This window comes from Carcharhinus amblyrhynchos, chromosome 1, assembly GCF_965287045.1.
Source record: "Carcharhinus amblyrhynchos chromosome 1, sCarAmb.v2.hapA, whole genome shotgun sequence".
Classification (NCBI taxonomy): Eukaryota; Metazoa; Chordata; class Chondrichthyes; order Carcharhiniformes; family Carcharhinidae; genus Carcharhinus; species Carcharhinus amblyrhynchos.
Window position 1 is genome coordinate 96,681,198 of NC_137324.1, and position 110,653 is coordinate 96,791,850.

At 40.8% G+C, this 110,653-nt stretch overlaps 4 protein-coding genes across 5 annotated transcripts; 2 read left to right on the plus strand and 2 right to left on the minus strand.

Moving 5' to 3' along the window:
* Positions 1-461: 461 nt before the first annotated feature.
* Positions 462-16,882, plus strand: LOC145343287 (uncharacterized). The gene is made up of 7 exons (XM_080189433.1): positions 462-847; positions 2,097-2,283; positions 6,152-6,255; positions 9,189-9,342; positions 14,015-14,232; positions 16,016-16,187; positions 16,298-16,882. Exons 1-7 carry the CDS (start codon positions 638-640, stop codon positions 16,477-16,479), a joined length of 1,227 nt encoding a protein of 408 aa, XP_080045559.1. The 5' UTR covers positions 462-637; the 3' UTR covers positions 16,480-16,882.
* Positions 16,883-20,116: 3,234 nt separating this feature from the next.
* On the minus strand, positions 20,117-77,561 carry zcchc4 (zinc finger, CCHC domain containing 4). 2 transcript variants are annotated; one of them, XM_080189410.1, is made up of 10 exons: positions 76,529-77,561; positions 72,196-72,276; positions 50,164-50,236; positions 42,763-42,913; positions 40,178-40,275; positions 34,669-34,790; positions 32,595-32,670; positions 29,975-30,026; positions 28,015-28,159; positions 20,117-23,508 (listed from the first exon to the last, which is right to left on the minus strand). In XM_080189410.1, exons 1-10 carry the CDS (start codon positions 76,831-76,833, stop codon positions 23,340-23,342), a joined length of 1,272 nt encoding a protein of 423 aa, XP_080045536.1. In that variant the 5' UTR covers positions 76,834-77,561; the 3' UTR covers positions 20,117-23,339. The 2 variants fall into 2 exon arrangements, with proteins under 2 accessions (XP_080045536.1, XP_080045546.1); XM_080189420.1 differs by lacking the exons at positions 72,196-72,276; positions 76,529-77,561 and adding an exon at positions 55,706-55,808.
* On the plus strand, positions 46,973-71,302 carry LOC145343268 (E3 ubiquitin-protein ligase TRIM62-like). The gene is made up of 7 exons (XM_080189397.1): positions 46,973-47,072; positions 55,766-56,062; positions 62,078-62,173; positions 62,351-62,620; positions 64,019-64,041; positions 66,021-66,154; positions 69,286-71,302. Exons 2-7 carry the CDS (start codon positions 55,814-55,816, stop codon positions 69,876-69,878), a joined length of 1,365 nt encoding a protein of 454 aa, XP_080045523.1. The 5' UTR covers positions 46,973-47,072; positions 55,766-55,813; the 3' UTR covers positions 69,879-71,302.
* Positions 77,562-80,213: 2,652 nt separating the features above from the next.
* Positions 80,214-96,418, minus strand: LOC145343293 (rRNA N(6)-adenosine-methyltransferase ZCCHC4-like). The gene is made up of 3 exons (XM_080189446.1): positions 96,288-96,418; positions 83,884-84,002; positions 80,214-80,870 (listed from the first exon to the last, which is right to left on the minus strand). Exons 1-3 carry the CDS (start codon positions 96,364-96,366, stop codon positions 80,784-80,786), a joined length of 285 nt encoding a protein of 94 aa, XP_080045572.1. The 5' UTR covers positions 96,367-96,418; the 3' UTR covers positions 80,214-80,783.
* Positions 96,419-110,653: the final 14,235 nt, after the last annotated feature.

Genomic DNA, 110,653 nt, shown 5'->3' on the forward strand with positions numbered 1-110,653 from the left:
TATGTTGGTTTGGACAAAATGCCACGTGGACCTGTCATCTTTAGCTGTCAGAATGAAACTGAACAAAATGTATAAGTCAGTCAGATTGCTGAAGTGAAAATTGGCCAATACCCAGAAATATTACAAACATTAAGAACCTGAATTATGTTGAATATTGCAATTAAAAGAAGAGTTGGGGCCTAAATTTCAAAACAGTTATCAGGAACATTTGAAATAAAAGAAGTTCAAAATTGTTGGTATTGATGCCTAAACACATCCCCCGTTTCTTGGACTTGTAGAAGGTCAACAGCTGAGCTTCAAACAGTATAGCTTTGTTCTTGAGCAGTGGAATTTAAGGAGTGAGATGTATTTATCAAGTTGCACAGGCTCAGCTGCATACGCTGTTAAAAAACTAATTTGATATTTTACTTGCATAGAATTTTGAGAAATTGCTTCTTCTTTTGCTGATCAGAATCAAGACAGCTGCTACATTCAACAAATTGGATGTCAATCCTTCAAGAGCATCAGAAAATACAGCCACTTACAAGGTTACCATTGAGCCAAAGCTGATAAAGCCAAGTTATAACAGAAAGGAAACTGGACAAATCTGTTTTTACAAAACTGACTGATCATTCTAACTAGGGATTTGAAAAGACTGATGGACAAGAACATGGGTTCCACTCTCCTTTTCTATACATTTGCCTGCTTTTTGTATGTTGCCTCATTGGAAACCTTAGTGACACATTCAACCCAATGTCCGCTGGAACTGAATGAACCAATTAGCAAAAATATATCTGTCCTGAACCTCAGTGGCCTCAGACTCAGAAGAAGCTATTATGACTGTCTGCGGGACTACAATCAATTACAGGTGAGGAGTTGGAGTTTCTTCATCTTAAATTAATAGTTCATTATAAACTTATTGAAGAAAAGATCTTAGTTTCTTTAAAGCAAATTATTTTAAGTAGGTGTACTTTTTTAAGTCCACAGTTGTGGAAATTAAGTGATGTTGGAAGTGAATCTTCTGTATTTAGATTGCCATTGTACTATATGAATTTTTTTTATTAAAGTTAAGGCAGTAGGTGTTTTCTTGCTATGAGTAATCCGAATAACTTTAGGCAGTTTTTCAATCAAAATAGCAGTGGTTGATTGATTACTTAGAGAGGCAGAGTAACAATGAATATGTTAATATGTACTGTCAAAATGCTGGGTTCAGAATATGATCAGAAATATTCCAAGAACAAAATGTGTTATTTGTTTTTGGGTATATGACCGTAGCTCTGACTGTATTCAGAAGTTTACACCTCAGCTGCTACTTCTGTTCAAAATGGAAGAAAGTGCCAATTTAACGTAAAATCCAATATACATTTTGTTTTAATTCCCAGAAGATATAATTGCACTTGGCAGTGGTGGTATATAAACACTGTTTATATTCATATAAAATTATATTTCCCATTATTTTAATAGATGCATTAACCCAGTTAGAATAAATAGGACAATACCCCTACCAAAAGAAGAGACTAAAGAAAGAATTTCATGCAAAGGTGTCTGTACATAATTTGTCATCAAATGGATTTTCCCAGAGGATAAAAAATGAGGTTAAATTTGAGCAAAATGTTTAGGTCAGGCTTATTTGTAAATGGCATATTTAAGTTAGAAAGTAAACATTTATGAGAATATTACCTATGCATTAAGTTTTACAAGCCTGACAATTACTACAGATCAACATGAGATACAAGTGTACATTTTAAAATTGTTATGGGATGAGGGTCTGTTTGCTGAGAATTTCTAGGACAGAAGTCAACTCACATGATAGGAAGAAAAGTTTGCAGGCATTGTGTTTGCTCACGAACTCTTCAAGTGACCTCTAATCTATTTGATACATATTTTTTGAGCAGATTTATTATTGATAAATGATTGCAACAACATTATGCCTGGCTGTTCACCATGACAATCAGAAACAAAATAGTAACCCACACTGTGACTGGAAAGTGAAAGCTATTTACAATTCTCCTGACAAAATACTATAGAGGTCAGATATGGAATTAGAAATGTTCATCAGACTTCAATGTAACATCAAATAAATTTGGTTAATCTGCATCTTTTGTGTTTGCTTCCAGGTGCTACTCCTGAATAGTTCTAATTTGGAGGTTGTAGAGGACACAACATTTACAAACATATCCTGTCTTAGGCAACTCTATCTACATGACAACAGGTTAACGGATTTTCCTTCTAAACCAATGGCTCTGCTCACTTCGCTTCAAGTCCTAGTTATCAGCAACAATTACATCAAGGAAATTAAATCAGGTATGTCCATTTACCCATCTACATTGATAAATAGTTTATTTTTCACAGAAGTGACACCTGACTTGATCACAAATTTTCCCCTCAACGAAGACCACCAAAAATCAATTGACTGATCGTGGAATGTTACTCCAATATACATCTGTTGCCCACTCCTTGAACTGAGTGGCTTACAAGACTATTTCAGTGGGCATTTGTTAAGTGTAGTTATGGTTTGGGAGTCACAATAGGCAACACTAGATTTTGTCATTTAATTTGAATTCCACCAGCTGCTGTGGTGGGATTTAAACCCATGGGCTTAAACGTATTAGCTTGGGCCTATGGATTATGGCCAAGTGCCATTACCACTACATCACAGTCTCCCACTAATGGCTCCATCATAATCAAAAAACTGATTAATTAAAATATTATTAGTTTGAACAACATGGAAAAGTTTCAATGGGATAAAGTAAATTTTATGGTATTTTAATTCCACCAAATTAATATTTCTTTGGCTGTTGAGTGAAAGTTTACTTGTTACAAAAGAAAGAACTTGCATTTATGCAGTCTCCTTTATGGCTTTAGAACATCCCAAGATGATTTAAAGCCAATTACGTACTTTTCCAAGTTGTAATAAAAGAAAAACAATATCAATAAATCTCAAGTATTTATAAAACATATAATTTTAGACAGACCTAACAAAATTACAGTTACATGCTTACATATTCCAAAACAACTGGTTCTCAGATTCTGAGAAAGATGCAAGTTGAATCAGAACATTTCATCTGAAATTTGTTCATTGAGGTCAAGCTGAATTCTATTTTTCCTATACCCTTATGAAATATTACTGCACTTTCTTTGTAGGGTTGCTCAGGTACAGCATTTTTGAGACTTTGGTTTTAACTGACAAATTGCAGCATTTGGCAAAAAGTATGCTGCACACAATAAGAAATCTGATAGATTTGTGATTGGATGTCACACTCTGACAGTTCAATTGCCCAGGAAGTGATTAGTGTGAATTAACTGGACTTATAAGGATGGCTAGTGAGTTTCTTTCACTTTTTAGACACTTTCTGTGTCATACATCATTCTAATGATGTTCTGGATATTTATCCACTACATCAATCACATGATGTTCATTAATTTGTGGTATACTAAAATAAATGTATTTTCTTAAATATTTATGTTTTGATTATGCAAGATTCGTGCCTCCAAGTGGTGCAGGTCAGTGCTTTACAATGGAACATCTCTGCCACCAACATGGGGACAGGTTGAAGACAAACACCAGCACAGGCACAATGGGATGGGGCTTTCTTTGGTTAAACTGTTATGGATCAACTGTTCTCCACCAACAACAGGATGAGGCATCTGGAATTTCTGGCAATGATATGTGCCACAAGAGCATGGAGCGCACACATGGCAATATTTACATACACATACATGCATACAAATTAGGAACGGGGTAGGCCATTCGGCCCTTCAAACCTGCTGTGCCACTTGATTGTGGCCTCAACTCCACTTTCCTTGCTAACCCATATCTTTTGACATCTTTGTCAGTAAAGAATCTATCAACCTCAGCCTTAAAAATACTTATTGACCCTACCTCCACCACAATGGACGAATAGGGAGCCACAGACTCACAACCCTCTAAGAGAAAAACATTCCCTCCATCTCCATCTTAAAGGCAAAACTCCTTATTTTTAAATTGTATCCCCCTCTTCTAGTCTCTCTCACAAGGGGATATATCCTCTCGGCGTCCACCTGCCAAGCCCCCTCAAGATCTTACAAGATTCAGTAAGACCACCTCTCATTCTTCTATACTTCAATGGATACAGGCCTAAATTGTCCAACCTTTCCCCATAGGTTAACCCCCCTCATTCCAGGAATGGTTCCTGTGGAGTGCACACAGAGACCAGTTTCTATCCTTTAAGTTCTATGTAACCAAAGAAAACAAGGTAAGTTTTTGCAACCTGTCCTTTGTAAGTTAATCCTTTCAGCCCCAGTATCATTCTGGTTTGGCTGTGCTGCACCCCCTCCAAAGTCAATATACCGTTGCTGTGCCATAGTGCCCAGAACTGAACACAATCTGTCCAAGACTCTATTTAACAAAAGCAGAACATCTTCCCCTTTGTATTCCGGTCCTCTCGAGATGAAGACTAATAGTCTTTTTGATTGCATTTTGTGCCTGTCCAGTTACTTTTAGAGATGTGTGTATTGGGGACATCCAAATCTTTGTTTCCCTGTCTCTTACCATTTAGAAAATACTTTGCCTTGTCTTTCCTGGGCGCAGAGTAGATGACCTCCTACTACTCAACACTGAACACCACTTTTGTCAGAGGTTTGCCCACTTGTTTAATCTGTGTAATTCCTTTACATCCACTGCATCACCTGAAGACCAGAGGAGCTCACCCTTCATATTCTGGGCCAATATGAATCAATATCACCAAAATGTGGTTGTTATCATTTAGATTATTTGACCATTATCATTTTATCCTGTGCAAGCTTGCTTGCCAGTATTTTACTATATCCCCAGGTAGGTGCTGAGTTTGGGGTTGGGGCAGGGACTGTAAAATTGCATGGAAGGGATTCCCTCATGAATCCTACCCACCCTAACCCAGACACAGTTTCACAGTACAGAGGACAGGGCCTTGGATGGAAGGCCTGCCCATGTCCCTATTAAGGCCCTTAAGTGGCACTTAATGGCCACTTGAGGACATTTTTCCACCAGCCTCAATTATTAGGTTGGCAGGCACCAGTTGGTTCACGATGCCAAATAGACCTCCAGTGAGAAGGTCCTTTCAGATTTTGAGTGCCCTTTCCTCAAAGATCTGGGATCAGATTGGCTGACAGCTCTCCTAGGCCCAATGCCTCAAAAGGAGCCATTGAAATGCAGTCTTTCTTTCTTCACCAATTTGGTGTCATGTTCAAATTTTGATGTATGATCCTCTGCATTCCTCTTTTGGGTGAAACACTGGAGCTTCACAATGGATGCCATGGGAACACTTTCTGTCTCATCCTGCCAATTTAGGACACACCTTTTACCCCCACTGTCTGCCCCCTACCTCCCATCCGATTGCCAAGCCACGCTTACGAGCACTCCCTGCGTCTGTACTGAAATGCCTGTCCAGCTTATGTGCTTAAATTTTAGAACATGACTTTGAACATTGATATTTTCCTCACTGGATTTTCAAGACAAGTGTTAACAGCAGCCCCACTGATTACAAAAATCAGATGTAATAACTCCCATTCTGATACTGCATCGATAATTAAGCTGGTTGTAAAATTACTTACGCAAATCATAACCTACTAGGGGTGGTGGGTGAGTTGAAAAAAAGAGCAAAGATGGGTGATGAGGAAAAAAAAACTTGAATCAAAGTAGAACAGATAAAGTGTTTCATCAAGTCATTGGTGCTTACTTTCAAGAGGAAATTGGATAGATTTTTGACAGGAAATCATGTGCAGGGTCATAGGGAATGGGTGGGGTATAGTGAAACGGCAAGGAAAATACCACAGATCCTGGCAGCGTGAAATAATAATAACGAAATGCATGAATTACATTAACTTCCAAACTATTTTGGTTTGCTGCCTCAGCAGCAGGGACCCAGGTTCAATTCTGGCCTAGGGTCACTATTGTGTGGAGTTTGCACATTCTCCCCATGTCTGCATGGGTTTCCTACCAGCGCTCAGGTTTCCTCCCACAGTCCAAAATATGCAGGTTAGGTGAACTGGCTGTGGTAAATTTTAATCAGCACTAGCTGGGAATCAGAATCACATTGTTTTTATGTGGGTGGATAATTTGCTCTATTAGATTAACACACAGTTATGAAGTAAAATATCTACCCTGATGTAATTCAAAATGTGTCATATTGATATAATGTTTGTTTTTGATTAGGTGCTTTTGAGAATTTGCAGGAGCTCAGGGAGCTATACTTGGGGCCCCAAGCACAGTTTCAAAACTTTCAATATCAAGCACTAATGCCTCTGAGAAAAATTAAGGTAAGAAACAGCCTCAGGTGTGCCTCTTGCTCCCATCTCTGGGAAAAAGAATGTCCCTCTTGTCTTCCATGGCCTGGAGGAGAGTCTCCAGGGAGCCATCAGTGAACAATGAGGCCAGGGCCTGTTGCTATCTGGAGGCCATCTTGGTGTCCTGAACTCCTGGCGTGATGAATTTCTTGCTGTCTGGCTGTCTTTTAAATATGGTGCCTGGACATGGTGGTGGGACATGTGACGTCCTGCCCGCCTCGCCATGCAAAGCGACGTAATCCTCCCAGCAGCAGGTGCGTGATACATAATTCGACATGCTCACCCACTCTGCTCACCAGCAGAAATCCCCCCAACTTCCCCCTTCTGCCAGACCAAGGCCCAGAGCAGCCATTAACTCTGTTTCTCTCTCCACTGATGCCAATGGAAGTACTGAGTATTTCCAATAACTTCTGCTTTCATGGTAATATATCTTTCCTGAGAATTGGTGCTGGCACAAAGGTGTAGTTGTATTGTAGATTTTAAGGACAACTGTTTTAAAGGTGTATTTTTATTTTAAATCTTTAAATTGAGTTTAAAAGCCCCTTTCAAAAGTAAAGTATGGACAGATATATTGGCGCTTTCTATATTTGTCCAGACCTTGACAGATTTTGTTATCTTCAGAATTGTTAAAATGCAAGACATAAGAACATAAGAAGTAGGAGCAGGAGTAGGCCGTCCAGACCTTTGAGCCTACCCCGCCATTCAATAAGATCATGGCTGATCTGAAGTGGCTCAGTTCCACTTTCCTGCTTTCTCCCCATAACCCTTAATTCCCTTGTCTAGCAAAAACCTATCTACCCGTGACTTAAATATATTTAGCGAGGTAGCCTCCACCACTTCAATGGGCTGTGCCCTCTAGTCCTGCTGCCCTTTCTGAGCGGGAAGAATCTCTCTACCTCTACCTTATCCATCCCCTTCATTATCTTATACGTCTCTATAAGATCCCCCCTCATCCTTCTAAACTTCAACGAGTACAGACCCAGTCTATTTAGTCTCTCTTCATAGTCCAACCCCCTCATCTTCAGTATCAGCCTAGTGAACCTCCTCTGCACTCCCTCCAAGGCCAAAATATCCTTGTGCAAGTGTGGCGACCAAAACTGCACACAGTACTCCAGCTGCGGCCTCACCAGTGCCCTGTACCTCCCTGCCTTTATATTCTATCCCCCTCGCTATAAAGGCCAGCATCCCATTCGCCTTCTTGATCACCTGCTGCACCTGCAGACTGGGTTTTTGCGACTCATGCACAAGGACCCCCAGGTCCCTCTGCACCGTAGCATGCTGCAGCTTTTCACCCTTTAAATAGTAATCCCTCCTACTATTATTCCTGCCAAAGTGGATAACCTCACACTTACTTCTCCAAGACTTCTTGGAAGACTTCTCCAAGGCTGTCCATTGAATCTTGTGTGAAGCCCTTTGAGCTTCTGACAGAATAGGAGACAGGAAGGGACTTCAAAGGACTTCAATATAATCAACTTCCTTCCCTGGTGGAGAATTGGTTTGTCTTGAAATTAGCATGAGAGCCATTTTGCACTGAGTATGAGAAAGAAAGAGTCATGTGTGCAGGAAGAACTCTGAGAGACATCATCAGAGAGGGTTCTGAACCGAGGGAGAACAAAGAGGAAAGTATCCAGAAGTCAAGTGTTATACTGATGAGAAAAGTCATGGCAATCTTCAAGTGTTGTCAACATTGAGCTAATGAGGAACAAGAAACCTCCTCCCTCTCCCAAAACCTGCTTGATCTGCTGAGTCCACCTAATTGTTATCTCACTGCCTGCCAGAGCTATTTAACCTTTTTCTCTCAGCAAAGGAGCTCAATACTACAAAGTATTTTTTGCTAAAATGTTTCACTCTGCTGACTTGGACCCAGTCTGACTCAATATTGGGTCTGAGCTAGTTCATTTGTTAATGAGGAAGCCAAAGAACTTTTAACAATAGAAGTAGGTCAGTAGCCCGATCTATCAGAACAGAAAGAGGTTCAGGCATAAATAGCAATAGCCCAGTCACACTGAAAACAGCAACTGTTTCTGTCTGGCCCAGAGGCAGGAATTTGGTGGGGTGGATGGGTGGGGAGATGTGGCAGCGGTATGGTACTCAGGTGTCAGAAGTGAAGGTGTCACTTGTGATGGTGGCATTCTTTCCAGCGGAGGTGCTTGTCCACTTCACCACACCAAGTAAACCCACTGTGTTGCTCCTTTGCAATTAATTTGGCTCACACTCTTAAAAATTGGTAGTGCAAGTCTAGATGAAATATTTCTGTTATGCAGGTCAGATTGACTGCAAACATCCTACTTGGACTCTGATAAAAGTCAAGTTTGTACTGGTACAATTCTCCAAGGTCTCTGGAAGTTTACATTCATGATTAGCACAACAAATTAGAAAGTGCTGGAAATATTTGACAAATCAGATGTGTTAAAGTCAGGTCATTTTTATTCATCAGCAGCCAAGAGCGGCACAGTGGTTAGCACTGCTGCCTCACAGTGCCAGGGACCCAGGTTCGATTTTCCGCTTGGTCATTGTGCGAAATCTGTGCATTTTCCCCATCTGCGTGAATTTCCTCCTGGTGCTGTGGTTTCCTCCCACAGTCCAAAAGATGTGCTGGTTAGCTGCATTGGCCATGCTAAATTCATCCTCAGTGTGCCTGAATAGATGCAGGAGTGTGATGTTTAGGGAATTTTCACAGTGGCTTCATAGCAGTGTTAACGTAAGCCTACTTGTGACACTAATAAATAAAAACTTTTTTTTTAAAAAACAAATACAGTTGCAGTCCTGACACATAAACAACTTATGCAAGAAAGCAGTGAGATCAATACTCTGGAATTTTGTTTGATAAGCTGGGGCTAATGTTAATATCTCCATGTATAAAGAGCATGAAAAGAGACTGACTAAAGTTAAATAATTTCCTTTAGGTGCTGATTCTCAGAGGCCTCAACCTCACATTTGTACCAGTCATCAATCAAATGCAGTTACTTCAGGACCTGGACTTATCCAATAATAAGATCAACAGAATATTATCACAGTACTTTTATAAATTGACCAAGCTACAGACGCTACAATTGTCAGGTAAAAGTAGACACTAACCAGTCTCTCTACTGAATGTTAATTTCTCCTTAGATTATTCAGTAGTTGTTTTAGTGCTCCTCATTTACTTGCAATTCATTGAAATTACATAATTGCGTGTTTTCCAAAAGGGAAGAGAAATATTTTAGCACATCATCTGTTTATAGATTGTCAAATATATAGAAAAATTAGAAATAAAAACATATGTTGGAAATACGCAGCCAGCATATTATGTGAAAAATCAAGTTCAGGTTTTTATTAGATTTAAGAACAGAAAATTATAAGGAAATCATTTTGACAGAATCATCCTTCCAGAGCTGATGTTTCCCTTTGAAAGTCAATGCAACAATTGGCTATGTCTGTTCTATTTTCCTTACCTCTGTGCTTAACCATCTCCAACCCTTGTTCACACTTCCTACTCCACCGATCCTTGTATTAACTGGATCATCATGTTTGATTTGATTTATTATTGTCACATATGTTGGGATACAGTGAAAAGTATTGTTTCTTGGCACTATACAGACAAAGCATACCGTTCATAAAGACCATAGAGGAGAAAGAAAGGAGAGAGTGCAGAATGCAGTGTTACAGTCACAGCTAGGGTGTAGAGAAAGATCAATTTAATATAAAGTAGGTCCAATCAAAAGTCTGATGTGCCATCTACAATATGATCTCCCCTTAGCCTTCTATGCTCGGGGGGGGGGGGGGGGGGAGGGGGGAGGGGGTCTGTTCCCTCGCCATTACCACTCTTCAGTTTTCCACCATCTCTATTTTGAGCGGCTCTTCCCCTTAGACTTGTCAATATAGTTGCAACAGGAATAACATATTCATTTACCTCTTGCATCAGCACTGTGCCATTAGACAGCAATTTGCACATAGGATGGGATTTTAACTATTGGTGAGAGGTGGATGACGTCAAGTCAGCCACCTCACTAACTCCCTAGTCAATTTCCCTTTCTATTGATTTCTCCTACAATTCCCACTCTGACTTCTACACTAATTCAACTATTCTCAACCCATCAGAGACAGCAGGGATTAACATTAGAAATCCATGGGTTGGGTGCACAATTGCACAACTGGGAATAATGAAGTAGAAAATTTCTCCAAATATCTTATGTCACCCAAACCTCGGCAGCCTCCATCAGCTGATGCATTCGCCGTAGGAACAACTCTATCAATCGGAGACCACTTACCAACCAATCATCCCCCTTTTTTATAGAGTATAATACCCCTGATTAAACAAGGTGCTTTTGTGATTGTCCTAAGTGAAAGAAAAAAAGCTTTTGACAGAATGTCTTTTTTCAACTCTACTCATTCTTTATACTACAAACAATTAATCTTGATCTTAATTTCCTGCTTTCCTTTAAGAAGGCATCAAGTAATTAATTCCAATAACATCTTCTCTGAGGCAATATTCAATGTCAATTTCTGCTTCTCTACCTTTTTCCCATTGTTCTAAAACATTTGGTCATCTTCTGGTTTTCAATTTTGAAAAGTTCTGCTCAGACAGAACTCCCAACAAACAGATTCTGAACTATTGACTAACTGAATGTATATTTCCAGTGTTTGTTATTGTTTATTTCTTTTATTTGCAATAGTTTGCAGTTTTGACTAATTTTGATGTGGAGATGCCGGCGTTGGACTGGGGTGGGCACAGTAAGAAGTCTCACAACACCAGGTTCAGGTCCAACAGGTTTATTTGATATCACAAGCTTTTGGAGAGCTGCTCCAGTGTAGACCCAACTCACCTGATGAAGAAGCAGCACTCTGAAAGCTTGTGATACAAAATAAACCTTAGACTTTAACCTGGTGTTGTGGGCTGAATAAACTAGGCTTGTACTCGTTAGAGTTTAGAAGAATGAGGGGAGATCTCATTGAGACGTATAAGATGATGAATGGGATGGATAGGATAGAGACGGAGAGACTCTTCCCGCTCAGAAAGGACAGTAGGACTAGGGGGCACAGCCTCAAGATAAAGGGGGGGGTGGTTTAGAACGGAGTTGAGGAGGAACTTCTTCACTCAAAGGGTGGTGAATCTCTGGAATTCTCTGCCCGTTGAAGTGGTGGGGGCTGCTTCGCTAAATATTTTTAAGACGCGGGTTGATGGGTTTTTGATAGGTGAGGGGATTAAGGGTTATGGGGAGAGGGCGGGAATGTGGAACTCAGCCGTGACAGATCAGCCATGATCTTATTGAATGGTGGGGCAGGCTCGAAGGGCTAGATGGCCTACTCCTGCTCCTATTTCTTATGTTCTTATGATTTCTTCTACTGACTAGTTTTAATTTACAATTTCATGGGGGAATGTATTTTTTTTGGCTTATTTCAACCATCATTTACCTTTCGTGAACAGATTTGGTGTCAGACTTTGCCATGGGATGCTTTACCATGTTAAAGGTGCTATTTAAATTGAAGTTGTTGTGAAATGCAAATTTACAAGTGAGAATCTATGGCACAGACATTCTGACTGAGCTGTCATTTGTTTTTCTCAATTTTCTTTTAACACATAAGAACATAAGAACATAAGAAATAGGAGCAGGAGTAGGCCATCTAGCCCTTCGGGCCTGCCCTGCCATTCAATAAGATCATGGCTGAGCTGCCGTGGCTCAGTTCCACATTCCCGCCCTCTCCCCATAACCCTTAATCCCCTCGCTTATCAAAAACCCATCAACCCGCATCTTAAAAATATTGAGCAAGGCAGCCTCCACCACTTCAACGGGCAGAGAATTCCAGAGATTCACCGCCCTTTGAGTGAAGAAGTTCCTCCTCAACTCCGTTCTAAACCGCCCCCCCCCCTTTATCCTGAGGCTGTGCCCTCTAGTCCTACTGTCCTTTCTGAGCGGGAAGAGCCTCTCCACCTCTATCCTATCCCTCCCATTCAACATCTTATACGTCTCAATGAGATCTCCCCTCATTCTTCTAAACTCTAACAAGTACAAGCCTAGTTTATTCAGCCTCTCCTCAGTTCAACCCCCTCAACTCCGGAATCAGCCTGGTAAACCTCCTCTGCACTCCCTCCAAGGCCAAAATATCCTTGCATAAGTGCGGCAACCAAAACTGCACACAGTACTCCAGCTGTGGCCTCACCAATGCCCTATACAGCTGTAGCAAGACCTCCCTACTTTTATATTCAATCCCCCTCGCTATGAAGGCCAGCATCCCATTAGCCTTCCTGACCACCTGCTGCATCTGCAGGCTGGGTTTTTGCGACTCATGCACAAGGACCCCGAGGTCCCTCTGCACCGTCGCATGCTGCAGTTTTTCGCCACGTAAGTAATAGTCCTTCCTACCATTATTCCTACCAAAGTGGACAACCTCACATTTGCCAACATTAAATTCCATTTGCCATTTCCTGGCCCATTCGCCCAGCCTATCTAGATCCTTCTGCAGACTCTCCACACCCTCCGCACAATTTGCCGTTCCACCAATCTTGGTGTCATCAGCAAATTTCGGCACCATACACTCTGTTCCCTCCTCCAGATCATCTATATAAATGGTAAACAGCTGAGGCCCCAGCACTAACCCCTGGGGCACTCCACTAGTCACCATCTGCCAATCCGAATAGCACCCATTGACCCCCACTCTCTGCCTCCTATTTGACAGCCAATCCTCTATCCACGCTAACACCCTACCCCCAACTCCATGCCCCCTGACCTTCTGCAATAACCTCTTGTGAGGCACCTTGTCAAACGCCTTCTGAAAATCAAGAAAGACCACATCCACCGGCTCTCCTCTATCCACCGCCCTAGACACATCCTCATAGAACTCCAATAAATTCGTCAGACACGACTTCCCCTTAACGAAACCGTGCTGCGTCTGCTCTACCAAACAATTCTCCTCAAGGTGCCTCACTATTTTCTCCTTGACCACGGATTCTAACATTTTTCCTGCAACAGATGTTAAACTAACCGGCCTATAATTCCCTGCCTTTTGCCTGCCACCCTTCTTAAACAACGGCGTAACATTAGCCGTTTTCCAGTCTTCCAGCACTTCCCCAGAATCCAGCGACGTTTGGAAAATAATCACCAAGGCATCCACTATCACCTCCGCCATTTCTTTCAGAACCCTTGGATGCATTCCATCCGGTCCTGGGGACTTGTCCACAATCAGTCCCTCCAGTCTGTCGAGCACCGCCTCTCTAGTAACAATAATGTCATTCAGTTTGCTTTTTCTTTTAAATAAACAGATAAAGTTCGGACAACTCATCTGTCACCAGATTAAGTAGGCAATAGACCGTACAGTAAAACTAGACCCTCATATAGAATCCCACATAGCAATCACTACAATGAGAATTATATAGAAAATGCCACCTTTTGTTTCCCTGACTGATGAGCCTTTATATTAAGTGATTGATCATCCTGGTTACAAAATTACTTCTACTGTGTTTGCTAAAATATTAACAATTGTATATGCAAATTGTTTACTTAATTAAATTATGCCATTCATTTGATTGTCTTTTTGCAAACAAGATATGACAATATTCATAATTAACTATAATATAAAGTAAACCTGCCTCAGATGACACTGTAACAGTTTAACACTTGGACCTTTGTGGAACAATTGGCTGTCTCTGTTCTATTTCCTTTACGTCTGTGCTTAACCATCTTTATTAGAATTCCTTCATCTAAATTTTGATTATTTTATGTTCATTCACTTTAAAACTGAATTGTTTTTGCAGGGTCAGGAATTGCATTTATAAGCAAATCAGCTTTCAACTCTCAGAAGAATCTGAGACTGCTGGACTTGTCCAGGAACGAACTTGTCACCCTTTCCAAAGAAACACTCAATCCCATTGTTCAGTCAGTAGGTGGTGCTGTGAGCATCAAACTGGCCCAAAACCCATTTCACTGTGATGCCAGCATGTGCTCTATGAAGAAATGGTTGGACACTGTAAAGGTACAAGTCTTAAATTAACAGCAGAACATTTACATTTCATTTATAAGGGGCTATTGAAATTGAAGTCGGCTTTTTCAAAAATAAATCACTAAGGGCTGTCTTGAAGGTTTTGCATATTAAAAAGGTCCACCACAGCCACTTGGCTCCTGACCTTATTACAGCCTTGGTTCAAACATGGACAAAAGAGCTGAACTCAAGAGGGGAGAGTGGCTGCCCTTGATGCCAAGGCACCATTTCCTCCAATTTGACGCCAAGGAACTCTGGCAAAATTGAAGTCAGAGAATCAGGGGGAGAACTCCACCGGTTGGAGTCATGTATGGCACAAAAGGAGATGAGTGTAGTTGTTGGGAGGCCGATCATCTCTGATCCAGGACATCACTAGAGGAATTCTTCAGGGTGGTGTTCTCAATCCAACTATCTCCAGCTGCTTCATCAATGACTTTCCTGCCATCATGTCAGAAATGGGGATGTTCGCTGTTGAATACATAATGTTCAGCATCATTCACAACTCCTCAGGAAGCAACCTTTGTCAATGGGCAGGAAAACCTGGACAACATTCAGGCTTGAGCTAATAATTGGCAAGTAAGATTTGTGCCATACAAGTACCAGGCAATGACCATCACTAACAAGAGCATGGTACTTTCTTCCTCTGAATAGCAGTGGTTAGTACTGCTGTCTCACAGCACCAGGGCCCAGGTTCGATTCCAGCCTCGGGTCACTGTCAGTATGGAGTTTACATATTCTTCCCATGTCTCTGTGTGTTTCCTCCACATGCTCCGGTTTCTTCCCACAGTCCAAAGATGTGCGAGTTAGGTTGATTGGCCGTACTAAATTGACCCTAGTGTCAGGGGGATTTGCAGGATAAATGTGTAGGATAATGGGAATAGGGTCTGTGTGGGATTGTGGTCGTACAGACTCAATGGGCCAAATGGCCTTCTGTACTGTAGGGATTCTGTGAGAGAACCTAACCATCACTCACTCACACTCAATTACCATTGTTCTATTATCAACATTCTGGCAGCAACCCTTGACCAAAAATTGAACTGGACTAACAACAAATATTGTGGTTACCAGAGCAGGCCAGAGGCTAGGAATCTTGTGGCATAACTTACCTCCTGACTCCCCAAAGCCTGTCCAAGACACAAGTCAGGGGTATGGTGGAATACCCAGTTACCTGGAGGAGTGCAGCCTCAGCACACAAGAAGTTCAACACCATCCAGAACAAAACCACTGGATCAAAATCATAGATCTCACTCCCTAATAGCACTGTGGACTGCAGTGGTTTGAGAAGGTGGCTCATTATCACCTTCTTAAGGGTAATTAGAGATAAGCAACAGATGTTGGTGTTGCTAGCGACACCCACATCCTGTGAAAGAATAAGAGAAAATGTACAATGTTTGATTCCTCCCCCTTGTCAGTTGTACACTCCTACCTCGAAAGTACAAACATTCCAGCCTGTCTGACTAGGTATTATAATGTGGAGATACTGGCATTGGACTGGGGTAACCACAGTAAGAAGTCTCACAACTTTTACTAGGTATTACTCAGTCTAGGCCATGAGGATTCTCCCTTTCAATCTTTGGTCATGTCTCATACAGCATCATGCATGAAATATTTATCCACTCCCACACATTAACCCATTGAACCCTGATCACCCTAATACTACATAATCTATAACTATTCCCTTGGTAAGGTGTTATGAAATGTATGCTAATAAATAATGTACACCATGTATATTCCAGATTCTATTCAGGCTATAATATTGGGATCTTGTTCTTCACAGTTGCAGGTACAGCTGGATATGTTGTGCAACAGTCCTCAGAGCCTCAGAGGATACTGGATGAGCCAAATTTCAGTTTCTCTTTTTAACTGCTCAAACGAGTCTCATTTTGCATTTTTACCAAAAGCATCTCAGGCAAATAAAATTGGTGTTGTGCGTTCCTATCTGGGAAAAGGTAATATTCAACTGTTATTGTTCTAACGTAATGAACTTGTGGATTTTTAATTTATTTTCACAACAGCTTTTTTCACTTCAGTTTGTGATGTTATTTTTGCATTTTGTTAGGGATCACTGGTATCATAATTGTTGCTGCAGCTGCATTTTTCATTCTCATCCTCTCCGTTATATACTTATCATCCGTGAACTCAATTCAACAATCATTTCTCATGAGACACTGTAGCTGCAACAGTGTGGAATCTGCTCAGCAAGAGAATGAAGAGCAAGACACCCACAGTTCTCTCATATAAGCAGGATGCATGTTTATTTTTAAACTTTAATTCAAGGACACTTAAATGACCATGAGGAGATTCAATTCTAGCCTATTGCTGCAGAAATGAGACACAGGATCCCAGAGTCTGGTTTTTGATCCTTGGTTTCACTAATAATTGTCTTCAATTCAGCGACTGAAGATACGGAAAGAAAGAAAAGGCTTGCATTTATATACCACCTTTCCCAATTGTTGGATGCCTCAGACATTTTATAATCAAAGTACAGGCTGTATTTATTTTCCAGCAAAAGGAACATGAGCTCATCAACTTTTAGTGATAATAAGATTGCAATAATTGTAGCAGCTGAATGCTGCATGTGCTCCAGAACAGTTTGCAGCACTGTCTTTTTAGTTTTGTTTTCTGCTAATTACTACATAACTAGTTTAGTCATACACATAAAACGAGATGTAATTTAAACCTATGCTTCATAAATTGTGGAAGTTACATTGTGATGCAATAATTTAATACTTGTTTACAAATGCCTTATTTGAATATATTTGGGTCAACTTATATTTGAATTGACCATGCTAACCTTCCCAGAGACAAGTTTATTGAGAGACTGGGGAAGTATGTCTGGGCCTCACACCAGAGGCCCCTTCAATAGTGCACACAAGACCAGAAGATATAGGAGCCAATTAAGCCATTTGGCCCATCGAGTCTGCTCTGCCATTCAATTATGGCTGAGAAAGGTGTCTCTTACTCCACAGTACAATTTCTACTGCTTGGGCTACTTATAGATATGATGTCATTTAAGATTCATTAAAATGGAGGGGTGGATGGTGGGAGAAAAAAAAACAGCAAATGTGAACACTGATTACACACAAGAGAAAGCAATTCAAAACTAATGAAATGCAGAGATTTCAAATTAGGCTGGTATGAAGCGGGGTTGAGAAATTATGCAGAGTGTAAACAGCATGTAAAATCCATAGCAGGTGTCATTCATTTTATTTTCTGCTTCAATAATAACCAGCACTTTAACAGATTCAGTGGTCATTTCCAAACATGCCACATCTTGCAAATTTGTCATGAGTGGCAAATTTTCAAAGTAAAATTGAACCACACTTTAGAATTTTGCAAAAGGACTCTCAAATCTCTGGATTTTTGAATAGTGCTTTAAATCTGCCCCCTCAGGGGAGCAAGTGGAGGCTGCATTAATGGACCAATGATTCACATTCAGTCTCTGTCAAGAGGGATGCAGGATCTGGAATGAATGTCCACAGCTGTATGGTAGAGGCTTTTGCCTTTGGTTGGTCTTCACACAAGGTTAATGATAGTAGAGTCATGAAGCATGCTGTCAGTCCAGGCCTTGGCTGGATTCTGGGATGACTGCCCTTTAAATCACTCTCTTCAAACCAAGCATCAATGGAGACATTGGTATTGAGTTAACATGTTAACACTGGCCTGTGGGGGAGGCTTGTGGCTGCAGACCTCAGTCATCACCCGACACTGCAGGAACATCAAACAGGGCAATATTTTTGAGAATATGAACTCTGCCAACTTTACCTGGTCTGGCCAACAGCAATGTGGTTGGCTCATAATTGCCCTCTGAAATGACCTAACAGGACATTAAGTTCAAGGATACTTAGGGATGGGCAACAAATGCTGGTCTTGCCAGTGATACTTACATCCTATGAAAGGATATAGGAAAAAAACTCAAGAAAAACTATTCAATTTTTTGAGAATGGGCAAGTCCTTTTGATTTGATTCTGTGCACAGTAAAATTTGTCATGGAATTTTTTTCGTCCGTTTCATTTTTTCTACATGTCCTTCCTCTCAAGACGAATATTTTAAAAATACCTGCTTTTATTATTCTGGTATATTTTCTAAACTTGGGCTTGCCAACTCTAGCTGGTAGGTGTGGGGGTGCGATTTTCCCCAAAACAACTAAGTGCCCAACAAACAGGAGATTTTCCTGCCTATTTTTTGGGCAAACTTTGCTGGTTGAATATCCAGTACGCTGCTCCAGAGTCTGCCAGAAGATTCATGCTAGTGATGGATTGGGTGGAGGGGCATTCCTATCCAAACTGACATCAGCATGCTGAGCAGGCCACTGTGTATGCACTGATCTCCCTCCATTGGCCTCCCGATGGCTTCCCCAACCCCCTCTCCCACACTCGAATCAGTAGCTGCAACACGCAACTCCACCCAATCACTGGTCTTGATCCTCCCCCTCTGATCGCCAACTCTGACCCACCCAATTGCCATCTACGATTGCCCCTTCCTCCCCCATCAATCACTGTGCAGCGTTCACAGTGGTTCTTCCCCCACCCCCAACCCCTTGGTGTGCCCTGCTCTGGCTCCACCTCCTTGACAGCCTGGTGGGCTGTGCCAGGGTACCCTGCCCCCACCCCAGGAGCAGAGGCTTCAGTGGCCTCTGCCCCCACCAGCAAGGCCATCACCTCTGGTCCTCATTGCTGGGGACCAGCTTTAATCCCCATTGATGGGAACCTCCCCTGCCACGGTTGACAACATGAGCAAGCTCAGGCAATACTGACATAGGCTCAATAACAAGAACAAAGAACAACACAGCATGGGAAACAGGCCCAACGAGCCCGTGCTGCCATTTTAACATTGAGTACCCTCCTGAATAATAAGATTGTAATCATCCTAGCGCTGTTTCCCAGCACGAAGCTGATTACACCATAAAAACAGACTGCGATAGTCGTGATTGGCTGGATGCCAGTCACAACACTCCCGCCAGTATTTCCCAGCCCACTGTGCTACTCCAGCAGGCTTCAAATAAAGTTTATTTTGTACTTGAAACAGTACAGGGTAAAATAGCAGAATGAAACAATCCAAAGAAAAACATAAAAGCAACTTGTTTGGAAGTTCATTTATTAATCACAAATAGGCTTATGTAAAACACTGCAAAGAAGCTACTGTGAAAATCCCCTGTAGGCTTCCCTATCGCTGTAACTTCCTCCATATTTACACCCCTCCTGAATTCCAGCTTTCCTCCAACTCTCATGTTTAATGTTTCCACAATTACTGGTTCAGCTGCCAAACTGTAAAAGCTCTGAAATTCCTTCCCTATTCCTCTCCGAGTCCTCTTTTTTGGATGAGGCACTCCTCAAAATAAATCTTTGGTCATCTGTGCTAATGTCTTGTGCAATTAGGTGTCAAAATGGTGCCTGATAAAGCTCCTGAAAGCATCTTGCAAGATTTTATACGTCAAAGGCATAATATAAATGCAAGTTGTCTGAACTCCATTTGCAGATCTGGGTCAGGGTGATAGGTTGCAGAATCCTGGATCCCTGGAATTGAAAGATTAAAAACTGCAATGTAAGTTTGTTAAATATTGAAGAATCCAAGATCCAGAGCAGAAGCCAAAGAGTTAACTAGATGGACAATATCATGCTTCAGGTATTACGCTCCTAATGTTATTAAAACAGTTTCAATCATTGCACATCAGTCAAGCTATTTTTTCTTTTTTTTTGAATGATTGAAAACAAAAATAAACTTCACATCTCACTATCAAAGGCAATCGCTGGTGAACTATGAGAAGAATGCATTGCAACTGAACAATCCATCATAGAATCCCTACAGTGCAGACAGAGGCCATTCAGCCCATCGAGTCTGCACCGACCACAATCCCACCCAGGCCCTAATCCTGTCACCTCTCATTTACTCTACTAATACCTCCGACACTAAGGTTAATTTAGCGTGGCCAAATCAACCCAACCCACACATCTTTGGACTTAGAACAAACTTTTGTAAGTAATTCAAATAATTGCCAATTCACAAATTAAAAACATCACAAAATCACAAAGCCCTACAAATCACAGCTAGAATTTTCTGATGCAGTACAACCTGTTCCTGCAGTTGGCTTGTTCAGCAGTACCTTTAATGGTGCGACCAGTGTTCTGTTACTGTTCTTTTAAATTATTATGCCCCTTCTTTGCAACAACAAGTGATTTATGGCTCAAAAGAAAGCAAAAGAACAAAGCAGTGTTTTCAAATCCAGAGGATACAGGATCTGTTAGAAAGGAGAATTTTTCAATTTAAACAGTCTCTTATAGCTGTGTGAGCTACTTAGATTCTGTTTAAAGGTTTTTGATGTGGTCCCTTTGATATTCATCAAGTGCTTTATTTTGTTAAACTTGAAACAGTATAGTACAGGGTCAACTAGCTCAATGAAACATTAATCCAAAGAAAAACATTAAAGCAACTTGTTTAAAGTTCATTTATTAATCACAAGTAGGCTTACATTAAACACTGCGAAGAAGCTACTGCGAAAATCCTCCCAGTTGTCACTTCCGAACTGCCTGTTCAGGTACACCGAGGGAGAATTTAGAATTTAGAATGGCCAATGCACCTAACCAGCATGTCTTTTCGACTGTGGGAGGAAACCAGCTCACCTGGAGGAAACCCATGCAGTCATGGGGAGAATGTGCAGACTCCGCACAGACAGTGACCCAAGCCAGGAATTGAACCAGGGTCTCTGGCACTATGAGGCAGCAGTGCTAACCACTGTGCCACCAGCTGCAGAGTGTGATCTTTCTAAATTCAAATTCAAGCAGAAGATAGAAACAAAAATCTTTGAATATCTCGTCTTCATAAGTTATGATGACTGCATTAGGGATCATCAAGTCCCTCTTAACATTAACTCAGCTAATATTGTTTTGTTTTAATGTCATTAACATAGTATCAATATAGCCATTTAACATTACAAGGTTCACTTTAACATCATCTTCCAGACTTCCTGTTTTGTCACCTCCTGTAAACAGGACCACCCCTCCCCACCCTCAGTGCTTCTGCCTTTGCCCTCAGTCATGAGGTGTCCCTTTCCCCCCCGCTCTCATTCACATCCTCCATTCTTACTTTTAAGGTCCCTGATGTCTGTTGCCACCACACAGCCTCCATCATCACCTCACTCCACCCTCACCTTCAAGTCTTTCTTCTCCACTCACCACCCCATCCCCCCACCCCAAAGGCTCCCATTTCCACTTGGTGTCAGTTTCCACTATCGCAAACTTCTTCAGCAACTTCACTTCTGGTTCTCATTTCTGAGCTCTCACTGAAGCCCTGGGGCCTCATCTAGTGGCAGGAGTTGGTTAGTGTTTATATTTACTTTTTTTTTACATTATTTTGAAATTTATTTTAAAATTTATTTATTTAAATGAGTCAACCATATGTCACCTGTAGGCCAGACCAGGTAAGGACTGCAGGTTTCCTTCCCTAAATTACATTAGTGAACCCTGGTACAGTGGCTAGCACTGCTGACTCATGGGTTCAATTCCTGGCTTGGGTCACTGTGCGTGTGTGTGTGTATGGAGTCTCACATTCTCCCCATGTCTGCTTGGATTTCCTCCGGGTGCTCCGGTTTCCCCCTCAGTCCGAAAGATGTGCTAGATAGATACACTGGCCATGCTAAATTCTCCCTCAGTGTACCCGAACAGACACTGGAGTACGGCAACGAGGGGATTTTCACAGTAATTCATTAGTATTAAGCCAATTTGCGACACTAATAAATAAACTTTAAATAGATGGATTTTTCCGACACTCATTTCATGATCAGTAGATTGAATTCAAAGTCCACCACCTACTGCGGCAGGATTTAAACCCAGGTTCCCAGAATGTTAGCTGGATTAATAGTCCAGGGTAGACTAGAATAGTAGAGTAAATGAGGGGTGACAGGATTAGGACCTGGATGGGATTGTGGTCAGTGCAGACTTGATGGGCCGAATGGCTTCCTTCTGCACTGTAGACATTCTATGATAGATTGTTTAGTTGCAATGCATTCTTATCAGTTTACCAGCGATTGCTTTTAACAGTGAGATGTGAAGTTTATTGGGAGGGGCCATCACCCCCCCTCAACTTTACTGCAGATACAGTACCTTTAGATTTGTCTTAAGGTTTTTATACATCTTAATTTATACTATACTTAATTTATACTGTTGCTTTTACACCTCATTTCCTCTGCTTTCCGCTTTCCGTTCTTGGTTTCCTGCTCATGTTTCCCCAACTCCTTGCCACTCTTAGGTTTCTATGATAATGGTGATAGTCACCATTCATGAGACTAACTTTCAATTCCAGACTTTATTAATAGATTTTTTAAAATTCCACCAGCTGCCATAGTGGGATTTGAACCATGTCTCCGGAATATTACTTCACTAGTCTAGTGACATTACCACAATACTACCAGCTCCCCACATATGGGGAACAGAGTTCATACAATCTACAGTGCAAAAGGAGGCCATTTTGCCCATCAAGCCTGCACCGAACACAATCCCACCTAGTCCTGTCTTATTCCTGTAACCCCATATACTTACTCTCCTCAGCCCCCGGACATCAAGGGCCAAACTTAACCTGCATATCTAGCGGTAATACCACTAGGCCATCGCTTCTCCTCAACTTTACTACAGATACAGTACCTTCATATTTGCCCCATCATTTTTACGCACCGAAAAGAATCTATTTAAATCAAATAGGACAACAGTTTAGAAAGATGCGCTTTAATCTAAAAGTACTATTTCAGGATTGCTGTATAAGGTGCAGACATAGGCTGCACAGATTTCCACACCAATTAATAAACACCATAAATTATTTTGGTTTTATCTCTGAAAGCAATTCCAACATTTTAAAAAACATAATTTCTGCACATGTATTTCTCTGGTATGTTACTTCCAGATTAACAGAGGCTGAATATTGCACTATTACATAAAAAAGGCACTAATATTGGGGAAAGGGTGATGGAGAGTTGTGCAAAGATGCATCTTGCCAGCCATTGGAATGACTCTAGATTCCCCAGGAAGAGTTTATTCTGCTTGTGAAGATAGAGGTTAAGCAGTGCTCATCCAGGAAAGTTTCATCATCTAGCACTACGCAGTCTGTCCCCTTCATTTCTGTTTCTTCTTCCTCTTCAGCTTCCTTTTTGACTTCCCAGTTGCCCATTTCAGGGTTTTCCTCTTTCCAGCACTCATTTTGTGGGCCTGCTTTTTAGAATTGCTCGTGGCAGTCTCCTTATCGGTCTCTGAAGCTTTTCTTTTACGTGGTTTGGCCGCTTCACTGTGCACAGAAAAGAGAAAAAAAGACAAAGTATCTAATAGCTTTAGGAATGCTAAATTATAGCACATAGTCTGTTGCAGTCAGAACTCCAACGGTGTGCCACCATGTGGTAGAGTGCATGTGTGCAGTTGTGCATGCACACAAGGCACAGGGAAAAGTGCAAGGGCAACACTGTCAAAGGGTTAGGAGGTCTCAGTTACACCCGTAGGAAGATCTTTAACCTTCACGTATCTACCATCCTACTGCAGGAAAATGACAGATCTATAGTTTGTGAAGCCATGTTGGAATCATCCGATTTTCTTCATTCCAATTCTAACAAGAGAACAGATGATTGTTGAAATGGAAATATCTGGGATTTATCAGGGCAGCAGTGTGGAGACCAGTGTCGCCTGGGTCACACTGCATCCACCAGATTTAAATAGGGAAGCCCTGTGCATAAACGACACCAATAATTAATGGCTCCAACTTCTGATTTTGGATGAGGCTATCCTATTCTGACTCTGAATCAGAGAGCAGATGAACAGACCAGTGCTAGAGACAAGGAAGAATGCAGACACAAGAAAAATCAGTCTCTGTAACCTTAAACCTTTCTCCTCAAGTAACATCACTAATTGAAATTTACAAAATTCTTAAAGGACTAAATTGGGTGGATGCAGAAGGGAAGGTTTAGGACTGGGGACACAGTCTCAGGATAATAGATGGGCCGTTCAGGGCAGAGATGAGGAGGAATTTCTTCATTCAGAGGGTAGTGAGTCTCTGGAATTCTCTACCCCACAGGGCTTTGGAAGCTCAGTGATTGAGCATGACCAAGACAAAGTATCAATTGATTTCCAGAAGCTAATAATATCTGGGAATAGCATGGAAAGTGGCATTGAGTTGGATGATCAGAAATGATCTAGTTAAATGGCAGAACAGGCTCGAGGGGCTGAATGGCCTAAATTGTCCTCCTACTGTGGCACAAAAAGGAAGATAGTCAATTCTGGCTTAACTTCAAGACCTGTGTAAGCGTTCTTGATGCAGCTGAAAGGCAGTAATACAGAATTTTAAAAGCCTAAAGCTAAACAAGATGAGACAGCTACAAAAATGAATTGTAGGTGGATGAAGGAAGGAAGTCAGGATATCGCAAAACAATTCAATGCAATTCTGGTTATTTTGTTCCATTCAGGAAGATTGACACGAGATAAGATAAACAGACAAACCATAACTGCCTAATATGGTGCAGTCTTGGTTTCATCACATTAAAATTATACTTTACAAGAGCAGGAATACACAAAAATGAACAAAACTTTACATTCCATTATAGATGTAATTTCAGGATTCAGCAGAAACAAATCTAATTGTGTAAATAAGAATCGTGAACGATAAGTAAAGAGAAGGGCCAAAGCAGTCTAAAATAGCAAACTCAAGTAGTAGTTATGGAGACAAAAGACGACTGCAAATTGTTGAGGATAAAGCAGAGGCAATTTGAAAGGATAAAACAAGACAGCCCAGAAGGAAAAAGGATACATCAAAGAGTACAAAAGGATCAGTGTTGTATTTTCATATGCAAATATAAAGCATTAGAAATGAATTAATAGAACTAAATCTGAATAGAAAGATAATGCTGGAAAGTGAGACTGATACATAAATATGCCAGCCACAAAACTTTCAATGAAAAGAAGGAAAAAGAGGCAGGATGGTTGGATAATTAATTAAGGACACAATTACAGCTTTGGAAAGGGGAGCCTTCATTGACACTAATGCTCAGACAGCCTGTCTGCATTGAACTAAGACAATATAGGATTTGTTGCTACATTGACAGTATAAAACATTACCAAATAGTGGGGGGAAAAAGATTTTTTTGGCAATTTAACGCGGTAGTAGAGAGCTGTAACCATGGGGAAGCTTAACTAACTAAAGTAGACAGAAATAAGATTTCAGAAAAGGAGTCATCCTGAATAGCTATGTTGTCTGTCCAGATGTTAGATCTGAATCTGGGTGACAGAGCAATATAAACAAGGTGAAACCTTGGAAATAGTGACCATATCCTAGTTACACTCGCATTGTAAACAGTAAGAAATAAAGGGCACTGAACTGGAAATTTGCTTGTTCTAGAGAGATGGAATACAATCTGAAAATAGCAGATCAATTAACTGAACAAGAGAAAGCCAAGAGGTTTAATAAATATCTTCAAAATTAGGAAGGGAAGTTTTAATAGAATAAATAGGGAAATGCCATTTCCTCCACTTACAAGATCTGTGGGTCGGCAACTTAATGTGGCCCACAGGATGTAGCAGAAAATTAAAGGCCTAATCACACAGTGGGTAAACAGAGGAATGCTTTGCCAGTGGTTGAGGTAGGGACCAATGCTTTGAAGCAAAAACTGGGTAAGTATTCGAAACAGTGGAAGATATAAGGATATAGGAAGAAAACAGAACAACAGGATTAGTTCAGGGTTGTGCAAAGAACTGACACAAAACATGATGAACCAAATGATCTCCCACCAAACTCCAAACCTCTTGTGATGTTTGAATTAAAGGATCTTCCCATAAGTAAGCTGTGAGGTTACAGCAAAATGAGAGAAATACAAGACAGTGCAGAACAATACAAGAAAATATAAATGAGAAATAAGGAGAGACAATTAGGAAGGCTAATGAATTTGAAAGAAGACTACTAGTCAGACCTAAAAGGGAATAGCAAGAGTATTCAAAAACACAAAATAAAAGAACAATTAAAGAAAGGCTAAGATTGGGAAATCATGTTGCAACTATTTAAAACCTGGGCTAGGCTACATTTGGAGTACTGTGTGCAGTTCTGGTCACCACACTACCAGAAGGGCATGGAAGCTTTGGAAAGAATGCAAAGAAGGTTCACCAGGATGTTGCCTGGTATCAAGAGTATTGACTATGAGGAGAGGTTGAATAAGTTTGTTTTCACTGGAAAACGGAGACTGTGGGGAGACCTGATAGAGATCTATAAAACTATGAGAGGCATAGACAAGGTGGATAGTCAGAGGCTTTTTCCTAGGGTGGAAGTGTCAATTACAAGGTTCAAGATGAAAGGGGAAAGTTTAAGGGAGATGTGCAGGGGGAGTTTTTTTCTCGTAGAGGGTGGTGGGTGCCTGCAATGTGCTGCCAGAGATGGTGGTGGTGGAAGCAGGCACATTAGCAACATTTAAGAGGCATCTGGATAGGTACATGAATAGGGAGGAAATAGAGGGATACAGACCTAGTAAGGGCAGAGGTTTTTTTTTAAGTTTAATTAAAGCATCAAGATTAGCACACGCTTACAGGGCCGAAAGGCCTGTTCCTGCACTGTTTATTTCTTAGTTCTTATTACTTTGAGATAAACAGAAACACCTTTTTTAAAAGGCAGAGTTCATAGACAATGATAGGGCATGGATTTTTGTAAGACATTTGATAAAATATCATATAAGAAACTTGTCACGAAAGCAGAGTTCTGTTGTATTCAGAAATGGAGTGTATGAATAGAGATAGGGGATTAAAAAGCAAAACATAGGGCTAAATGAATAAAAATTGAATATTCATCAGACCGATGGGATGTGAATAGTTGTATGCCATAGGGGTGTGTGTTGGGTCTTTGGTTCACTATATTAATCATTCAGACTTAGTCATGCAAAAAATTTCTCTGACAAAAATAAATTACAAAACATGACAAACTGAGGAAAAATGAACAACATTTGAGGATAGACTCACAGACTATGTTAGTCTATGTTAGAGCAGGTTTAATGGACAAAGATAGTGTGACGAGCAGAAGATATGTTCATTTTGCTGCTGTGAGCTGTCACACTCTGTAAAATGAAAGATAAAATTTGGTGGTTTACCATGTCACAGATGTCACCATGTCACAGGTTGTGAACGATGAGACAAAAAGGAAGAACTAACTAGATTTATCATTAGAATCATAAAAATAAAGAGAATCACAAAATCCTACAGTGCAGAAGGAGGCCATTTGGCCCACTGAGTCTGTACTGACCACAATCCCACCAAGGCCCTATTCCCAAACCCTCATGCATTCACTCTAGTTTAGCCTGGCCCATCCACTAACCTGCACATCTTTGGATTGTAAGAGGAAACTGGAGCACCCAGAGGAAACCCAAGCAGGCACAAGGAGAATGTGCAAATACAGACAGTGACCCAAGCTGGGAATCAAACACAGGTCCCTGGTGCTGTGAGGCAGGAGTGCTAACCACTGTGACACCCCTAAGAGAAGTAAGCAAATTTAACCTCTTGAGCCTGCTCTGCCATTTAATATGATCATGGCTGATTTCATCTTGGCCTCAACTCTATTTTCCTGCCTGTTCACCAAAGCCCTTCAAACCCTTCCAAATAAAAAAAATCTCTCCACCTGCTGCTTAAATTTACTCAAAGTCCTGGCGTTCACCATGCACTGGGGTAATGAATTCCACAAACTCATAAGCCTTTGAGAAGTAATTCCTCCTTTAAAAGTTGGTTAACATTTCATGAAAACAGTTAAGCTTTTTATATTAAATGTTAGTAAACTCACGTGGTGTTCCTGTTTGGGAATGCTGTTTGAGGACATTCCCTGCGTTTGTGCTCAGTACTTCCACATATAAAGCATCCATCTCCAGCTTTCCCACAAGTGTGTTCCTGAAGAACACAACGACAGCAGGTGTCACAGTGAATCCAGGCTGGAAAACACAAAATTATTTCTTAGATCAATATCAATCTGTACTCTTATTTCAAAAAAAAAAGGCAGTATTACTTTGACAACACAGAATTCCATATTGGAATTCTAAACAACAAATGCATAGACTGGTTTAGTAAGGTCCTGCTTTTCCACAATAGAAATTGTTTTAATGTTGAAAGCCAGGTCATGTAGTTGTGCTACCAGCATAATAAAAAAAAGGAAGAATTCTGGTTTTTTTGCAAAATTTCAAAATTGAATAAATTTATCAAGATTTGACTTGTAAATAAATAAATCTTATTGAGTGTGACTGGCACTCCAAAGCATCTTTTCAAATTAATTCCAGGTAGGAAACCATTGATTTGGTTTTAACTGAAATACAACATTTCCAGGAATATTTTTCCTCAATCAAGAACGCCCCAGAATGTTTTCACTGGTGATTCTGGGCTGGATAGATCACCTTGAAAATCCACATTCCCATTTCCTACTAAATAGAATAATTAGAGAAAATAAATTTTAGAAAAACTGATTAGCTTCTGTCATTCATTTCAATTCAGTGCAAACATTTTACTCAGTTCTCAGCTATCAAGATCTCATTGTTCCCGTATTTTGACTATCCCATAGTCAATTTTAAAATATCCACGGAACCATAGAACCCTTTTGGCCCATTGAATCTGCACTGATCACAATCTCACCCAGATTCTATCCCCATAACACTAGCTAGTCCCCCTGACACAATGGGGCAACTTAGCATGGCCAATCAACCCAACCTGCACATCTTTGGACTGTGAGAGGAAATCGGAGCGCCTGGGGGAAACCCATGCAGACATGGGGACAACAAGCAAACTCCACACAGACAATGAACCTGGGTCCCTGGTGTTGTGAGGCAGTAGTACTAACCATTCTGCCACCTGTTAAATGTACAGCTGCTACCTTTACAAATTCACATCACAAGCAATTGGGTCTTTTGGTTCACAACAATGGTTTTTTTAATGGTCATCATTAGGCTTTTATTAAATTCAAATTTCACCATCTGCTTTGAGTGGGATTTGAACCGAGGTCACCACGCCTCAGTTTCTAGTTCACTGATGATACCTCGATTACACTGCTTCACCACCATATCTTAGTAGCTCACTGTCAAGGTTCTCCCTTCAAAGCCAGGTGATTGCCTTGAGCAAGATAAATTCAAGGAAATCTATATTGGCAAAGCTGTTGACCCCACCCTGTGCTATGTTATACGCTCCCCTAGAAGTGGTGTCAACATTTGCACCCTCATTCGGTAGAACACTGCTGCTGTACTATGTGCCATAAGCACAATGCAGTGCAGCAACTCATCAGGGTGACGCCAACCCTGAAATCTTTACATTCAAGGAGGACAGCAGCAATAATCTCATGGGAACAGCCCTACCTCCAAATCACACACCATCCTCAATTGCTATCATATCACTTAAAATCAAGGGACTACCCATCTTTACACATGCGGCAACATAACAAGAAAACCCATTACCATCTTCTCAAGGCAGCATACATGTGGCCTTGCCTTTGACACCCATATTCCAAGTATGAACAAAAAAGCTAAAACCTACAAGGATTAAAATCAATTTAGTTTAAAAACATACAAAAATTTCTTCGCAAGGGGAAATAAATCAAGCAGAGTTATTCTCAAAGAAAGTTAATTTCTCCCTGAGCCAGACAATAATTAACATTTTAGTGGTGTCATTTTTATAGATGAAATAGTCCTCAACTTTGACCGCCTGCACATCACACAAACAGACCTAGTAAACATTAACAGTTTAACTATCTAATGAATTCTACTCACATGGTTTCACGCATTTGTTGCAGGTCTGACAGTGTTTCCATTGCTTGCCATCCTAACAAGAATATAAAACAGTGTTGGTCTAAACCAGATACTTCAGAAAAATATATTTTGGCATATTACATTAAGGGTCATCATTTATGCTCCCAAATACAAAATTAAAAGTGGTGAGAAAGTGACAATGCGGAGGAAGATCCTTCAAATGTACCATTCTGTAATCAATCACTCTCTCTTCATTGCACATACTGTCCATCTAAAGATCATGTTAGCAATACTGTTTGAGATGTAATTTTTCATAGAAGAATCCATGTCGCGCATACAAACTTCAAAACAACTATCCACTATTCCAAACCACCTCCTGTGTCATTTTGAAGACAGAAGCAGAGAGATATAAAACCTTGTCTTGAGTGGCTTTTCTAATTTTCTGTTCCTTTCATGGCGATTGGAGGAGGATTGCATGTCTAGCTTTATCAAGGGCAAGAGACCAGTCAAGGAGGGGAAATTTACCTTTGTAACACTATCATGGGATGTTACTTGTGATTTTGATATTTCCCTCTCGTCTTTGGTGCAAACTGACAATAGCAGATCCAAAATTGGGAAAAGAATGCAAGAAAGGCAGCAAATGCAAAGGCACAAATCATGATCCGAGTGTGCAGTCATTGTGAAGCGCACTCTACAGTGAAGAGAAACCCATCAGTAAGCAGAGGCTAGAGTCAGCACAGAAAGCTATTTCCAGGCAATGAACATGCTCTCCGAAGAAGCTAAGGGGCATCTGCATAAAATTCAGCCACTGTCGCTAAAAACATAACTTCATGATATACAACAAGCACAACCACTTATATTTATATTGCTCCTTCATGGTGACAGATTGTTCAAAGCTTCTTCACAGCAGCTAATAAACAAAATTTATCAAGCCATATAAAGAAATATTGAAAGTAAAACTCCCCTAGCATAGTGTCAGGGGGAAATGAGCAGGGCAAATACACGGGGTTACAGGGTAGGATCTGGGTGGAATTGTTGTCAGTGCAGGCTCGATGGGCCGAATGGCCTCCTTCTGCACTGTAGGGATTCTACAAAACTTTTATTCTAAGAGGCTTTGGGCAAATAACCAAAAGCCTGGTAAATGAGGTACGTTTTAAGGAGTGAAGGAAGCCAGGTGAAGGTGCAAAATATAGTGAAGGAATTCCAGAACTTGGGGCCCTGGCAGTTTAAGGCACAACAGTGCAGCAATCAAAACCAACAATGCTCGAGTGGCCAGAAGTAGATGAGCACAAATATCTCGAAGGGTTGTAGCACTGGAGGAGATTACAGATATAGGAAGGCACCGGGGGGAATTTAAGAACAAAAGTACAAATTTTAAGACTGAGGTTTTGCTTAACCGTCTGCCAACGTAGATTAGCAAGCACAGGAATGAATGGCACTTTGTGCTAGTTAGGAATTGGGCAGCAGAGTTTTGGATAACCTCAAATTTACAGAGAGCGTAAAATGGGAGGCCAGGTAGGAATGGGTTGGAATGTAGCTTACAGCACCAGATCAGCAGAAGCCAGGGCAGATTTGGGCAATATTATGGTGGGTGAGAATAGGCAGCCTTGGTGAATATGCAGTCAGAAGCACGTTAGGGTCAAATATAACACCAAGATTGGTTCACTTTCAGACAGTTACCAGGAAGAGGGATGGAGTCAGTCACTATGGACCTGAGTTGGGGGTCAGAGGGGCTGGATTCTCAATATTTAATTGAAAGAAGCTTCTGCCCATCCAGTACTGGATGTCAGACATGCTGGATACGGTCAGTGTAGAACGTAATGCTGAGTTTACAGATGATATCCCCGAGGGGACAGGATGTAGATGAGAAGCAGGAGTGACACTTGCGGGGGATTACACAGATAACTTGGAATGGTTCCCATACAGTTAACTGGCCACAATCAGATGGATAAGAATAAACCAGATGAAAACAGTCCTTTCAGTTGGACAATAATTGAGAAGTATTGGAAGAGGATTGCGTGCTAGCTTTGATGGCAGGAGACTGGTGTCAAGGAGGAGAAATTTACCTTTGTAACATTATCATGGGATGTTACTTGTGATTTTGATATTTCAGTACTGTGCTGGTGACTCAAACTAGGAATTTCAGGAATAATAGTCAAGGATTTGGACACCAACACTCATGGTATTTGGTGAAGCAAAGTTGGAGATAGGGCAGTGGGGTGCAAGATGGTGGGATGAAGATTGCGTTTGAGGAGGGGTTGATGACAGCAGATTTAAATAAAAGGACAACACCTAGAGAGGAAGCTGTTAACAATGTCTGCCAACATGGTAGCCAGGAGGGGAAGTTTAGTGGGACGAGGTCAAGGGTGTAGGAATTGGGTCATGTGGACAAGATGAATCTTAAGAGAAACTAGAGAAAAATATAAATAGTTCCAAAGTACTGAAGCATCTAAAGTTAGTGCAGGTCCACCCTGTAACATGTACCATTTTGAGTTTCCAAGGGAGTTATTAAAGAATTTTGGGCACTTCTTTTAATTTTTCATCTGCTGGGATAATTTACCAAAATCAGGTAATCTATTAAATCATAAGGAAAACAAAAATTGCCTGCAAACTAATGTGGTACAAGTAAAAATTTGCTTACTTTAGATGTACAAGCCTTGCATATCTGACAGTGTCTGTTTGCGGAAGATACATATCGCTGACAAAGTGAACAGAACCTGGAGGAAAAGACTAGAATTTGTAAAAATGCTATTTAAAGCCAGGAATACACGTTCCTGTTCTAAAATGTGAAACTATTTCACCAACGCAAACAAAATTATAAAGACTTCCTTGACTGAAGTTAACAGCCAACCTATAAAGATAGAGAACATTGATGGAAGTAGATACAACGTCTTGACAGTCCCAAATTATATCCTGAGTTTGTAAAAGATAATACATGCATGCACTCTCAAGGGGATTGGAATACAGGAACGAAGAAGTCTTGCTATATTTGCACAGGGCTTTGTTGAGACCACATGGGTTCCCACATGGGAAGGATGGATTAGTAAATTTGCTGACGACACCAAAGTTGGAGGAGTTGTAGACAGTGAGGATGGATGTTACAGTTTGCAGAGGGACATAGATAAGCTGCAGAGCTGGGCCGAGAGGTGGCAGATGGAGTTTAATACAGAAAAGTGTGAGGTGATTCACTTTGGTAAGAGTAACAGGAGTACAGAATATAGGGCTAATGGAAGGACTCTTAGTAGTGTGGACGAGCAGAGAGATCTCGGGGCACATGTGCATAGCTCCCTGAAAGTTGGCACCCAGGTTGATAAGGTTGTTAAGAAGGTGTACAGTGTGTTAGCTTTTATTGGTAGAGGGATTGAATTTTGGAGCCATGAGGTCATGTTACAACTGTACAAAACTCTGGTGTGGCTGCACTTGGAGTATTGTGTACAGTTCTGGTCGCTGCATTATAAGAAAGGCATTGGAAAGGGTGCAGAGGAGGTTTACCAGGATGTTGCCTGGTATGGTGGGAAGGTTTTATGAGGAAAGGCTGAGGGACTTGAGGTTATTTTCATCAAAGAGAGGAGGTTACGAGGTGACCTAATTGAGGCATACAAGGTGATCAGAGGGTTAGATAGGGTGGTCAGTAAGAGCCTTTTTCCTCCGATGGTGATGGCTAACATGAGGAGACATAGCTTCAAATTAAGGGGTGGTAGTTATAGGACGGATGTCAGAGGTAGGTTCTTTACTCAGAGGGTAGTAAGGGCGTGGAATGCCCTGCCTGCCGCAGTTGTGAACTCGCCAACTTTAAGGGCATTCAAATGGTCAGTGGATATGCATATGGATAGCATTGGAATAGTTTAGGTTAGAGGATCATTAGATTGATTCCAATGGTCGGTGCAACATCGAGGGCCGAAGGGCCTGTACTGCACTGTAATGTTCGATGTTCCACATCTTGAATGGTGTCTGTAGTTTTGGTTTCCACATTTAAGGAGGATATACTTGCATTGGAGGCAGTACAGCCTAAAGGTTCACTAAATTAATCACTGGGATGGGGAGTAGTAGTGGTTGTCCTAAAATGAGACACTTGAGTAAATTGGGCCAACATTCTCTGGAGATTCTGAATGACCGTGACCCGGTAAGACATGAAGAAATTGTTGCTGCTCGTCAGGGAATCCAAAATGCAGGGACATGGTTTCAAGGTAAGGGGTTGATCACTTAGGACTGAGATGAGGAGAAATTATTTCTCTCAGAGTTGTTTAAACTCTGGAATTCTCGACCTCAGAGGGTTGTGGATGCTCCATGGTGGCCGAGATAGACAAATATTTGGTCTGTCAGGGAATCGAGGGACATGGGGAGTGGGCAAAGAAGTGGAATTGAAGTCCAAGATCAGCTGTATGGTTCAGGCTTGGTGAAGCACATGGTCTCTTGTTCTTAAGGAATAAGCCCTCTCCTCTGATTCTTGGTTTGTTTCCTAATTACTTCAGTTCACAGCAGGCCACCAAAATGAGCTACAAGAACACAATGAGAACGTTTCTCTGGGAGTCTGCTGTCTTGACTTTCGCTATATCGAATGCAACTTAAAAAACTTCAGTTGCAGCCCTTGTGTTACTATGAAAACATTTGTGATGAGAATTATTTTACTGAGTTTGTCACTCTGATTCAGGATATTTCAAGTTAAAACATGGGAACGTTTTCACCAGGTGACATGCTTTGCGTCTAGAACTTACCTGTACCCTTCTTCTGCAGGCAAAACAATGTTTTTAGGAGGAAGATTGGTAAATATTCGCACCGGAGATTGTTTTCGACCAGTGTTTCCATGCTTGTACAATGCATGATTATCATAATCCACCTAAAATTAAAATCACCATCATTAATTTTCAGGTACCATCTGTTCTTTCAATTGATCTAAAAAGTTCCTCTTCCTCTCTAGGTGAGCACTAGTTACCAACTATATATACCCTACTGTCAAATCTACAGCGCCAGTGACCCGGGTTCAATTCCTTCACTGTCTGCACAGGTTTCTTCCAGTTGCCTCCGGTTAGGTGCATTGGCCATGCTCAATTCTCCCTCAGTATACTCAAACAGGCATCGGAGTGTGGCGACTAGGGGATTTCACAGTAACTTCATTGCAGTGTTAACGTAAGCCTGCTTGTGATACTAATGAATAAACTTAAACTTAACACTTATTTATACAATACGGATTCCTTGAAAAATATATTTTATGGCACTTCTTGCAGTCTTGGTTAAGTTTACAACAACAAAGCAAAGTTTAATGTCCAGGCAAAGAACTTGCTTTAAAATCTTCGTAAACTAAGTTCTGAGAGAGAGAGCAGATTGTCCACATCACCAAACACTGGTGAGGCCACAACTGGAATGTTGTGTGCAGTTCTGGCTGTGATGTACAAAGCATGCATCCAAACAGTTCTCTCTCACAGCTCAGAACTTCCAGGCTTGTACTGGAAGCGCTTCCTCTCAAGCCCCACCACCCCCACTGCTCCCTCCCCACCCGTCATGTAAAAGATTAAGGGATAATCTGTGTGGTTGTTCTAAAGTAAAAGAGAAAGAAATGCAGGGGGAGAGGCACTTATTGTCCTCAGTCCAATTACCAAAGATACAAGCAGAAAAGCATCAGACTACACTGCATATCATTTTGGTCTCTGATTATTGTGAAATCAGTGAACAGACTATTGCACCAGGGCAGCGTTTGACAGTGTCTGCTCCTGCAAATGAATTTCAAGTTCCCCTATTCAGAGAGGTCCATTAGTTTTACCATCTAAAAGACAAACTATATTTAGAACATTACAGCACAGTACAGGCCTTTCGGCCCTCAATGTTGTGCCGAGCTATGTCCAATCCCAAGATCAAGCTATCCCATTCCCTATAATTCTGGAGTGCTCCATGTGCCTATCCAATAACTTGAAAGTCCTTAAAGTGTCCAACTCCACTATAACAGCAGGCAGTGCATTCCACACCCCAACCATTCTGAGTAAAGAATCTACCTCAGACATCCCTCCTATATCTCCCACCATTAACCTTATAGTTATGCCCCCTAGTAACAGCTACCTCCATCCGAGGAAATAGTCTCTGAATGTCTACTCTATCAATCCCTCTTATCATCTTATAAACCTCTATTAAGTCGCCTCTCATCCTCGTCCACTCTAAAGAGAAAAGCCCCAGCTCCCTCAACCTTTCCTCATAAGACCTACCCTCCAAACCAGGCAGCATCCTGGTAAATCTCCTCTGCACACTCTCCAATGCTTCCACATCCTTCTTATATGAGGTGACCAGAACTGCAAACAATATTCCAAATGTAGTCTCACCAACATCTGGTATAGTTGCAGCATAACCCCACGGCTCTTAAACTCAAATGGATAGTGTGTGTTAGCGTTTATTAACGCTAACACACACTATCCATTTGAGTGGCAACCTTCAGAGACCTGTGGATATGAACCCCAAGACCTCTCTCTGTTCCTCCGCATTCCTCAGAACCCTGCCATTGACACTGTAATCTGCATTCAAGTTTGTCCTACCAAAATGAATCACCTAGCACTTATCAGGGTTGAACTCCATCTGCCACTTTTCGGCCCAGCTCTGCATCCTATCAATGTCTCTTTGCAGCCTGCAAGAGCCCTCCACCTCATCCACTAGTCCACCAATCTTGGTGTCATCAACAAATTTACTAACCCACCCTTCAGTCCCCTCTTCCAAGTCATTGATAAAAATCACAAATAGCAGAGGACCCAGCACTGATCCCTGTGGTACACCGCTGGTAACTGGCCTCCAGTCTGAAAATTTTCCCTCCACCATTACCCTCTGTCTTCTACGAGACAGCCAGCTGCTTATCCAAATCAGCCAAATTTCCTTTTATCCCACACATCCTTATTTTCATGAGCCTACCATGGGGAGCCTTATCAAACACCTTATTAAAATCCATATATACGACATCAACTGCTCTATCTTCGTCCACACACTTAGTTACCTCCTCAAAGAATTCAATCAAGTTTGTGAGGCAGGACTTACCCCTCACAAAACCGTGTTAACTATCCCAGAATAAACTGCATCTTTCCAAATGGTCATAAATCCTATCTCTCAGGACCCTTTCCATGAACTTACCAACCACCGAGGTATGACTAACTGGCCTATAATTACCTGGGTCATTCTTATTTCCTTTCTTGGAGAGGAACAACATTCGCCACTCTCCAGTCCTCTGGCACTATCCCTGTGAAAAGTCTGACAACACCAGGTTTTAGTCCAACCTATTTATTTATCAAATAAATAGGTTGGACTAAAACCTGGTGTTGTCAGACTTTTTACTGTGTTTACGCCAGTCCAACGCCGGCATACCCACATCATGACTACTATCCCTGTGGACAGTGAGGACTCAAAGATCAAAGCTAAAGGCTCTGCAATCTCATCCCTTGCCTTCCAAAGTATTCTAGGATGTATCCCATCTGGTCCCGGGGACTTATCCACCCTCAGGTTTTTCAAAATTGTTAATACATCTTCCCCCTCCATCCTATCAGCCTGTGTCACACACTCATCCTCAAAAACATGGCCCCTCTCCTTAGTGAGCACTGAAGAAAAGTATTCATTCAACGCCTCACCTATCTCTTCTGACTTCATGCACAAGTTCCCACTACTACCCTTGACTAGCCCTGACCTCACCCTGGTCATTCTTTTATTTCTCACATAAGAGTAAAAAGCCTTGGGGTTTTCTTTTATCCGACCCACCAAGGACTTCTTATGCCCCCTCCGAGCTCTCCTAAGCCCTTTCTTTAGCTCATTCCTAGCTACCTTGTAACTCTCAAGCGGCCCAACTGAACCCTGTTTTTTCATCCTTACATACGCTTCCTTTTTCCATTTGAGGCGGCATTCAACCTCCTTTGTGAACCATGGTTCCCTCGCTCAGCCATTTCCTCCCTGCCTGCCAGGGACATACCTATCAAGGACACACAGTATTTGTTCCTTGAAAAAGCTCCACTTTTCATTTGTGCCCATACCTGACAGTTTCTGTCCCCATTTTATGCACCCTAATTCTTGCCTAATCGCATCACAATTACCCCTGCCCCAATTATAAACCTTGCCCTGTCTTGTGACCCTATCCTTCTCCATTGCAATAATGAAGGACACTGAATTGTGGTCACTATCTCCAAAGTGCTCTCCCACAAACAAATCCAACACTTGGCCTGGTTCATTACCCAGTAAGTACCAAGTCCAACGTGGCCCCACCTCTTGTCAGCATATCCACATATTGTGTCAGGAAACCCTCCTGCACACACTGTACAAAAAGTGTCCCATCCAAACTATTCGGCCTATAAAGGTTCCAATCGATATTTGGAAAGTTAAAGTCACCCACGATAACTGACCTGTGACCTCCACACCTATCCCCAATCTGCTTTGCCATTTCCTCCTCCACATCTCCATTACTATTTGGGGGCCTATAGAAAACTCCTCAGTTTTAAAGCTCAGCTCATGTGGGACTACATGTTCACTCACCAACCTCCCGTTCACAGGCACTGTCTACACTTCCGTTGTCTCAACAAAGCAGCTGGTATAATCAACGACCCCAAATCACACCGAACATGCTCTCTTCCACCTTCTTCCATCGGGAAAGAGACGCAAATATCAGAGGACACATACCAGTCAACTCAAGTACAGCTTCTTCCCTGCTACCATCAGACTTTTGAATGGACCTACCTCGCATTAAGTTGATCTTTCTCTACATCCTAGGTATGACTGTAACACCCCATTCTGCACGCTCTTATTTCCTTCTCTTGAATGTTATATGCTTTGTCTATATAGCACGCAAGACATAATACTCTATCAGGATGTGTCTAGGGCGGTGGGTAGAGGAGAGCCAGTGGATGTGGTCTTTCTTGATTTTCAGAAGGCGTTTGATAAGGTGCCTCACAAGAGGTTATTGCAGAAGGTCAGGGGGCATGGAGTTGGGGGTAAGGTGTTAGCATGGATAGAGGATTGGCTGTCAAATAGGAGGCAGAGAGTGGGGTCAATGGGTGCTATTCGGATTGGCGGTTGGTGACTAGTGGAGTGCCCCAGGGGTCAGTGCTGGGGCCTCAGCTATTCACCATTTATATAGATGATCTGGAGGAGGGAACCGAGTGTATGGTGTCGAAATTTGCTGATGACACCAAGATTGGTGGAATGGCAAATTGTGTGGAGGGTGTGGAGAGTCTGCAGAAGGATCTAGATAGGCTGGGCGAATGGGCCAGGAACTGGCAAATGGAATTTAATGTTGGCAAATGTGAGGTTGTCCACTTTGGTAGGAATAATGGTAGGAAGGACTATTACTTACAAGGACACCTCGGGGTCCTTGTGCATGAGTCACAAAAACCCAGCTTGCAGGTGCAGCAGGTGGTCAGGAAGGCGAATGGGATGCTGGCCTTCATAGCGAGGGGGATTGAATATAAAAGTAGGGAGGTCTTGCTGCAGCTGTATAGGGCACTGGTGAGGCCGCAGCTGGAGTACTGTGTGCAGTTTTGGTCGCCGCACTTACGCAAGGGAGTGCAAAGGAGGTTTACTAGGCTGATTCCGGAGTTGAGGGGGTTGAACTATGAGGAGAGGCTGAATAAACTAGGCTTGTACTTGTTAGAGTTTAGAAGAATGAGGGGAGATCTCACTGAGACGTATAAGATGTTGAATGGAATGGATAGGATAGAGGTGGAGAGGCTCTTCCCGCTCAAAAAGGACAGTAGGACTAGAGGGCACAGCCTCAAGATAAAGGGGGGGGGGGGAGCGGTTTAGAACGGAGTTGAGGAGGAACTTCTTCACTCAAAGGGTGGTGAATCTCTGGAATTCTCTGCCCGTTGCGGTGGTGGAGGCTGCCTCGCTCAATATTTTTAAGACGCGGGTTGATAGGTTTTTGGTAGGCAAGGGGATTAAGGGTTATGGGGAGAGGGCGGGAATGTGGAACTGAGCCACGACAGATCAGCCATGATCTTATTGAATGGCGGGGCAGGCTCGAGGGGCTAGATGGCCTACTCCTGCTCCTATTTCTTATGTTCTTATGTACTTTTCACTGTATGTTATTACATGTGACAATAATAAATCAAATGTTTACCAATCTCAAACTCAGCTCCTTTGAGCCATATCAAAAATACCAGTTGTAATTAACGATTTGCAATGTGTGTCACAGATGTAAATTGAAGCTTGCATTGGCTCAGTGAAGCGTACTGTTTGCAGAAGTGGGAGTACCAAAGATACAGAGAAACTGCTCACCTGGTAATCCAGCATGCTTAAAGTTGGGAAACATTGCAGAATGCGAGGTTCAAAAAAGTATGGAAAAATCCAAAACATTGGCAACTCTTCGTCATCAACTGAATGAAAACAAAACATAATGAGAAGGCATTAAAGTGCCAACTTTCTTAGAATAAGCACAAAATAAGAAATAGCCATTCACCTAAATCACTGCAAGTTCTGCCCTTTTTTTTGAAAGGAGCCTTCTCTGGTCTTGCTACCTGTTGGCTCCTTTCCATAAAGCATTTCCTAAAGGTGTAGATATCAAATAAAATGAAAATGGAAGCAGAAGTGATGGTAGCTACCACGTATACTGGCAGTCAATATGCCTAGTGTGTGATGTTGAGTTGTAATATCCTCATGCATCTCAGTGGTCTGACTTAGATGAGCAAATTATGAAGAAAAGTGGCATTCCTTAAATATAGGAGATTGAAGGACAATTTGATAGAGGTTAAAATGTTACGTGGATCAGTCCTTTGAAGGGTTAAAAACCAGGCAGGGGAAGAACAAAACTTATTTTTTTAAACTAAGCAAGTTGTGGTGATCTGGAATATACTATCTGAGACCTTCAAAAGATAACTAACTGCTTGAAAATGAAAAAATCTTCAAGGTTATGGGATCAGAGCAGAGAGTGAGATACTTAGTAGCTCTTTCACTATCTATCCACAAGGATTCAAAACAGGTAGACTGTCTTGGCCACATAGGGATCAAAGTATTCGGATTAACTCAGGTTGTGCTAAACTACTTACAGGGGATTCCACGACATATCCACAAACAAGGCTTTGTAACGCTCAAATTAATAAAAAAAAAACTACCTGCTTTTAAACTTGTGTTGAACTTATTCTAATCCCAAAAGGTAAGTACTCAGCGGCTTGCACACACCATTTAAACTGTTAAATTATACTATCTGGTGGCAGACTCAAAACAAAACCATATCAATATCAAGAAGGAAGCAAGCAAGACTGGGAAGTGTGAATGGCTGACAAGGTGGCTCATAGCTTCCAAAAATGAGTGCAAAAACAATGTCAGTCAACAAACCAGCTAACTGATCCGAACCAACATCAGATTGAGACCTCTTCAGATCAGCATGAATTGACAGTTATTCTCCTCTTCTACCCAATTATTTTTCCCATGCTCATTGTCTCATTCATTTTTTGCCATTATATTTGAGAATTACATCATAAGAACATTATGGAAAGATATTACTTGTGTATTTAGTTTCCGTACTCAAAGTCATTTTAAAATTTGCACTCAGACCTTTTGATGCACCTTAAATCATGTTCACACCCTACCTTATGATATTGGGAAGGGTTTAAAGCAAATTGACAGGGATGTGGGAACCAGGAGGCAATATCAGAGAGGAATGCTAAGGTGCACAGAATACCGGGAAAGAAAGATAGCTCTAGAGTAGGGAATGATAAATTATTAAGTGCATTCAGAGTAAGGGAGAAAGTAATAAAATCTGAATCAGAGTTATAGCGCGTGTATGTGAATGCACAACGCATGGTAAGATTGGTGAGTTACAGACAGGTTGCCATGTGGAAATATGATGTTGCAGTTATAACAGAGACTTGGCTCAAAGAACGGCAGGCCTGGGTGTTAAATACTCCTGCATGCAAGGTGCTTAGTAAAGAAAAAGGGAAGAAAAGGGGGAGGGATAGCGGTATTGATTGAGTATTGCAATACTGGAATCACAGGAAGTCCCAGAATCTATTTGGCTGGAGCTAAGGAAAATAAAAGATGCAATTATATCACTGAGTGCAGCCTATAGGGTACCAACCAGGGGAAAGAAGTAGAGGAACAAATCTGGAAGGAAATTACAGAGATGCAAAAATTGTAGTGTAGTTATAATGGGTAACATTAATTATCCAAATATAAAGTAGGATAATAGTAGTGTAAAGAGCAAGAGTTCCTAGAGTGTGTCTAGGAGAACTTTCTGCAGCAGTACGTTGCCAGTAACAACGGGAAAGGAAGCACAGCTCGAGTTGCTTCTTGGGAATAAAGTGGGCCAAATGTCAGTAGGCAAACATTTAGGAGATAGTGATCGCTGTAGTCATCTTAAATGATGAAGTTGCACTTTTCATGCTAAAGATGATGCTACCCAGGTCGTGTTGGAAGAGGAGGTAATTAAAATACTAAAAGGACTTGAAATTGATAGAGGAAGTACTGGCTAGGCTATCTGTATTTGAGGTTGTTATGGCGCCAGAAACAGATGGGATGCATCCAATAATAGTGCACGAAGAGAGTGAAAATTGTGGAGGCAATAGCCACAGTCTTCCTTAGAAGTGGGGGTGGTGTTAGAGGACTGAAGAGCTGCTAATGTTACAAATTATTCAAACAAAATAAGTCAAATAACTCAGGCCAGACAATTTAACTTTAATGTTGCAGAAGGTATTTGGAATGGAGATGGAGAGAAGGACACCAAATTGAACATGCTCCTTTAACATATTAATCAATTAAGTGCTCTTCTGGAGTTCAGGCTCACTAAATTCTTAATGTTTCTATATTCCCAAGTAAAAAACATTCCTCCACCATACACGAATACAGGTTGTAATGAGATTTCATACTTCCAGTCCGTGAAGACTTCCATACACCAACAATCTTTCTGAAGCTGTGGGCGAGAGCCTCCACTAAGCCGCCGAAAGGTGGATCAGTCACCATGATAACAGACTCGCCCTTGTCTTGACACAAGAATGTTTGAAATACTTCAAAGGCAGACTGTGAGAAGTTAATTAAGTAAATTAGTGTGCAGGCACATATGTAATTTTCAAACAGGTTTGGACAGTTTTACTAACAACTACATTTTTAAAAACAATACATGAAACAAATATTAAAAACATTAGTACTTTGAAACACAATAGTCCAAGCTCAATCATCTTCAGCTGTTTCATCAATGACCTTCCTTCTGTTTTAAGGTCAAAAGTGAGAATGTTCACTGATGATTGCACAATAATCAGCACCATTCAAGGGAGCATCATGAAATAATTAACAATTGTTATACCCATTGTCACATGTCTAAATGCAGCAAGACCTGGATTATATCCAGGCTTGGACTGGAAGTGGCAACATTCATGCCAGGCATGACATGTCAAAGAGAGAATCTAACCATCATCCATGACATTCAATGGCATTATCACTACTGAATTCCCCACTATCAACACCTTGGGGATTACCATTGACCAGAAACTGACTAGACCAACCATATACCAATAGTGGCAACAACAGTAGGTCAGGGGCTAGGAATATTGCGGTGAGTATTTGAGCTCCTGACTCCCCAAAGCCTGTGCACTATAAGGCACACAGGGATTTGTTTTGTGGAATGCTTTCCCCTTACCTAGATGACTCCAGCTCCAACAACACTCAAGTAGTTACACCATCCAGGACAAAGCAGCTCACTTCATTGCTACCCCTTTCACAGTCAACCCCTCCTGCACCGATGCACAGTGTGTACTATCTGCAAGATGCACTATAGGAACTGACCAAGGCTCCTCAGACAGCACCTTCCAAACTCACCCAGAAGGACATGAGCGACAGACACATGGGAGCACCTCATCTGAAGTTCCCCTCCAAACCACTCACCATCCTGACTTGGAAACCTATCACCATTCCTTCACTGTCTCAATCAAAATCCTGGAACTCCCTCCCTAACAGCACTAAGTGCACCTACACATGGACTGCAGGGATTTAAGGCTGTAGTCCAACACGACCACAACTTAAGGGCAATTAATGCTGGCTTTGCCCTTAAATGATTTCTTAAATTAGTAAAGAAGCTATAATTTTATGCCTACTGCTTTGCCTTTTAACTGTACAACATCATTAATACATTGTAACAAATGTAATGGGAATAAAATAATAATGATTAAAGGTGTTGAACGGATCCAGATAAAGAACATTTATTTCTGGAAATAATGGAGTGATAAAAATAAAATGGTGCAACCTGCAAATTAAATCACCACATAAAAGATACCCAATCTTTGGTGTTGCTTACAGACAGTTATTTTCAAATTCGCTCCTGGGCATGGCGAAGAGGGTGCATCATGAAATAATTAACAATAATTATTGTACCCACTGTCCCAATTTAATTCAATTCATGTACAGCTGAACTGAGCTGTTTGAATTCTTCCCTGGTTTTGCGAGGAGGCAGAAGGTAATATAACAAAGCAAGGTGGTGACGTGATATAGGACTAGCTTGATCAGCACACTGCTTTATTGCCATCTCTTCAAGTCTCACAACTCTGTTTGGTTGCAACTGTGAGAAAGTAGAGAGAAAAGCGAGAAAGGGATCAGTGCAGTCCTGAGGAATAAGTCAGGAACAGCCACAACTTCAGTAATGTGGAGAGTCTGGAAAAACCAGGATTGTTCTTCTCAGAGCAGAGAAGGTTAACAGGAGATTTAAAGTCATGAAGGGTTTCAACAGAGTAAATAGTTTCCACTTGCAGGGAAACCAGAGCGCAAACATATAAAGAAGTTGACCAAGAATCAGGATGAGTTGAAATCTTTTTTTAAATAGATTATTTGAAGTGCATGAAAAAGATGTTGAAAGCAGTTTCAATGGTAACTTTCAAAAGGGAATTGTATAAATACTTGAACAGGACAAAACTTGCAGGGCTGTAGGGAGGCAGTAAGAGAGCAGAACTAATTGAATAGCACTTTCAAACAGCTAACACTGGCACAATCAGCCAAATGTTATATGATTCAACAAGCACATGGAAAGATCCAGCTGGATCCAAAATAATGTTGAGTAGGTGACAAAGCCTAACTAGGACTATTAAATAATGAAGCAGCAAGGTGGAACAAAACTTCCTTTGAAATTTGTACTGCATTAACAAATTAGTTGTGCAATGCAGCAGAATAATAGAGGCACAACAACACTGAATTGAAGATGATGCAAAAAGTAGGAGCATGCATCGAAAGGTTAAACAGTATTGGTGCAATGTGAATTCTGATTATCATAAACAGTTAAACTGATTTGTGATGAAAAATTACAAAGAATAATAAAGAATTTCGAACATGTCATATGATCCAATCTTTGATGTTGGTGTTTATCCCCCACGTAGACTGCAGATCTAATTCAACAAGCCTGCCCTATTTCCATATCTATTTATTTTTCCTTGAGCCAGCTATACAACTTTTTCTTGAACAGTCGCTGCTTCAATCATCAACTCCAGCCATACATTCCATTGCCCCCAAAGCTTCTGGGGGAAAAAAACTGCCCTTTGTCCTAAATCTCTACCATTTAATCTTAATTCCCTATAACTACTTCTATCAAACCACACTGCAATTTCTAACAAAAGCTACCCCACACTTCATCTTATATCAAGTAGTATGTGATTGAACCTGCACTGTATCCTCTGTTTCAGCACCTTTCCTATAGTGCACACAACAGTCCAACTCTTGTCTTACTAAAGCTTTACACAGATTCAATGGTACATCTTCACTTTTTTACTCTGTGTGGGTAGGATTTAGTGCACAGCCCACTGTGGAAATGCCGTTGTCAACAGGGGTTTCTTGTTGGATGCACCCTTTGCTGCCATAAAACCCACGGCAGGGATGCAGCAGCAGCAGGACCAGACAGTTCCAGCCCATATCTTTTGCCATAAAATTGAAAGTCTTGCAAACTTGGATAGCAAATTCTCCTGTTCTCTTCCATTCAATTATTACAAGTAAACAACTATAATTATTACTTTAAACCAAAAAGTGCCACCATTTATCCTTCTAACCAATTTTCAATTCAATTTGCTACCCTAGCCTTAATTCCTTAGTCTTCAATTCTGTCCGGCTATTTCCTGTGTTGTGCTTTACAGAGTTCATAATACGCTACATTGCATTTACTTCAAAAGAGCATAGAGTAACTTCATCACATCGATTGCAGCAGGTTGAATGTGGCTTGCCACTTTTCACTGGGAATTAATGATGAACAATCATGTCATAAAACAAACCGTTTCTCTCCACAGATGCTCTCAGATAAACAATACATGCTGACTTCCCTAGTAGCACCTATAATCCTAGCATAACTTAATTTAAAAAAAACAACAGCAGACTTGTTGTTGCTCAGAAGTGGACATCTTCATTGCCTCTTGGACTTTAATACAAAACCATGGTAAATCAAACAGCAAATTACACTATGTGCAATAAGAAGTGTACAAGATTTGTCACATGATGCAACAGTGCACCAAATCACTTCTGTATGAGGTACTATAAATACCAAAGCAAGTAAGGTGACTCAGATCTTAACATCTATATTAAAACACTCAAAAAAATTAAATTCGAACCATTCTCCATTTGGCATAGCATTGTTGTGTTCTACATATGAATTCTGGGCATCTGATTTCTCCAGCTAACCGATGGCTACGCTTCATCAACCACTGCAAAACATCAAGCCTGTCCTGGCAGCAGCAGCACACAGACACAAAATCAAACAAGTTTGCTGGTTTTGCATTCCAATTGTAAAGAACCAAGTAAAACAATTCGGGAGTTATAACTGACAAAAACTTCCAGCTCTAGCAATTTAAATGCCAAAGCCCCTCTTGCAATTTCAAAATACACACTTTGAAGCTTATTACTTCACACACTTATTTTTAATTGCAATTAAATTTAAATGTTTCACTTATAAACATCTCTACAGTTTAACCCTTGCATGTGCTTCCGTTGGTTGGATCTCAATTCTTCCTTTGATCTAGAGAATCAGAGGAGGAGCAAAATAAGAACAGCAGACTTGAAAACACAAGAGCACGGGTATAAAAAGCTGCAACCTTCGTACAGTCTAAGAATCCGAAGAGCACAGGCACGGGTGTGACAATTTTACAATCAATCTCGAGACTATTGAAAGAGCTTCGAACCTCTGAAAAAAAAATCGGATAGTGACAAAGAGAACGTGGTAAGAGAAAATTTTATTTTAAATGCTGCACAGATTTTTCAGCTAAATAAGATATAGCATTCTGTTCTATTAGTAGCAAATGGATATGAAAAGTGGCCAGTTACAACTGGTGTTGCAGAGGTGTACAAGCAAAACAAAAATCACGTTAGATAATTTCTGTAATGCTTTATTTTGTTTCAACTTAAGCCAGGAATTGCCTGGCTAGACTGGAACTCTAGCAATACCAGGCACTTAGTTTAATCAGCTGTTTGCCTGGTGTCCAAGAGATGTCACAGCAAGAATCTATAAATTGGAGATAAATATACAAGCTGAACTAGATTAAAGGATGAATGCTGCTTGAAGCATGAAGGAAAATTCAAACAACAATGTAGTGCGTCAATAGGTAATTAACATTTTTAATGAGACATGGGAGACTGTATGGGAGAGCACAAAAGCTGGCATAACAAGAGCAAAGTTTCAAAAAGTGATCATGTAATCAAGTAACCATGGAATTTAGAATGGAATGACATGAAGCATTTATGTATAATGCACATGATATAAATTGCCAGTTGAACAAAGGCTTTAATTCAAACACCATAAATGCCGTGGAGAATAAGACGTTTGAACAGCATGGTGTGCTGCTAACCCAACAGGAGAATCACAGGCCCATCTGCGAGTCTGCCTCCAGAATTAGAAACCAATTTGCCATTGTAAATTTTGGGAACAATCCCAAAACCCAAATAAAACAGTGCTGGTGTCAAAGAGGCTTTACAAAGACTTAGAGAATTGAACTGGGTTTCACTGAGAGAAAAAAAAGAAAGTGATTCAGGTCAATAAAATAAAAGTGAAAATAAAGGTGGAAGCAAACTATTTAATTTGGATTCTGAGCACAGAACGAGAAGGCATTTGTACACAATTAAACATACCTCAAGCGGTTCTGGGACACATCTGAAAGTTCCTGGTAAAATTAGTTGTCAATTTGCCAATTTAAAAATAAAGATCTGCAAAAACACAAGCTTCTGTGGGAGAATATTTTTGCTTTTAAGTGTTCTTCAGGGGCCTATTGTAACCCGGTATATAGTACATATCAAAAGTAGTGTGCCAAAAGCTTGCTCTACACAGGTTTGCAAAATGCGTGAATAACTCTTAGTAGAACCACAAATTACACAAAATAATAGGAATGAATTGAACTGAACAATAAAAATACTTCATGCGATGTTTCTAATTTTTGTTTTCAGTCATACATTGCTTCAGGACTTCCCTCCCTCCCACAGTGGCAGCACGATGGCAGTGGTGAGCACTGCTGCACCTCAGTGTCAGGGACCCAAGTAGATCGTGGCCTTGGATGATTGTCTGTGTGGAGTTTGCATGTTCTCCCCGTGTCTGCGTGAGTTTCCTCCAAGAGTTCAAGTTTCCTCCCATAATCCAAAAGATGTGCAGGATTGTATAGAATTAAACTGAGAAACTCAAGATCTCAAGAACCCCAACTGTTCACACAATATATTAATGATTTGGAAGACAAAATTGAATGTATTATCTCCAAATTTGCAGATGGTATAAAGTTGGGTGGGAGGGTGAACTGTGAGGAGGATGCAAAGATTTTCAGCGTGATTTGGACAGGCTGAGTGTGTGGGCATATGCAGTAAAACGAGAATAAATGTGAGGCTATTCACTTCGGTAGCAATAATAGAAGACAAATTATTACTTGAGTGGGTGTAAAATTGAGAGGTAGATACTCGAGCATCACCTGAAAGTAAGCAACAGGTACAGCAGGCAGTAAGAAGGCAAACGGTATGCTGGCCTTCATAGCGAAGGGATTTGCGTACAGAAATAAGGATGTTTTACTGCAATTGTACAGGGCGTTGATGAGGCTACTCCTGGAGTACTACTTGCAGTTTTGGTGTCCTTATCTAAGGAAGAATGTCCTTGCTATAGAGAGAGTACAGCAAAGATTTACTAGACTGATTCCTGGAATGCCAGATCTGTCATATGAGGTGAGACTAAGTCAGTTAGATTATATTCATTGGAGTTGAGAAGAACGAGAGGGGAATCTCAGAGAAACTAATAAAATTCCAACAGGGTAGGTTCAGAAAGAATGCCCTCAGTGGTGGGGGAGTCCAGGACTGGTGATCATAGTATGAGGATAAGGGATAAATCTTTTAGAACTGAGGTGAGGAGAAATTTCTTCAACCAGAGGGTGGATGAATGTGTGGAATTCACTACCATAGAATGTAGTTGAGGCCAAAATATTGTCTGATTTCAAGAAATTAGATAAAGCTCTTGGGGCCGGAGGATTGGGGGATCGGGGGATCAGGGGATCAGGGGATCAAGGGATGAAGGGGAGAATCAGGATATTGAATCTGACAATCAACCATGACCAAAATGAATGGCATAACAGGCTCGAAGGTCCAAATAGCCTACTCCTGCTTCTAGAAACATAGAAGATAGGAGCAGGAGGCAGCCATTTGGTCCTTTGAGCCTGTTCCGCCAATCATCACGACCATGGCTGATCGTCCAACTCAACAGCCCAATCCTACTTTCATAACCTTTGATCCTGTTTGCCCCAAGTGCTATATCCAGCTGCCTCTTTAATACATTCAATGTTTTGGCATCAACTACTTCCTCTGGTAATGAATTCCACAGGCTCACCACTCTTTGGATAAAGAAATGTCTCATCTCTGTCCTACCCCATATCCTCAGACTGTGACACTTGGTTCTAGACGCTCCTACCATCCATAGGTGGAAATATGTGGAAAACGGTAGATAAGCAGTAGAGGTTACCTGTTCTTTAATCACAAACTGCAATGGGGACAGCTTGTCTTAAGGGCTGCAAACCTTTCTGGATTCAGGCAGCTTTGGCTGAGCTCCCAGAGCCCTCTGTAATTAATGAGTGCCTCCCCTTTATTGGGATCGCTGACAGGCAAGGAGAGCCAACATGATAAATTGGCAAATTATTACTTGGACAACGAAAGAATATTTTTGTAAGAACACTTCCTTTAAATAGAGAACAGGGAACTAATTTAAACAAAATTTCTATTTGACTTTCCTGTCCTTGAAGGAAACTTTACATAGCAATGCACCAATATAATCAGATACATGCTGGGGTGCCTACCTTTCCCCCAAAGAAATGATGATTAAACATGTTGTAGTGGCAGAACTCCTCCTCTGAATAAAACTGGGAATACCTGAAGCAAAAAGAATGATAGATGAATTATTATAGGGATGCTTATGAACTGTGCATACAGGTTGTGGAATCTGCAAGTTAAATACAGCACTTGTTAAGAATGGACATCCTTTTCATAGAGCTTTCTCTTGATGCAGCAAGTGAGAAATAGAGATTGAGAAAAGTCAGTACAGATTGCTTGGTAACTTTTTCACACTTTTCACCCAGTCAGCTTCAATCCTTCAGTGATTGAGCACAAATTCCTGCCATGAAATATGAGAGAGGCTCGTCTACCAGGTCAATGATAATGTCAGAGATAAAACAGAGCAGCTCTGCTGATAATCCGGCCAAAATAATCCTGGAACCACCAAAAATAAATAGATCGATATTTCAACCATCTGATCGGTGTTTGTGGGCCAATGGGCTGCCGCAGCTCCCTACAAACAACAACAGAAATGATTCATTAGTGTGAAATGCTCCATAGTTGCTGGAGGGATGAACAACATGCAAATTTGCCCTCTCTCTTCATACAGATGTACAGCAAAAAAGAAAACAAGCCAAGAGAGAAAGTATTTATTAAGAGTAGCCAAAATCTTCCAATCACCAAGAGTGTTTGAGAACAGATTAACAGATGGCATTAAAAAAAGGAACCCGAGTGTCTTCTCTAAATACTAAAACTGTAGTCAGAGGAAATCTTATTGTGGAGGCAGAGGACACGTCTGAGGAACCAAATGAATACATAACATAAGAAATAGGAGCAGGAGTAGGCCATCTAGCCCTTCGAGCCTGCCCCGCCATTCAATAAGATCATGGCTGATCTGTCGTGGCTCAGTTCCACATTCCCGCCCTCTCCCCATAACCCTTAATCCCCTCTCTTATCAAAAGCCCATCAACCTGCGTCTTAAAAATATTTAGCGAGGTAACCTCCACCACTTCAACGGGCAGAGAATTCCAGAGATTCACCACCCTTTGAGTAAAGAAATTCTTCCTCAACTCCGTTCTAAACCGCCCCCCCCTTTATCTTGAGGCTGTGCCCCCTAGTCCTACTGTCCTTTCTGAGCGGGAAGAGTCTCTCCACCTCTATCCTATCCATCCCATTCATCATCTTATATGTCTCAATGAGATCTCCCCTCATTCTTCTAAACTCTAACGAGTACAAGCCTAGTTTATTCAGCCTCTCCTCATAGCTCAACCCCCTCAACTCCGGCATCAGCCTAGTAAACCTCCTCTGCATAACATTTGGCTTCACAAAAGAAAAAATTGCTGCAAATGTCACAGCAAAAGACAAGGCAGTAAAGAAATTTGATACGATGAAATTAGATAAAGAGAGGCTTAAAAAATTGGTGGCAGTGCTCAAAATGGAAAAGTCATACCCAGTCTAAATGGAAATGCAGCCGAGGTTTCTGAGGGCTGTAAAGGTATGGCCAATCTTCCAATCCTCCTCGGATATGGGGTGATTGCTAAACAGCTAAAATGTCCAGAAAATACTGGTTTATCAGTTCAACAACAGTACCGGGGAACATTTTAAAAACAATAATTTGCAGTAAAATTATTAGAACTTAGCAAAAGATGCATCACGAAGGGAACAAAAAGTATCCTTTCAAGCTGTGATGTGGCATACACTGCCTGAAGTGGCAACAACAGATTTTAAAATAACTTCCAATGGAGAATGGAATAAAGGCTTGAAGTTTGCAAGGCCACCAGAAAAGAGGAAGGGAATGGCACTAATTGCACAGGCTCTTTCAAAGGGACGGTACAGGCATAATGAAACAAATTATCTTCTTTCGCGTTAGGTCATGCTATGACTCTACACTGCGGTTCTAATGTTCATTGTTTCTTCATGTTAGGCACCATAGACAGGGGTGGACATTTAGAAAATACCCCCATAGCTTAGTTTGTCTGAATCCTGAAGCAAAAATCCAGAACATTCATCTGAGCTCAAACCTGCCCTATTCCAGGTACGCTTCACGTGCACCTCCTTTAATCTGGTCTATTGCATTCGCTGTTCCCAACACAGTCTACTCGGAGACACCAAATGCAAACTGGGTGACCCATTTTGCAGAACACCTTTGGTCCATCCATAAGCAGAACTCAGACTTCCCTGTCACTTGCCATTTCAACACACCTCCTGCTCTCACGTCCATTGCAATATTCCAGTGAAGTCCAATGCAAACTGGAGAAACAGCACCTCCTCTTTCGATTAAGCACTTTATGGCACAGTGGTTAGCACTGCTGCCTCATGATCAGGGACCCAGATTCAATTCCCGACACGGGTGACTGTGCGGAGTCTGTACCTTCTCCCAGTGTCCACGTTGGTTTCCTCCAAGTGCTCCGGTTTCCTCCCATAGTCTGAAAGATGTGCTGGTTAGGTGCATCGGCCATGCTAAATTCTCCCTCGATGTACCCAAACTTGCGGAGTGTGGCAACTAGGGGATTTTCACAGTATCTTCATTGCAGTGTTAATGTAAACCTACTTGTGACATCATAAATAAACTTTAATTTAACATTAAATTCAATAACTTCACAGCGTGAATTCTCTCCTCTACCCCATTTCCTTTTATTTTATTCATTCAGGTTCATTTCTTTCCACTGTCCCATTTTTCCACCTTTTAAGTTTCGCTTTCCATCTTTTCTCCCCACCACTATCTCCCCTCTGCCACTCCGCTAGGGGCATCTGATACGTGTCTCAGGTTGTCCTTTAACACTCTGCTTACCTTTGTCCTGTCATTTACACATTGATTTCTTAACAACCATTATCAGCATTGTTCTTAGCCAGGATCACCACCATTTATATTTCCTTTTTGTCTATAAAATCTTTATCAAATCCCCCGTCCAACCCCTCCTCATCCTAACAGTATAAATATTATCCAATATTTTGTTGTCTTCAGCTCTGACTCAAAACATTGGCTCCCTTCTCTTTCCACCGATGCTGTCAGACCTGTTGAGATTTTCCAGTATTTTGCTGCCCTATTCAACCCTAGTCTGCAACGCAAAGAGCAACTCACTACTCACCTCTAACCCTCCAAAAGTGCAACAGTTTGAGTTAATACTATTGGATTGTTGAATATCAAGCAAAAAACATTTCTACCCCTTTGATTAATAGAAAGACTATACAAACTAATAGGACAATAAAAGGGAAGATCGGCCAGCAAGGTAAGTACTAAACTATTTTTCAAGCATAAAGAAAGCAAAATAGTTTTTTAAAAAAAGACAGGGCTGATGAGACGAAAAAGCAAATTGTGGCAGAGATATTAAATGAATGCTTTGCCATACTTAGCAGTTGCTAACTAGACATGAAAAAGAAATGCTGAAATTCACTGCCAAAGGCAACAACCCACGATGCCTCTGATAATGCCAAAAGAAGTCAAAGTTATATGCTGTGGTCACAATCTTTCAACTATAACAATAACTCTGCTTAAGAAGGGGATAAAGGGATACACCAGTTAATTACATCAGGTGCGGGTCTAACTTCAATAATATGGCTTAAAAACTTACCTTGACAGAAAAAAAACGCTTAGTTAAGGACAGGCAGCACAGTTTTCAGGAGTTAATGGAGTATGTTTATAAAAGAAATGAAGGCTATACGGATTTTCAAAAGGTTTTGAAAAAGACGGCTTGTTAATAAAATTAAGGCACACAGCATTAAAAGGGTCAGCAGCAACAGTTAAAGACAGAACACATAATGGCGGCTAATGGATATTGTTCTGATTAGAAGGATGTAAATATTAACATCCATGGGAAAAACAAGAAGCATGGAGTATTAAAAAAAAACAAAACAAGAGAATGCTCCATCTAAACACATCGTTGGTTAGGCCAGTTAGAATGATATGTTTAGCCTTACTTTAAGGAAGATTTCAAGGTTGGAAACAGAAGGGATGTTAACTGTTAAGGGATGTGAAAAATTGGCACTCCTTTTCTTAAAACAATTGAGGTTAAATAAATGTTGATTCAATAAAAGGTCTTGATGAAGTAAGATATGATAAACTACCTCTTGTGCTCAGCAATTGGACTAATAAAAAGATAAATTTTACAAGTTGCCAAAATGGTTAAGGGAGAGCTCAGGAGATTTTATTTTAGTAAAAAGTCTGACAACACCAGGTTTTAGTCCAACCGATTTATTTGATAGTAAACTCAGTTTACTATCAAATAAATCGGTTCACCCCAGTCCAATGCCGGCATATCTACATCATGATTTTATTCTATGCACATAGAATGCTCCAACAAAAACAGTGGCAGACACAGAACACATCACAGTATTTAACTGGGAAGTGAATTAATATTTGAAAATAATTATTTAAAAGATGTAAAAGGGACAAAGCAGAAGGTTATTTCAAAGCAGATATCAGCACAATGCAGAAGAGGAGTAATATTAATTTGCAAGCATGCTTTAATTATAGAATCCCTACAGTGCAGGACGACGACATTAGGCTCATTGAGTCTGCACCAACTCTCTAACAGAGCAATTTACTCAGGCCCACCCCTGCTCTATCGCCATAACACCATGCATTTGCCATGGCCATTCCCCCCAGCTTGAACGCGCAACCTACCCTAACCAACACACATTATCAGCAGCGAAAACAAGATCAGTTAACCATTCTCCTTCTAAACAGGCTCCTGACAATTATTCTAAGTTCAAAGACCTCTTCATCTTGCAGTTGAGACTTTGATCTTCAGACGTGATTGATTAACTACTATCCATAAAACAGCAGCTGAGAAATAAGGGATAAATTGATCTTCTGAAAAACAACACCAATGGATGTTCATTTCATCATAAAAAGAAACTATTTTGTTTAACAAACAAAGAACAAAGAACAACCCAGCACGGGAAACAGGCCCTTCGGCCCAACGAGCCCGCGCCGCCGCATCGCCCTACACCTATTCTACCCTGCATGTCTACGAATGGGACCCTACAGGGTAAAAGTCTGTTCAAACACGACCATCAAGGGATTTTCACAGTAACTTCATAATGTTAATGTAAACCTATTTGTGACACTAATAAATAAACTTAAACGAATGACTTAAATGTTTAAAATTTTAGTTTTTGGGTGAGTAAATATAGTAGACATTTGTTGGAAGCATAGAACCAATTTAGTACACTAGATGAAAAACCTCTGAACTCTGTAATCAGAGCTGTATATGTACAAGTTAAACAAGTACAGCAGCAATATATATGAAAAGTTGTTCATTAACCTGTGAAAGGCAAATACAAACTTGTCTCACACTTCACTCTGGTATTGCAGCATTTATGCTTGAACATTTTTTTCAATAGAATGGAATGCTGTTGTAGCACTTGTTGCCAATCGCCTCAAGGGTTTAATTTGGAACAGTCCATTTTTACCAAGGTGTAATCTGGGAGGAGGAGATGATACATACATACATAAAGTTGTCTAATGCACCTGCTAATCAGATGTGTTCAGTAAACATCTAAATGATAAATTAACAGGCCCTGAAGAAAGACAGCATCAAAAAAATTTTGAGTTGGTATACTGACTTATTCTGCCACACCTCTTTCATAAACTATTCCAACAGCGATTTCTGTTTACTTTTTAAGCAAACTACGCAGGTTGTTGTTTATTACACGACATTCACTCTGGTACGGATGGCGGAAAACACAAGACCCTTATCTTTTACCCTTGCACAACAGCAACATGCTACTGGTTCAAAAGTCACTGTGGAACCCGATGCTAAAACAAATGAAACCAAGGTACCAAAGGAAAGGGGTATGTCTTCTGCCCATTCGCAACGATTCAGACAGCAAGATTCAGCCGACAGAAGATTGCAAGAATCTACAAGCTCAGCACCAGCCCAGGACGTTGCAGAAAGGAGCACAGAGCAGTCAATACTACAGGTACTGTCTCTTTCGGAAATATTCCCTTTTCTTTACAATGGTTACTACAGAAACAGACAAACTCGATTTTCCTTTGTCAATAATCATCATTCTTGCTCTGCCTTTTTTCAAGCAATGTAAAATTATTCAAGTAAACTTATTTTTAAAGGACACAATATTCAAAATGAAAAAGTATTAATTTTGAAAGAGTTAAAAAAAGGACAATTTTTGTCACGATGTAACATGTTGATAGGTGTGTGAAGTTTATTTAATTGTGTACATTATAAATGAAGGCTTTCCAATTCGGAAGGGGACAACAGCCATTATAAATAATTGCAGGAACAAAATTCTGATGGAGATGCCATGCGAAACACGAGTACTATTTTCTGTTATGAATGCCACTTTATATCTCTACTTTTAAACCTATGTAAAGGTGTATTATACAATTTCCTTAATTCTTTGCAGAAATATGAAGTGGTCAAATATTTGATCCAAGAGAAAACTTGAGTTGTACCAACTTCCTGGTGTTTCGTGGAAGAAAGATTCAGACAGGGCCAGCTGTGCTCATGTGTGCACTTGTTAAACAATCACACACAAGAACGTGTTTGAGCAATCAAAGTTTAAGATGTGGCATGAGGATTGAAGTCTGGTTGTGCTTAAAGGCATGTGGTATGGGACTTAGCCAGCAGACTGATTTGTAAATTTCAGTACGTGAAGAGATTTAGGTTCTTCTGTGGTGCCCTTCATGATCAAATCGCTGATTGTAACTTGGGTTTATACAAGACAAATGGTGCCATGCAAAAAAAATGCTTCCTGCGCAAGGAAACCAGAGTGCAGCATTTATCAAGACTTGTAGGGACAGGTCAAAAATGTCCATTGGATGCACTTGTTATTCTTTGTTCTACTAGAGTTCTAGATTTCAATTATAACACACTTCATTTCAACTTAGATCAGGTCTTAAGAGCTGTAGGCTAACTGAATGAATCTGTGGATGAAATGCATTTGTTAAACTCCAGTTGAAGTACTCAGTGTCCAATCTAAGAGTGGGGTCGGGGTGCAGTGGAGGAAAGAGGTCAAACCAGTGGAAGGCTGATGAGATGCTCTCCTGCCTTTGGAGCATGTGCCCAAGCCAATTACTTAAAAGCCCGTATAGTCCTGAGGCAGACTGGCTGGATATTTCAATGTCCTGCATACATCAATATTTAATTGTTTGAACATCAGTTCCCCAGAGCAAACTAACAAAATATAATGCAGCACAACACATTGGAATTGATAGACCTTATAAATGTTATTGACTTACCTAAACAAGTGTTTCCCCCAACTGCTCTGATAGTGGAAGTTGTCAAAGCCTAGCCCAGATTTATCTTCTTTCAATAATGATATGAGCAGTCGAGCTAGTTGTAGGTTCAGCTTATATTCTTTCCTCTAGGAAAACCTGGCCCTTCAGCTTTGCAAACTCAACAGGGAGCTCTTAACTAAAGACAATTCCAGTAATCAACGCCATTGGGATTAGATTGGTGACTTTTATTAATGCACAAACATCCCAACAAAATGATACTGTTCCTCTAAATTACTACAATGATAGATTAATTTATCAGTGTTGCATATAAATAACAGGCAGGACAATGATTTTAAAATGAGGAGTGAATTAGTTTTGCATGGCACGATCTCTCACACCAACCTCTTTATCTGAGCACTGTACCTGAGTGAACCACCACAGAAGATCAACAAGTAGATTTTTAAATTCTACATCTCTTCCAAAAGCAAGTCCAGATTCAGACAAATTCTGACAGGAATAGTACTGACAAACACACACCATGACATGTTCAGACATGTAACACTGGTTTAAAAAAAGAAACAAAAATTGAAACCAATGAACTCCCTTCAGTAAAGTTCTGCAAAAAAACCTCTCTTCATAACAATGTCAATGTCAAAAACTTTTATAACAATTTTTTATTCTGGAGATATGTGCAAAGACCAAGATGTCACTGCCTATCTGTAAATGCCCTTGATATAATGGTGGTAGGTGATGGCCTTCATGTGTGCCTGCTGTTCATGTCATTCCAGTTTGCAGATTTGGGGAGGTGACATTGCAGGAAACGTGACAACCTGCTGCAAAGTGTTCTGAAGATAGTATTCAATGTAGCCATTGTGCACCAACAGCGGAGGGAGCAGCTGTTAAAACTGATGAAGAGCGTGCCTGCCAGTCAATAAGAGTGCTATGCTGCAAGCACCCACCCAGAGAAACAGTGAGCTTACCCAACATATCAGTGTTAGAAGGGATTGGCCAGGGGTGAAAAATAAGGAGATGAGTCTCTCAACATAGAATCTAGTCTCTGATCTGTTCTAGTAGCCACAGCATTTATATGGAAGATCTAGTTTAGCAATGGTAACTCCCCACTCTGCAGACTGTTAATCTTAGGAGATTCGCAATGACAACAACATTGAATGTTATGGGAAGTGATTAGCTTCTCTTGTCAAAGATAGCTATTGTTTGGTATTTGTCTGTTGCAAATGTTGCTGATCAGTTATCAGCCCAAGCCAGAATGCTGCCAATGTCTTGCTACATGTAGGTAAGAGCTGCTTCAGGTTCTGAGGAGTAACAAGTGGAATGGAAATGTGCGATCATCAATGAACAACCAGAATCTGACAAAATGATTTAAGAAGCAACTCAAGATGGTTGTGATGAAGATGCTGCCCCTAGCAGCTCCAGCAGCATGCCGTGGAAGAAGAGTAGGCTACAATTTGGTGCAACAGGGTAACTGATGTTATCCTCTGTTAATTAAACTTGTCCTTGCGCATTTGGGTTTTTAATCTCTTTAATGAAAGTACAAGCTGACAACATGGCAGTGCGGGGAGACCACATAACTGGAACCCAAGTGAAAAAGACAAGTAAACTGTGCATCTCTTTAACCAATTAGACTAAAAGTTTGTAAAATAATCAGAACAAGGACTAACCAGGAAGTTTTGTTTTTCTAATTCATTTATGGGATGTGGTTAATGCTAGCTTGGTCAGCATATATTGCACTATGCACCAAAAACATCTGGTGGGCAGTGGTTGATCTGCAGCATGGTGTAAAAAGGAGTCACAACAATATGTTATATCATCATGAACAAGCACCAGTTTCAACATGCACTAGACATACAAGGATCTGCTGCTCCACAATGGCAGTATACACTGACTCAACATAGCGTAACATCCAAGAGTTATTTGGGGCACATTATAAAGTACATCTCTTCATAGAGCAGAAGAAAAGTCCTATCAGGACTCAAGTGTTACATTTATATTAGATTTCAGTTAAATAACCTCATTAAGAGACTGTAAAGGGTTATTGCACTGTGCCAAAACTCTTCAGCCACGGGCAGGCACTTGGAAGTAAGCTTCATCCCATTTGAAATTTTGTGGTGCAAATTGCAATTCAGGAGCTGGAAAAGTCTAATGACTGCACCAATTACAAATGAAGGATGGGAAATGGGACATGTGAGTTTATCCAGCCATGTTTACAATCTATTTAAATGATCTGCCAGCAAGGACAGTGTAACATAACAAAACTTGCAGATATTAAAATAGGTGGGAAAGCAGGCAGTGACAAAGATATAAAGATTTTATGGATGGGCATAGATAGGCTAGGAGAATGGGCCAAAATCTGGCAGATGGAGGTTAATGTGGATAAGTGTGAAGTTGTCCATTTATTATTACAGAAATGGAAAGCAGACTCAAAATGTGTCTGGATGGAGGGATCCTAAATATCTATATTCATGAATCGCAGAAAAGTTGGAATGCAGGTGCAGCATGTAAAAGAAAAGGCAAATGGGAAGTTGGCATTTATTGCAAAGGAATTGAAGTTTAAAAGTCGAGAAGTTTTGTTGCAATTGTATAGGATGTTGGTGAGACCATATCTGGAGTATTGTGTCCAGTTTTAAGGAAGGATGTGGTGGCATTGGAGGCAGTTTAGAGGAGGTTCGCCAAATTGATTCTGGGGATAAAAGGGTTGATTTATGAGGAGAGATTAAATAGTTTGGGCTTATACTCACTGGAATTTAAAAGGAGGAGAGGGGATCTGATTGAAGCAAATAAAATTTTAAAAGGAATTTATAAAATAACTGTAGACCAAATGTTTTCCTCTTGTGGGGAAATCCTGACTAAGAGGTCACAGGTATAGGTTGAAAGGCAGTTGATTTAAAACTGAGATGAGGAGGAACTACTTCTCGCAGAAAGTGGTGAATTTGTGGAACTCATTGCCCCAGTGAAGTCTGAATTGTTGAATGGTTTTAAGAAGGAGATTGATATATTTCTAACAAAAAGGGATAAGGGGGTGTGGGGAACTGGTGCAAAGATGGATTTGAGATCAGGGAGAGATCAGCCATGGCCTGATTGAATGACAGAGCGGGCTTGAAGGGCTAAATTTGCCTACTTCTGCTCCTAACACCCTAAATTTGTGCCCCTGATTATCAACTCTTCAACCATGGAAACTGTTTTTCTTTATTTTCCCTATCTACACCCTTCATAAATTTAAACATATTTGCCCTAAGGGGAAGACTTCAGTGAAAGGTCTCCAGTTACGTAAAAACTTTTCACAGTCAGCATCCAGAATGCCACACCAGATGTTAAAATGACATTTGAGTTCCAACATCAGTCACCAGTTGAAGAGTAAAAGTTGAGGTGGCAGCTTAAAGGTTCGCAATGTCAAGCCCAGTTCATATGGTCGTTATTTAGCAGCATTGTAAAATTTATTCATTAGTCATAAGTAGGCTTACATTAACACTGCAATGAAGTTACTGTAACAATTTCCTAGTCACCACACTCTGGCGCCTATTCGGCTGCGCAGAGGAAGAATTTAGCATGGCCAATGCACCTAATCAGCATAAAACTAGGCTTGTACTCGTTAGAGTTTAGAAGAATGAGGGGAGATCTCATTGAGACGTATAAGATGATGAATGGGATGGATAGGATAGAGGTGGAGAGACTCTTCCCGCTCAAAAAGGACAGTAGGACTAGGGGGCACAGCCTCAAGATAAAAGGGGGGGCGGTTTAGAACGGAGTTGAGGAGGAACTTCTTCACTCAAAGGGTGGTGAATCTCTGGAATTCTCTGCCCGTTGAAGTGGTGGAGGCTACCTCGCCAAATATTTTTAAGAAGCGGGTTGATGAGTTTTTGATAAGAGAGGGGATTAAGGGTTATGGGGAGAGGGCGGGAATGTGGAACTGAGCCACGACAGATCAGCCATGATCTTATTGAATGGTGGGGCAGGCTCGAAGGGCCAGATGGCCTACTCCTGCTCCTATTTCTTATGTTCTTATCTTTCCGGAGGGCCTGGAGGAAACCCATGCAGACACGGGGAGAACATGCAGACCCCACACGGATGGTGACCCAAGCTGAGAATCGAACTCTGATCCCTGGCACTGTGAGGCAGCAGTGCTAACCACTGCGCCACCATGCTGCCTGCTGTGTAAGAATAAGCATTTTCAGAAATTAATCTGCAGGATACCATCCGGCTGTTCACAACAAAACTGACACTAGAAGTGAGACAGAAACAAATCCAGATCCTGGATTGAGAAATAGACTGATCATAACGTGCAACGAATAGTTAGCTGCTCACTAAGCGATTGAAATGTTGCAGACAAAACTGACACGATGAGGATGTGAAAGAATGCTTATACTATAAATACGTGCACTCATTGGAAAAGAAAGTGACTCTGTTGGACAGAGGGTTTAATCTGCATTTTGCAAATGTTTTAATCATACACATAACATGGGTCCAAATCCCCTGCTCCAAAAGATTGGCCATCATTAACCTGGTATATTTATTTGAAGTGAAATACAGCATTGCCAAATTCATCATTAGCTCACCACGATGAACCTGATGTGATATTTGAAACTGTATGAAACAAAGGTTTGGTATATTCTTACTCTGTGGAGTCAGATGGATTCTGCTACTTTTAATTTGAAGTCACAATTGCCCATGAATTAAAACTTTTTCCAAGCACAAAAATAAATAAAACTAGGTAGATTAATATTTTATCATGCATTTTGCAGGTGACACCAAAGCAATCTCTTCATGATCTCTATACTAAAAGAGATAAAGCAGAAGCACATATCCAGTCTCTGAAAAGCAGAAACACTGTTCTCACGGTAAGAGCTCTAATATTATGCACACTTACTAAACTGCCAATAAGCAATCCGCCAAACTCAAACCTTTAAAATGCTGTGCAATTCCACCATAAACCCTTCTGAACCAGACTTTATGCTTCTTTAATTGACCTTCTTGTTATTTTGATGTTTCTAACTCGCATGTCTCTTCCTGTGCAGAGCTCAGCAGAGCACCTCAAAGAGCAGATTTCCAACCAATATGAAGCAATAAGAAAAATGCTGAACACCGATGAGAAAGCAACTCTGGAACTCATTGACATTGAAAAGAGGGTTGCTCTGGGAAAACTCCAAAAGATTATCAAAGAATGGACCAGCAACTTAGAACAAATAAATAAGTCCATCAGAGCTACACAAAAATTCATTGACCAAGAAGAAAACCAAGTGCAAATTCAAGATCAAGACAGCAAAACGTTGTCAAGTCAGGCTACAGTAGGTCCCATTTGTGATGGTGTTCTTGTGATATCCCCTCATCAAGCATAAGGTCACCCCAATGAATTACATTATTTATTACATGTTAGTAACTAAATAGGAAACTACATTAAGTTCCAAGCCACACAAACACAAGTTCCTAAGTATTTTGCAGAGCGATATCTAATTTTCACAATGAACAAAGACATGGATCTTGCAGTCAAAATACAGCCCAGCTACTAAATAAAGACCATATACACAGTTCAGTAAAGTTGAACAGTGCAAGATGGATTGAAGCCAAAGTATTTCTTTGTAACAACATATTGCTGCTATTCTTAAACATCTTTCAAACAAAGCTTCTGGGTAATTCCCCAGTCACAGACTTAAAAGTTCAAAACCAGAAGGAATGGCACTCAAGTAGGGCACCCTCACAATTACAGAAGTCCTCCCCCTTTGCACAGTGCCTGGTTTTTGGATAACTTGATGTACGTGTCCAATTGAAACTCAACAATCTGTACAAAAATAACTTTTCCCTTCTCCCACACCACCCAGTGTATACTCTGGCATAACTCGATGGAATGACTAGGCTACATTACTCCTGGGTACAGCAGGCACAATAATGAATATTTTCCCTTGTTTAATGGACAATTTTCAGATACATCTGAACGAGGTACTAGCCAACAATTTTGCTGGGAGATAATGATGCCATGAAAATGCACCAATTAAGACGTTTTAGAATCCCAGAGCAGCCCTGCCAAATTGCAGGCAGATCTTCATCCTGGAGAGATTAACTCAGTGGATAGCTCATCCAAATATGGGGAAGGAGACGAGCTCCTGAGCAAATAATTCCACAAATGATTATTTGCACCCTCAGAAGAGACCACTAAAGAAGCATGGCATAAAAACAGGATCAGCAGATTAGACTGTTTCTGCCACTGTGGTCAGATTAAGGGTTCCCAGTATGCCACTTCCTATACCTCCAGAAGTAGCTTTACTGCAAGAATCCTACAACATGTGGCAGATTTCAGTATTAACCAGCCCATGCACCCACCCCTACCCCCACCGTCACCCAGCCACAACTTGCCTGCCATTTCCAACAGGTTACTGTGGATGCATTTCCTACCCCTGTGCAGCATGCTTGCCTTCACAACATCAAATGGAAGCCAGAGGGATGCTTGGAATGAAATCTAGGCCATCAATACAAGCAGCAAGGTGCAGGATCATGTTCCATGCCATATGAAAGCTACAAATTTCATCTTTTCATAATAATAGACTGTTGAACAGAAGTGCACCTTCATAAACATCCATCTCCAGATTCTGGTCATTTCCCCACAAGATAAAATGAAACACATTACAGACTACATGCTATACAAATATTCTGCAATATTTCGACTAACATCTTTTATCCTTTCTTTTCAGGAAATCAAACTTACTGAGTACGGGTAAGATTCCAAATTTTATCTGGCTTTTAAATGCAACGGACTGAAATACTTGTTCACTTACAATTTCTACTTTTAGCATTCATCCAGAAACAACCATTATTAATTTAGAACGCAGAATTCTGTGTGGTATCTGCTATGCCTGTAGCTGATATTAACAGTTATTTTTAATAAGACAATGTGTGCTACTTCATATTATAGTTTAAACAGCTGTGCAGCATCACATCCCACTGCTGGTGTTTCTATAATAATCAATAACTCTCATTTCACTGGTGGTGGCAAAATGGTGTCACTCACTACAAAGGATCCAGCAATCTGTGTTTTGTAGATTTCCCCTTTCCGGAGGTTAGTTGGAATCTGGCATCAAGTCAAGGTCATCGCTAGATGACCAGCCACAGTAATATCATTTAAGTGGGATCGGCAGCAAACTAGGAAGTACACTGAGTTTTTCACTTCATTAAAACTTTAAAAGAGTGTTAAATAAATAATTGGGGCATATGGGTGGGATGAAGATAGAAATTGAAATATCATAAACAAACCTTCTTAAATAAAATTCTTTTCATTGATTTTTTAACGTAATGGAGAAACTAGCATTCCACAAATATAAAATTATTTTTCCCCAGAGATAATAAGACTGTTTGGCAATAATTATGACCTCAAGCAATTCAACAAAATGCAACTTTTTAAGGGGGTCTAATAGTGTAAAAGTACAAGTTTGCCTGACTTCAGGTGATTTCTATTTGATTGCACTCTGTGGAGGTTTTGTTATTTCAACAAGTGTTCATTATGGAGAAGTGCAAAATCACTGACAGCAACATCCGGACTTCTGCATTTAACTGTGCATGTGCAGCTGGCCACCAGGGGTTGCTATTAAATTTCAAAGACAGCAAATACTGAGAGATTTAGAGCCAATGTTTCCTTGTCTCGGAACATCCATGTACCAATGTCCAGAAATAGTGTCAGTTATACAGTAGTAACATCTGACACACTGGAAGTGGCTCCAGTGAAATCAGAGGGTCTTGGAAGATGGGGGAATGGCCTCTGACAGCAGAAATTGTTTCATTTACTCAAATTTTATATCCACGTATGAATTAGACTTTTGTTGAGCTGCTAACTTATTGTTTACTGCTTATCAAAAAGAGAGCATAAACTCAGAGGGTAGACCAATTCAGCCACAACCCACTCCAGGCCAAGCTCAATTTCATTTCATTTCATTTACTTAAATCCTAATTTTATTGGATTGATTTTGGCAATATCTACTGGTTTAGTTTTGGAGAAACTCATTACTCAATATCAGCATCCATTGTTTGAAATTGATAATTGCCCAGACAATAGACAATTCAATTAATTCATTCAGGACATATCAAAATTTAATCAAAAAGAGAGATCAAAAAGAAAACAGGTTAATTTTTGAAAGATGTGCGATATCAGTCGGAAAGTTTGCTGCGGATAGCATTAGAGATGGATATTAAAGGTACAGCAGCGACAAACATTGGGATGCCTTTGTGAAGTAACTATATTTCGGATTTAAGGGTATTTCTGTTATGCGGCAAAATTGGAAAACGAGAGAGCAAGCATTGGACACCAGTAGAAACAAAAGAATTGACAATGCAGGAGGCCATTTGGCCCTTCATGCCTGTGCCAAAATAAAAAGAGCTATCCAGCCTAATCCCAATTTCCAGCTGTTGGCCTGCAGCCTTGGACATGCACTCAAAGTGCCAACATCTAGAAGTACATTTTAAAAGAGATGACGGATTCTGCCTGTATGACACTTTCAGCTCGTGAGTTCCAGATCTCTACTGTCCACTGGGTGAAAAGATTTCTCTTCAACAGTAAAGATCCACCAACGTCAACCGCGGCAGGAGATTTGCTTTTGGATAATCAAAGAAAAACGTTTTAAAGAGAAATCAAAAGCAATTCTGTTTTTGTTGAACACTTGATCATTTATCAACAAAATCTATTACATTTTTTTTCATTCCAAGTTATTCAAAGAAAATTGAGAATGAAGTCCAGGCCGTTAAAATTGATGAAGTCAGATTTCAGAAGTTATCAAAGCTCATACGGAATATTTCAACAAACCTATATTCACAATTGCAAAGGAAGACATTTTTATTAGGTATGTTGTCCTATATCTTAACCATTTGAACATCCATTACCATTTGTATATTCTAAAGTCATCCTGATCATACCTGAGGGTCAATTCATATTTTGTTAGCTTAATCAGTAAAGCACAGAGAGAAAAAATAATTCTTCAGAGATCATACTGGAGAACCAATGGCTAATTCATCCAACACCAGACAGGAACATGAGTAACTGTTAGCTTTCCAGCACTCTGTTTTATCGTTCAAGTTATATGGTTTGTCTGTTAGCAAATGTGATCTTAATAGACACAAATGATAAGAAATCTTAGCATGAGGACTACTGTATTCCAAACCAAAACTGTAGAGTTCCATTTTTTGCAGCAACTTAATTAAGTTTATAAGATTAAGAAAGGGTTCTGACAAAATTGACTATGGTAGATCATTCATTAGGACAAAGGTTTCAATCACCACGGGACACAAGTTAAAAATTAGGAACCAGCAGTGAGAAGAAAAGTGATTTATTTCAATAAGTTGCAGCCTTTGGAAATGTTACCCTAAAAAACACTGAGCCCATTAATGTTACATGCTTCAAAGGACATTTACATGTGATTCTGCACTGATAAAAACAGATAAAATAAGAATTGATCTCAAAACACTCATGCTTTTCGGTCTAACTGCCATTTCAAGACTTTTTTTTTACATGTTCTTATGAATTACCTTTTTCTAAAAAAAAAGAAAAAGCTGAATAGAACAAGACATTACACTGTCACTACAAAAACACTAACCAATATAATCGCTATCAGGGTTGTTCTATATTTAAAAGGCTGGCCTGTCTTATGCAATTTACAATTGTGCTGACATCAATTCTCAGTACCAGTTTTATGAGGAGCTAAATATCAAGCAATTATATTAACACAATTTGCAAACATTTTATCTCAACAAAACCCAGAAAATGCAATGTTTTTGTATCAGATTGTAAGGCAGAGAATTTTATTTCCCTCAACTTTAAATCATAGAAAGATTATGGCACAGAAAGAGGCCTATCACATCTGTAAAAAAATGAGCCATATGGTCTCTAACCTCACTTTCCACCACTTGGTTCATAGCTCTGCAGGTTACAGCACTTGGAGATCCAAATCCAGGCACCTTTTAGATGAGGTGAAAGATTCTGCCTCTACTACTCTTTCAGACAGTGAGTTCCATGCCCCAACTACCCTCTGGTGAAAGCATTTTGCCTCATCACCCTTCTAATCTTCACTTCAAATGTATGCCCTTAGTCACGAGCTCTGGGCTAAAGTATATAGGCCCTTCCCATCCACACTATTCAGGCTCATCATTATTTTGTACATCTCAATCAAATTTCTCTTCAGCCTCCTGTGTTCCAAGGAAAATAACCCATCTATCCAATCTTCTCTCATAGCTGCAATTTTCCTGGCAACGTCCTCAAATCTCCTCTGCACCCTCAACTGCAATTATATCCTTTCAGTAATGAGATGACCAGAACTACACACAGTAAAAGTAGTGGCTAACTAATATTTTTGTATAGTTTCAGCATAACCTCCCAGCTCTTATACTCTATGCCTTGGTTAATGAACGAAAGGGTTCCATATGCCTTCTTAACCACCTTATCAATCTGTTTTCGGCGATCTGTGGGCATTAACTCCTCTCAGTATCCTCACATTTACATGCAATCGTTTGCCTTGTTTGACCTCCCCAAATGCATCATGTCACACTTCCCTGGGTTGAATTCCATTTATCACTTTTCCGCCCACCCAGCCAATCTGCCAACACTTTCCTGCAGTCTACAGCAATCCTCCTCCCTATCTACTATGTGGCCAATTTTTGTGTCATCTACAAACTTCTTGATCATTGTCCCTCCGTTTAGATCTTTAATATACACCACAAATAAAAACAAGGGACCAAATACTGAGCCCTTTGGAATCCCCTAGAAACAACTAGAAAAAAATCCATCATTAATTCCCCTTTCTTTCCTACCATTGAGCCAGTTTTGTATCCAGCTTGCTACATTCCCCTGGAATAATTTGTTTTGCTTTGTTTTGTTTTAAAACCAGTCTGCCATGTGCAACTATTGTCAAAAGCCTTGCTAAAAACTAAGTAAAAACCATCCAACTAACCCAACAAAAGAACTAAGTGGCCTTGAAACACTGAAAACATCTCACTGCATCTTAAAAAATAGTACAGTAAATAGGGTCTGAGGGAACATTTCAGAAAATGTAAAAAAGAAATGACAAAACACTGTCATAAATGTAGCAGGGTATGATAGAATAACAACTTCGATTAGAACTGCTGAGGCTGTATAAGACTCTGGTCAGACCCCATTTGGAATATTGTGAGCAGTTTTGTGCCCCATGCCCAAGGATGGATGTGCTGGCCTTGGAGGAGGTCCAGAGGAGGTTCACAAGAATGATTCCAGGTTTGTCATATGAGGAGCAGTTGAGGAGTCTGATCTATACTTGATGGAGTTTAGAAGTGTGAGTGGGAATCTAATTGAAATTTACAGAATACTGAGAGGCCGAGATAGAGTGGACATGGAAAGAATGTTTCCACTAGTGGAAAAGACTACAATTCGAGAGGACAACCTCAGAGAATGAAGGGATGCTCCTTTAAAACTGAGGTGAATAGGAATTTCTTCAGAGTGTGGTGAATCTGTGGAACTAATTGCCACAGAGGGCTGTGGAGGCTAGGTCACTGAGTGTCTTTAAGACAGAGATAGCAAGGTTTTTGATCAATAAAGAGATCAAGGGTTACGGGGAGAAGGCAGGAGAATGGAGATGAGAATCATATCAGTCATGATTGAATGGCAGAGCAGACTCGATGGGCCGTATGGCCAATTCTGCTCCTATATCTTATGGTCTTAAAATGGGCATTATTTTTAAAACACCAAATTATATCAGTATTATACTCAAGATGTAATGCACAGATTAACCCAAAGAACCATCAGCAATAAAGTGCTAAATTTTTGGATGATTACTTTGATAAATATTAAAAGTATCAGATGTGAAAAGATTGTGACTATAGTATGCTTATCTTCTAAGATGTACCAGTTACTTCAAATACAGAAAATAATGGGATCAATTTTTAACCAATTTACTAGCTGCTTAGTCCTGCTGCAAATACTGACCACTACTTCTTTCCTGCTTCCCAGAATACTCACCAGTTATCCTCGACATCGCATCAGCCCATAAAAACATGCTAGTGTCAAAGGATCTAACTAGCATGTCTGTAGCTAATGAGCCGCTGAATGTTCCAGAAAGCCCTTTGCGATTTGACAAGGTATGTAATGTCTTGGCTGCCAAAGGTCTGATGAGGGGAAAACATTACTGGGAGGTGTACGTCAAGCCTTCTGCACAATGGTGCATTGGAATTGCATATGGATCTATAGAACGGAAAGGGAAGCACAAGTCTACAAAACTGGGAAGAAACAGGCAGTCCTGGTGTATTGAACTAAAAGCTAACCAGCTTTTAGCTTGGCACAATGATAGAAATGTCAACTGTAGTATGAAACCCTCAAAGTTGGAAAAAGTAGGTGTATATGTTGACTATGAGAAAGGACTCGCTGCATTTTATGATGCTGATGGCATGAAGTTGATACAAGAATTCTCCAGTATCACGTCAAGTCTTTTCGACAGAATGCACCATCATTTCACTGAGCCAATCTACCCTGCTTTCCGTCTCTTTCCTTTTGTTGTTGGTTCTACCCATTCTGATAAGTTGGAGATATGTAAATTAGAAAGTTAGAAAGCAGGCAGGCATGTTGCATATGACACAGCCTGTTGGAAGTTTTGCAATGAGCCCCACCACAAATTCACAATCTTTAAATCTTGACAACATGGTCAGTAGAGGTACTGAAAGCAATATCAGAAATCATAGAATCGCTACAGCACAGGAGGAAGCCATTCAGCTCATCGAGCCTGCACCAACAACAATCCCACACAGGGCTCGTGACCCCATGTATTTACCTTTCTCATCCCTCAGACACTTGAGGGCAATTTAGTTTGGCCCATCCACCCAAGCCACACATCTATGAACTCTGGGAGTAAATTGGAGCACTGAGAGGAAACCCACGCAGACACAGGGAGAATGTACAGACAGTAATCCGAGGCCGGAATTGAACCCAGGTCCCTAGTGCTGTGAGGCAGCAGTGCTCACCACTTTGCCACTGTGCCATGCACAACGTAAATACATAATGAAAATAAAGAGTATTGACTGGCAATTCTCTTGGCATTCTTACTGAAATTTCAGTTGCACAGCATTACTTACAAAAGTTAACCTCCTGAACAGAAAATAAATGTGAGAAATAATATACAAATATATTACCAACAATATGCCCAAACAATCAATTCTCAGAGGAGTGCGCAATGTGGTGCGTGCACATTCAGAGCTGCAGATCACCAATGTGCTACTGAACTGTATTAAACCCTGAACATAGAGATATATAATTATTCCTGTTTAAAAATCAAAGCTTCAGTGAACATATTTAAAGATCATTTTACATTACACTGTAGTCATGCTTGTCGTTAGAAGCTTTTCAACATGTTTAGGTATCCAAAGATCTAGTTCAGTGATTCCTTTTTAATAATTAATTTTTCCTCGAAGGTGCCAAAAGCAACTTATCAGCTACTGTATCAGGCTTCAAGATTGTCAAGTTCAGAACTGATTTAGCACTAAAATCATGTTTTAAAAATCTCAATATTCAGCAAAAATAGCAAATGTTTTGTTTGAAAGCTTGTAAAAATAAATCACTTTTTTTGCACCTAAACTGATCAGTTTTTAAAAGATGCAATGTTTTAGCCTTTACATCTTGTTTTATGGTTCTGGAAATCTCTTGGTTTCATCCCAGGTACTCCTTATTCAATAAGGTGACAGCCATTCCTGTGGAGTGTATCAATCTAGGGAGAAACTAAGCTTGCTCAGTCTATTTTTGGGACTTCCAGTTCCAGGTTAACCCTCTATTTGTATTTCCTCAAAACTTTATTCTGCTTGGTTCTTCACTTTAATTCTCTCTGTATTACATTCAGTTTCTTTACGTGCATAATTATTAAACAAGGAGAAAAAAAGATAAATGAGTTCTCTCATCAAGAGACATGAACACAACTTGCAAGGCTAAGAAAGTACTCTCCTCACAATCAAGGGCTGTTAACTTGCATTATGTAAAAACAGTTGAGTTTTTTAACTATATTCTTTTGAATATTGCATTTCTCTAATAAACTCAGCTCAAAAAAATTCTTGCAACCTTTGCAAATGGCTATGAAATGCAGAAAAGAAGAATAACATCCAGGCTATGTAGTATGACTTACTCTTCACAGTATTAAAAGCAACACCTGAATTTTTCTTACATACATTGAGACATGAAAGAAATGTTTTGAATTTTATACATTGTCACTGATGGTATCAGTAAATTGATGTGCTTGCTTCACCACTGATCAACTCAAACCCATCATTCACAATTCAAAGTATGTGCTATGGGTTCTTCTTGTTAATAATCACGCTTTTATTAGTATGCTCCCAGAAGTTTGTTTCTTTAATTTACAACAGAAACGCACATACTTGCAATACTATACACTCAAACCCTGACAGCTGATGTATTGCCAATGCAGAGTGGGTTAGCAGATTGGAATTGCAACTCTACGACCCAGTACAGATCTAGTACAGAATCAGGATAAAAGTCATAATTATTCTTCCTTCTCTCCTGAATATTGAGATGTATTGCATCAAATAGGTTTGAGGATCCTCAATGCTATTCCCAGGGAGTGTGGCCCCTCAACAAAACCACCCTTAAATTGAAACACTTGTTTTATATTTAAAGAAGTCAGAAGGTTGTTTGGTACGGAAAAAAAATCAAACTTCCGATTCAGATATTCTTTTCAGCTTAAGACACTTTGGTTGCAGCAAAAATAAACAAGTCGACATTTGCAAGTACTAGCTCTGAACTGCAGCACGCAATACCCACAATGGGTGACAGCAAAAAGGAGTGGTTGAATTTCCCAGCATTGAAATACCTCAACTTGGGAAGCACATAAATTATTTAAAAATAGGGACCAAACAAAAATAATACCTGAAATCAATATCCAGAAGTTGACTCTTTATAACTGGCTCCTTCTTTTCAGACTGGCGTACTCTTATCAATTCATGTAGCCTGAAAATTAATCCAAAAAGATCAACATTAACTTTATAAGAGGAAGAATTATCTCCAAACGTTAACAAATCTACTTGGTATGGCATCCAGTCTCATACTCGTGAATATCAGTGCTGCGCAAACAGGTTTTAGCACTGGATATTTAACAACAGCATATTAGGGGAGGCAATGGCCTAGTGGTATTGTCGTTAGACTATTAATCCAGAAGCTCAGCTAATGTTCTAGGGACCCGGGTTCAAATCCCACCATAAAAAACATCTGGAATTAAGAATCTACGGATGGCCACGTAACCATCGTCAATTGTTGTGAAAAACCATCCGGCTCACTAATGTCCTTTAGGGAAGGAAATCTGCCATCCTCATCAGGTCTGGCCTATGTGTGACTCCAGAGCCACAGCAATGTGGTTGACTCCACTGTTCTCTGAAATGGCCTAGCCAAGGGCATCTAGGGATGGCAATAAATGCTGGCCGGCCAGCAATGCCCATGTGCCACAAAGAAATTTTTTAAAAAACATTCACTGGAGGGTGGGAGATGACATTTCAGAAAGGAGCCCACCAAGTCCAACTTTCCTTGATATTTTATCACATATGCCTTTTGTATCTGACATGTTCAGCCTGTTTGTAAGACTTGATTTCCAGTAAAACTTGAAGGGACTCAGCAGCGTGCAACTCCAATCCATGAGAGTATAGAGGTGTAGGAATAGAGTTGAGAGAGAAATCAGGAGACAAAAAAGGGACATGAGATTGCTTTGGCTGACAAGGCAAAGGAGAATCCAAAGAGCTTCTACAAATATATAAAAGGGCAAAAGAGTAACTAGGGACAGAATGGGGTCTCTTAAGGATCAAAAGGTTATCTATGCACGGAACCACAAAGATGGGCAAAATCCTAAATGTATACTTTTCATGAGTAATTACTGTTGAGGAAGGCAAAGATGTTAAGGAACTTGAGAAAATAAATACTGATGTCTTGGAGTGTACATATTACAGACTGGTGGTGCTGGAAATCTTAAAAGTGCTTCAAGATAGATAAATCCCCAGAACCTGATGAAGTGTATCCCAGGACATTGTGGGAGGTTAGGAAATTGTGGGTCCCTGATAGAATATTTGAATCACTGGCAGCCACAGGCGAGCTGCCTGAAGATTGGGAGGAAGCAAATGTTGTGCCCTCCATCTGCAGGGAAAAGCCTGGGAACTACAGGCCAGTGAGCCGAACATCTGTCTTGGATAAGTTGTTAGAAGGTATCCTGACAGACGGGATCTACAGGCATTTAGAGAGGCAAGGACTGATTAGGGACTGTCAGCACGGACTTGAGAATGGAAAATCATGCCTCACAAATTTGGTAAGTTTTTTGAAGGCGTAACCAAGAAGGTAGATGACAGCAGTGCAGTCAACATTGTCTATATGGACTTCGATGAGGCCTTTGACAAGGTACTGCATGGTAGGTTGTTGCACAAGGTTAAATCTCACGGGATCCAGGGTGAGGTAGCCAATTGGATACAAAATTGGTTTGACGACAGAAGACAGAGGGTGTTGTAGAGGGCTGATTTTCAAACTGGAGGTCTGCATCTCAGGGATCAGTGCTAGGTTCACTGTTATTTGGATGAGAATTTAAGAAGCATGGTTAGTAAATTTGCAGATGACACAAAGATTGGTGGCATGATGGACAGTGAAGGTTATCTAGGATTGCAACGGGATCTTGATCAATTGGGCTACTGGGCTGATAAATGGCAGATTGAATTTAATTTAGACAAATTTGAAGTGATGTATTTTGGTAGAACAAAGCAGCGCAGGACTTACTCAGTTAATGGTAGGGCATTGGAGAGAGTTATAGAACGAAGAGATTTAGGGGTATAGATTCATAGCTCCTTGAAAGTGGAGTCACAAGTGGATAGGGTGGTGAAGAAGGCATTTGGCATGCTTGGTTTCATTGGTCAGAACATTGAATGCAGGAGGGGACGTCTTGTTGAAGTTGTAATGACATTGGTAAGGCCACACTTGGAATATCTTGTACAGTTCTGGTCACCTATTTATAGAAAGGATATTATTAAACATAAAAGAGTGCAGAAAAGATTTACTAGGATGCTACCAGGACTTGATGGTTTGAGTTATGAGGAGAGGCTGGATACACTGGGACTTTTTTCCCTGGAGCGTAGGAGGCTTAGGGGTGATCTTAGAAGTCTATAAAATAATGAGGGGCATAGATAAGATAGTTAACATCTTTTCCCAAATGTAAGGAAATCTAAAATTAGAGGGCATAGGTTTAAGGTGAGAGGAGAGAAATACAAAAGGGTCCAGACAGGCAATTTTTTCACACAAGAGGGTGGGGAGTGTCTGAATGCCATGAGTAGTAGTAGAGGGGGTACAATTTGTCTTTTAAAAAGCATTTAGACAGTTACATGTGTAAGATTGACATACAGAGATTATGGACCAAATGCGGGCAATTGGGACCAGCTTACTGGTTAAAAAACTGGGCAGCAGGGACAAGTTGGACCAAAGTGCCTGTTTCCATGCTGTAAACCTCTATAACTGAGTGTGGAATTATTGTCCAAATCCTAACCCTAAGGCATTCCAATTCTGCGGATTTTTGTAGGGGAGGTTTGTAAATAGGGTGGGGATAGGGAGGGAAGAGATACAGGCCATTGCAGATGCATAAGCAGTGTTGTCACAGTATAAAGGATGCTACCATCTCCTAGAAGCTATCCACAGCTCCCTGGCTTCCCAAAGCTTGGAAAACCCATCCAGCTCCTTTGCAGATTGTACAGAAGGTCAAAGAGGCTGGCTGCCTCATCAAAATATCCACAGTAACTTCATTGTAATGCTAGTATAAGCCTTACTTGTGATTAATAATTTAAGTTTACTTTACTAAATTACAGACCCCTCCCATGTCCCCCTCTATTCCAGGTGTGGGAGTTTAGAAGCATGCTGGGTTCAGGTTTCAGATTTCAGATTTTTGATTTTTAAAAAAAGAAACGCCAACATTTAACACAACCTATCAACCTTTAGGTGTTAAATTCATCTCAGTAAAGGTTGGTCACCAAGGTGAAACTTATAGCAGAAACATATGCTGAAGAAACTGAACTTAATTAGAAATTTACTATGAGAATAATTACATCAGGGAAAATTAGAATAATTTACATGTAAATCATTACAACAGAACAGATTTGTCGAAATGTAAGTTCTAATTTCAGGAAATGTTCACTTCCTCTGGGCAAGCATTGACTCCCATTTGTGCAATCACAATATATACATTTTAACATTTATTTTGCAAATGAGCTGTAGTCAAAGGGCCTGATGCCTCTGGTCATTATACTCCTGGAATGGACTGATGAGTGAGATATCAGAGAGTTGCTAGGAACTGCTTCCCAAACCCATTCATGGCTGCCAGAGAGGGGACAGTAGGGGAAGAAATAATTTGATCTTCCAATTTCTTTATTGCCCATCCAACGCTTGTAAACAGCCTGATTTTGGGTTTCTATTAATGTTACTCTGTATGGGCTACCAGGTGGTTATACACAGAGCAGGATCATCTGTTCCTCAGGCCCCTTACTTCACTTGTGAAAAGTGTCCTCTACAGCATTATTTTACAGCAAAATAGCAGAGACCAGGAGCTTCTCAAGTTAGGAACTAGAAGTTTATTTATTTATTAGTGTCACAAGTAAACTTACATTAACAGTGCAATGAAATTACTGTGAAAATCCCCTATTCAGCACTCTCCGGTGCCTGCTTGGGCAAATTGAGTGTGTAGCATGACTAATGCTCCCGCAAAAACACAGAGACAGACTGTGCAGAATCCACACAGTGACCCACGCCAGGAATCGAACCCGGGTCACTGGAGCTGTGATGCAGCAGGGCTAACCACTGTGCCACCCAAATTGGATATGATTACTGAAGCTGCTTTAACATCAGTCATTGGGGTTGGGGAGTATTGGGCCTTATGGTCCATTTAAAATAAAAGATGGTCTTCATGGTGAAAAGTTTTCAGGAGGATTACCACCGTGTGGGGGATGAGATCCTCTAGAAAATTATTCTGCTGAAATCTTTACCAAAGTCTATTCGTTTTTTTGCCTCATTTATCTCAGAAATTTTTACAGACAAAAGAAGGTCAGTGGCTCCATTTGACCTGCGGTCACTAACCCACACAAGCCAAAATACAAAGTCAGACACATCAGAGAAATGACTGGGTTCAGCACGTTATAATGCAGGGAGTTTAAGAGGAGCCATGACTGGAAATATTGTATTAACACTCACATACCGTGGTGTCCCAACACACAGCACCCTTCTAAAGCCCAACGAAACAATTAAATCCAACAAGAACTGGCAAGTGCGGTCAGCAAACAGATATTGAGCATTAGTCTTCTTGTTCTCGAGTGGAAGTAGCAGATGGCTGGGTCTTGTTAGCTGATCCAGAGAGACTTCTCGCAGGCGACAGTGAGACAAATGCTGGTCCCACTCTTCAGGAAGCAATAAAATCTGACAGTCTGGACAAAATTTTCTGTTTGCCGAGGGTAAGGACACAAACTGCTGATTCCTGCAGTGAAACGGATGTAAATAATCCATGAAAATTAATAATTCCTTTAACAAAGAAATGCTAGCAACCTTCTAATCAGAAGTAATTAAAAACAAGGCCCAAAGCCATTCACAGATTCCATACTTAGAAATATTCTATTCATCATCTTCCATCATCCTCAAACTCCAATACAAATATTCAATATTCAAAATCTGAAATGAGATGTACAAAGTTTTGCAGACACTGCATCTATTCAGAACTTTATTTAGGACATCCAATATTCAAACGGATTATCTTTATTCTAGTAGTTTAAAATCCATGCAGAGTTTGCACATAATATGTTACTGCTGCTTTGGCACATGATGGCCCATCCCATACATAAAATGATTGAAAGTTTATTGCAAAGTTTATGGCCTTTCAGCTTACCAGGTCTCCACTGGTGTTTTTCTCTACAAGCCACCAGGCAAATTTTCCTGCTGACTCCTTTCATCATTTTACAATACATCCCTCTTTTTCAGAGAACTACCTAACTCCCTTCTGAAAGGTTTTGACGACTTTACCTCAACAATGAAATATGGGGAATGTTACCATAATGTTACCAGACTGGTAATCCAGAGGCCTGGACTAATGCTCTGTAGACACAAGTTCAAATCAGTGTGAGATTTTAAATTCAATTAATTTAAATAAATCTGGAAGAAACAGTTCACTGCAGTAAGCGACTACAAGACTGCAACAAACATCCATCTGATTCATTATGAGGGCAGGTTACGTGATCAAGGCTTGTGGGTGGCACAATGGTTGCACTTTTGCCTCTCAGCCTAGGACCTGGCTTTGATTCCGACCAGTGTGCGTGTGAGTTTGCACATTCTCCCCATGTCTGTGTGGGTTTCGTCCAGGTGCTCTGGTTTCTTCCCACCATCTGAAAGACTTGCAGGTTAGGTGGACAGGTAACAATCTATTACCCTTTAGTGTCCCAAGATGTGTAGTCTGTTGAAATAAGACTGATATGTTTTTGTCAGGCAGTGTGAATCCAGGCAGGTAGGTGGAGATAAAATACAGGCTAACTATGATCATGATGGAGTGGAACAGGCTTGCATGGCTAAATGATGTACTCTTATTCCTTCCAATGTCCCCATGTTCCTCCTTCTGAACCCTTCCACACTTGATGGTGCCTGGATTAAACATTTGTCACTTGTGCACACACGCACTCACCAGCGCCCTCTTCCCTCCACACTCCTTCCTTCCTGCCCTACCCCACCCCATCATTCCCCGTGCGCCCACCCAACCCCCACCTCCTCCCTGTGCACCTTCCCCATTCCCACCCACTCTGGCATCCCCCATCCCTGCGCACACTCGCCCTCCCCATCCCACTACCCCTGAATGTTCTCCCGTCTCCAACACTCTCCCTCACACCTACACACACTCAAACAAAAGGGGCAATCCACCTAATCTGCATGTCTTTGGACTGTGGGAGGACACTGGAGCATCCAGAGGACCCACCATGCAGGCATGGGAATAATGTGCAAATTTCACAAACAGAAGCCAGACTGGAATTAAACCTGGGTATCTGGTGCTAACCTTCATAGGACTGTAAAAAAAAGTAGAAAAAAGTATGGAATATTCTCCATTGCAACTCCACTGGGTGGCAGTGACAAGTATAGGCTGATGTAAGAAGAGGCTCTTAAATGGCATCAGGAATGCTGCCTCTCTAAATCTACAGTTATGGCAACATGGAGAAAGGAATCCAAAATCTGACAGTAAACCATCAGTAAATCAGTAAACAGTAAATGCCAATCAGTGCTCACAGCAAGTTAGACCCTCCCTCTCCCCAGCACAATCGCTGATCTGCAATTTACTGTTAAAGATTGTTCATTGAGTACAATTTCAGTCTTGAAGCTTCAATGGATACACATACAATCTTTGCCACTCATCTACTAGTCCCCGTCTCTGCTCAGGATGGTCACTGACTCCAAATGCATAACAGTGCCGTTCAGATTGAGGTTCACATTTCTACCTAATAAAGCTGATGCTTTCTGCTCACTTTCTTTACGCCCCATCACACTTAGTCTAAACGCATAGTGCTTAACATTGGCATAAATACTGAAGCCGAGGGTGGACAAAAAGGTTTTGTTCCTTAAAAAAAAAATCCACCCTTTGTTTTGAATTTCTGAATCTCAATATGTCCCCTACAACATTTCTTTGTCCTTTTTCGTTTTTTCTTTTCCCATTCCCCAAAATGGCACCGAAGTGTGGCAACTTCTTGCAAGTTGTGCCCAACATACCTTCTGATTCTATCTTTTACTCTCATTCTATGTTCTAAAACTTAATTCTAACTCTTAAACTCTCTAACAATGCTCTAATTCTATCTCTCACAGATTTGGACCTTACATTAAGTTGATCTTTCTCTGCACCCCAGCTATGACTGTAACATTACATTCTGTGCTCTCTCCTTTCCTTCTCTATGAATGGTATACTTTGCCTGTATAGTGCACAAGAAACAATACTTTTCACTGTATACTAATACATGTGACAATAATAAATCAAATCAAAGTCAAATCAAATCTTTCCAAGTGAACATTTACATGGCTCCCTCCACAACCTAAGACCCGCAAAGTGGCTTTCCTTGTTCACTCACATCCCAGGTACCCTGCAGAGGATGCTGCACAGTTTCCATCTCACTCTAAAAGCAACTGGCAGGGTGAAATATGGAGATTGAACAGTCAAGGGTAGACTAACTAGCAGTGGCCAATGTTCTTCAACCTGCCACAGCAATTTCTGGACTAGCAACTATACACATACATTGGATCCTTAAATTTCCAGCTTTCTTTAGAATTTCTAAAATAATACCAGGTCTGACGAAGAGTCATCTAGACTCAAAACGTTGGCTCTATTCTCTCCCCACAGATGCTGTCAGACCTGCTGAGATTTTCCAGCATTTTCTGTTTTGTTCCAGATTCCAGCATCCCCAGTATTTTGCTTTCATCTTAGATTAATATCCTGATTCCCTAACATGTGCCTCTGCAGTTCACTGCACTAGTTTATTCCCTTCTGTAGTTGAGATTTCTGATTAATTCTAACTACCCAACATAAGGATAATTAGCACCTAATGTTCTGGATTGAGAATGATACAAAATGTCTAACTAACATCTTAATGTCTCTAAAAAATATTTTTAACATGCCATTAAAAATGAAAGATGTATTCATGCAAGAACTCAACACAAGTCAGGCACAAAATAATGCAACAATGTAAATTACCGATGCATATCTAAGCCAGAGAAAGTGAGTCCAATCGATAAAGTGCCTTCAATAGAACTGGTTTAAATTAGTTAGGGAAAATGCTGAATCATAAAAAGCCATTTTTTGGGAGAGAACATCCATAAAAGACAGATGAATAACAGTTATATTTGAAGGTGTCAGAGAATTATTGATTGAAAGGCATGTCATCAGTAGATTGACAGATCAATGAATGAATAAAATTGCTGTTAATTAAATGCTGGGCAGATTAATCTGACTAAAAAAAAAAGTACAACTATTCTACTTTTTTGACATGAAATCTGAAATCTTTGTGAAAAGCCTGATGGCACATTAGCTGTGTAGATGGAACCATTGGTCTCCCATTTTGGCCAAAATGAGATTTGTTTTGTCCTAATTGTATGTTCTGAATATTGTTAATTTGTAATGTTCTTGATTCTACCATTTCAATGTTTTTAATATAACTACTTTAAATTGAAGAATTTCATTAAATTGAATAAACTTTTTTGCCTTTGTGAAATAAAATGTTAAATGAAAAGATTTAGTCTTTAAATGAATTAGGCCACCTAAAAGGATTTCCCAAAACACCTCCACGTAAAACTAACTAGCTAATTGTACTAGTTCATTATCTCTCCATGTAGGTATCTAGTACACAATACTAGTTCATTATCTCATCATGTAACTATCTAGCACACTGTACTAGTTCATTATGTCTCCATGTAGCTATCCAGTGAACAGTACTAGGTCATTACCTTGCCACATATTGCTTGTGTGTAAACGGTGGCTGTCGACTTCGGTTAAATTCTTCTCTTGCTAATTGCCGGGCCTCTGAGACCTGATAATCAGAGTGCAATACAAGCAGGGGTTAACATTAGACTTGAAGCAACAGATGAAGCATTCTTAATCAAGTTAATGCCAAAGTAAATGGGTCAACATCACTACCATGACCAGCGGAAACACTGAGAAAGGTCAAAGGCCAGTCGATCACGGCACTCGAACTTGCACAGAACGAAACAACATAATAATCTGCTCAGAAAAATAGTGAGTAGCAAAGCAGACCCAGAGAGCAAAATATTTCAAGATGTTAACATATGGCACAGTTAGAGATAATGGCCACAATAAAAGGATCCCGACAAATGATAGCAACAAAGTCTCCAGAAAAATTCTGCAGCACCCAGTGGCATAAAGTGTATTTGTCCTAGTTTATTCCAACAGTTGGAAGAGTCTTCTCCATGAAAGGTTTAATGTAAATAAAACTATGTACAACAGTGCAAGTCCTGACAGTGTTAATTTTTTTGCAACCGACACAAAGGCTGAAGCCAGTTCCAAGTCACGCACAAGTGCAAACAGCTTAGTGGTCTGCTGCTTCAATTATATGTTTGAAAATAAAGCCCAGTATTGGAGAGGGTCAATTCCAGCACTGAGAACACTAGCTGCATCATTACAACTTTCCAATGTGACAAAACGATAATTCAGAGTGATGGAAAGTGTCATCGACAGTGCTATCATCTGGCACTTACCCACCAATAACCTGCTCACTGATGTTACAGCCTATACCCAAACATGAAAAGTGCCACATTTGAGAGGTGGCGGCAATAGTGACAATATTTGCATTGGGTCATAATCCTGGAAATTCCTTCCCAACACCACCTGTGGGTGCACCTATACCAACTAGACTGCAGCAGTTCACGATGGCAGCTAACCACCACGTCCATGGGCAATTAGGGGCAGGCAATTTCCTAGTCCAGTCCATCACTCAAACCAGCCTCCCATTCCTCTGTGTAGACTGAAAAGCAGCCAGCATAAACAAGGACCCTACGCATGCCGGACATGCTCTCTTCCGTCAGGAAAAAGATACAAAAGTCTGAGGTCACACACTAACCAACTCAAGAACAGCTCCTTCCCTGCTACCATCAGACTTTTGAATAGACCTATCTCACATTAAGTTAATCTTTACACCTAGCTATGACCGTAACGGTTCATTCTGCACTCTTTCTTTCTCTATGCACAGTATGTTGTGTCTGTATAACGTACAAAGAACAATACTTTTCACTGTATACTCATACATGTAACAATAGTAAGTCAATTCAATAAATGTAGGCCATTCCAGTGACTTATACAGCCCAAGGACAAATTTTAACAATCCCCTACCCCCTCTGCACCAAATTCCAAATCTCAAATTCCGGTCATCAAGGCACTCATAACATTTGCAGGACACACCCTGTTGTCTGCACAGCCATAAGAAGTTTGACAACTTTTGAAAGTCAATATACACAAGCATGAGATAGAAAGGCAGACAAATAATGACAAGTTAAACCACCCAAGAGGGGAGAGTTGAAAGTTGACATGGCTGGCCAACAGAAGAGAGCCGAAGGGGCACAAATAAAGATAACAGCAGACTTGGGTACAAAACAGCAATTTGCATGCAAATTGTTAATGTATTTGTTATTTGCTCCCCTACCCTTTCTAACTTTTCAGCAGCAGATATCAATGAATAACCAAGCGAGCAATCTGAACTAAGGATGTGGAGATGAAAGTTAAGGGTTTGAGGGAAGAGAGACCTATCAATACAACCCTTCTCAACTGTAATGCAGTACTTTCAAAGTGCAGTGATCATTGTAATGGAGGAAACATGGCAACCAATTTGCACACAGCAAGCTCTCAAACAGCATTTTGATCATGGCAGCTATTCGGTTTTTGTTTTAAACTAATGCTGGTTCAGGATTGAGAATGCCAAGGAGAACCTGTCTGCTCTACTTTGAAATAAAGCAATGGGTTTCCAGCCAGGAGGACAGATGGGTGTTCAGTTTAATATCGGTATAAATAGATGGCACTCCCACAATACTATACTCCCTCAGAGCTGCACAGAATCTGAGCTGACACATGGTAGGGAGGGAGACCCAGAGAGTTAGGCTGCTGAAGATTCTGTCCTCACTGGTAAAATGAAGAGAAAGAAAAACTTCAGAAGGTCAAAAAGATGACTTTTTAGTGTAGGAGGCTGAATGAGGTTGCAGAGATATAGTTGGGCAAGGTCACGAGAGGTGTGCAGTGAAGATTTTCAGCTTGATGTATTCGGGTCATTAGAAGCCAATGTAGATGAGTAAGATTGGAATGATAGGCAAGTGGGAAATAGTGTAGGACAGACAATTCAAACAGTTGAGTTTATGGAGGGTGGATGGTGGGAGGCAGGCTGCAAGGACGAGATCTAGGAATGATAAATGAATGGATTTGAGTTTCAGCAACAGTGAGTGTGAAGTGGACGTGAGGGTAGCTGATGGGTAAAAGCAAATAGTTTTGGTAAGAGATAGGAGTTGAGGTTTGAAGCTCAGTTGTGAGTTGAAACAAATGTCAGGATTCACATAATCTTCTTCAGCCTAATAAAATATCCAACAGGGGTTTCAGTCAATGGCACAGGAACACAATCACAATGCGAATGGAAGTGATGCCTTTGGCTCTTGAAATTCAGTTGAAAAAAATTTTGACTCATCCACAACTTGATGTTAGATGGGCAGTTTCAAAACACAGAAGATCAGGGGAAACAGTGAAGATATAGAATTGGGTTCCATCATGGAAACCATTGCAGCTGTCACTAGCTGGTACAAGGCGCTTAAGAATAGATTTGGCCCTCACCCTCTGATTCTGTCCCTTTCTTCAGGAAGTGCCTGGTGTCCACTTTAACTTCACATCTTGGCACTACATAACAGGGCACATAATTAAATTTGTGCTCACAAGTTGGAGGATTTACATGCATTCCATTTCACATGGTTATGGAATATAAACCATTTCCACAATATCCAGGGCAACATTGTTCTTAAATCACAGACAGCTTATTGATTATTCTTTCCTACCTTATCATCCTCCCACTGGAAAAAGTTACAGTCCTTTCGATCTCTGCAGGCTGCACAGGCGTAAAACCTCCTGGCTTCTTGCTTTTTTTGCTTTATCTTTACAAACAACAAAGTTGGACCTACAACAAATCCAGGAAGAAACATAGTGTGTTACAGCAAGTTTGACATTTACTTCTCCCTTTGTAATATGTATAAATTAGAAAAACATATGGCCATTTGATGGTATATGCTAGTGAAATAATGCATCATGTAGTGGAATAGACACGTGAGAACCTACATTCAAACATCTCATTAGAATAAGTTCAATATACTTGAGGAAGAGAAGAGACTTAGCACTTTGTCAATGAGATAGGGAAACGATTGGAAATTAACTCAACTTACTGCTCGTATACAAAAAAGTGAATTCTGTTTATCCATTTGGGAAAATACATTTACGGTAAGATATGCATGTTTCAGTGGATGAGTAACAGGAAATAGTATTTACATCACACCCTAGGAATTACAGCATTCTGACAAATCAACATTTCAAAACCAGTTCTGCATACCTTTCTCTATCTAGTCAATAGGATGGTTACAAAACAGCATTGTATGTCTGAGCAGCAAACAAATACCTATTCAACGTGCCTGCACTAATACAGTGCTTCATCATTGATCAGGAGATTCTAAGTTGCTTTCAAACCCAATGAATTACGTAACAACTGCACTTTCCAAGTAAACAAATACAGCAGACAATTTGCACACAGCAAGATCTTATTTACAGTAAGTTAACCAAATAATGGGTTAATCGCTTCTCCTGATTCTGGTTAGTAAAAGGGGCAATGCAGGTGTGAGAGCAAAGAAGAAAAACAGGAGGCAATTAGCTCGAAAAAAGCAAAGCAAAATGGAAAATAAAAATTGGCTTTGTCAGTTGAATTGCAGTTGATCACAATACAAATCTTATAACTAAATACCTAGATGAAGGTGAGATAATTAGAAGCCAAAGTGACCTTCAAGACAATGGAAATCTGTAACTCCCTGCCTCAGAAGGCAGTGTGTGGACACGAGGTCAAATTGAAACCTTCAACTGAGTTTGTTAGGTCTGGTGGTAAGGATAGATTAAAGGTGGGTAAATGGAGTTGAGGTATACATCAGCCATGATTTAATAACCAAATGGGTGGAACATACTTGAGGGATTGAATGACTTACTCCTAATCACATAGAAAAGAAAATCACGCTTAACAAACTGATAGAGTTTCTTCAGAAGGCAGACAGAAGATGGAGAAGTGCAGTGCTATTCACAGAAATCAAAAATCCTTTTGCAAAGTACCCCAAAGAGGTGACAGATGATGATTAAGGAGCTCGCAAAATTGGTGGAGGGTGGAAAGTTGAATTAAAAATTGGTAAAAAGGGAGAAACAGGGAGTCCTGTAGAATTTAAAGGTAGTTTCTCAGAATGTTTTTTGCCTAGTGTGTTCCAGAAGGTTTGACCAGTAGAGTCACTTCTGTTCAATACGTATTTCAAGTGCTTGGTTATAGGGCTGGAGAGCAGGTTTCCAAACCTATTTGTGATATCATTTTTTTGCTGCATGCAATCTCACTATATTCTAATCATTGGATGGGCAAGAAAGAACATTATAGTGAATTCCTTTTATCCACCCATCAATTTAGGAAAATGCATTTACTGTAAGATGTGCATGTTTCAATGGATGAACAGGAAATAACATTCAAATCACACGCAAGGAATTACAGCTTTCTGACAGCTTGACACTTAACATTTCAAAAACTAGTTTCAACATGCCTTTCTTTATCTCGCTCATGGGTCAGTTTCTGAAAAGCAGCAACTGTTCAGTATTAGGCAACAGTGAGATTAAGAAAACAAATTATGCTGAAAACGTTGTACATCAATATCACATCCAGCAGTTTCTGCAAAATGTCAAGTACTTAAGTATTTGTTGGTGCATTTCAAGTTTACAAAGTGCTCTGCTATCTTCTATCATTGAAAAAAAGAGAACAAGTAAATCAATAACTGACTGAATCCAATCCAGTGACAATCAAGGGTTTGTGAAATTTAATATTCACAAGGTGGCTTGAAATCAAGTTTTTTGAATCTCAAAATGAAGTTAAAAGTCATGTAATACTAAATACAAGCCAATACACCACTGAGAATTTCCAGCATTCTGTTTTAGTTCTAGTATAGCTTGTTTTTTTAGTTTAGGTTAGTTTAACGTCTGTAGTTGGAGAAATGCTTGAATCCATCATCAAAGAAATAGCGAGGCACCTAGAAAAGAATGGTTTGATCGAGCTGACGCAGCACGGATTCGTTAAGGGGAAGTCGTGTTTGACGAATTTATTGGATATCTATGAGGATGTGACTAGTGCGGTAGACAGAGGGGAACCAGTGGATGTGGTGTTTTTAGATTTCCAGAAGGCGTTTGATAAGGTGCCTCATAAAAGGTTGCTACAGAAGGTTAGGATGCATGGAGTTGGGCGTAAGGTGTTAGCATGGATAGAGGATTGGTTGTCTAATAGGAAGCAGAGAGTTGGAATCAATGGGTGCTATTCTGGTTGGCAGTTGGTGACTAGTTGAGTGCCGCAGGGATCAGTGCTGGGGCCTCAACTGTTTACCATTTACATAGATGATCTGGGGAGGGGGCTGAGTGTAGGGTAATGAAATTTGCTGATGACACGGAGATGAGTGAAAAAGCAAATTGCGTGGAGGGTGTGGGAAGTCTGCAGAGAGATCTGGATAGGCTGAGCGAGTGAGCAAGGACCTGGCAGATGGAGTATAATGTTAGCAAGTGCGAGGTTATCCACTTTGGCAGAAATAATAGTAGGAGGGCTTATTATTTAAAAGGCGAAAAGCTGCAGCATGCTACAGTGCAGAGGGACCTGGAGGTCCTTGTGCACGAATCGCAAAAACCCAATCTGCAGGTGCAGCAGGTGATCAAGAAGGCGAATGGAATGTTGGCCTTTATAGCAAGGGGGATAGAATATAAAAGCAGGGAGGTCTTGCTGCAACTGTACAGGGCACTGGTGAGGCCACAGCTGGAGTACTGTGTGCAGTTTTGGTCGCAGCACTTGCGGAATGATATATTGGCCTTGGAGGGAGCGCAGAGAAGGTTCACTAGGCTGATACCGGAGATGAGGGGGTTAGCCTATGAGGAGAGACTGAATAGGCTGGGTCTGTACTCGTTGGGAGTTTAGAAGGCTGAGGAGGGATCTTATAGTGACATATGAGATAATGAAGGGGATAGATAGGGTAGAGGTAGACAGATTCTTCCCACTTAGAAAGATAGCAGGACTGGTGAATCTCTGGAATTCTCTGCCCATTGAAGTGGTGGAGGCTACCTCGCTGAATGTATTTAAGTCACGGGTAGATAGGTTTTTGGTAGGCAAGGGAATTAAGGGTTATGGGGAGAAAGCGGGAAAGTGGAACTGATCCACTTCACATCAGCCATGATCTTATTGAATGGTGGGGCAGGCTTGAAGGGCTCGATGGCCTACTCCTGCTCCTATTTCTTATGTTCTTATTGTTTTTGAAAAAGATTATCTTCGTTGGGCCCATTTTCTGTGATGCAATTGCACAATATTATTCCAACGAACGATTACAAAAACTAAAACAGTATCAAAATAAAAAAAAATGTTGAAGGCCCTGCTGTTGAACGACTAAGCTTACTGGCAGTGGAAGTGACTGCAAGCAATTGCAGAATGCCAAATTATCTGGATTGACTGTAAAATGAGATAATGTTAGGAAAAAATAGAAAATTGCACTTTGATAATTAGGCAGATATTACTAGACTATTATCAAGGGAATACAAATTCAGGTCACATGGTAGTTGACTCTTAACTGTTCTCTAGAAACTCAGTTAAAGACAATTACGAATGGGTAATGAATGCTGGCCTTAGCAATAACCACCACACGACATGAATAATAAAGAAAGGATATTTGAGAATTTGGATTTAGTAAAGTGACTGAGAAGCTGTTGGATTATCAGGAAAATGTCCTTGATGGAAAGAAATTGGCTATTTTTTGGGAACCTGGCTATTACACTGTTGACTCATATCTTCCAATCTTGGCTTCCTCAAAGGGCAGTTATAAACAGAAGGAGACCCTTGAACTGGGTCTGCCATTCAACTAGATCATGGTTGACCTGTATATTAAACTCCATTTACCTCCTTTGGCTCCATTTTGAGTTGATTTATTATTGTCACATGTATTTTTATACAGTGAGAAGTATTATTTCTTGCGCACTATACCAACAAAGCATACCGTACATGGAGAAGGAAAGGAGAGAGTGCAGAATGTAGTGTTACAGTCATAGCTAGAATGTAGAGAAAGATCAACTTAATGCGAGATAAGTCCGTTCAAATGTCTGATGGCTGCAAGGAAGAAGTTGAATCGGTTGGTACGTGTCTTCAAACTCTTGTATCTTTTTTGCGATAGAAGGTGGTGGAACAGAGAATGCCCAGGTGCATGGGGTCCTTGAATATGCTGGCTTCTTTTCAGGTGCAGCGTTAAGCGTAGCCAGTGTCAATGGATGAGAGGCTGGTTTGAGTGATGTCTTATTCATCACCATTTGGCTTAATTTAGTCCATTTAGCCCTGGTACTATTCTGATGAATTGGTGCTCCAAATGCCATCAGGGCCAATACATCCTTCCTATGGAACGCTACTCAAAATAGACTGCGTTTGGAGTACTGCAGTCAAAGCAGAACTTTATCCATCCCTTCCTATTCCAGATCCCTTGAAGAAACTTTTTTTTGTGCTTTACCACTAAGTCTCTATTTTATCGCAGTTTGTAGCTTCTTATCCTTTAGCAAATACTTAGGCCTATCTTAGTCCAAACTAGACAACCTCATATTTCCCAAATTGAACTCCATCTACCATTTTTGTCCAGATTATATCAAACTGTTTTAATCTGACCCCGTGTTATTGCTTATCGTAAGATATGCTGTTTTATAACAACAACACACAATGGATCGTGCAATTTATTCTTAGGCCATATCTGACCAAGTTCTTGTAACATTCAGGCACTAACCTGATAGCCAGTTACTTACCTTCTGAAGGAAGGGATGCCATCTCGTGTATCCTCCAGTTAGTATTTCACATTTCGGGATTAACTATTATATGTTAGCAAACTAATCCATAGGAGTGCAGATTTCAGAGTTCTCCCAGCGAGAAATGAACACAAGACGTAACTGAAACTGTTATAGACATTAGACATGAATTCAGATGCTGTCAGACCATTTCTAGAATTTTCTGTTCCGAGTAAGCACAATAAAACTGATGGAGAAAGCCTGCCCCATGCACCAGCTCTCTTCCATTGTGCCAGACAATCCATGAACTGGTCAGGATAATTAATTCAGCATAAATAGGCAACTTATCAGCCTTCCAGCATCTGCTGTTGGTTGATGGGCTTCAGGAATTAATTGCAGTTGATTCTCGGTGAATGCGATAGCAACAGTAAACATTCAGTCCAGCACCAACTGTCCGGAAGCACATATAAAGGCAGTTTAAGTTTTTCTCTACAATGTCATCCTACCCTGCTGCAAAGATGCAGGCAGAGTTAATCAACCATACAAGCATAAAATAATAAAAAGCAGCATCCTGAAATCAGTCATCTTTAATTTGTTTTTCTGTCTGGAATGGGACTGCATAACCACAAGAACTGAGGATGGCTTACGGGTTATTATACTTTTCACAACCTTTCACTTTTTCCATGGAGCAGGTGAAAATGGGAAAGACATCCTCAAAAGTTGCAGCAGTAACAGAATTGCATTCAACCCCCACAATGTGTAACCTCATGGCCCGGCATATCCCCCACTTTACCATTACCACCAAGCCAGGGCAACACCAGACATTCCTAAAAATGAGGCAACAGCCTGGCAAAGCTACAGCACAAGACTACACGTAATCTAAACAGTCTGAACAACAGGCAAGAGATAAAAGCTAAGCAATCCCACCACCGACAGATCAGATCAAAGTTTTCAATCCTGCCACTCAGATGTGAAAGGTAGTGGACAATTACACAAGTAATGGAAGGAGATTGCTCCACTGAAGTCGGTGACTAGAAATAGCAGTCAATGGAAATCAGGGGAAAGGTCACCACAGGTTGGAGCCATTACCAGCACAAAGGAAGATAGTTGTGGTTGTTGGAGGTTGATATCTGAGTCCCAGGATAGCACTACAGGAGTTCCTCAGGGGTAGTAAGTGTCTTCAGCCCAATCATCTTCAGCTGCTTCATTGATAACTTTTCCTCTGCCACATGAGCATAAATGGAGGATGCTTGCTACTGATCGCACAATGTTCCATTATACTTGCACCTCTTCAGGTAGTGAAGCAGTCTGTATCTGCGTGCAGCATGACCTGGACAACACAGCCTGGTCTGACAGGTGGCAACTAGCATTTGCACCAGGTGTTATTAAATGACTAGCTCAAAAAGAAAGTATCTGATCAGCTTTCCAGACATTAAATCAACATCCTGGGAGGAGTCAGCATTCACCAGAAACTGATCTGGGCTAGTGTCAGGGATCTGCCCAACAACAGTGGTGGCAAGAATTTTTTTAAAAGGCATGATAGGATGCAATTTGCTCAGCAACAGGTAGCAATCTGCCTAGCGACAGCAACAGCCAGCATGATGAGATACGATTTGCCCAGTAACATGATTAGTAGGTATCTAGACAAAATCAGGTTTAAATTGCCCAATTAGTAGAAACAGCTTACCTACGTGACTGATAGATCAGTGGGGGGTAACATGCACCCTATTTCTAGAGTCAAAGAATTTAAGAGATACAGGCAGCCAAATCTGTTAAATTAAATATGAAAGAGACTAAATGGAATAAATGCCAGCACCTTAGAGAGTAGGAGGCTAACTCACATCCAAAAGCCTAATTTCCATCTAACAGCCAGACAGGCCAAAACCAGGGAGCCTGTTCCATCTAACAATTAGAGCCACAGAAGATTAAAGACAATCTCCTCTTCTTCAAGGCACAGTTTTGTACCTTCACTGAACAAAAGACAATTTTCCAGAACCGGTCATCTAAGCCACATTGTGTGGCAACTATTTTACTTAGAGTTACAAGATTGGATGTTATTTGGGGAAAGGGGTGTCTCAGTGAGTTTGGGGAACATATGGGAATAAGAGGTAATCTCAGAAAAAGTGTGTATTTAATCATTCATATTTAGTGGCAGTGAATTATAGTACTTTGTGTATTTTTCTTCTTTTACTTCAATAAGTACGCTATTAATTGCTGAACAAAGACTGGACTATTCTCTCACTGGGCTGTATGTTGCTCCTCAAATTAATCCAAACAAATATACACCAATATAAACCAATGTTTCAAGTTGGGACACTCTTGCATATAACATGAGCAAGGTTCATAACAACCAACCATAGAAATACTCTGGCTACAAGAGCAGGTCAGAGGCTTGGAATCCTGTGGCAAACAACTCGCCTCCTGACTCCCTAAAGCCTTTCCACCATCTACAAGACAGGTCAGGAGTGTTAGCAAGGTTTGCAAGATGACTGTGTATCACCAAAACATCAGACAATACATGACTCACAAAGCCAGTATCTCAGTTTAAAGATCAACTTTTATTTGATCAGCGAGTCACAGGGAGGAACTTATTGAAGAGTCCTAGGTCATTCTGGCAAGGAGCAACCCGACGACAACTGCAATAAAGCTCTGTTGTATACAGTTCAAGATAGATCAATTATACACTTTCCTTATCAAATACCTTTTGTCAGCTTTGAATCAATCATCTTTAAGATACATAAATCAACAATAATACTTGTTGTATACTTCAGCCAATTGCAACTTACCGACTGGCATAATTGCATTTCATTATTCCTTTGAACCTGGATGCTTCCTCCCCTTCTGGCTAACTCAACCTCTGGTATCATCTAGCAACCCCAGATGCTTGGCCACTAACTTAACATTCTCAAGCTCCCCTCCAGGTTACTGTCAAACCAGAATAATACATGATTCCAAGTCTCAGCAGGCATCTATCTTATCTGGACAGTGAATTGGTCCTATTCATAAAGCTGCTCTGAATGTTCTACGATTAAAAACTCTGCTGATAAAAGCTTGCATATATCCAAGGTTTCATTATTCTCTCAGGATGTGGCTTTGTCCTGGTGCCCTTTACCATGATGCTTTGCAGCAATCTGCCTTCGGCTAAAATGAACAATGATTCTTGTGAAACATTTTATAAAGTAAAATAATATATTCAAAATATCAACATATGTTTTAAATCATTACCTCTTGCTTAAATTTCTTACTGCATTTCACATGTATGCAAACTGCTCTCTTGTCAGCTTATATTATTTACCTTAACGCTGGTTGTTCTGTCAGTGTCATAAATGTCTAAGGTACACAGGTCTTACAAACCTACACAGATTCTCTTTCCTCAACAGGAGCTTAATAGAATACGCTCCAATTGCTTGGGTGAATGCAGCTACAACAACACAAGAAGCTTGACACCATCCAGGACAAAGTAGCTCATTTGATTCCCAGCCCACCCACCATCATAAACACTCATTCATTTCACTTCTGGAGTGCATTATTTACATGATGTACTGCAAAGGCCTGCCAGGTGTCCTTCAACAGCACCTTTGCAACCCATCACCTTTACCACCCAGAAGAACCAGGACAGCAGATGCATGGCAGGTACAGCAAGTAATTATACAGGCAAATAGACTGTTGATCCTCACTTCAAAGGGGATGGAATGCAAAAACAGGTAAGTATTGCATAAGGCTGTCACTTGATAATTGTGTACAGTTTTGGTCTCCTTACTCACAGAGGGATGTAAGACAGGGAAGAAGACTGAGTTAAGGCACCACCATCAGATCAGCCATGATCTTACTAAATGGAGCAGGTTTGATAGACAGAATGACTAATCCTCCTATTACTTATGATCTTACAGAGCATCATCTGCAAGTTGCTCTCTGGAGTTACACACACCATCCTGACCTGGCATTGATATTACTGTTCTTTTATTGTCACTGGATCAAAATCCTAGAACAGTTTTGTTAACTACGCTGTGGGTGTACCCACACCACATGGACTACAGTTGTTCATCAAAGATCAACAATTTATTAGCTTAAAAGTTGGTTCTGACATAAATGATATGCATAGCAAGCCTTAAAAGTGAATCTTGACCAGACTGCTTGTGCCTCAGTCACTGGTAATGAGGTGTCCTCCACTTGGTTTTAAAACACAATTTTTCTTTTAAAACAAACTGCATTTAGGTATTTTTCATGACCACTGGACATCTCAAAGTGCTTTACAGCCAATAAAGTATTTTTGAAGTGTAGTCACTGTCTCTACGTAGGAAACGTGACAGACAAAGGCACACAGCTCCCATAAACAGCAATAGAAAATCTGTTTTTGAGATGGGAATTAAGTGAAAAATATTGGCCAAGCGACAACTTGCCTGCTCGTCTTCAAAATGATGCCACACTTAAAAGACTTTTGTCCACCTGTGCGGGCACTTGGGGCCTTGGCTTAACATTTCACCCAAAAGCAAGCACAGTGTTCCCTGGTTACAGAATTGGTAGTCATGATGTGGAGATGCCAGCGTTGGACTGGGGTAAACACAGTAAGAAGTCTCACAACACCAGGTTAAAGTCCATCAGGTTTATTTGGTAGCAAACATCTCTAGCTTTCGGAGCATTGCTCCTTCGTCAGATGAGTGGGAGATCTCTCAGTCACCTGATGAAGGGGCAGCGCTCCGAAAGCTAGAGATGTTTGCTACCAAATAAACCTGTTGGACTTTAACCTGGGGTTGTGAGACTTCTTACAGAATTGGTGTCAGTCTTGATACTTCTGCACAAGTCCTGGGTGAGATTTGAACCCAAAATCTTCTGACTCCGCAGTGAGATTACGACCACTTTGGGGTGGCACAGTGACAAGCACTGCTGTCTCAGCACCAGAATTCAATTCCGGCCTTGGGCAACCGTGTGGAGCTTGCACATTCTCCCCATGTCTGTGAGGGTTGCCTCCTAGTACTCCAGTTTCCTCTCAGAGTCCAAAGGTATACAGGTTAGCTGGATTGGCTATACGCAATTGTCCCTTGATATGTAGGGGGGTGAGCAGGTTAAATATATAAAGTAACGGGGATAGGCATGGGTTAGATTGTGTCTGTGTGGACTCGATTGGCTGAATGCAGCCTTTGGCACTGTAGGGATTCTATGATTAGCCACAGTCGGTTGAATTAGTATGTTCACCCTTCACTCCTGACATTCCCCCATTGATAAGAACATAAGAAACAGGAGCAGGAGTAGGCCATCTAGCCCTTCGAGCCTGCCCCGCCATTCAATAAGATCATGGCTGATCAGTCATGGCTCAGTTCCACATTCCCGCCCTCTCCCCATAACCCTTAATCCCTTCTCTTATCAAAAACCCATCAACCCACGTCTTAAAAATATTTAGCGAGGTAGCCTCCACCACTTCAACGGGCAGAGAATTCCAGAGATTCACCACCCTTTGAGTGAAGAAGTTCCTCCTCAACTCTGTTCTAAACCACCCCCCCTTTATGTTGAGGCTGTGCCCCCTAATCCTATTATCCTTTCTGAGTGGGAAGAGCCTCTCCACCTCTATTCTATCCATCCCATTCATCATCTTATACGTCTCAATGAGATCTCCCCTCATTCTTCTAAACTCTAACGAGTACAAGCCTAGTTTATTCAGCCTCTCCTCATAGCTCAACCCCCTCAACTCCGGCATCAGCCTAGTAAACCTCCTCTGCACTCCCTCCAAGGCCAAAATATCCGTGCGTAAGTACGGCGCCCAAAACTGCACACAGTACTCCAGCTGCGGCCTCACCAATGCCCTATACAGCCGCAGCAAGACCTCCCTACTTTTATACTCAATCCCCCTCGCTATGAAGGCCAGCATCCCATTCGCCTTCCTGACCACCTGCTGCACCTGCAAGCTGGGTTTTTGCGACTCATGCACAAGGACCCCAAGGTCCCTCTGCACCGTTGCCTGCTGCAGTTTTTCGCCACGTAAGTGATAATCCTTCCTACCATTATTCCTACCAAAGTGGACCACCTCGCACTTGCCAACATTAAATTCCATTTGCCAGTTCCTGGCCAATTCGCCCAGCCTATCTAGATCCTTCTGTAGACTCTCCACACCCTCCACACAATTTGCCTTTCCTCCAATCTTGGTGTCATCAGCAAATTTCGACACCCTACACTCGGTTCCCTCCTCCAGATCATCTATATAAATGGTAAATAGCCGACCCCTGAGGCACTCCACTAGTCACCATCCGCCAATCCGAATAGCACCCATTGACCCCCACTCTCTGCCTCCTATTTGACAACCAATCCTCTATCCACGCTAACACCCTACCCCCAACTCCCTGTCCCCTGACCTTCTGCAATAACCTCCTGTGATGCTGACAATCCTTCCTCAGTGCACAAGCTGCCAGCCACTTATTTGAATATTCATTGGAAACTGAAACGCTACATAAAACCCAGCAGGTCATAAAGCAGCGGTGGAGAGTAAAACTTATAGGGTTAATGAATTAAGCTGAGAATTGGAAGATGCTGATTGCTTTGATTTTTTCTGGGTATCCTGCCACAACATCTTTTAGCTCTTATTGGTAGAGGGACTGAATTTCGGAGCCGTGGGATAATGTTGCATCTGTACAGAACTCTGGTGCAGCCGCACTTGGGAGTATTGCGTATGGTTCTTGTCGCCGCATTATGGGAAAGATGTGGAAGCATTGGAAAGGATGCAGAGGAGGTTTACCACGATGTTGCCTGGTATGGTGGGAAGGTCTTATGAGGAAAGGCTGAGGGACTTGAGGTTATTTTCATTAGAGAGAAAGGAAGGAGGTGACCTAATTGAGGCATACGAGATGATCAGAGGGTTAGATAGGGTGGACAGTGAGGGCCTTTTTCCTCAGATGGTGATGGCTAACACAAGGGGACATAGCTTTAAATTGAGGGGTGATAGTTATAGGACAGATGTCAGAGGTAGGTTCTTTACTCAGAGGGTAGTAAGGGCGTGGAATGCCCTGCCTGCAGCAGTTGTGGACTCGCCAATTTTAAGGGCTTTCAAATGGTCATTGGATAGGCATATGGATAACATTGGAATAGTTTAGGTTAGAGGATCATTAGATTGGTTCCACTGGTCGGCGCAACATCGAGGGCCGAAGGGCCTGTACTGCGCTTTAATGTTCTATGTTACCCCAGTTTATCTAACAGCTTTCCGTTCTGATCCAAGGTCACGGGCCTGAAACGTTAACTCCATAAGTGCTGTCTGACCTACTAACCAGCAAACCCTCTTCATTTCAACGGGTCTAGCATTTTGCTTTTCTTTCTCAGTAACCATGCCTTGTTTCCTCGGCCTGCTGCGTGCATGGAGCCAGCCGGACTCCGTATCGTACGGCTCCCTTCCCTCCTCTGTCCTTACCATGTGGGCACAGGGGAGCTCTAGCCTCCGCTTCCTGGTTGAGGATCAGCTCGATTCCTGCACCCTCGGACATTCCCATTCATTCATTCAGCAACAGAACACCGCGACATCCCACTGCAAGGGCACGTGACCTTCCGCTGACGTCACCCGCGCGCCGGTGTTCCAGCGGGCCCCGTAGCCTCGCTGACAGAAAATAAACAAGCAGCCTAGGCCAATCAAAAACCAGGCTGCCATGGAGGATGCGCACTGGTCAGCAACGAACGGTCACGTGACTGAGTGAGGTCACAATCGTCACTTCTGCGTTATATAGTGACAGTGTGCTTTCTTTCCATTCGCAGTGTGTAACTGGGGGGCAGTCTGAGTAGTGGTCAGTATGAGAATGGCAGATATGGCAATGTGGCTGGTTCTCTTTAACCAACCTAATTTCAAATCTATCCGCATTGACGCTAGTTCTTTGTGTGAGTTAGACTGATTTGTCATGATTTGGACAGACTGAGTGAATGGGCATACGCAGTAAGAAGTCTGACAACCAGGTTAAAGTCCAACAGGTTTATTTGATAGCAAAAGCAACTAGCTTTCAGAGCGCTGCTCTTTTGTCAGGTAGGGGTGGGTTTTGATCACAAACAGCATATAAACACACAAACTCAATTTACAGAATAATAATTGGAATGTGAATCTTTACAGGTAATCAAGTCTTAAAGTACAGACAATGTGAGTGGTTACTGTCTGTACATTTAAGACTTGATTACCTCTAAAGACATTCCATTACTTTATAAATTGAGTTTGTGTCTTTATATGCCCAGTTTGTGAACAGAACTCCCAGTTACCTGATGAAGGAGTAGCACTCCAAAAGCTAGTGGCTTTTGCTACCAAATAAACTTGTTGGACTTTAACCTAGTGTTGTGAGGCTTATTACTGTGTTTACCCCAGTCCAATGCTAGCATCTCCACATCTTGAATGGGCATATGCACAGCAGATGTAGTTTAAAGTGGTTAAATGTGAGGTTATCCACTTTGGTAGCAATAATAGGAAAACAGATGATTAATTGGTTTAGTGTAAGTTGAGAGAAGTGAATACTCAGTGAATCCTTGGTGCCCTTGTGCGTCAGTCACTGAAAATAAGCAGGCAGTAAAGACATGATTTATTGTCACAGGTATTAGTATATAGTAAAAAATATTGTTTCTTGCATGTTTTACAGACAAAGCATACTGTTCATAGAGGTAAAGTTTATTTATTAGTCACAAGTATGGCTTACATTAACACTACAATGAAGTTACTGTGAAAGTCCCCTAGAAAAGGAAGGAAGGCCAGGAGAGAGTGCAGAATGTGGCTCTACAGTCATAGCTAAGGTATGGAGAAAGACCAACTTAGTGCGAGGTACGTCCATTCAAAAGTCAGAGAAGAAGCTGTTCTTGAATCAGTTGGTACATGAACTCAGACTTATGTATTCTTTTCCCGATGGAAGAAGGTGGAAGAGATGTGACCGGGATGCATTGGGTCCTTAATTATGCTGGCTGCTTTTCCAAGTCAGTGGGCAGTGTAGAAAGTCAATGGATGGGAGGCTGGTTTTCGTGATGGACTGGGCTTCATTCAATTCACAGCCTTCATAGTGAAAGGATTTGAATATAGAAACGGATGTTTTGCTACAGTTGTATAGGGTGTTGGTGAGGCCACACCTGAAGCATCATGTGCAGTTTTGGTGTCCTTATCTGAGGAAGAATGTCTTTGCTGTAGAGGGAGCATGGTGAAGGTTTACCAGGCTCACTCCTGGGTGGTAAGTTTGTCATATGAAGAGAGACTAAGTCAGTTAGGATTATATTCACTGAAGTTTAGAAGAGTCAGAACAGATCTCACAGAAACTTAGAAAATTCAAAGGGTAGATTCAGAAAGAATGTTCCCAATGGTGGGGAAGTCCAGAACTAGGGGCCATAGTTTGAGGATAAAGGGTAAACCTTTTAGAACTGAGGTGAGGAGAAATTTCTTCACCAAGAGGCTGATGAATGTGTGGAATTCACTACCACAGGTGTAAGTGATTTCAAGAAGAAATTAGATATAGCTCTTTGGGCTAAAGGGATGTGGAGGTGGGGGTACAGGAAATCAGGTATTGAATTTGAAGATCAGCCATAATCAAAATGAATGATGGAGGAGGCTCAAAGAGCCAAATAGTCTATTCCTATTTGTAGTTTCTATGCTAAATTGCCACGTAGTGTCAGGGTAAATATGTGGAGTCCAGGGGATAGGGCCTAGGTGGGATTGTTGGTGCAGGCTTGATAGGTTGAATGATCTCCTTCCGCACAGTAGGGATTCTAAGATTCTTTCGATATTGTAAAGATATCACTCAAAACTCTGAAGAGTGAAGGTTTAAGGGCAACTCCAAAGACCTGCACACACAAATTTAGGCTCACACTCCAAAGTAGTACTGTGGGAATGCTGCACTTTGAGATGTGCCACCTGTCAGATGAGGCGGAAAGCTTGAGGGCCTTGTCTGCTGTCTTAGTCAACCATTGGTGATTAATGGCCTTCAAGCCACCTGTAAATTTAGGGGGCCCCCCAAAACGTTTCCACAGCTTCCAAATCATTCACCATGTTTGGTATCCAAAACTTGATAACAGTAGTTTCCATGAGACTTAACTAAGATCTTGCATTAGACTAAGATTTTGCTTTTTGTACTTTTTATTATCAATATATCTTTAATTTATACCTATAGCTTCATTGGCACTGAGTTTAGACATTTAGAGATTCACATTAAATAGCAGTTCAATGGTGTTTCGTTTGACAACATCAGCTTAGCATTCACACCAACATGGTGCTTGACAACACATTTATCTATTTGAAGCAAAAGCTACCAGATGAAGATCTGTTAAGTTTCAATCTGATCATAATATTTTCTCAGGTGAAATCTTAATATAATAAAAATGATCCATGACCTTGCAGACAATTACCCAACCACTTCAGGCAGTTCATTAATGGAGTTGTGAAGAGTGATGATTCTAATGCTGATCTCTAGGATTCCACTTATACCTAATCTCCAGACGCAATCATGACCATTTATAATAACCTTCTACCTACAAGAATTCCTTATACATCCATATTCTGCTCATTAATTTCACAATTAAGTAATTATTTGTGACATCTTGTCAAAGGCTTTTCCCAGTACAAAATGTCTAGCTTCAATGGGTTAGCTCAGCCACCAGAATTGAATCTATCATTAGCCATTGTTGGCTCTTTGTTCCTCAGATTGTATTTGCTTAAAATCAATTGGAAGACTCGGGGAAATTCCAATTACCAACTAAATTGGGAGAGCTAATCAAAAAAGGGACAAACCATACAGGTATGATTACCTTTTCACAAGCTTCACAGACTTGATTAATTTTTCCACAATAAACACACCATCATGCAATTTAGGAAAAGGTAGAGGCCATGCATTTATGCTGGGACACTGGTCATCAACCTCCAGTTGACTGGGTGCCTTGTCTTTTGATGGAAGTTTATTTTCTAACTTCTCTTCAAGATGTGCACTTAATATCTTACACATCCTTACATTATACACTTGCAGTTTAGCTGTGAGCCATTGGAGGAAAAATCACATTTCTGTCCATCTGATTGGTCAATCATTACATAACTACCCTTCCAGGATAGTACATTGAGCCTGGATTAGGTGATTGTCATTCAAGGGGATCCATTCTGGTGCTTCCTTGTTTCACTCATCAACAGTAACCACTTAATGAGATTAATGTATGCTTGTCTCATTTCATAGCTATTTCATATTTACAGTCATTACTAGTTAAAAAGCTAACAGTTCCCATTCTTTTCAATAACGTGACTCTTAAAGGATTTTTGCTTGGTCTGAATTTGTCCCTTTTCAATGCTTCTTGACGTGCCATGATATAGAGAAGTGCAGCTAACCATGGTTTTGTGGTTATGATACATATATACAATTTTAAACAATATTCTTAAAAAATAAATACTAATAGTACTATAATAAAATAAACAATCCTAAAACTTGAAGGTCTGATACAGAATCATGATCACTACAATAATCTAAAAGAAGTACCAAATCTTTAAAAGTTTATTTAAAAATGTCACATTAGGCTCACATTAATGCCGCAGTGAAGTTACTGTGAAAATCCCCCAGTCGCCACACTCTGGCAGATGTTAAGGTACACTGAGAGAGCATTTAGTATGGCCAATGCAGGTAACCAACACACCTTTCAGACTGGAAGGAAACCAGAGCAGCCAGAGGAAAACCACGCAGACATGGGGGGAACATGCAGACTCCGCATAGACAGTGACCCAAGCCAGGAATCGGACTACAAGGCAGTAGTGCTAACTACTTTGCCACTGGAAATCACTCGTAGGTTCCTGGTTTATCACCTGTGGGTCAGTTGGTAGCATTGTCACCTTTGAAATTAGAAGTTAGATAAGTTAAACTTCAGAGACCTGCTCACAAAAAATTAGACTAGCACTCCGGTGCAGCACAGAGGGAATGCTGCACTGTAGGAGGTGCCACCTTTGAAATAAAATGTAAAGCGGAGGGTCCTTCTTCTCTTGCAGGGTACATGTAAAGTATCCCATGATATGAAGTCAAAGAAGAGCAGGCGTTAACCCTGGTGTCCGGATTAATAGTTACGTCAAAATGAATATCAGAAAAAAATTAATTATCACATTGCTATTTTTGGAGCTTTTGTGTGTACAAGTTATTTATCACATATACTACAAGCACCCTTCCCTCTTCTACAGCGGACTCAGTCTGGAATTCCCACCTGGATAAACAGGCCTGGAAACAAGCAAAATCAATCAGAGAGCGATTGAGACTGAGGGAAATTCATTCAAATGGTTTATTATTGGATCATTGAGCTCTAGAAGATTAAAATGCCACATTAAATAAACGTAACACAATTCAGGTGCTTTTGTAATTTGTGTCTAAAGTGCCTCATGTGTGAAGGCCTGTATAATTGCATTGTCAACCAATACTCACTATCCAGCCACATATGAAAGATAGCAACTTAGGTGAGTTTCTGAAGAGTCACAGGGACCTGCAAAAGCCCTGAGGAGGAAAATATTCAGACTGCTGCTTGTCAAGTCTGAACCATAGAGCTTTGTGATTTCTACAAGTTTTTAATGCCCATGACTCAGGTGGAAAATTATATTTAGTTTTCTATCATTTTATATTTCCTGCAATGAATCACTATAGTACAGAAGGACGCTATTCTGCCCATCAATTTCTCCTCCAATGTCTCCTCCAATTCGATTTTCAAGTTTGCTGACGACACCACTGTAGTGGGTCAGATCTCAAACAATGACGAGACAGAGTACAGGAATGAGATACAGAATTTGGTGAACCGTTGCAGCAACAATAATCTCTCCCTCAGTGTCAACAAAATGAAGGAGATTGTCATCGACTTCAGGAAACGTAAAGGAGAACAGACCCCTGTCTACATCAATGGGAACGAAGTAGAATGGGTTGACAGCTTTAGGTTTTAAGGTATCCAGATTACCAACAATCTGTCCTGGTCCCCTCACGCTGACACTACAGTTAAGAAAGCCCACCACCGCCTCTACTTTCTCAGAAGACTCAGGAAATTTGGCATGTCAGCTATGACTCTCACCAACTTTTACAGATGCACCATAGAAAGCATTCTTTCTGGTTGTATCACTGCTTAGCATGGCTCCTGCTCTGCCCAAGCCCGCAAAAAACTACAAAAGGTTGTGAATGTAGTCCAATCCATCACGCAAACCAGCCTCCCATCCATTGAGTCTGTCTACAATTCCTGTTGCCTAGGCAAAGCAGCCAGCATAATTAAGGACCCCACGCACCCCGGAGATTCTCGCTTCCACCTTCTTCCTTCAGGAAAAAGAAACAAAAGTCTGAGGTCACGTACCAAGCGACTCAAGAACAGCACCTTCCCTGCTGCTATCAGACTTTTGAATGGACTTATCTTGCATTAAGTTGATCTTTCTCTACACCCTAGCTATGACTGTAACACTACATTCTGCACTCTCTCTTTTCCTTCTCTATGAACAGTATGTTTTGTCTGTATAGCACACAAGAAACAATACTTTTCATTGTATGTTAATACATGTGATAATAATAAATCAGATCAAACCATCAACTCCACACCAGCTCTCCGAAAGAACAATTTAGCTACTTCCACTCCTCTATTATTTTCCTGTAACCATGTAACTTTTTTCTCCACTATTCTATCCTTTTTGAAAGTCTTAATTAAATTTCCTTACACTGCCCTCTCAAACTGTGGATTTTAATTTTATTTGTTCATGGATTGTTAATGTCACTGGTAAGGCCAGCATTTGATGCCCATTCCTTTTTGTGAGTGCCCTGCTAGGCTACTTCAGCATCAACCTAGACCAGAGTCGCATGTAAGCCAGACCAGGAAAGAATGGCAGGTTTCCTCCCCTAAAGGACATTAGCAATCCAGATCAAGATTAATCCCAGTTAAATCAATGATAGTTTCATGATCACCATTACTGAGACTAGCTTTATATTCCAGATGTTGTTAATTGCAATTCAAATTCTACCAGCTACCATGGTGGGATTTGAACTCAAGTCCCCAGAGCATTAGCTCTCATCCTCTGTTTTCAAACAGGGGGTGAGAGAATTTGGCCTATTATCCACAGCAATTGCCTGGGCAGAAAGTTGCACTTTGCATCAGTGTCAATCTTTACTTTTAGTTTTGCATTGCTGTGGACAACATTTATCATGGTGAAAATCTCATCTTTCTCCGTGATGGAATGAACACTTTTGCAGTGGTGTTTTTGGAAGGCTGAATACTTTGGTTACTCTGATTGAATTCCAACTCATTTACTCTGTTCGTGTTCCAAATCCTGGAGGAATGACCAACAGCAATGTGGCTGATGAGTCTTGGATCTGCAGCATTTCACAAAATGGGTTCCACTTGCCACAATTGTTACAGCATTTATGAAACACAAAGCATGTAGTTCTGTTCTGTGAGTGATGGCTGCCGCAGTTAGAATAGGGTGTACTGTTTACCATGAAAACTGGATCCCACCTCAACTCTGTGCTGCTTCATTCTGAAAGTACTGGATTGCAGTAACTGACGACAAGGGACGAACAACTATGAAGGTTTGATGATAATAAACAGCAGCTCTTACATGCTATGTGTCTGCCCACACCCAGCAGAGAACTCCCACGCTATCGACTCCTTTGTTACCCACGTAATTCCAACATTCACCTTGTCTGCAGGAGTAACTCTCAGCTTTGGATCAGCTGCATTGTAATGGATTATAGCCTAAGAAAAATACAGTCAGAGTAGTTTGAGAAGGTGGAGGGTGGTGTAACTTACTGCAGGTGTTAGCGGAAGGAGTTCCAAAACGTAAGGCCAGGATACTGAAATGGAGGGATAGGAGATGACAATAGGCCAGAATTAGAAGAACAGTGGGTGTGAATTGTACTGCAGAGCTAAAGGAGATTACAAGGTGGTTCGAGGATGTTGCAGGGAAATATAAATGAGAATGTTGAAATTAAGTGCGTTCAGAAATGGAGAATCATTGGAGGCCAGTGAGGATAGGTTGACAGCAGTATTTAGCTAAGGTGATGATCCAGCCATAAATTTGTACTCTGTCAAAAATTATTTAGGTGAATTTTGGGAAATGGGCAAGAGGATCTGAAGAAACTCGTTTTGAGAGCCTGGACGGAAGTGTTTTATTATTATTTATTCATGGGACATGGGCAGCATTGGCTGGCCAGCATTTATTGCCCATTCTTAGAAATATTATATATTTTGTTCCATATTTAACATACTTTATTTGGTATTAACCTTAGGGTAGAATAATATTTGACAAACATATTATTCACTATAATTACATACTTTGGGTTCATTATCTGTATAAATGAATGTGAGAGTGATAAACCATTAGTGATCAGGACTGTGCACTACATGAAAACAGGGGCGGAAACTCCGAAATCTTGGGAATGCAGAGATCCTGCTGTGTCTAATGTCAGGACCTCCATATGTCTTTTCCCTGTCTGGCAGCCAGCAAGATTGACAACACCAGGTTTAAGTCCAACCGATTTATTTGATAGTAAATTCACTAGCTTTCAAGGTTACCCTCTTTGTCAGGTACCCTGTTCACCTGACAAAGAGGGTAACCTCAAAAGCTAGTGAATTTACTATCAAAGAAATTGGTTGGACTTAAACCTGGTGTTGTCAGACTTTTTACTGTGTTTACCCCAGTCCAACACCGGCATATCCACATCAAGCCAGCAAGGTTGACAGGTTGGTATGCTGACAGGGAGAAAAATATCTGAAAACCGGGATGAAAGTCTTCCTTCAACATTCCCACAGCATGAGGTGATGTGCTAGGGGAGTAAGTGAAAATCAGATGGAAGGGGAATAAGTAAAGGTTGACTCACCTGTTCTCACTCAGATCACTAACCATCACAAAATCCATCTCACAAGGAATTCTGAAAGAATAAGGTTAGATCCATTTGAAATTGATGCTGCCAAATCATTGATTTTTGATAACTGGATCCTTGAAATTGAGGTGCCTAGGCTCCTTGGCTAAAGTTGTCAATTTTTATCTCTCAATGGAGAAATGACACTCTCCGTCTTTTCCACCACCATGTCCTCCTTATTGCTTTTGCTCAATGACTCTCAGCTTTCCTCTGCGCCTCACTTGACATCCTCCTGGAGCTTATCAAGGCACTTGGTGCTGGCTTATCCTGATCACCTGCCCAGTGCATCTGCCAAGGCTCATTTTGCCAATCTGCTTCCTGTTAACTTAGTCAGCTGATCAGATCTCACTACCCACTCTCTCTAGAATATCCAAGTACTTACAAACAAGGCCCTTTCCATCCATAATCTTCTGCCTTAATAGAAACCTTGCTGAGGATTGATGCAAAATTCCGTGTTAATGAAGCCTCTTTGCCTGGTTACATCTTCCAGCACTTCCGCCACCAAGACTGGTGGTGGTATGGAGCTTATCACCAGATCACACCTTGACCTGATGTCCCACTCCTCACTTTTTTCTCGTTTGAGCATCTCACTTTGTTCCATCCCTTTCAGTTCTCCTGCAAAATCCTCATGCTTTACTCATTTCCCATGTACCTTTCCCTTCTCTGTGACCTCCCTCAGGCCCACAACCCTCAGCTACACAAGGTCATCTAATTCTGGCCTCTTGAGCATCCATGATTTTAATAACATCAGCATTGGTTTCCACACCTTCAGTGGCCTGGGCCCTAAGGTCTGGAATTCCCTTCTTACACCTCTTTACCTATGTACCTCATTTTTTTCCTTTAAGACTCTGCTTTAAACACATCTCTTTAACAAAACTTTTGATCGTACAAACAGATGAATTCGGAACAGGGGTATGTCACTCAGCCCTTCTGTCATAATTGTTCCTGATGTAGCTTTGTGTCTTTTTTTTGATAATATTTTATTTAACAGTGTCACAAGTAGGCTTACATTATCACTACAAGGAAGTTACTGCGAAAATCCCCGAGTCATCACAGTCCAGTTACACTGAGGGAGAATTTAGCATGGCCCATTCACCTAACCAGCACATCTTTCATACCGTAGTAGGAAATCCACACAAACATGGGGGTGGGAGAAAAACGGGGGATGGACATGCAGACTCTATACACACAGTGACCCAAGCCAGGAATTGAATCCAGATCCCTGATACTGTGAGGCAACTGTGCTAACCACAGTGTGCCACCAAGCATCTTGGGATACTTTATGTTAAAAGTGCATTACAAGTATAACTTGTTGTTGTTTAGCCATACCTCAGTGACATACCTCTCCACTTCTGAGTCAGAAGATTATGGGTTCAGATCGAATTTCAGCAAACTAAGCATAAGCTGAAGGTTGACACCCCTGTGTTTATCGTGCATTGGATGAGACATTTAACTTCTCGAATAAATGTAAAAAATCTACGTCCCTACTCAGAGAGAAAAAGAGGACTTCTTCCCAGCGAAAATTTCCCTTTTAAATCGGCAGCATTATCCAGTTATTATCATAATACTGTTTATGAAGGCTTTGGTGAACACACATGGGCTGCTACACTTCAAAAGTATTTGGTTATGAAGCACTTTGGGAAGTCCTGAGGTTCTAATAGGAGCTAGAAAAAAGATAATTTTTGTTTCCTCTCCATTTTTTCAACTGAAAAGACTAGAAAAACTGATATTTTTCTTTTGAAGTACAAAGGAGTCAAATGTTATGGGGGGTGGGGGGGCGGAACAAGCAGAGAAGGTGAGAGGGCATGGGATCCAAGGGCCTTTGGCCTTGTGGATCCAGAACTGGCTTGCCTGCAGAAGGCAGAGAGTGGTTGTGGATGGGTCTTTTTCTGCATGGAGGTCAGTCACCAGTGGAGCGCCCCAGGGATCTGTTCTAGGACCCTTGCTGTTTGTCATTTTCATAAATGACCTAGATGAGGAAGTGGAGGGATGGGTTAGTAAGTTCGCCAATGATACGAAGGTTGGTGGTGTTGTGGATGGTCTGGAAGGATGTCAGAAGTTGCAGCAGGACATAAATAGGATGCAGGACTGGGCAGAGAAGTGGCAGATGGACTTCAGCGCGGATAAATGTGTAGTCGTCCATTTTGGAGGACCAACGGGATGCAGGAGTACACTATCAAGAGTAGGAGTCTTAGCTGGGTTGAAGAGCAGAAGGATCTTGGGGTCCAGGTCCATAGGACTCTTAAATCGGCCTCGCAGGTGGAGGATGTGGTCAAGAAGGCGTATAGTGTACTGGCCTTCATTAATCGAGGGATTGAGTTTAGGAGTCGGGAGGTAATGCTGCAACTTTATAGGACCCTTGTCAGACTCCACTTGGAGTACTGTGCGCAGTTCTGGTCGCCTCACTACAGGAAAGATGTGGAAGCTATTGAGAGGGTGCAGAGGAGATTTACAAGGATGTTGCCTGGATTGGGAAGCATGCCTTATGAAGATAGGTTGAGGGAGCTAGGTCTCTTCCTGGAGAGACGAAGGTTGAGAGGCGACCTGATAGAGGTTTATAAAATGTTGAGAGGGATAGATAGGGTGGATTCTCAGAGGCTATTTCCCAGGGCTGAAATGGTCGCTACGAGAGGACACAGGTTTAAGGTGCTGGGAAGCAAGTACAGAGGAGACGTTAGGGGTATGTTTTTCATTCCGAGGGTGGTGAGTGAGTGGAATTGGCTGCCGTCAGTGGTGGTAGAGGCGAACTCGCCGGGGTCTTTTAAAAGACTTCTGGATGAGTATATGGGATCTAATGGCTTTGGAAGTTACAGATAGTTCTATGGCTTGGTAGGTATAGATGTGATCGGCGCAACTTGTGGGCCGAAGGGCCTGTTTGTGCTGTAGTGTTCTATGTTCTATGTTCTAAGCAAGATAGTGGAGTTAAGGCCACAGTCAGATCAGTGGAGCAGGTTGGAGGGGACGAATGACCTACTCCTGCTTCTCTCTCTTATGCTCCTATGAAGAATGAAAAAGATTAAAAAGAAGATTTAATAGAGGTATTCACAATTATAACAGGTTTTAATAGAGTAATAAAGGATTTGCTCTTTTACTGGCAAGAGGATGACAGAGGAGACAAATATAAGATACAAGGCAGGAAAACAGAGAAGAAATTAGGTGATTTTTAATGCAGTGAGTTGTGGAAGCAGACTTAATAGTAATGTTTAAAGGGAATACTATATGTACTTAAAAAGAAAACAATTTCAGGGCTCCGGGGAAAGAGCTGGAGTATTGAGACTAATAGGCAGAATGGGCTGAACAGCCAACTTGTTTGTAAATAACTATATAGTCTAAAATTATATTTCAAAACACTAGAAAGTCCCTCCATGAGACTATTCAAGCTTTTCTTGGGTGTGTGAAGTCTAAGAAAACAATGGAAGGAATTCTTTGACTGCTCTCTGTCCTTTGAAATCTGTTCTTTTTTTGAAAACTTCCTCAATTAGACTCTTAAACATACAATATTACATAGAAACATAGAATCCTACAGTGCAGAAGGAGGCCATTCGGCCCATCGAGCCTGCACTAACCACAGTTCCACTTAGGCCCTGTCCCCATAATCCCATGCATTTACTCTAGCTAGTCCCCTTGACACTAAGGGGAAATTTAGCATGGCCAATCCACTTAACCCGCATACCTTTGGACCATTATTCCGTGGAATTCCCATAGAGAGCCATTTAACTGATGGTTGATGAGCTAAAGCCATTCCATAGAGAACAACAACAGTCTCTGTTGCCATCAGTAGTCTCACATGTACATCAATAGCTCTGCAAATTCCAATCCTTTGAAATTAACTATTCAATCTACTCCAACATCCTTGGAGGCAATGCAATCCAAGTTATGACTCCACCTCTCACCTGAACTGGAAAACTTTGTCTATTTTGCTACCAATTTTCACCTTTCTCTCATCTTTACATGTTCCATCTCCAACTTTTCCCTACCTCAGCTTCTTTGTCTCCATTTCCAGAGATAGAATATCAGTTAATATTCACTAAAAGTCCACTGATTCACCTAACTACCTCAACTCACACACTGTTTCCTGTAAAGAGTCCATTCTATTCTTATAGTTTCTCCATCTCCATTGCATTTATTCCATAACAGCAACCTTCCAAAGCAACATTTCTGCTACGTCTTCATTTTTCCTGAATCAAGGATTCCCTTCTACCATAATTGACAGGGCTTGTAGTGTATCGTAAGAGTTGATCGTATTGTGATACTGCCCTCTCTGTTGGGAAGGGTGAATAAAGTGTTTGACAACACGCCTGATTAAGTGGAGTTTCATCCCCAATTTATCTAATACAGTCATCGCACTATATAAATAACTCAAAGATTCAATTGATTGTGAATGGTCTCTGGAGGGCCAGAGGCATTTAACATAGTGAAGAACTAACAGAATGGCAAAGTTTTTCTGTTTTGGCCTAATACAGTCACAGGAAACAACTGATTTTAGCTTGTGATGCCTCACCAGAGAAATTAAGTATGGTGTTAGTTCACATGATGGAAGATAGTTTGGAGAGGCCTGCAGCATATGCGTTATGTAGACGACCAAAATCAGAGCTAAATTACTCAAGTTGAGGAAAAGAAATTAGCTATCATATGTAATGTTACAAAGTTCCATAAGTACTTGTATGATAGGAAATTTGCATTGCTAACTGACCACCAAGCCCTTGCGATCACATTTGGTTTAATCAAAAGGGCATCATTCCTTGTGGCAGCATGGTTTCAGAGCTAAGCATTGATGTTTATGCTCATTAACACAATAATTTTTGTAATTTAGAGCATAGAGTATCACATTTCAACTTACGGTGTAATACTTCATCTTTTGTTAAACTAGGAAGGTCAACCAGAACTTAACTACAGTTTTATAGAATGATTCACTTAACGTTGTTTCACTTAAAGTTGTTTCACTTAAAGCTGCACTTTCCCGGAATGCAACTATAATGTTAAGTAGGGGAGTTACTGTGGTTCATACATTTATCAGAGTGATTGAATCCTGAATAACATCCTGAATGGCTTATAATTGATCATGATGTGGAAATGCTATAATTGATCAACATGGTAGAATTGATATTGTGTTCATAGCAGGGACTATGTATTTATTCAGAAACCAATTCTACACACGTTTGACCCCCCCATTGGCAGAAGTACAAAGCACGCTGGTTCTGCCTGTGGAGTAAATATAATTGTGCCCTATTCTTACAGAAACATAATTACACCCCACCCATAAGTAATTTTGTCAAATAGTCTTCATTAAAGCACATGAACCAAACCTTTATATGCTGTTAAGTATCACTGTTTTAGGTAGTTTTGGACAGCCTTGTGTATACTATAAATGTGTATACTATATATGTTAAACAATATACATCAAAAAAGATTTCCCTTAGTTGTCTTCTCTTTGGATTGGAACACTTGATTTTCTCAAATATTTCATTTCCAGAGGATCAATCTCACATTTAACCTATAGATTTATAGCATATTGAACACAGTACTGTGGGCCTGTCAGTGCATTCTAATGCTTTCCCATAATCTCTTCAGCCTTGTTTATATCACTTAAAAACCGGAGTCTTTTTATATTGTTCGGTCCTTTTGTCGAGATATTTAAAATGATGACTCTTCCACTAGTCACTCTCTCACTAATTCAATTTCGGGTGACACATTCCCAACCAACATGCAAAAGTTCAAATGAATCAATTAACTTGTCTGCTCAATTCCGTAACTAATCCAAATTCTCCTAGTTATTTTAAATAAAATCCTGTCTCCTTGTTTGAATGTCCTGAGCAAATCTGAAAGCCACAATGGATTTGTGTTGCGTATCCAGCTCATTTATGTCCGATAACAAGCTTAGTAATGCCGGCTTTGGATATTATTCCTTTTTAAAGGGCAGGCTCTATGAGTT

Coding starts and splice junctions, on each gene's coding strand:
- LOC145343268 (XM_080189397.1), top strand. CDS start 55,814: ATGGCGGAAAACACAAGACCCTTATCTTTTACCCTTGCACAACAGCAA. Junction 56,063..62,077: donor CAGAGCAGTCAATACTACAG/GTACTGTCTCTT, acceptor TGCATTTTGCAG/GTGACACCAAAGCAATCTCT. Junction 66,155..69,285: donor AAGGAAGACATTTTTATTAG/GTATGTTGTCCT, acceptor CCTGCTTCCCAG/AATACTCACCAGTTATCCTC.
- LOC145343293 (XM_080189446.1), bottom strand. CDS start 96,366: ATGGGAATGTCCGAGGGTGCAGGAATCGAGCTGATCCTCAACCAGGAA. Junction 84,003..96,287: donor AGCTCCCCTGTGCCCACATG/GTAAGGACAGAG, acceptor GATTTGTTGTAG/GTCCAACTTTGTTGTTTGTA. Junction 80,871..83,883: donor TCCAGTGGGAGGATGATAAG/GTAGGAAAGAAT, acceptor TCTGATTATCAG/GTCTCAGAGGCCCGGCAATT.
- LOC145343287 (XM_080189433.1), top strand. CDS start 638: ATGGACAAGAACATGGGTTCCACTCTCCTTTTCTATACATTTGCCTGC. Junction 848..2,096: donor GGGACTACAATCAATTACAG/GTGAGGAGTTGG, acceptor GTTTGCTTCCAG/GTGCTACTCCTGAATAGTTC. Junction 6,256..9,188: donor TGCCTCTGAGAAAAATTAAG/GTAAGAAACAGC, acceptor AATTTCCTTTAG/GTGCTGATTCTCAGAGGCCT.
- zcchc4 (XM_080189410.1), bottom strand. CDS start 76,833: ATGGATTATTTACATCCGTTTCACTGCAGGAATCAGCAGTTTGTGTCC. Junction 42,914..50,163: donor ATCATTTCTTTGGGGGAAAG/GTAGGCACCCCA, acceptor AACTTCTCACAG/TCTGCCTTTGAAGTATTTCA. Junction 40,276..42,762: donor GAAGTCTTCACGGACTGGAA/GTATGAAATCTC, acceptor GTTTTCATTCAG/TTGATGACGAAGAGTTGCCA.